The 126,437-nt window shown below is 51.6% G+C and overlaps 1 protein-coding gene across 1 annotated transcript; it reads left to right on the forward strand.

Annotated features, from left to right (window-relative positions):
• The first annotated feature begins 937 nt into the window (after positions 1 to 937).
• On the forward strand, positions 938 to 120,370 carry ADD2 (adducin 2). Its single transcript, XM_006129099.5, has 15 exons — positions 938 to 1,269; positions 81,401 to 81,631; positions 82,541 to 82,676; positions 83,922 to 84,073; positions 85,876 to 85,956; positions 86,978 to 87,127; positions 89,576 to 89,719; positions 90,923 to 91,021; positions 97,039 to 97,215; positions 99,746 to 100,003; positions 100,946 to 101,065; positions 101,789 to 101,878; positions 102,551 to 102,716; positions 103,686 to 103,805; positions 113,595 to 120,370. The coding sequence occupies exons 2-15, from the start codon at positions 81,434 to 81,436 to the stop codon at positions 113,909 to 113,911; spliced, it is 2,208 nt and encodes a 735-aa protein (XP_006129161.2). The 5' UTR covers positions 938 to 1,269; positions 81,401 to 81,433; the 3' UTR covers positions 113,912 to 120,370.
• Positions 120,371 to 126,437: the final 6,067 nt, after the last annotated feature.

A 126,437-nucleotide genomic window follows, 5' to 3' on the forward strand; every position in this document is an offset into this window, starting at 1 on the left:
ATTCTATGAGGAATAACACCTATTCTAAAATAGCTATTTCGAAATATGGCATGTGTAGATGCGCCACTGCAGCTATTTCCAAATAGCCCCTCCCCAGGGCTTCCTGGGGCTCTAAATCGAGATCGCACGTCTACGTTAGGGAACCTGGCCTCGGACTCATTTTGAGGCTTCCCTGCAGTGTAGACGTGCTATGTCGAAATAAGCTATTTCAGAATAACTATTCCCGAATACCTAATTTTGAAATAAGCGTGCACTGCAGACATAGCCATAGAAACATCCAGTGTGGGTCAGCAGCCACTTTGTGAAGGTTGCCTCAAGGAAAAGTCCTTACTGCAATAACTGGTCCCTGACTGTCCCACAGAGATGGGACAGGCCCAGAGGGCTTCTGAAAACATGTCTGTGTCTTGATTTTTGATATTGAAAACATGAGCTGGCTGAAAAAATGGAGGGGGCTGTAAATAAGAGAGGAAGTGCTAATGTGAAACCTCGTGGTATAGGATAAATAGAATAATTCTCACCCGCCCAGCACCTTCTTGCGGCTGGCGCAGGCTTGTTCCAGAAGCTGATATTCCTACTCCTCTGACTATGGGCGTTGCATTGTGTCCCTTGGGAGACTTCTCCACCATCCACCTCCCACGCTCAGGGAGAGGCCAATGGCTTTTTCCAACACCAAAATAAAAAAGCCGCTAGACAAAACTCCTGGCTCTCCACAGCTTTGGTTAATTTGCAGTGGAGGGATTAATTGGTGGGCTGCATCTATATAAAAACATGGTCATAAAAATGTCTCGTTGCATCATGTTTTCCACACTGCAGCAAGGGAGAGCTGGTCCGGGGATTGCAGTTCCTGCTGTGGGGGACATGGGCCACTAGAGGGTGCCCGGAATGCACCGGGAGTTGGCCTTTTGTCATCAGAGGTATTGTCAAATAGACGCCTTCCCCTCACACATCATGTGAGCCCTGGATTTAATTTTGATGCCCACGTAAGGAGGGTGGGAGGCGGCGAAGCCTCACTCCTGCATTGCCCCCCAAGCGTGTGTGAGAGCCCGAATTCTCCTCCAACTCTGTCTGGGCGAGGTTGGTCTGGCAAGCGGACTAGCAGGAGGGTGTGGTACAGAAACTGCTGCAGCTGACCTGTCAAATCAGGGAGGCTGGAGGCTGGATGGAACAGGCTCATCTGCTTAGCTGTTTTGATTAGAAAGGACCAGGCGAAGAGATTAATCACTGCAGATATCGGGGCTGGGAGACAGACGCTAGAAGATGCTTAGAGAGGTAAGCTATTTTGGACTCACTCCTTTGACTGGCCTGTTTGCAGATCTTCTATCTATGGGGGTAATTGAAGCTAGGTTTCCTGGCTCATTGCTAAACCCAGGCAGGGCTCTGAATAGCAGTGCTCTGGGGTGACTTTGTGCAGAGCACTGTGTTTGAATTTAATTCCTGACAATTTAACATGGTGCATTGTCTGCCACCTGAGGTGGAGTCTCATGCGTCCGGCCAAGTAAGGTGACAGTCGGTGTGCAAATAGAATACTCCAAAAGAGCAATTTGCAAAAGACACCCACCCCCCAACTGGCTTGTGTTCCAAATGGCTGCAACAGGAGATCTTGTTGCGTGTTTTAATGGGGACACAGGAGACACCACACATCAGACAGCTGAGAATTCCCCCCAGTTGCTTTTATTTAGGGACAAAAAATGTTTTTACTCTGGTGAGCCTGCTGCACGGCTCCCACATCGTTTGATCTCAGGGAATCCCTCTTGTTTCCTAGGCAGCAATTTGTGCCCTGACACTTGGCTGTGGAGGGGCTGCAGCCAAGTGTTGTGCTGTGCTGTGTTGTGTAGCAGCTGAAACCATCTGATGCGGAGATTAATAGCAGTGATTCACGGGATGTGCTTGGTCCTCTACCTTTTTCCAGGGCAGTTGAGAGAGAGAGAGAGGCTTTAAAATCACTGGGGGTTGTGTTGGGTTTTTTGGGTCCCTCCTGCATCTTTTAGTTTTTGCTTCTTGATTCCCACTGTCAGGGTTTGGCTTTCCCCTCTGAATGCAAATCATGTTCTTTTGTCCTCCCCCTCTGAAGCTTGATACATTTATCTCTGTGACACAGGGGGCACCACCCATCTGCTCACTTCTCCCCCTCCTTCCCCCGCCCCCACTTCTTTACAGTTCTATAAAGTACCATCAGATCAGCTGGTCCCCACAGACGATCTAAACCAACAGCGTGTCTCGTGCCTGAATTTGGCACTTCAGAGGTTCCAAGTCCATGAACTGCTCTCCTTTCCTAGCGTGGTCAGAGACAATACAGTGAGGGTAGGAGTTTAATTGAAGCTGTATCTGCCCATTTACATCAAAACGTAATGATGGGCTTTTGTAAGTACTCAGGCACAGGGATTCACTTAGAGGGTTGTTCTGGGTTTCTCTGAATATCTGTAAACTAGGGATCTCCTCCTGCCTCTCCCATATAGCTTGATTTTTAGGTTAATTCTTGGGAAACCAGATCACAAAACTCTGCGCTCCCAGGCGCTGAATGAGGGGGCTTTGAGGATGGAAATCAAAGTTTCTGTACACAGCAACATTGTACGTCGTACAGGTCTGAGTTCCAAAGGCCATGTCCGCAGAGCACCGCCCGCCACTCACCCCGCTACAGCTTGGCGGGGTGTGTAGGGTTGCCAGATGGTTTCAACAAAAATACCGGACACACTTGCCATTACGTAGCAAGCTACATTCCATCTTCTGTAGAAAATACTGGACATTTATATTTTCTCACTTATATTTTCTCAACTTGTTTCCCGAACAGAAAGCTCCAATACTGAACTGTCCGGTTCAAAACTGGACACCTGGCAACCCTATGGGTGTGTGAAAAGTGGAGGTGGTTGTGTAGATTCCTGGGCGTTGAATACCATCGCGTCTGCTCGGAGGAAGATTAGGGGCACCGGTAGAAATGCCAGCGTCTTAGTGACATGCAGGCCTGGTGAGAGAAATTTGAGCCCCTAGTACAGCGTGGTCACTACATTTCACTTTATTTATGCTGCTAATTTTGGGGGGGAAGCCTGAACTCTGAGCCTCAGTCCAGTTATTCCCCCACCCCCTTTTCCCATTCTCATCAGCCTTGTCTACATGTCCTCTTCCCTGAGCAGCGTGAATAACAGGCCCTGATTTCCCAGGGTAGTCAGTACCATGGCGACTGGGCGGGGTCTCCAAGTTCTCATGGGAACAGGAACATCCCCCATCAGGGCAGGGAAAACGACCAAGGCTGTCCCCTAACGATGCCTGGGTAATATTTATTTTCAAAAGCGCTGGCAGGACTTTGATTTCTGAATCCCAATGGAAGTTCAAACCCCCTTGAATGCAATGGGAGCAAAGGACTAAGACCTCAACTATTTCTGCACATGTTGCCTGTCATCTTTCTTCATCAAAATCTTTTATCCCAGATTAAAAGCGAGTGGTGACCATTTTTAGCCCTCTTGCAGTGTTCCTTCATTCCTAACTCAGGGTGAATCTCTCGGTTTCCATGTCAACTCTTTGATCGGGCTTGTCGATGTTACCTATTCATTCCTCAGTGTGGAAATACCCATTCACACCTGTCAAACAGCCCGGTCCATAGCAACATATGTTTTTCTGAGTTAACAGGTGGGTAGGGGCAAGGGGATGAAAACTGTCCTAAATGATTAGTGTCAAATAAGCTTGGGGCATCACAGTGCTACTGAGGCTAAACTCAGCCATACACAGTGTTCCTCCTTCATGCATGGCGTGTGGGAATCGGGAGATGTGAACTGCCTGGCTGGAGTTTGGCCCACATCTCCGTTTTCAGACCCACGCTGATACGTGAAGCACCTCTTGGGAAGTCTTTGGCCAGTAGGGTTTTTACTGCAGAACAAGGGAGCATGCCAAATCAAAATGACTTTCTCCTGAACTCTAATCACATACAACTATCCCCCTGAGCTCCCAATCAGAACTCGTGCCGTCTGCCGAGGGCGAGAGGGGCAGGTAGGTGCATGGCCTTCAGACCAGCAAAGCTCTGGGAGGACAAAGCGTTTGGGTGGGGCGTGAGAAGAGATCCACTGGAGTACACTGTAACTGGCACTCAAGAAATGTGGCTTACATCTAGGTCAGCGATGGGCAGTGGCCGTCCTCCATCTCCAGGGGCTGCAAGATTGTTGTGAGCAAGACGGTCTCCTGGGACAGGGCAGGGTTGCTCATTGCGCTTGCGCACATAGAAATTGCAGGCGGTGCCGACTGAACCGTAGCCGCGCTGTGAGTGGCTGCAGAGGGAGCGCGTGGTTCTCACAGTCAGTGCTGTTTGCGATCAGCCCGCCACTCACTCCACGTGCCCTGGTTTTCTGTGGGTATCGCTTTAGTAATCCCAGTAGGGCAAAAAAAGCTCCATGGATGGAAACCAGAGGAATCTAGCAACCCTGGGCGGGGCCATTAGTAAACGAAATGTCGTGTGGCTCACACATAGAACCCACAGCAGTAAGGAGCTCAGGTTATTCACCTCTCATCTAGGTGATCAATATGCAAAACAAGAGGTGGGTTTGTTACCAGCCTCCCTTGTTCTCTGAATCTTGGATTCCAAACTGATTGTTGCTGATCTTGTTCCCCAGACCTTGTTCCCTGCTGATAAAGATGGGCTGAGACGCTAATACGCAGTAAGCCCAGAAACCATACACATGCAGCTGTTTATGGGCACTATTCCTTAATCCTCCTGCACTAGTTCCTAGAGACGCGCCCCCCCCCCCCCCCCGGACACCCCCATTGCATCTGGGCAGCATTACCACTGCAGCTGCATGCGCAGGCCCCTAAGTGATCAATTACATAGTAATTAACACTGTGCCAGTTGCTATCTACACGCAGTCTTTCCCTCAAAGGTTACAGCCTCTACAGCTGAGACGGGAGGATGAAACAAATTGCAGGCATCAGTGAAAGTTAACCATGAATCTCTGCTCATACTTCGCAAATGCAAGGGGCAGCTTCTACACTGCCCAGCCAGGGTGCGACTGCACCGATCTACCGTTAAATACCCCTTTGGAACACCTGCTCTTTAGTGCGACAATTTAGCAGTTTTTTTATGATCAGCAGAGCCAGACTGAATAACTATGCAATTGACAATAGACGCACAGGTGTTGAAAAGATTTACTGTGGGCTGCTCTAAAACCTAATTAAACAAAGTCCCGTATTTCAGACACCTTTGAAAAACTGAAGATGCTATTTACCTTGACTTGGTTGGTTCTCTTTACCCCTTTTATATGGATGGTTGGTGGTGGGAAGTGACACCACAGAGCTAGTGACTGAGCTGGCTTCACGTCAGTGCCCTCCGGGTGTGTAAGCTCTTGGATAAATTCTCCGTCTCATTCATGAACTTTAACCCTTTGCTGCACAGAAATCAGAGAAACCAGGAGGCAAGAAATAAAGGAGTCTCTTGGATACTCTTGCTCTCCTAGGTTTTGCTGCAGAGGTATGGCCTTAAAACCAGGACCAGACTTAAGGGGAATTCAGTTCTTGGAGGTTACTACTTAGGCCAAGTCTACACTATGAGAGAAAGCCGAACTAAGATACACAATTCCAGTTACATGAATAACCTCGCTGGAAGTCAACATACCTTAGCTCAACTTATGGTGGCGTCCCTGTTTCAGGAAACTCTCCCATTGACTTCCCTTACTCCTTGCAACACGGTGGAGTACTGGAGCCAATGGGGGTACAATCAGAAGTTAATTTAGCCAGTCCCTATTAGAATGCCAGGAGATGGATCTCCGCAGCGTGGATCTCCTGGCAAGTGGAGACAAGCCCTTGGTCACAGTGTTTCATGGCTGGAGTCCATCTACCAACAGGAGTAGAAGAGGTGAATCAGGGTTTACCTGAGTTTTTGTTTGAGGTGCCACCAGTCATAGGCCTAGACCTGTGTGAGTTTGTAACTTGCTCCAGTCTCTGAGTTGTCTAAGCTTGGGATTAATTTTCCAACCTCTAATGCGTTGTGCTGTTGCAGCTAAGGTATGTTTCCCGGGCAAAAAGGATGTGAACAGACCTTTGGAGACTGTGCTATTGAAGAGCTGCCATCTTGGATTTTGGTGTCAAGATGGAGACCGCACCTGCCCCAGTGTAGGAGGCAACGGGTGAGAGACTCGGGATGAGCATTGCCCTGACAATTGATGCAGGGTAGTTGCAAGGTTGCCTGGCATTCCTTCCTCTGGTGTGCTGACCTGTACGGACGCATCAGTTCTCCACCCAGCATAACAATTGAATGTGTAGCCATTGTGATAGGTCTCCAAAAAGGGCAGAGGGATTTGTTTGGATGCATTAAATTAAATAATCTGAACTGAGAGCAAAAGCTTCAGAGGAGAAGCCGAGTTAGTCTGTAACTGGAAAAACTTAACAACAAATAGTCTGGTAGCACTTTAAAGACTAACAAAACATGTCGATGGGATCCTGAGCTATCTGAAGAAGTGAGTTGTGCCTACAAAAGCTCATGATCCCATCGACATGTTTTGTTAGTCTTGAAGGTGCTGCTAGACTATATGTTGTTTTTGAATTGAGAGTGTTTGTTTGTCTATTTTAGGTCACCACTGGTCATCCAAGCAGGTTTTTTCCCTTTAGATGGTCAGATTTGGTTGCAGGGAGACCCATAACATATATCTGGTCTAGTTTCTTTTGTGGATCCTTGGGTGCAAGTCTCCATCCTGAAAGACTTTCACAAGCTCCCTTGCTCCTGCAGCAGGGCTCTCCTGATTCCCAGGCCCCTCAGAGCTCTGCACGATTTATAAACGTAGCTCAGAACCCATCGTGTGCCTGCTCCCCGAGCTCTGGAATCAGGACGCCGGCCTCCCATGGTGGTTAGTTCCCTTCCCCTCCCCTGCTCCAGTTATCCCCTTCCTCTGTCCTGGGTTTTGGTTATTGCGGCGCGACGAGGCAGTTGCATCAATGGAATGTTTCTCCTTCCGCTGTCGGGCCAATCCCATGACGTGGCCTAGTGGATTTGTACCGGAGTAGGACTTGGGTCCTATTCCTGGGCCTGCCACTTCCCCGTTGGGTGACCTTGAAGAGGCTGCTTTGATGGGCTCTTTCCCTAGCTGTAAAAGCCTCCTCTGTGAACAGCCTTGCTCTGTGGGCGACAGTGAGAGAAGAGCTAGGTGTGAAGGCCGGCTTTGCAGCAGGGGGAGTGCCAGGTCCTGCAGCAAAGCTGAAGGTTGCCTAGCGTTTTCGGGGTAAGCAGCAGAGCTGGTTGAAGATTTCATCCTCTTGATTGAAAAGTGGGGGTGGGAGAACACAATGTTATCCTGTAATACATGATCCTGTAAACATGTCAGCACGGGCTTCCTCACAAGCATGAAAGCCTGGCTCCAGTTGCAGGTGCTGAATGAGTCCGTGCTGCTTTCGGTTATGTGCATGCACGAGTGCGAATATAAACTGAGGCTTTGTACCTTTTGCTATGGGCTGGGACCTCTTTTCCCACCCCGGAATTCTGCTCTGTCCCATTCAGTAATGTGGGAAGGGCGTGGTGGCCCCAACCCAATGACTCTTGTTGGCATCACACCCCCACACTCCGAGTCAACGGAGTTATGAGCCAGTGCTAGCTGCGGCTCCCATTCTTCCCAAACCCATCCAGTCCCTTCTGGCCAGACGAAGTATTTCTGCTTCTCCTGGGATGGCCCTAGCCTGATGCTCTCGGATACTGTCTTAACATTTCCCATCCTCTTCCTTCCCCCTTCTCTGTGGCAATCGGATCTCTTTGTTCTTGGGTAGAGACAGATGCACAATAATTACAGTCTCTCATCTTCAGGGCTGCTGCTGCTGTCTTTAAGAGGGTTAACCTTTCCCTCCAGCGGGCATGTTGCCTGCTCTAGCATTGTAAAACCCATGTATTTTTAGTTACTAGAACAAGCTTGTTTCTGTTTGAAGCTCTTTCCCCCTTTTTCGGTCTCCTTGCATGATTTATTCAGCGTCTCATCTGCCCAGGCCTCCCACTTACAGCTTCTAGAGTCTGCCTGTTTTAGCTTCAGTGCTGTCATTTAACTCATTTGTCTTCCCATCCTTGTTCTAATGTATTTCTCCCTAATTAAACCTCAGCTGTCACTTCCTCTGCCTCCCATCCCTGTTCCTGCATCCCACGCAGTGCTCTTAGCCCCATTCTCCTACTCTGGTCTGCATGCCGCCCCCGTGAAACACCTCCCACACTGCCCGGGCCTGCTTTAACGTTCCCCTGGATCTCTGTCCATGACCTTTGCTCATGGCTGTGTTCCCAGGAGGACCGGTACATGTGTGTTTACTGACTTGTGCACACAAGTGGCTAGATGTGTTTTCCCACTCACCATGTTCATGTTGTGCACACACTTTAGATGCATCACGTTGCCTACAAATGGTGTCTTTTGTGCGTTTGTGTGGGCTTTCAGATGTTCTAGGCATACAATTGTGTAGCTAGATTGTGTGTGTGGTACTAGGGTACTTGAGCACTCAGACATAAATACAAAATCTATCACTGGCTTCAGAATTTTTAGTCTTCAATATCTGGTTGAAATCCATGAAAATGCTCTCTAGTCTTCATGCAGCATTCCCTTATAGACACGATTGTTTACCTCCTCCCTCAGCAATGTGCACACTAGAGTGCTTAAAACCTATTTTCTAGCCATTTCCACCCAGGTCTTGGACCCTGAATAAATTATTTCTTAATCTGTCCTCCTGATTACAACACATCCTCCTGCAACTCTGGGCTCCATGTTCCAATACTCTACTTGGCTCACCAAGGAAGATTTCATAGTTTCCATGGTTATTTTGTGTTCAGCTGAATTCCTTTAGCTGCTCTCTGAACAGAGCATGTGTTGAGTGAAGCAGGAATTATCCAGTCTCATGTGGATCTTAAGTTTAAATCTAATGGATGCATTTTAAGAGGATGGGATTCTGGCTAGGCAAGGAACGAAAGTACTGTACTGGGATTTTACCAGGATCATAGAATCATGAGAAGGAACCTCAAGAGGTCATCAAATCCAGTTCCCTGCATTCACAGCAGGATCAAGCACCATCTAGACCATCCCTGACAAGTGTTTTTTAACATGCTCTTAAAAAAAAATCCAGTGATGGAGATTCCACAACCTCCCTAGGCAACTTATTCCAGTGTTTAACCACCTGGACAGTTAGGAAGTTTTCCCTAATGTTTGACCTAAATCTCCCTTGCTTCAATTTAAGTCCATTGCTCCTTGTCCTATCCTCAGGAGTTAACAGGAATATTTTTTTTCTCTCTCCTCGTGACTCCCTTTTTAATTCTTGATGACCTCTTGAGGTCTCTTCCAATTCTAGGATTAAAATCATAGAGCTGGAAGAGACCTCAGGAGGTCATCAAGTCCAGCCCCCTGCCCAAGGCAGGACCAATCCCAGTCTGATTCTATTGATGGAGCCCTGCAAATCCACAGATACCCGCTTTATATCCATGGGTAGCTGTAGCTCATTTTTATGAAAACAGATGCGGATACAGATTTTGTATCCACGCAAGGCTCTACCTATTGAAACCAGCAACTCTGTGTGGTTTCCACTTGCTCCACTTTATCACCGAGTTATAATGTTTCTGGGTCCAGAAAGATGTGGGTTTCTGAACTACCACTCCTTATGCACTTAAAGAAGTAAAAAATTGTAGGTGCACAAGGAGTTTCATTGCATTACCCCCTAGGCCAGTGCTAGATCCGCCAGCACTCTGTGGACGCATCTATATTTGAGTTTTTCAGCTGCCACACAGTCACTAATATGTTTGTATATTCTCACATCACCACTTTATAAATGTTTGGGTCTGATCATGTAGCTAAGGTTGTAGTGTGTGCACTAGAATCAATTAATTAGCAGATGTTAATTACTAATTAACATGTGAGAACGTGCCTGGAAAGTCAAGTGTAGACAGACCCTTACATGGCAAATGGGGCTTTCTTGGCAGCTCAGCTGGGCTGGCAGAGTCTGCTTGCTTGAAGTCTCCTTGGGCAGGTGCTGTGTGAGATTCGTGGGCCCTTTCTTGGAGCTCTGTGCTGCGATGCTGCAGAATCATGACAGGCCCCCTTTCCACCTGACCGTGTTCCACAAAGCCACTGCCGTTGTCTGTGTCAACACACACAAAACACACACACACCGGGCTCCACCAGGCCTTCCAGGGACCCTCCGGAGACTTGAATTCTGTGGAGCGGATGCGCGGGCTGGATAAATAATAGATATCTGCCTGCAGCCAGAAAGCACTCTGGGAAACAGCAAGAGATGGGCCTCTTTAATCAGTGATGCATTTGGAGGAACCTGGGGGGCGGGGAATGGGAACGGAATGCCGGCGGGCCTGGGGCATTTTGGTGTGAGTTCATGCCAGATGGATGGTGCTGGAGGTGGACATGTGTCAGGCATAGTGCAAGGTCCTTCCATGCTGCCGTGCTCACCGTGCCTCCTCCCTCCCCAGAAGCATCTCCTCTGGGAACAGAAGCAACACACTCATCTGTGGGTGCATCCGCTGAGGCTGCCAAGGGTGCTGTTGATGCAGTGCTGAGCTTTTTCAGATGGGCAGCTGAGCGCTGAGATCTGAATGGATGCTGTTATTTACATAATCCCATCCCCCTGCTTTTATGAAGGGGTCCTGCACTCTTGACATTTTTCACAGTAATCCTCCCACGAGTGAATACCATGGTCCTTTATCAGTATTCTTCCAGGCCAGCTGCCTTTCTGATTAGCATCTGGGCTCGCTTTCTCTGCCACGTATTGCTCCTTGTTGACTAGTTGCAAGAACATGTTTGGGGTGACACATTGAAAAAACCTTCCCACTGAAGCAACAGCTCCATTGGATGTGGAGAAGTGATTTAAATCCTTCCTGTTGCTCTGTTTCCAAAAACCCACAGCAGGTACTCCTCTCACTGTCCTCCTTCGCTCCCCTAAGCCATGTGATTGATTTTTAGGAGGAACCTCAGCTGGCTTCTGAAAAACTCTGAATAAAATCCAGTGCGGTGTTAAGGTGGGTGCAGGCTCTGTCTTCTGGGTGAGCACTGCAGGGATGCTAGCACTAGAAAGTTGCATTTATGAGAGAACCCGTCCCTTTCTTGCTCCAGGACTGATGGACAAACATGCTGTCCCTCTCAGGGCAGACTGTATGGGTACAGCTACACAGCAACATCATTTCGAAATAAATTAGTCGTGTTTACACAGCAAGCAGTTATTTCGAAATAACATCGAAATGTGGTCAAGCTGGACGACGACTTCCTCCGACTCCTGTGACCCTCATTGTACGAGGCGTAAGGGAGGTTGGCGGAAGAGTGCTCAATTCCAAATAAGTGCTGTGTAAATGCTCCCAATTTTGAAAGAAGCTATTTTGAAATAAGCTATGCAATCGACGTAACTTGAAATAAGCTACCCAAATGGAGCTAAGCCCTGCTATGTAGACGCACCCTATAGCTCCAAACTAGCCCGTGACAGGTGATTTCCAAAGGCCAAATCCTCACCTTTCCTTGCAGGTGACTTTGGAAATGGAATCTCTAAAACTGAGGGAAGGGCTTATGTCCCTGGCCGGTTGGCCTGGATTGTCCACTCCCTGGGCCAGCAGTAATTCCACAGCCGTGTGTGAAGAGAACCAGGCTCTATGCCTCCAGTGGCTTAGTGCCAGCACTGAGTACGTCTGCTTCGTGCAGAGCCACGTTGCAAATGCCGCGGCTGTGCATTATTAATACCCTTGTAAAATGAAGTGATGTGAGTGAGCATCTATGAAAGATTAATCAGGCATTGGACAGAGTCTGCTGGTGCTTCCCCTTGGGGCTGGGGTACAGCAGCTTGCATGTGTTGGGCGTGGTCTATATGAGGAGGCGAGTGCTTCGGGTAAGCAGAGCAGAGGCTCTTTTGCCTTGGACTAAGTTCTGCATTCAAGCCTCAGCACCGTGGTCAGCTAGCGAGGGAAGTTTGGAGGGACCCTCTCTCTCATCCTGGGGACCCGGATCCGTATTTGCCCACCCCTCCGCTAACATCATGTCTGCTGTTGTCATATTGATTGTTCTGTCTCTGTGTCCCATTCCTTTCCTTCTCCCTTTGTCTGTGTGGGCTGTAACTTCTTCAGGACAAGCGACTGTCCACATTTGTGTTTGTACAGCCCCTAGCGCACTGCTGCCTTGATCTTAAATGATCCGTAGGCATGACCATAATACACATGGGCTGAATGTGGCTTTAAGATCCCCCTGCGATCTTAGTAGAATTGTTCTGTTTGCCTGGCCTCCTGGAACAATTCCAGTAGGGGATATTCTGCTCTCTGAGGACCTTTTCTCCAGCCTTCAGTTGGATCCCATGTGATCCATCTCCAGTGTTTCCTCAGGGGGCTGCATTGCTAAACAGCCTGTCTGTGTCACACCCTACATGGGCTGTATGTCACTGACAGGCAAAATAGCACCCCTGTGTTTAATATAGCTCTGTGCGACCATTGCTATGCTCCCTGGGTCACCAAATGGGCATTGTTTGCACATGGCAGTCACAGAAATGTGGGGTTGAAGCAGAAAAAATTAGTGGGAGAGTAAAAGGTGTTTTGTCTTATGCTTCCTTAAACCCTCGTATGGGTGGCTTTTCCTTCCTTGCTCCCTTTCTCCGTCTCAACAGGCATGTTGTGTTCCCTGCTCACAATACCATAGCCCTGTTTACTGCTGTGCCATTTACCTGCCTGGGTTCACCACCTCTGTCTGGCCTTTCAGCATAGTTGCTTGCAGCCTGGTAACGCAGTTTCCCTAATGAGTAGAGAGGGGGGACCAACCATTTTCCCAATGCACACCACACCGCTGTAGCCAGACCTGCATCCACAGCTGTAAAATACGTAAAGATCTCTTGTTAACATAGTTCTAGGGTGGGGAACCTTTTTCGGGTAGGGGCCAGTGACCCACAAAAAAATCCAAAAATCAGTTGTGGGCTACGTACAAGTGTGGGGGGGGAGCCAAACAAGGCCTCCCTGCCAGGGCCCCTGAATGAGAAGGAGAAAGACCCTCCCCACATTCCCCTCATACACAGGAGCCTAGGGGGGCCCAGGCTAGTAGATTGTGTGTGCTCCATGAGGAGGTGACGGGGAGGCTGGAGTGCCAGTGTGGGCTCCCCAAAGCTGGAGGGGAGCCCCAAGTTTGGGGGATCCAGACAAGCTGGGGGGCCACCTCCAGCTCCCAGGCCGTAGGTTCCCCTCCCCTGTTGTAGAGTGAGCCGAGGCCGAGCCGAGCGGAATGGCTTTCATGAGGGGACTCACTAGGGACAGGGCTGCAGAACTGTTCCTGCTTCTGCAGAAGGATGTTCAGGACCCTGGACAAGGCCCTGCGAGGGTGTTGATCTGTGCAGCGGGACCCAAACAGTGATGCCAGAGACAATAAACCAACAGACATGGCCCCTGGGAGTGCTGCTGGGTCCACTCGGCCCCCTCCCTTCCTCTGTCTTTCTGCTCAACAAATACACCTGGACCTGAACAATCAATCGATCAATCGTGGAGCTAACAAAGGGGTGGACAAGAAAATGGTGCTGATTTGCCAAGGTTAGTCCCTGGCAGGCCTCGGTCGCCGTATTTATCTGGGCCTCCACAGGTTTGGGTGATCGAAGCTCCCATTGGCCCCGGATTGCCATTCCTGGCCAATGGGAGCTGCAGGAAGTGGCATGGACTAGGACACTGCTTCCCTAGGCTCCCATTGGCCAGGAGCAGCAATCTGCAGCTAACAGGAGCTGCAATTGCCCACACCTGTGGCGGTGCAGGTAAATATCATGGTGACAGCCCATCAGGGCTAACCCTGGGGAGCTGGGGCTGGCCGGGGGCTGTACTTTTGCCCACCCCTGAGCAAACATCATGTTTGTTGTCTCTGTGTGTCCCATTCCTTTGTGTGGGATGTAACTTTGTCAGGGCAGGGGACTGTCCACTCTTATGTTTGTACAGCCCCTAGCGCAGGGCATCCTTGATCTTAAATGGTCCATGGGCATGACCATAATACACATCTGTAAGAAACTCTGGATCCTTGTCAAAATCTAAATGCAGCCCGAGAGGATGTTGCCATGGGCCCAGCTGCTCTCCTTGATGACCCTGGGGGTTCATGCAGCAAGGAATATCTGGACCCTCCACTGCTAATTGGGGTCTGATTTCTTAAGTTCCAAAAAGATGGGCAACAGCTGTGAAGGAGCTTTTAGCTGTGGGTAAGTTCAGCATTATCCCCACTCAGCTCCTCTCAGTCTTTCTTTTATCTTAGACTAAAGCTACCTGGCCTCGTTTGTTGTTTCTTTACATGGATTTCACAGTCCCTTCTGCACATTAGTGGATGGGGATTTAACGAGGGGCTTCGACAGAAATCCCCCCCTTATCCTTGATAACCCCAGTCTCCCTGCGATGGGAGAAAGTGTCCATTCTATTGGTTTATTTTGCTGATTAAATAGACACTTCTCACAACCACCACAGCAATACTGCTCGGCAAGCCAATGCGCAGAGTCCTGCTTTGCTAGGAGGGCTTCCACTTTGCATTGCAGAAAAGAGATTGAGCAGCCTGGAGTGAAAGTCTATAGCTTGGTCCCTTTGGGGGATGAAAGTCTATATCCTGAACCGCAGAGCGCAGGGTTTGCAACCCCCTCTCCTGAGCCTCCTCAGGCACAGTGACTAGCTCTTATGGATAACCGAATCCTAGAGCTAGAAGAGATCTCGAGAGGTCGAGTCCAGGCCCCTGCCCTCCTGGCAGGACCAAGTACCATCTAGGCCAGTGTTTGTCAATTTTTTTAATAAAATTCCCCTTTAAAAGAATTATAAGTACCCCCAATGCCCCTCCCCTCCCCCAGAGCCAGGCACTCCAGCCCCCTCGCTCTAACCCAATGCCCCTCCCCTCCCCCAGAGCCAGGCACTCCAGCCCCCTCGCTCTAACCCAATGCCCCTCCCCTCCCCCAGAGCCAGGCACCCCAACCCCCTCGCTCTAACCCAATGCCCCTCCCCTCCCCCAGAGCCAGGCACCCCAACCCCTCGCTCTAACCCAATGCCCCCCTCCCCCAGAGCCAGGCACCCCAACCCCCTCGCTCTAACCCAATGCCCCTCCCCCCCCAGAGCCAGGCACCCCAACCCCCTCGCTCTAACCCAATGCCCCCCCCCCCCAGAGCCAGGCACCCCAACCCCCTCGCTCTAACCCAATGCCCCTCCCCCCCCAGAGCCAGGGACTCCAACCCCCTCGCTCTAACCCAATGCCCCTCCCCCCCCCAGAGCCAGGCACCCCAACCCCCTCGCTCTAACCCAATGCCCCCCCCCCCCGAGCCAGGCACCCCAACCCCCTCGCTCTAACCCAATGCCCCTCCCCTCCCCCAGAGCCAGGCACCCCAGCCCCCTCGCTCTAACCCAATGCCCCCCCCCCCCCGAGCCAGGCACCCCAACCCCCTCGCTCTAACCCAATGCCCCTCCCCTCCCCCAGAGCCAGGCACCCCAACCCCCTCGCTCTAACCCAATGCCCCTCCCCTCCCCCAGAGCCAGGCACCCCAGCCCCCTCGCTCTAACCCAATGCCCCTCCCCTCCCCCAGAGCCAGGCACCCCAACCCCTCGCTCTAACCCAATGCCCCTCCCCCCCCCCCAGAGCCAGGCACCCCAACCCCCTCGCTCTAACCCAATGCCCCGCCCCTCCCCCAGAGCCAGGCACTCCAACCCCCTCGCTCTAACCCAATGCCCCTCCCCCCCCCAGAGCCAGGCACCCCAACCCCCTCGCTCTAACCCAATGCCCCTCCCCTCCCCCAGAGCCAGGCACCCCAACCCCTCGCTCTAACCCAATGCCCCCCTCCCCCAGAGCCAGGCACCCCAACCCCCTCGCTCTAACCCAATGCCCCTCCCCTCCCCCAGAGCCAGGCACCCCAACCCCTCGCTCTAACCCAATGCCCCCCCTCCCCCAGAGCCAGGCACCCCAACCCCCTCGCTCTAACCCAATGCCCCTCCCCTCCCCCAGAGCCAGGCACCCCAACCCCCTCGCTCTAACCCAATGCCCCCCCTCCCCCAGAGCCAGGCACCCCAACCCCCTCGCTCTAACCCAATGCCCCTCCCCCCCCCAGAGCCAGGCACCCCAACCCCCTCGCTCTAACCCAATGCCCCCCCCCTCCCCCAGAGCCAGGCACCCCAACCCCCTCGCTCTAACCCAATGCCCCTCCCCTCCCCAGAGCCAGGCACCCCAACCCCTCGCTCTAACCCAATGCCCCTCCCCCCCCCAGAGCCAGGCACTCCAACCCCCTCGCTCTAACCCAATGCCCCTCCCCCCCCCAGAGCCAGGCACTCCAACCCCCTCGCTCTAACCCAATGCCCCCCTCCCCCAGAGCCAGGCACCCCAACCCCCTCGCTCTAACCCAATGCCCCTCCCCCCCCCAGAGCCAGGCACTCCAACCCCCTCGCTCTAACCCAATGCCCCCCTCCCCCAGAGCCAGGCACCCCAACCCCCTCGCTCTAACCCAATTCCCCCCCTCCCCCAGAGCCAGGCACCCCAACCCCCTCGCTCTAACCCAATGCCCCTCCCCTCCCCCAGAGCCAGGCACTCCAGCCCCCTCGCTCTAACCCAATGCCCCTCCCCCCCCCAGAGCCAGGCACCCCAACCCCCTCGCTCTAACCCAATGCCCCTCCCCCCCCCCAGAGCCAGGCACTGGACATATGTAACCTACCTTTGAAGTTCCCTCTCCCACTGCCCTGCCCTGCCTCGGCGGCTTGACTGCAGGGAGCAATTCGCTCCCCAGCGCCAGGCTCGCCCCGTGGGGCTGTGCGCCCCCAGCCCGGTGCCCCCAGCGTAGTGCCCGGGAGCAGCTGCCCTCTCCACGCCACTGATGCGGCCGGGTCCTTGAGCAAAGCTGATTGTGCCGCTTCCTCGCCGCTTAGCTCCTCTCCGGGGCGCAGGGGCGCGTTGTACTGGGCGGCCGGCGGGGTGGGGGTAACGCGCGTCTCCAGGTGCAGCCCCTTCCCTGCTGGAGGCTGCCGGAGAGAGACAGACGAGGGGGGGGGGGGGCCGTGGAAGTGGTTGTTCCCCTCCCTGCTCAAATCGGCCCCCCCACCTGGAACTGCCCCGGGTCTCCCGGGAGCCGCCGCCACGCGGGGCCTGTGCGCAGAGCGGCTGTTCCCCTCCGGGCGCAGGGCTCCAAATGGTTCACTTGACAGGCACGCGCCGCCCCTCCCCGGTCCCCTTTGCAGGGCGAAAGCCCCGACACGCGTTGCCAAATTTCACTGGTGTCGCCGAACCCCCCAGTCTTGTCTCGTGCGCCCTAAGGGTGGGGGAGCGCGGATCCCGACCGGTGCCCCTGGTACTTAGACACCGCCAGGCGTGGCTCCCCCGGGTGCCCAAGCAGGCTGGGTCCCGTCCCCTCCCGTTGAGCCCCTCTCTGCCTTTGGTTGCATCAAGGTGGAGAAAGCGACGGCAAGGAGAAAATTTGTTCCTCTTGGTTTCTGAGGACAGGACAAGGAGGAATGGGCTTAAAGTGCAGCAGGGGAGGTTTAGATTGGACATTAGGAAAAAATTCCTAACTGTCAGGGTGGTCAAATATTGGAATAAATTGCCAAGGGAGGTGGTGGAATCTCCCTCTCTGGAGATATTTAAGAACAGGTTGGATAGACATCTGTCAGGGATGGTGTAGACGGAGCTTGATCCTGCCTTGAGGGCGGGGGGCTGGACTCGATGACCTCTCGAGGTCCCTTCCAGTCCTATTATTCTATGATTCTATGATTCTATAAGTCCCTTTTTCTTCTGCTAGCGATGGATTCGTCGGGGGGTGGCTGGTTCGGCGGCAGCGCAGCTTCCAGCAGGATCGCCCCTGCTCCAAGTGCTCCGGCTGAAACCGTCGTTCCTCTGATCAGCAGGGATTTTACAGCCAGGCTCTGCCCCGAGGAGCTTCCGGGTTCCGCCCCATGTGCCAGGCACGAGGGCGGGCACAGGAGGGGCAATGCTTGCACGGCTAGACTGTCACTTCAGCCTGCGCACAAGGGGGCAATTGCCCACGGGCCGGGGGATTTAAAGGGACCCGGGTTGCTCTGGCTACCGCCCTAGCACTGGCTGGCAGACCTGGGCCCTCACACGTGTGCGCCCGAGTCCCAGGGCTCACCATGGATGGCAGAGCGGCTCTGCCGGCCCAGCCCCTGTGCTCCGTGCACCCCACCAGGCAGGGGGGGCCTTGGGCAGCCAGAGGGCGAATCGGGACAACAGCCCCCAGAGCTCCGTGTGAGTGAGCGGAGAGGGGAGCCAGGCTGGGAAGGGAAAAGGATGGAGGGGAGGGGGCAGAGGGAGGCAGGGACAGCTGAGAGAAAGGAGCCAAGTGAGGGGAGGGACACAGGACCACTGGGGGGCAGAGAGAAGGGGCTGAGCTGGGCACAGGACCGCTGGGGGGCAGAGCTGGCCGGGGGCACAGAGAGAAGGGGCTGAGCTGGGCACAGGACCGCTGGGGGGCAGAGCTGGCCGGGGGCACAGAGAGAAGGGGCTGAGCTGGGCACAGGACCGCTGGGGGGCAGAGCTGGCCGGGGGCACAGAGAGAAGGGGCTGAGCTGGGCACAGGACCGCTGGGGGGTAGAGCTGGCTGGGGGGCAGAGAGAAGGGGCTGAGCTGGGCACAGGACCGCTGGGGGGCAGAGCTGGCTGGGGGGCCCTCAGGGGACAGCAAGGGGAAGGAGAATGCATGTACCAGGGTACTGAGGGCCCGAGCATCTCCTGCTGGGGAGTGTCTGGGGTAATGCCTGTGAGGTTCCTGCTCCCAGTGCCCCAGGGGTGTTGCGGAGGCTCGGAAGGGGTCCATCCCCAAACCACAAAGCTGCATCAGGGCCTGACTCTCCCGCCCGGCCCTTGGCTGCCCTGCGAGGCAGGGTGCAAATTGACAGCGCGTGGGCCGGCTGCCCGTGTGGACGCTGCTCCGGGGCACAGGAGGTGCTGGAGGCTGGCTTGGCGTGTGCGCGAGGCTCCAGTAAGCCAGAGGGCAGCACGCCGGGACGGTCACAGCTTTGTAGCCATGTCTACACAGGCGCAGAGTAGATTCACATCCCGGCAGGCCACGTGGGAGCTCACCCAAGAGCTGCTAAATCTCTTCAGCTCCCACTGAATTCTGTAGGGACTTTGGGTGCTGAGCACCCAGCTCCTTCAGGATTGGGCCTGGGTTCCTAAGGCACCTTGCTACTTGCAGCATGGCGGGGGGAGGAGAATTCTCTGTCAATGGGACAGAAAATAGAAAACATCTGCGTTCGGTTACACCAATGTAAATGTAACTTTCACAGCAGTGTGGACACAAATGACGTGTTCTACTCCCATCTTTCCTTTTAAAATAGCTGTTGAATTTACCCTCCATTTTCATGAGAACTTTTCCATGCAACATTCTCTCCAAATTTGTCAATTTATACAAAATACAAACAATGGGTGGAATTCTATGATGTTCTATTTATGCCACCTTTGTTCTCAAAATAGATATTTTATGTATGAAGTCCTCCTTCCATATTCTCCCTTGTGATTGTTCTCAGATCAATCAGGGATAATACTAGTTCTTTAATCTTGCTCTTAATTAACATCTTCATTTGATCTATCTGGGGGAAAATACCTGTGCATTTATATGAAGCAAAATGCAGGACAATGTAGCACTTTAAAGACTAACAAGATGGTTTATTAGATGATGAGCTTTCGTGGGCCAGACCCACTTCCTCAGATCAAATAGTGGAAAAAAATAGTCACAACCATATATACCAAAGGATACAATTAAAAAAAATGAACACATATGAAAAGGACAAATCACATTTCAGAACAGGAAGGGGATGCGGGGGGGGGGGGGGGGGAAGGAAGGAAGGTAAGTGTCTGTGAATTGATGATATTAGAGGTGGGGAGAGTGGGATGTCTGTGAGCTAATGGTATTAGAGGTGATAATTGGGGAAGCTATCTTGGTAATGGGTAAGATAGTTTGAGTGTTTGTTCATTCCTTCTCGGAGAGTGTCGAATTTTAACATGAATGACAGTTCAGAGGATTCCCTTTCAAGTGCAGATGTAAAAGGTCTTTGTAGCAGAATACAGGTGGTTAAGTCATTGAGAGAGTGTCCTTTCTGGTTAAAATGGCAAGAAATGGTTTTTTCTTTGTGCTCTGTTTTGTGGGCATTAATCCTTTGGCGAAGTGTCTGAGATGTTTGTCCAATGTACAAAGCAGACGGACACTTTCGGCACATGATAGCATAAATTATATTTCTGGATGCGCAGGAATATGTGTTCTTGATCTTATAACTCACTTGGTTAGGTTCATATTTGTTCATTTTTTTTAATTGTATCCTTTGGTATATATGGTTGTGACTATTTTCTTCCACTATTTGATCTGAGGAAGTGGGTCTGGCCCACGAAAGCTCCTCATCTAATAAACCATCTTGTTAGTCTTTAAAGTGCTACATTGTCCTGCATTTTGCTTCAGCTACCCCAGACTAACACGGCTACATTTCTATCACTATTGTGCATTTATATGTACAGGTTGCTAGATAGTAGCACTTGATGGTAGAGATTTTTAAAGCTGATTGTAGGCAATTACAAATGGAAATGGTGTATCTAAATGCCATAGCTAGAGTTAAAAATACCAATGTCTATGTTCCTACCTAGGTTGCAGTACGGTACCTCAATTTCCCTTGTTTATTGTTTACTCTTTGCTCCCATTAAGCTTTGGCAAAACCAGGAATACACGGAGCTCGGTCATGAGTAGCGAATGCAAATTTGCACTGCAATAATGCCAGCTAAGGGGAAGTCCAATAGTTTCTATGTGTTGGTTACTGTGTACAAGATGCTTGTAAGTGTGCAGCAGTGAACAGCCAGAGCCAATCCCAAAGCAGAGCCGACAGCTTCATTATTCATGGGCTGTAGCCTCTTGACAACATGCTCCGAGGCTGTTGTCTAGCTGTCATTTTTAAAGAGTGGGATTATCGTGCGAACAGATTTCATTTTGCTTTGCTTCAGCACTGCTGCCTGCGTAGCACGCGCTCAGACCCGGGGACTGAGGTAACGCCTATTGCAACAATATCAAAATCCCGGTTAGAATATGTAAAACTTTAACATCAACACTTCTTTCAAGACAAGCTGTTTTGCTCTTCACCCGGGCTGGGCTTTAAGGAAAATACAATAGAGAGCGTCTTGCAAAAAGCATGGAAGAAAGGGCCGTGTTCCCCCATCATTTGCATTGCACAAGGAAGCAAGATTTGACCAGGCAGAAAGACAAATTATGTCATTTTTTAAAAGACACGCTCCCCCTCCCCGCCCTCTCCACAAAAACATCAGTCACTTTGGCCCCAATTCTGCAGAGCGTGCCTGTTCAGCAAAGCACCCAGCCACGTGCCCGGATCCCACTGACGTCAGCAGTACTTCAGTGCATGCATTGCTGGCTACAGATGGGTGCACGGAGCTATGGGTTTCAATATGTTACTACAGTGGAGCCTGAATGGAGCATCCCATGGAAAACACTGTGAACCCTTAACGTGGGGCGAGGAGCCGTGTTCCCTGCAAGATGGGTGCTTGGAAGGCTGCGCCAGAAAGAATCCAATGCCACTCCATGGATTAGCAGAACACCCACCAGTAGATTTTGTTCCTATAGGTGGTGCACACTCACACATGAAAATTATTCTGCACATGGATGGAAAAGATTAGAGGGAACATTGGTGGGGAGGAAAAAAGACCCGATTAAAAAACAACAAAAAGCTGTGGGCGAGTTCCTCAAGTCCATAGAGCTACTGAGATTTACTCCAGTTAGGGTAGAATCATAGAACACTAGAACTAGAAGAGACCTCGGAGTTCATGAAGTCCAGTCCCCTGCCCTCACGGCAGGGCCAAGCACCATGTCTATCCAACCGGCTCTTAAATATCCCCAGTGATGGAGATTCCACAACTTCCGTAGGCAATTGATTCCAGCACTTCCCCACCCTGACCGTTAGGAAGTTTTTCCTAATGTCCAACCTAAACCTCCCTTGCTGCAATCTAAGCCCATTGCTTCTTGTCCTATCTTCAGAGGTCAAGGAGAACAAAGAGATCTGCCTCTTTGGCTGCTAAATCCTTCCTGCCATCACCTGGGAAAGGCATTTTTATGGTAGACATGAAGCAGGAGCACTATGGTGCCTGAGAGATGGAACTGTGACAAGATGCTCTTTTGCCCAGTTGGGCTACGTCTACACTGGCAGCTTCTTGCACAAGAAGTCTTTTGCAGAAGAGTTCTTGTGCAAAAACTCTTCCAGAAGAGGCGTCTACACTGGCATGTGCTTTTGCGCAAGGGCATCCGTGCCAGTGTAGACGCTCTCTTGCACAAGAAAGCTCTGATGGCCATTTTAACCATAGGGCTTTCTTGCACAAGAAATTCATGTTGCCTGTCTACACTGGCCTCTTGCGCAAAAGGGCTTATTCCTGAGCGGGCGCATCAGAGTTCTGGTGCAAGAAGCCCTGATTTCATACATTAGAACGTCAGTTTACCTGCGCAAGAACACGCGGCCAGTGTAGACAGGCAGCAAGTTTTTGTGCAAGAGCAGCCGCTTTTGCGCAATATCATGCCAGTGTAGACACAGCCCAAGTCTTTTAGGGCCTGGTTGTTCCAAATGCCTTTGAGAGCCGCTTTAATGCATGGCAAGGCCATGTCTGCACTAGGAAATTATTTTAAAATTACTAAATTCGACTTAATAACTCCGATTTAACAAATTTGAACTAGTTTGTCCACACTACGGGGGAGCCTCGAAATGGGTCCAAGGCAGGCTCCATTAAGGTGGACGTGCTACCTCCGACTTAGAGCCCCAAGAAGCACTGGGGAGTAATTAGTTCGAATTACTCTGGGGAGGAATTAGTTTGAAATAGCAGCACTGGCGTGTCCACACTACCGCTATTTTAAAATAACTATTTCAGAATTAGCATTATGCCTGATGAAATGCTGGAGTACTGATGTTGAATTCCATGGCCGGTTATTTCGAAATAACGGGCTTGGCAGTGTGAACGCTCCACTGTAAATTTGACCTGGGGTGGGGTGGGGTATTTCAAAATAAAGTCCTAGTGTAGACCAGGGCTTAGGGGCTTAAGGGGAGAACCATAGGACTGGAGGATGGATTGAGGGAATCTAGCAGAATCCGGCATAGGGACAGGCAGAGTAATAGATAGCCTAGAGCAGTCCCTGTGCAATGCTCAGCCTGCACCTCCTACAATCCACCAGAGGCTTGCCAGGACGGAGGGTGCTCAGCATGCTGCAGGATCCTGCCTGATGTTTCAGCTGGTTGTGACCTTCCTCCTGCAGAGGCCCTCACATAATGCGTGTTCCCTGCTGTCATCCCTGTCTTCCCAGCTTTGCAACCTGCGTCCTCAGCTGGCATCAACAGGCTGGCCTAGAACTCAAAGGCGCAGTTGTAATATAATGTAAGAACGGGTCAGGCCAAAAGTCCAACAAGCCCAGTGGCCTGCCTGCTAACAGTGGCCAGTGCCAGGTGCCCCAAAGGGAATGAACAGAACAGGGAACCATCAAGCGATCCCTCCCGTCGCCCGTTCCTAGCTTCTGTCAAACAGAGGCTAGAGACACTATCCCTACCCATCCTGGCTAATAGCCATCGATGGACCTAACCTCCATGAATTTCTCTAGCTCTTTTTTGAACCCTGTTAAAGTCCTAGTTTTCACAACATCCTCTGGCAGGGAGTTCCACAGGTTGACTGTGCGCTGCATAAAGAAATACTTTGGTTTTAAACCTGCTACCTATTAATTTTATTTGGTGACTCTTAGTTCTTGTGTTATAGGAGCAAGTAAATAATTTTTTCTTGTCTCCTTTTTTTATACCAGTCATGTATAGACCTCTATCATATCTCCCCTTAGACTCCTCCATAACAGTAGTACTCAATCAAAACAGAAGAGACACAGTAAATGATGTTTCCTGATTGCAGGGGACTCAGCTTGATAACCTTTCAATGTGCGTTCTAGTTCTAGTGTTCTGTGATTTTATCCTGAGGCCAGGGGTCACCCCATTTTGAACCAAAGAATGATCCTTGTCCTCGTGCTACAGCCATATAGAAAAAACCTGCTTTGAAACCCATCGGACTTGCCACGGGTCTTTAAGCAGAACCTCTGAGTGAGGCCAATAGTCTCTACATCTGAGCACCAGATTTTCATCTGGTGCAAAACAGTGTCGATCTTTTGAAGTCATTTCAGTTACTGATTTACACCAGCTCCTGGGCAAAAATATAAACTTTCAGAATTGTCAACCTGGTTTGACAGTTCTGGTGTGACAAGAATGAACTTTTCTGTACCTGGGGGCTATTTTCTGATTTCTTCCCCCCAGCGTTTTATAAGCGGGTAAACCAAAGTTCTCTCTTTTTCTTGAAACGGGGTTTTGTGACGTCGAGCATTCTTCTTTTCAATAGTACACAAAAATTGGGCTCCTTCTGAAATGAGATATTGGTGAGCAAGGGAAAAATATAGGCACTCACCATACTTATTTTCAGCACTGCAGAAACTGTAAACACCAGGGATTTTCTGTGTGTATTTAATAAGAAGTGATTTCTTTTGCTCCCGTGGGATTATATTGGGTTTGGATCTATAGCAGAGGGACCTATTTGTATTACAGAAGCCGAGATTATAGGTTTGAGTCAACTGTTGTAAACCAGGAGCAACCCAATTAAAATCCACAGTCCAGCTTCTCAACTAGTATTAATCAGCGCAGCCTTAGAGACCTCCAGAGAGGAACTATGGCCCAATGGGGGGCCCAATGGGGGGAGGAGAATTGGCCCTTGTGTATGCCACATACTGATTTTTCTGAGCACTTTAAGTGGTACAATCCAAACAAGAAATCATTCTGCAGCAGGTGAAAACGGGTCGGATCCGTCTCTCGCCCCAGCAGATGACAGGCATCGCACCGCTAAGTGGAGTCATTGTTTATGCCACTCTGAGTCAGGAGAGCAGAACTGAGCCCAAAGGCGTTAGAGTTGCTGTGATTTAAAGGCTCTTTCCTTTGCCTTATCAGTCTCTCCGTGTCCGTTACCATCTCTCTGGACTGAAAGGAGCTTTCATCTATTGTGTGCTCAGATTTGCATTAAGAGCCGGCGTGGGGCATTGGGGGGGGGGGGCGGGAGAGAGATCTGAGAGTGGGCTTACGATTGCCCAGGGGAGAAACGGGAGCGGGCAATGAGATGCGGTATGTAAATCGAGGAATACATGCATACACATAATGCTCCATGAAAGCATGGACTAGCAACCTATGGGCCCGGGGATCTGTACCACTAAACGCTGCACAAAGCACGCTGCTCCCGCTGGCTTCCTTCCATCTTCAGGACCCCAGTGGTTGTGTTTCCTTTAGTGGGTCCCTGCTACAGTAAAAGGTGGGGGTACAGCGTGAAACGGAACAACCACAAGGCAAAAAGGACCATAAATGCTGCAGGCTCCAGGGCCCGGTTACTGCATCTGGTTCAAAGCCCCAGTGCTGCCCAGTTAAGGGCTTCGGTGGCATTTTGCCAGGTGCCTGCAGCTCTCTCCTGATCTGCATGAAATGGAGCAGATTGCAGCTGCCCTTGTCCTCCTTTAATCTTGATGCTCCCTGAAACGAGGTTGGCTCCAGTACGGTCGACTCCTGTGGAGCGGCTCTTGGTTTACATGCATGAGGCAGGAAATCAGAATCGAGCCCTGTTGGCCAGTATGGCTTTTGTATGTTAAAGCAGCTTAGGAGACTTGGTTGCCAGTTCCCAATTCCCAACACCTTTTCCTGGGAACTGGGTGTCCAAACCTCTTCTAGGTGAGACTTTTAAAGCGGGTCATGTGGTTTGGGGCCTGATCAGTGTTCCTTGTAAGCTGAGCGCTTGGGCGGCCACCCAGGAGAGATTTAAATGCCACCCAGCTGATTAGCAGAGCACCCACAGTCAGCAGCATGTGTTTATATTGGTGGTGCACATCTGCACATGCTTTGGTGCACATAAGAAAATGTATTCCGCACATGGATGGAAAACATTAGAGGGAACATTGGGCCTGATCCTGTTAGGTGCTCTGAGAATATCCAGAGGAGATGAGGTTGCACGGCAATTTGCACACCTGGATCTTGTTTGAGAGACCATGGAGAGAACGCATGCACCTGGGTGACATTTACTGCTGTGCACGGGGTCAGCACAAGCCTGGTGCACCCCTCACTGTCATAGCCTGAGGAAGCAGAGTTCCAGTAGGCAAGGTGCTGTGCAAGCACAGAACAAAACGATGGTCTCTGCCCCAGGAAGCTCACAGTCTATGGATGAGGCAAGAGGTGACAGGTGGAGACAGATAATAAGACACTATTGATCAGCATGGCAGCGCCTGGTCTAAGCCAGAAGTTCTCAAACTTTTTGGTCCACAGCCCATTTCACTCAGCAGAGACCTTTCTGCAGACCACCACCCATGATGACAAAATGGGTGCAGGAGGCGGTGAGGGTGCGGGATCTGGCCGGGAGGCTCTGGGTGTGTGAGGAGGATGGGAGTGTGGGATCTTGATGTGAGGAGCATAAGGAACATGGCTCCATGTCTCCTGGTGCTCCCAGGCACTGCCCCCTGGTGCTCCCATTGGCTGTGAATCCAGCCAATGGGAGCAGTGGGGAAAGCCTCCAGACCTGCGGTTTCCTAAGCTGTCCTTCCCCCAGCTGTGGGGAGGAGCAGGGGGAGCGGCAGTGCATGAAGCCGCTTTCTTCCCCCACAAGCCGAATCCAGCCCACGAGGCTCGCCCCTTCCACCACCCCGCAACGGGAAGCCAGCGCTGGCACTCCAGCCTTACGGCGGGGAGGGCTCTGGAGCACCAGTGCAGACTCCCTGCTATAGTGGAGGGTGGGCCCCAACCTGCACTCCACCTGCAGGAGGGTCGTGGACCTCTCATGGCCCACAGACCGCACTTTGGCTATGTCTAGACTGCAGGCTTCTTTCAAAAGAGGCTCTTTCGAAAGATTGCGTCTAGACTGCAGACGGATCTTTCAAAAGAGCAATCCGCTTTTTCAAAAGAGAGCACCCAGTGAGTCTGGATGCTCTCTTTCGAGGAAGCCCTATTTACATTGAAGAACGCCTTCTTTCGAAAGAGGAACTTTCGAAAGAAGGCGTTCTTCCTTGTGAAACGAGGTTGTGACGGACCGGGCCGTGTCTGGGCACAGCTGAGGGCGTCCGCTTAGGGCGAATTGCTCAAATCCGGGGCTCCTTACAGTCCCCCTGACTGGCGACCTCTCCAAACAGGCCACAAACCAGTCCCACAGAGCGCTTCAGCAGCCTGCCTGAAGCCTCCCGAGCAAAACCCCTCTGACACCCCAGCAATATCCGTGCCCCCGATGGCCCCGGGCCTCATACACAGGTGGGGGGTCCTAGCACCCAATCCCACCTACCCCGAACAAGTTCTGTCCGGTTCCAAGAAACCAGCCACAGATCCCTGGTCAATTTACCCTCTGGATCTTACCCACAAATCACGCTGGGCCAATCCTTTAGAATCTATATCTAAAGGTTTATTAACACAAGAAAGAAAAGCCTGAGAGTAAGGTTATTAAAGTACAGTACGTTACATGCACCGAATCTCCCAGTTCTCGATGCAGGCTCTAGCAGAGATGTTACAGCTGCTGGTTTAAAAGTTCTTATTGCACATCCTACGATCAGGATGGGTTCACAGGTCTTCCGGGCTCTTCAATCCCTGCAATGCTGCCTCTGGGATGAAGTGCTGAGCTGAGAACAAAATGGCATCGACCACATGGCCTCTTTATACTCCTTCCTGGCCTCTTCTTGTATGCAGCAAGTCACCTGGTCAGAGGCCAATCTCTATGTTCCCTGCTGGCTGCTCTCAGGTGACAAATCCCATTCTTTGGGTGTGTCCATAGCCTATTGAGAGTCATTGTTCCACAGGGCTTCGCTACTCAGCCTGTCCATAGCCATGCTTAACCACATTCACAGAAATATTCAGCTTCCACACAGATTCCTATCTACACACACAGACATTATATACTCACATAAACAGTGTACACAGGATCAGCAAACAACAAGCTCCCATTCAATACCCCACATGGCCCCCTTCTATATCATCGTTGGGGCCAGCACCCCCACCTATGGGTGCAGCAGCGATCTGGCTGCTTCCCTCCAATTCAGTAATGTGACAGAGGTTTACCGCCATCGAAAGAAAAGCCGCGTTCTTTCGAAATTATTTCGAAAGAACGCGGCTTGAGTCTGGATGCAGGGGAAGTTTTTTCGGGAAAAGGCTACTTTTCCCGAAAAAACCCCTGAGTCTGGACACAGCCTTTGAGAACCACTGAGATTTTTTATAGGTGTCGTCAAACTCAAGACCTGTTCAGTTCCTCCAAGTAGGGCATAAATGTCGCCTCATCTTTGCACCAGCCCCCGCTGCACAAGGGAACTTTACCAACCCAAGGAAAATCAAACTTCAACCATGCCTGGAAATCTGGGAATATGATTAAAGAACAGCATTCGGGGAACTGGTGTCAGACATAAGAGGCTGTCAGGTATGTTTATCACCTACCATGGCTGCAGAAATTGCCTGGACTTTGTGACCTTTGAAGGCTTTTTATGATCATTTTGGCCTTTTTTCTTTATAAATTATATGGAGGATTAATGGCCTATGCCCTGAGCATCTGGCAGGCCCCCTCGCCTGCTCGAAGGAATGAGTAAATGATGGGTTAGCTTCAATGGAGGCAATCAACGAACCTCATGCTAACAGGTGGGCCCAATCCTGCATTGCTTGGCTCCTGTAAAAGATGGAAGGACCAGACAGGGTAGAGTCGGGGTGTTGATTGAAGAGGAGGCAGGCAGAGGAGAGGCAAGTGGAAATTCCAGACAAACACTAGATGCAAGAAATGTCTTTCCCATGCTACAGAAGAACAAACTGTTCTAGGGGCCAAAGCAGAATGCAGCCCTATTTTTGTTAATGGAAATACCTAGATTTTCCGGCCAGGCCCCACTGTGTCTACTCAGCATGACCACATGCTTAACACAGGCTGTCACTGTGATGCCTGACCCAGTAATTGTGGTGGGATTACAGCATGTCTTCTGGAAAGACCTGGAGTTCTGGGTTCAGGAGATACAGCCCAGCCCTCTGGCTGCTGTTAACTCCCTGTACTGAGCCTTAGTTGCAGTTTGACACTCTAACTTCAGCTTCTGGCTTTTGTATCTTGCTATGCCTTTGTCTGGGGGGTTACCGAGCCCTTTGCCTTCTCCCTATCATAGAATCAAAGAATCATAGAGCTGGAAGAGACCTCAGGAGGTCATCAAGTCCACATCCTTTCTATAGTGGGGGGCCCAGAACTGGACACAATACTCCAGATGTGGCCTCACCAGAGTTGAATAAGGGGGAATAATTACTTCTCTGGATCGACTGGCAATACTCCTCCTAACACACCCTAATATGCCATTAGCCTGCTTGGCTACAAGGACACACTGCTGACTCATATCCAGCTTCTCATCCACTGTAACCCCCAGGTTCTTTTCTGCTGAACTGCTACTTAGCCAGTCAGTCCCCAGCCTGTACCAATGCTTGGGGATTCTTCCATCCCAAGGGCAGGACTCTGCACTTGTCCTTGTTGAACCTCATCAGATTTCTTTTGGCCCAATGCTCTAATCTGTCCCTGTCACTCTGGACCCTGTCTCTGCCCCCAAGCGTATCTCCCTCTTCCCCTGCACAGGGGAGTCATACATGGGTTGTGGGTTTGGTTTCAGAGCAGTTTGTTGTTCCACTCACAGCAGGCTGGAATTCAGTGGTTCTCAACCTGTTTCCCATCGTGGGCAGCATCTGATACTACCACTCTGGCCCTGAAGATATCACATGGGCCGTGGGTGGAGAATTGCTGAGCTAGGCTGTGCCATTCTTAGCTGCACTGCAGTGAGACTTGTGTGTGACAGTGACCATCTCTGTGAGCCGGAGGTGCCCGAATCTAGCCCAGTCGGAACAGAGGTGAAGGGTTAATTGTAAGTCAGGAGTTAATCATGTAAGTCACCCAGAATGCTTTGCAAATCGTCCCACGTAGATCGGGAACCATCGAGGCCTTTGTGATATTGAGCCTTGCCCGTCGTTTGGAGCAGGGATGCCAGCAACGTTAGCCGGCGAGTTGAAACTCTGCACCCAGAGCACATGATCTGGCCAAACCCCAGCTGAACTGATTACGTTCTACTGGCCTCAGATGCCCCCGTCAATGCAACTGGATATGGTATTCTCGCTTGGGGCCGGATCAAACTCATATTGACATTACTGCAGCTCTTTCCATTGCCTGAGATAGGAATTCGGCCCAAGCCCATCCTATACTAACCTGCTTTTCATTGTAAAAACAGCTGCCACATTCCTCTCCAGAGCTGGTTGCATCTAGCTGCTAGCTGTTAAATTTGAGGAGCCCCTGCAGTCAAGAGAAGCCAGAAGTGGTGTGCACCACTTTTGGAAGGGATGTCCCAGAACTATGGAAGGCATTCTGATGAGGTCAAGATACCCATTGCACGCTGAGACCTGTGGTCTGCATCAGGGCTCTCTTTAGCACCTATCACTGCTAAAGCGCTTCCGACGTCAACTAGAGTAGTAAAACAGTAGTCTGATTTGCTTCCTTGATCATGGGAGTCTCTTAGGATACGTGTTGCACGAAACTTGTCTCCCTCAGAGAAGGTTTTGGACACGACCGCAAACCCAAATCAAGACAGGTTTGTCAGGGGCGATCATGGCTCTGATAACCCACAGCTCATTGGGAAGTTCTAGAGACCCACGTGGTGCATGCTGACAACACTCAGCCTAAGCTGTTCTAAGTCACTGAAAAGACACTTGGTAAGGCGGGAGGGAGACAGTGTTTTATACCCTACTGAAGTCTGGATTTGGATCTGTGCTTAGAGCCTGGATCCAGCTGTTAAGGTATAGCCCAACCTTTCTCATCATAACCAACAATGGGGCCTTGGGTGCATTTAGCCTCTTGGGGGTACTGAGCAAGAGAGCTCATTTTCTCTGCTCCAGTTTGATTTAGCTCTCCAGTTCCTGGCAATACCTATATGGACTCATTGGAGGGAGCGGGCAGGGGATAGATGCTTTATATTGAATCAAAAACCACAAAGTTCTAGAACTTGTATCGCTAATTCAAAAATTCAGATCACTGTCTATGTACAAAATAATTCAGGGGAAAAAAATCAGAACTCCTGGAAATCTGGCTAACATGTAGTAGGGTTGTCTCTCAATAGATTTTTCCATGGGCAAATTGATACAGTTAAGTACCTAGGCACAAAAGAGCCAAAAAAACTTAGCAAATGAGTGAAGGCAAATTTAGATCCAGGACTCTCCTCAACAGTGTCAAAAATGCAAACTTGATTTAACTTTTTAAAAACCAGCTTGATTCCAGACCCAGGTGATTGCTTGTCAAGATCTCAGCTAATTGTGGCCGGCCAGCCGAAGAAGATGGATGGGGACTTAGCATTAGAGCAAATGGAAATGCTCCTTTGACATTTATGGCGCTGACACTTCTGTATGGTCGGGTCACTTCCTGCAGCACGAACAGCTGGGGTTTGATTATTTCAATAACAAGTTTCTTCCACATAACTAAACATGATACAAGTTCACAGACATGGCTCAATGGTGGTAACAACTAATTTCAGATGCTCTGTGTAGGTCTGATGCCTAGATAAAGTGGAACCATCTTCGTTTGTCGTAGAATGAAGCAAATTTTCCCATGGCAAAAGCATGTGGAACCCCATTAATATGGAGTCCTCCTGTTTACACCAGAGCTTCATTTGTCCCAATCAGTGTACTCTTAAAGCAGAGGTTTTACTATTACCGGAGTTCCAACATGCACATTATGAAGCATCGACACAGTCAAAGGTTCACATGACTCCATGATAAATAGAATTCCCTTTCCAGGAAACTACTTTGCCCCAAATCCTTCTTCCAGCTCGCGGTGCCATGCACTCCTTGTTTTTCTCTTGCTGCACATTGTTCCCATCAGTTAGCATCAGATTTTTTTCCATTAGTTTCGTGGGGTTTCTTAAATACAGCGTGTGCTTGGCTGTTTCTGCTTACAAGTACCAGATCCAATCCAGACACTGTAACATGGAACACAATGGGACTGCTGATGTGCTCAAAATCAGCCACCGGCTTAAATACTTTCCTTTGGGGTAGGGCCATTGTTCGATAGATTGTTCAGCATCTGGGTTTTCCCCTTTATCTCCCTGGTGTGGTGGCTGGGGAGCAGCCAGGGGCATAGCTATGGCTCCCAAGAGATCATGGATTTTCTGGTGTTTTTCTTTGTGCTGCTGCCAGGTTGCAGATTCCAAGGGCTCACGCTTGTGCTCCCCCCCCAGGGCATGTCTGCCCTGCCCTCTGAGATGCGACTGCATTCCCTGTAGGCTTGCCTGAGCTAGCTTTGATCCAGCTGGCTTAACTAATAGCAGTGAACCAGGGCTGCCCTTACTGGCTGCTTGAACGCACACACACAGGCTCCTGCCCATTGGAGCTAGCCAGATCAAAGCCAGTTCACATCTGTCTGTGCATGCTGCTGTCACCTCGTTGTTTGCAGTGTCGACAGACTCCTGGTATGAAATTGTCAGGGGAATGGCCTAAAGAAATGACAGAGGACATCTGCCATGCACTGGCCCTTTAAGGGTTAAAACCCAGGCTGGAGCAGTGGAGGCAGCAGCCAAGGCAGGAATTAGCCAATTAGGACCCAGCTGAGGGCAGTATAAATACAGGCTCCTGGAGGGGAGAAGTCAGACTCACTCTTGCTCTGGGTAGTAGGGTTCCCAGATGGTTTAACAAAAAATACCAAACATGCCCCCCCCCCCCCCCCAAAAAAAGCACCAGGAAAAATTCTGTCGAGGGAAAAAAAAGGAGGGGAGACCAAAGTTGTTAAGCAAAAGTTGCACCACTCCCTCCAGTTTGGGACCACACACTAACCACCAATGCACCCACCCCTCCCCCTGAGCCAAGCCCCCCAGTCTCCCCATCCCAATGAACTCACCCTGCCTCAGACCCAGGCCCCCATAGTGCTCCTCCATCCTAATGCACTCGCCCCTGCCTCAGAACCAGCCCCCCAAACTCCCCCCCATCCCAGTGCACTCCCCCCTCCCCCAATGCAGGAATCCCCAGCGTCGGGAGCCCCCACTCCAATCAAATCTCCCCCCCTCCCCGCAGAGCCAGTCACGGAGGAACAATCTGACTTTTAAAGTGGCTGCTCCTGCCGCCAGGCCCGGCTGCCTCTGCTCGCATTGTAGAGAGAGGGAGGCATCACGTGGCCAGCTCCCGGTCTCTGCTGGTCACATGGGCCAGAGCAGCGTGCGCTCCGCTCCCACCCCAGCCCAGTGCCCCCCTGGCGTGGCGCTCGGCAACTGCCCCCTCCTGCCTCCCCTTTGCTAGATGCTGCCACGTTCCTCACTCCCCCACCAGACATGGCAGGAGAAAATTGTCCCCACTGGGTTTCCGTCACACATGTGCAATGTCCGGTATTTCCTGGGTTTTTTTACCAGATGGAGCACGCAAATACCGGACTGCCCAGTTGAAAACCAGACACCTGCAACCCTACTGGCCGGGAAGCAGGAGGAACCAGGCTGCACGGGTAGCTGGAGGCTTCCTGACTTAGAGCAGGGCTGGGAAAGGCAGGCAGAGCTGGGGAAGCTCTGGCCAGGCAAACTCCCGGCTGCAAGGCCTCAGGGTGCTAGGGCTGCAGGGAGGCAGCCAGGGCAGGAGAAGGCAGCAGGTCCCCACCCCCTGGCCAATGCTGAGTGGCCACTTCACACTGCCGGGTGCCCCTATGGCAGGAACGAGATGACGACTGGCCGTGTGTCAGCCGCCGACGGTCAGGGCAGTGTGTGTGTGTTACCAAGAAACGGTTTAACGTCCGTGCCTTTACCGCTAGGACCAGGGTCCCGTCACGGAGGGCAGCCTAGGGAAGACTGAGAGATGCCCCAACGGATCTGTCACCTGGGAGTGACACGATCCAAAATGCCCAGGCTCTCCCTATACCTGTCCCTTATGACTGGCTGAAGTTCTTTTAAATTGTGCTTGGTTCTATTACAGCAACTGAAGGAGTCAGGTTAAAGCTTAAACAGTTACAGGTTTATTAAAGAAGCTTATAAATCATATGGTTACAATGGCTATTGCTCTATTTCTTAACTGCTAGCAAATATAGATCTTAAAAATGGTTACAAAGAAAATAAAGATAGAAAATAGAAATAATGGTACCAAGTGACAGCTTAATCTTAAAAGAGCTCTAAGTCTATGTGTACACTTAAGACAAAGGACACATCCAGGTACAATTTTTACCTCTCGACTCCAGCGGGTCAAGCCAGGGCCGGTCCCTCAATTCCTAGGAAAGACGAATACAAGGTGGGCGTCCCCGTGGAATCTCGGGAGATCAAACACCTAACCCGACCAGCAGATAGATGGTAGATTGACACTCAGAGTAAATGTGCTGCTGGACCCATCTTTATACCCCTGGGGGCCCGTATCCTCTTTCTTATCTTAAGATGCCAAATTGTACTGGTCCGTTTTGTGGCGCCAGTTCTTACAAGGGAGTTTCAAATAATTTACACGTGTAAGAGAGGAAGGTAGCTAAATTAGGAGTGCCGGATATTCTTTGCTGGGAGGAGATTCGTCCCCCCGCGGACGGCTGTGTGTTTGTATCAATATGGGTTTTAGTCAAGGGCACTCCTCGGCAGCCTCTTGGTCAGCAATTGGCGTATCTCTGTTTACAGCCATTCACGGTCACAGCAGCCTGCCATATCCGGAGCCTCCTGTTCGAGACTTTCTGCTCTGTGTGCCCTGCATGCTCCAGGCAAGCAAAGATGGATGTTACAGGGGGGTTCCTGTCTGGCTACACCGAGGGTCACTGAGGCAAGGGGGGCATACAGGGTTGGGGGTTCCCAGAGGGGGAGGACCCCAGAGTGTGGGGCCCCTGCAGCAGGGCAGTATCCAGAAGGGAGGACACCATGGTTTGAGAGGGACGTGGGTCCTAACACTAGGTGGTGGAGAATAACAGGTAACAGCGGGCGAGATACCAGCTGAAAGGGGGCGCTCCAGAGCTGAAAAGCTAATTCCCAGAGTGACCAGAAGGAGGCACCCTTGGTGGTGAGTCTCACCCTGTGACAGCCAGAATTTGGGGTGGAAAGGATACAGTGTTTAGCTGAACTGTGCTTCAGTTATTCCTCCATCTGGAAAACCGAACAGTAAAGACGGAGGAGCAGGGATTTCCTATAAAACTGGAGTAAATCCGGTGGAATTATTCTGGCACTGAGCCCGCATGGAGTGCAAAGTAAAGCTGGCTTGCCCGAAGGGAACCCCGGGGGTGAGTTCTTCGCTGTGTGTAAATGGGCGCAGCGCCGTTGACTCTGATGAAGCTGAGGCTCTGGCACGTAGAAAATCAGAGGGCAAAGCAATTTGTGGTCCTCACGCAGCGTTCTTCCAGGAATCCCAAATGTGCAGCTTGGCTCCCGTCCTGCGGGCATCTGTGCCATTCTGATGCACTGGCTGGCTTTCGCCGATCCCAACAGCGTTGCTCAGCGTTCAGTTCCAAGGCCCGGGGAAGGCAATTAGAGCAGCTGTTATCCAAAGGCAATCCTGTCTCCAGAGGCACAGAAGCGAGGAGTCTCCTTTGTGCTTAGCACACCTCAGCGCTGTGATTATCTCTGCTATTCATCCCCGCACTGCCCCATTCTTGCTGGTGCAGGCATTGCCTGTGGTTCTGTAACTTAGTAACACATTGCATTTTCATCACTGAGGGTCTGTCTACACTACCACCCTAGTTCGAACTAGGAGGGTAATGTAGGCAACCGGAGTTGCAAATGAAGCCCGGGATTTGAATTTCCCGGGCTTCATTTGCATAAAACCGGGCGCCGCCATTTTTAAATGTCCGCTAGTGCGGACTCCGTGCCGCGCAGCTACACGTGGCACGGACTAGGTAGTTCGGACTAGGCTTCCTAGTCCGAACTACCGTTACTCCTCGTTTCACGAGTTACAGAACCACAGGCAATGAATCATAGAATCCTAGAAAACTAGAACTGAAAGGGACCTGGAGAGTGTCTGGCTCGTGAGTCTTGCCCAGGGTTTAGCTGGTCGCCATATTTGGGGTCGGGAAGGAATTTTCCTCCAGGGTAGATTGGCAGAGGCCCTGGAGGTTTTTCACCTTCCTCTGTAGCATGAGGCATGGGTCACTAGCGGGAGGATTCTCTGCATCTTGGGGTCTTTGAATCATCATTTCAAGGACTTCAATATCTGAGATATAGGTGAGAGGATTATTCTAGCGGTGGGTGGGTGAGATTCTGTGGCCTGCACTGTGCATCAGACTAGATGATCAAAATAGTCCCTTCTGACCTTAAAGTCTATGAGGTCATCAAGTCCAATGCCCTGCCTCACAGCAGGACCAAGCACCATCTAGATCATCCCTGACAGTTGTCTGTCTAACCTGCTCTTAAATATCTCCAGTGATGGAGATTCCACAACCTCCCTAGATAATTTATTGCGGTGTTTAACCGAAGTTTTTCCTAATGTCCAACCTAAACCTCCCTCGCTGCAATTTAAACCCATTGCTTCTTGTCCTGTCATCAGAGGCCAAGGAGAATAATTTTTCTCCCTCCTCCTTGTAACACCCATTTAGATACTTGAAAGCTGCTACAATGCCCATTTTCTTTTCCAAACTAAGCCCAATTCCTTCAGTCTTCCTTCATAGCTCATGTCAATCATTTTTGTTGCTCTTCTCTGAATCTTCTCCAATTTTGGAGTTCATCTCTTCCTTAGTGGAAAGTGTGCTCACTCTGCAGTGTGTGTGTGTGTGTGTGTGTGTGTGTGTGTGTGTGTGTGTGTGTGTGTGTGTGTGTGTGTGTGCCGGCAGAGCCAAGTAACACAACATCACAATCCTCCCAACCCTCCCAGTCTTGACCCATGCATCTGACTTCAGTGGGTGTTTGTGAGCAGACAGGCAGCAGGGTGTGTCTTGCGATTCTTGCCATATCGACAGATGGCAGTCAGGGCCCTGCTGGCTGCTTGTAGACTCGGAAGAAGAGAAGTTGCTCGTACCTTTCATTCTTGTCTTGGTTTGTTCTTTCTGCTCTGAGCTCAGAGGCGTCTAGTTGATTGGAAATCCCACGTCACTGCCGAATTTCCCGCTTGTTTTGCACACGCCAAAGAAATGCTTCCAGCTACTACTAGGCAGGGGAGATTCTTGCCTTTTCCATGGGAGCTTTAAAAACCCCTTCTCTGTCTCTGCAATACCCCTGCCCCTTCACTCAGCTCTCTGCCCCTGCTCTCAGCTGGTTGCCAACTCCCTGGGTCCCAGCCCGTTGGCTGCTGCTCTAAAATCTTCCCACAATCCCTTGCATCACCCTAATGCCTCTTGTCCCCTCTTGTTGGACTCCCTGCTCATTACAAGCCGGCTGACGAGCACTAGAATGTGGTGCTTGACAGGAGCAGACGCCTTGAGCCAAGCATCCTCTCCTTTATGATTTCTCCCCAGTGGAAGGCTGACACCGAGCACCGCCATGGACGAGTAGCTTATGCCAGCAACAGACTGCTCCAGCCTCATGGCTTGCGTCAGCCGGCCTGCAAGCCAGGCGTTCCGCGAGAGAGAAAGCACGGGAACAGTCGGGGGATGTTGGAAACGCGCTGCCACGGCAACATAATCCAATGACAACAGCACCCATCGCTGATGAGCAGCATGTTGCAGGCAAGGCCTGGGGTCGGCCGCATGCAGCCCCCAGTGCAAAGAGCTTGTTGCAGACTTTGTCTGCTAATCGTTTGCATTGCAAACTCCCCAGTTACAGACTCCCAGACTCCCCAGTTACAGACCCGCAGCCCATGGTGCTCGATGCCATACAAACAAAGACAGTTCCCGCACCAGGGAGAGTACAGTCCGACAGCCACACCGGGCCCCTGGGTAAGGTAGGGGAGGCGGAATCTGCATTCCCAGAAGAGGCGGAGCCTTAGGTGGAAGGGGCTGGGCTGGCACAGGCAAAGCTCAGTGCTGCCTGGAGCAGGCCACGCCCCTCCAGTCCTTAGAGCCCCCAGAGCATGCCACATGGCTCTCCGGCAGCAATTTAAAGGACCCGGGGCTCCGAGTTGCCACAGTAGGGATGGCAGAAGTCAAGAGCCCTGGGCCCATTAGAATCACCAGGGCTGTTGCCCCTTTTGACTCCCCCTCTCCCCCGGCGGTCAGGCCTGAGTCCAAGCACCTGGGGATTTTTCTAAGATTATCCGACCACTGTTCTACTTCTGATGCGGCTCAGTAGTGAAAGTCTTAGGGAAGAACAAATACAGGACACGACGGGTATTTTAACCTCTCTGCTATCTTGAGTTAAAGATTCTGTGCTTGCGGTGCCAGTGGTTGGTGTGTGCCAGCAAGCCTGAAGTGACTATTCTAGCTTGACCTTTGTAGATGGCAGGTATCTCTACATTTGAGCTGGAAGCCACAATTCCTGGCACGTGTAGACATATCTGGGTGAGTGCTGCTCAGGCTAGAACCTATAAATAGCAGTGGGTTTGCCACAACACAGGTGACTGCTTGGGGCAGCCCCCCTGAATACAATCCCACCCGAGCTTGCAAGCAGCTGCCCGTACTAGATACGCTGCTGGTTTTTTGGTGCTGACTCAAGCAGATCTAGTGAGGGTATGTCTACATGAGCAGATGCACCTGCTGCAGTTTCAGAGTAATTGCATCTGTGTTCCCTCCTCCATGGTCCACTCCCTGAGTGCCCAGACTGGTCTCAGGCATCCAGCTAACACCTGGAAAGCAGGGCAGGGCTCTTTTCCCCACTGTCTTCCGACTGGGAGATATAAGGCCTTGTCCCATGATACCCACAGCAAGCCAGACTGCCTCACGGCCAGCAGCTGTGCTCTGTTTCACCAAGGGCTGTGAATGTTGCATTGCCAGCAGTTACACATTCCCAGCCAGCTCTTTCTCAGCAAGCACCTTGATTCTCAAGGTAAAAGCATCACAAAGAAAACATGTTCAAAACAAGGCAAGTTCTTACCTGCATGTTAGAAGCTTCCCAGAGGTCACCCAAATAGGCCAAAGTTTTTCCAATGCCTCTACAGGGCTTGGAACCCTGGGACAGAAGGACGCAATCCATTTCCACTTCAGAGAGCAGGCCCTGAATCAGTTCAAGATAATCCTTTTGCACAAAAGCCTCTGTCATAGCAAAACCAGCTTGACTCAGAGTACGCAAACCACTCTGGCGATGGGCTCTCTCTGGAGTTGTTTCATCTCAGTAAATGGCCTTAATCACCTCCCAGTCCTTTTCGTTGTTGGAGGAGCTTTGGAGCTACTCCCCGATGGAATAGAAGACAATTACATGTAAATTATTTTTGGATTTAATACAATTGGGTCCCCGCGACACTGCATGAGGTAGCAATGTCTGTCACGGTGGAGTGCAGGTTAGCAGGAGTCACTGTTCCAGCTGATGGGTTTAGAACAGAGACAAATGTGGGGTGTGAATTCAGGTTTTGTGCCAGAGTTGTTTAAGCTTTATAACACTTTGTGTGTGGTAACAGCCACATTCCCATTTGACAGACAGGGACAAGTAGAGCAAAAACATATGTCTTGTGCACCATCACTTACTCCATCTGTGACAGAGCTAATAAAAACCCAGGCTCAGATCTGGGAGAAATGTGTCCAATTCAACTATTTTCACCAAAGAAATATGATGTAGATTCAGGTCTGTCAAGACTGTTCCCCACTCTGGCACTTTGAGTGCAGAAGGTGGGGGCCTGCAAGAGACCTTAAAATACTCTGTCACTAAAGACTTCTGTTTTAAAAAACTTCCCAAGGTCACAGATTCCCTGACCGTGGGTGGTACACTGCCCCCATCCAAATATAAAAAACCCCTTGAGAATCCAGGAAGATGCGTCTGGGAATTTCATCCTGTGGGGTACCCTGGAGCTCTATAACTCTCCCTCTGGAGAGAGCTAGAAAAAAAAAACCACTGTAATTCTCTTAATAGCTGACTGTGCTGTTTTAGGCACATGTACACAGAACCTCCTGGCTTCTAGGACACAGGAATCAGATCATGGTCTTAAAAAGATTATTTGTATTAACAAAACAAAGAACACATATTTGGTAAAACATTATTTAGTTGCTAGCTGTTATAGGGGCAGTGAAAAAAAGAAAGATTAGAGGCACAGAGAATTGATTCCCTGGGATTCAATTCAAAAGTTGTAGTTAAGGGAGGAGTAACATGGTCTCAGCACAGAGAAGTCCAGCAAACCCCAAAATAAAGAAAATAACCTGATCACGTCTGACTAAACATTCCCTGTTCCACTTACATCTCTGTTGTTCCACAGTTTAGTCCTTCCCTAGGTATGGATGTTGCTGGATGTTCCAGTCCTTGGTTCCTGGCTTAATTCATGTCTCCCAGCTCTCCTCTGCTCACACAAAGACTGCAGGAGGAAGGTCCTGCTTCCAATTAAAAAAGCCACACTCTGTTTTCATTGGCTCTCCTAGCTTCCTGCCAACACTTCCAGCTTCCCTAACATTCCTGGAGACTCTCTAGGAACCACTATTTGTGAGTTTTACCCACTTGACGAAGTGGGTCTTTGCCCACGAAAGCTGATGCTCCAACACTTCAGTTAGTCTATAAGGTGCCACAGGACTCCTCGCCACTTTTGCAGATTCAGACTAACACAGCTCCCCCTCTTACCCTTTTAGGCAATTTAGTTAACTGAATAGCTGGGATGTCCAGAAAAGGGTAGTATCCCTCCCCTTCATCACAAGGCCAATCAAAACGTTTTATGGATTCGGGTCAAACTATTTTGGTTGTATACAAATGCTTTTGTTTTGACCCTGTCTGGACAAAGGGTTTCAATTGCTTGTATTTGAAATGACATTTCCTTTTGAATTTAATTGCAATATTCTTGTTAGAATGCCCCCTCCCCACAAACACATTTCATTTTGGATCAATTGAAACGTTTTCTTTGAAGCAAAATGAACCTTTTCCCCTTCTTTTAGTTCAACTGCTGAAGTGAAAACTCATTATTCCCCCAGCTCCACTGGGGGGTCCTGACTCCCAGTCCCTTGCTCTAACCAGTGGGCTATGCTCAGTCGCTCCCTTGCAATGCAACGCCAGCTCCCTATGAATCTGGTTGGGAGGAAATGTGATGGGATGTAAAGATGGCACAGAATGGGAGGAATGAATTCTCTACATGTTTTGCCCAAAGTGCTAAGAGGGTTTATCTGAGAGCTGCACAAAGGCGGAGGAATTCATTCAATACATCGGTTAGCGCTGCTATCTCTAGGTAGCTAGTTGGCTTTTTCCAGCTGTGCTGTACTTCCGGGAGGACAAACGGAGGGCAGTGACGTACTGTATCAAAGAGCTTATCTGTCAGTGCCCTCGTTTCCTCATTCTGTAACCTTCATGGGTCTGTTCCCAAGAATCTGTTCAGAGTCATTTTTCTGGGACACGTGGAGACAGCTTTAAAGAGGCATTCCTCCTAAACAAGCATTTCCCCCAGTTTCCGTTTCCCCCACTAGATTGGGGCCACATCTCCACTTGCAGGAAGATTGAAGCTACAGCGATCAATCTTCTGGCATTTTATTTAGCAGGTCTAGTTTTAGCAAGTCTAGACCCGCGCTAGATCAAATGCTGAGGGCACCCCTGTCCGCTCAGAACTGGTACTCCAACTCCTCACCAGGAATAAGGGAAGCTGACGGGAGCATTTCTCCTGACAACCTCCCACCGGGAGTAGTAATAGAAAGGTAGCCGTGTTAGTCTGATCTTGCTAAAACAAAAGGGAAAACTATGTAGCACTTTAAAGACTAACAAGATATGATCTGAGGAAGTGGGTGTGGCCCATGGAAGCTCATCACCTATGAAACCATCTTGATAGTCTTTAAAGTGCTACATAGTTTTTCCTTTTGTTTTCCCACTGGGAGGACAGCTCTGAAGCTCAGCGTAAGGTACATGGACTCTGCTACATTCTTTACGTAATTTGAATTGCGTACCTTAAGCCAACCCTCTCCCATAGTGTGGGCCTGGCCTAAGAGAGTTATTCTGAATCGCTTAGAGGAGTTACCAGTGTGATCAGATTAAGCTGAAGTCTCACTTACTATAATTCTTTTGCACTAGGAATCTCAGTTTCAGTGACGTAGGTATTAGCTCTGATCATGTGACCCACACAATGTCTTCGTTTTAGTCATTTGCAAAGCTGATTATACCTTATCTGGGGTGGAAACCTGGAGAGAGCAGAATATGTAACATTTCCCTCTGCCAAGAGGTAGAAGAGTGAATAAGCTGCATCGCCTCTAAACAATTTCTGTTTGGCAAAAACACAAATGTGGGGGTGTAGTTCCACACAGAGATTAGCGAAATGCAGCATCATGGAGATTCTTTCTATTCAGTTTGGCAACATTTAGATCTGAATCTGGAGCATCCCAGATGATGATTGCAAGATGTGATTTTCCTTCCTGTGTGTGTTTGTTTCTCAGATCATGGGTTACATTTTTAATAGTGCTTAAGGGTCCCTAAATTCCAGTTTTAAAGGTTACTTAGGTTCTTAGGTTTTTAGGTCCAGATGTGTCTCCTAAATCATAGAATCATATAATACTAGAACTAGAAGGAACCTCGAGAGGTCATCAAGTCCAGTCCCTGGCGCTCACGGCAGGACCAAGCATCATCTAGAACATGACAGGCGTTCGTCCAACCTGTTCTTAAAAATCTCCATTGATGGAGATGGAGACAAACAATTTATTCCATCCTGACTGCTAGGAAGTTCTTCCTAATGTCCAACCTAAACCTCCCTTGCTGCAATTTAAGCCCATTGCTTCTTGTCCCATCCTTAGAGATTAAGGAGAATAATTTTTCTCCCTTCTCGTTGTGACACCATTTTAGGAACTTGAAAGATGCTATCATGTCCCCTCCCAATCTTCTCTTTTCTAGACTAAGCAAACCCAATTCTTTCAATCTTCCCCCAATTTATATTGGATATAAATGCCTATATCCAAGTCAGAATTTGCATTCCTAAGTCTCTTACAGACTTGCAAACTTTATCCTCCACTTTTACGTCTCACCAAATTACTCAATTATTCAAATCTTTTCTTGGGCCAAAATTGTCATCTGGTCTATTTACAGAATTGTCATCTGGTCTGCACAGAGCCTCATTTTTCGCATTTGTGTTTCAAGCAACGCCCAGAACAGATTTTTGTTGTTGTTGTCTTACAAACCTGGAACACAGGCCGGATTCTCTGTAACCTCCCACCCCTATGAGCAGCCTGCTTTTCTCTGATAGCGGAACACACCTGGTTTTGATCTAGATTTCCTGCTGATGTGGTGGGCTCCTGTTTGTAGATGTCCAGCTTGAACCACCTCATGCCTGATTTTTCAGAAGATCTGAGCTCTCACAGCTCCATGTGCTGGCAGAGAGCAATTGTGAAAAATCAGAGAGATTTTTTTGAGAGGGCAGGAGGTGTAATTGTGTATAGAAGACAAAGCCTTTAATGTCAGGATGGTCCAATAATATCGGGATGTCTGCTCACCCTAATAGGAGTCACAGGTGTTCATCACTTGTGAAAATCAGGCACAAAATGTCTTCAGTTGGGCACTGAAATCTGAGAATTTGGCTGCATGCCTGTACAAATCCACTAAAGCTACTCATTATGTGTGTCCCGCAATTAGTCCTTTCGGTTTGGGGTTTTATTTCATTTCATTTTTCCCAGGAATTTATCAGTGCTTATTACAACACTAAAAACTGGTAGAAAAAGCTATTAATAATTTGTATGGGTAAATATTGGGCTCTATTTTGGTGGATGGAAGGCCGGGGAGAAAAGTATTCAGTTGATGAGTTCTTTAATGAATGGAATTCAATGTGGTTTGCTAAAACAGAACTCAAAACACAATGCCACCTCTGAGTTTAAGAAAATAATACGCTTCTAATCCCCATTTTCATATGACAAAGCTCTTTACTTTTGTAGACCTAGAACTATAAGCCTATAAATATTTACATTTAGAAACTGGGGCACACCATTTGCAGTGAATACACTCAATTTCATCCTTTTAGCCTGTTTTAGATTTTTTAAAACCTTTGAATACTTCCTTGTGTTCTGAAATGTACTCCGATACAGATTTTCATTCCTTCCCCCATTTTAATGGGTCAGATCTTTTCAACCATTATCTGCCAACAGCTTGAAATGGAGCGGTGGTGAGTGTGAGATTCATTGGTAGGCCCAGAAACACACACACTTCAGCGCTTGTGTGCATGCCTGATGTTTATTGTGAGTATCTTCTAGACCAGGGGTGGGCAACATCCAGTGCACCAGACCAGGGTGGTAAGCTGCTTGCAGTCCGCGAGACTTTTGTTGTTGTTTTGGAACATCAGCGGGCATGGAGACCTGCAGCTCCCTTGCTCCCGGCCCATGGCAGCTGTGTGAAGCAGTGACGCTTCCTGTATGTATTCCTGTACTTCCTGTACACTTCCTGTAGCTCCCATTGGCTGGGAACAGCAATCCAGAGCCACTGGGAGCTGCGGGGCTCTGGGCCCTCTGACACTCCCGGTAAACAATGCATCTGGCAGCCTGCCAGCGGCCTACCCTGATGGTCCATGTGTGGCCTGGTGGGCTGGATGTGGCCCACCCCTATTCTAGACACTTCAACAGGCAGCTTTGCATATGTACACAAATGAATGTATTAATGTAATGCTGGTTGAACCTCTCTAGTCCAGCACCCTTGGGCCGAACCAGAGAATTTGCCGAACCACAAGAGGTCCATATTGTCTAACAGCATGACTAACACTTCCCCTGCTTACTAGGCTCTTAGAAGACACTTAGGGGTCAATTAGAGCTAAATAACAGCACAGAACGCTGGGAGCCAGGACTGGTGGCTGCAGACAAACGTTATGGGACCGTGGGAAACGAGGGGAAACGCATGATAAGTGGACGTCTGGCTAACTAATATCATGCTGGACCAGAGAGTGCCAGATTAGAGAGGTTCAACCTGTACATATATCTCATGCAAGGTTCTGTTTTTTCCTAATTAAACAAGCTATTTATATATCTATTTGAATGTTACAAAAGTGGGATGAAAATTGGGGGGGGGGGAGGGAACCCAAATCATCCTTTTTTCAGTATTAACAGTATTTTCAGTATTAATGAGTTTAAATGATGGCTCCTACCCATCCTGCACTGAGGAAGCTCCCCCCCCTCCTTTCCCTCCCCCGACCTCGTCTGCTTTCACACCTCATTCAAATTCATTCTTCAAGGAGGCTGATAAACTGCAGCAGCCTAAACACTTTATTTTATTTTGTCGAATTCTTCCCCTGCCAGGCTTCCCATCATCTCGTACTCCCATCCCCCACCCCCTCCTGGTTTCCTTCCCCGTCCCTTTATGTTTGTTCTTGTTTATAGCCAGACCCTGAGTTCACTGGGGCAGCCACAAGTGTGAACACAAATCCTCCCCCCCCCCCGCCCCAGGAATCCTCACGCTGAAAATCCATTGAATTCCATCTGTGCCTGTCAGGCCCTTGGAGACTCACTCTGTGGCTGCACCCACATTGACTTGAATGGAAATCTGCACGAGGCATAAAGAGCTGCTTGTGCTGATCCACTTTTAGGATCAGGGCTTTTAAAGTGTCGCGCTTACGTCCTATCAGGTAGGGACTCCGTCCTTGCGCGGGTGCACACGTCACCCCTGTAGGAAACAATGGCCGCACTTTAAATGTGACTTGTATTTGTCATGCTGTTAATTCGCCCTCGTGGGTGAACATTTTTCTGGTGACTAAACTAGTAAACCACAACACAACTCGACAGAAACAGCTGCTGTGAAATTAGCGGAAGCTTGATGCACTGAGAGTACGGGGCATATTTACACAGACTTTAACCCAGCTTTATGGAGTTGAGAGGCCGCCTGCGTTAACTTTTAAGAAGTCTGGCAGTGCGCAGCCCCGGAGCATGGCCAGGGCTGCCCCACTGTCCCCAGCCAGGGCACGGCTGAAGTCTGGAGGCAGCAACGCAAGGCCCCCAGAAACAGTAGGCATTCTGGGGGCGGAGCCACGCCAGGTGGTTTGGGAAGGCAGGGCCTTCCCCTGCTATTACACACGCTGCCCATGGCAACCTAGGTCCCTTGGTACAGTAGGCACAAGCAAACAACGTGCATCTTAATATGGCTAAATGTACACATAGACTCCTGGGAACAAAGGGTGTCGGCCATGCTTACAGGACGGGGGATTCTGTCCTGCAAGCTGTGACTCTGGGAACTATCTGGGGGTTGTATGTGGCTGGGCACGAGCTCCCGCTGTAATGCTGTCACCGAAAGACCTATTGTGACCCTAGGGTGCATAAATAGGGGGATCGCACATAGGAATAAAGAAGTAACTTTCCCCCGGTATTAGCATAGGGCGACTGCTGCAGGCATCCTGTGTTCAGTTCTGGGGCCCACATTTCAAGAAGGACATTGGTCAGTTGGAGAGGGATCAAAGACGAGTCGGGACAATGATCAAAGGGTTAAAAAGCCTGCCTTGTAGAAGTAGACTCAAGGAGCTCAATCTCGTGTAACAAAGAGAAGGTAAAGGAGTGACTTGAGCACAGTCTATAAGCTCCCACACAGAGAAGGATTTATTAATGGGCTCTTCAGTCCAGCAGAGACCGGCTAACCCGTCCAGTAGCTGGAAGATGAAGCCAGACAAACTCAGGGTATGTCTACACTACAAAGTTAATTCGAACTAACAGACGTTAGTTCAAATTAACTTTCCTAGGCGCTACACTAGCGCTCCGCTAGTTCGAATTTAAATCGAACTAGCGGAGCGCTTAGTTGGAACTAGGAAAACCTCATTTTACGAGGATTAAGCCTAGTTCGAACTAGCTAGTTCGAATTAAGGGGTGTGTAGCCCCTTAATTCGAACTAGTGGGAGGCTAGCCCTCCCCAGGTTTCCCTGGTGGCCACTCTGGGCACCACCAGGGAAACTCGTCTGCCCCCCTCCCGGCCCTGGACCCCTTAAAGGGGCACGGGCTGGCTACGGTGCTCGTGCCAGGTGCAAGCCTGCCAGCACCCAGCCAGCAGACCCTGCACCTGGCACGGATCGAGCCACCCACCCGATGCCCCCCAGCCCTCCCCTTCTTCCCGGGACCAGGCTGGCGGCTCCCGGGAGCTTGACCAGGACCGCAAGAGGCGGGCACCCGCCTGGGCTAGTGCGGACATCGTGGACCTTGTCCATGATCTCCGCACTAGGCACAGGAAAGTGGCCGGCTTGGGCAAGAGAGCTGCCAGCCTGGCCACCCAGGAGCAGGTGTGCAAGAGAATCAAGGAGGTCCACTGAGACCCCCAACCCTGAGCCCTGAGCTTACAATGGCCGTCCTGGGTCAGACCAAAGGTCCATCTAGCCCAGTAGCCTGTCTGCTGACAGCGCCCAACCCTAGGGACCCTGGAGGGGATGGACCGAAGACAGTGACCAAGCCATTTGTCTCGTGCCATCCCTCTCCAGCCTTCCACAAACCTTGGGCAGGGACACCACTCCTACCCCCTGGCTAATACCACTCCATGGACCCAACCTCCATGACTTGATGTCACTTCCCTTTAAACTCTGTTCTAGTTGTAGCCTTCACAGCCTCCTGCAGCAAGGAGTTCCACAGGTTGACTCTTTGCTTTGTGAAGAAGAACTTTCTGTTACTAGTTTGAAGCCTGCTACCCATTCCTTTCCTTTGGTGTCCTCTAGTCCTTCTTTATGGGAACTAATGAAGAACTTTTCTGTATGCACCCTCTCCACCCCAGTCATGCTTTTAGAGACCTCTATCCTGTCCCCCCTCCGTCTCCTCTTTTCTAAGCTGAAAAGTCCCAGTCTCTTTAGCCTCTCTTCATATGGGACCTGTTCCCAACCCCTGATCTTTGTAGTTGCCCTCCCCTCTCCCAGCCTCTCTCTTCCCCTCTCCCACCTCCTTTTCCCAGTCTCCCCCAGTTTTGTTCAATAAAGACAGATTCCATTTTGGAAGACACGTTATCTTTATTTTGTACATCAAGAAGAGGGGCTAGGGAGGGGTAAGTGGAAGGAGGTGAGGGAGGAATGGGGCACGAGCTCCCGATGGGGAGGACTGGGCTGGCTCTGCGGGCTTCTGGGGGTGGAAGCTCTCCTGCAGCCCCCCAATTTTCCTCTCTCCCCAGATGGCAGCCTGCGGCAAGTGCAGCCGGGCTGATGGCCGAGTGCTGTGATGTGCCCAGTGTGGGTAGTCCGGGCAATCCAAGCCAGGACTGCTTTGCAAGCGGGGCACCCCTGAGAACTGCCTGTCCGGGGTGGGGGTCGGGTCCCTTTAAGCACAGCGCTCGGCTAGCCTGAGACAGCATCTCCACGCTCTAAGTCCTCCTCTGATGCCCTGCCGGCACTGCTTCCGGCCATCCTTAAGCCCTGTTCAGGGTCCACTTAATGTGGACATGCTAGTTCGAATTAGCAAAACGCTAATTCGAACTAGTTTTTTAGTCTGGATCCGTTAGTTCGAATTAGCTTAGTTCGAATTAACTAATTCAAACTAAGTTAGTTCGAATTAGCGCTGTAGTGTAGACATACCCTCCGAGAGGAGACAAGGCCTAAACTTTTAACCGTTTCATTCACCCCCGGAACAATTTGCCAAGAGGGGTGGTGGATTCTCCAGCACTGATTCTACTGAAGTCAAGGCGGGATGGGATGTTCTTTTCAAGTGCTCTGCTCCAGGAATTATTTTGGGGACGCCCTCTGGCCAGTGCGATGCAGGGGGTCGGACTCAGTGAGCACAATGGTCCCTCGTGGCCTTAGAATCTGTGAATAACACACATGCCACACATTTTGTTGCTACTCTCAATGGTAAGTATTACAGAGGTGCCCAGGGACTCCCAGTGAAGATCATAGCTCCCTGGTGCTAGGTGCAGGACATACGCTTAGTAAGAGACAGCCCTTGCCCCCAGAGAATTTCCGGTCCAGGCACATAAATGAAAGGTGGGAAACCAACAGCCCCACAATACAAGATGGGGAAACTGAGGCACAGAGGGACAGGAACTAGCCCAAAGTTACACAGGAAGTCTGTGACAGAGCCAAGACCTGAATCCAAATCTTCTGAGCACCACTGAGTGCTGTCTATGACACACGCTGGCTTGCCCCATCCCAGGCACTCCAATGAAGTCTGCAGAGCTGCTTGGGGAAGAGGGTAGGTTAATGCAGAATATGGCTCCCCAGGTTTCACTGGGGGTTAGATGGAGAGAGATGGGCAGAAAGGACCCCCCATCTGCCCCCACAGTTGATCACTTGTTTAGCACTGAAGAATGCTGGTGGAAGGATTAAGAGCGAAAGCGAAGAGGAATCAGGGGTGTCTGGAAGGAGCAATCGGGGTGTCAGTACAGAAGGAGCAGTCGGGGTGTCTGTCTGGAAGGAGCAGTTGGGGTGTCTGGAAGGAGCAGTCCGGGTGTCAATACAGAAGGAGCAGTCGGGGTGTCTGGAAGGAGCAGTCCGGGTGTCGGTACAGAAGGAGCAGTTGGGGTGTCTGTCTGGAAGAAGCAGTCCCGGTGTTGGTACAGAAGGAGCAGTCCGGGTGTCGGTACAGTAGGAACAGTCCGGGTGTCTGTTCAGAAGGAGCAGTCCGGGTGTCTGTCTGGAAGGAGCAGTCGGGGTGTCTGGAAGGAGCAATCCGGGGGTCTGTTCGGAAGAAGCAGTCGGGGTGTCTGGAAGGAGCAGTCGGGGTGTCTGTCTGGAAGGAGCAGTCGGGGTGTCTGGAAGGAGCAATCCGGGGGTCTGTTCGGAAGGAGCAGTCGGGGTGTCTGTCTGGAAGGAGCAGTCGGGGTGTCTGTCTGGTTTTTTTCCTGCTCACGCATTAATGACTGGAACAGAAATCTCCCTTTGGGAACCTTTTGTTCTAGCAGGAGTCTGAAAAATAACCCCTGAGCGCCCTGCTGCTGAGCTGTGGCGTGTGGGGTGGAGTCCCAGGTGGCGGGCGGCAGAAGCTGTCAGGTGAGACTGTGATGCAAAAGAAGAGGCGCTTTTTGCTTAGCGCCGTAGAACAGCTTTGGAAATCTCCGGCCAGATTTTCTGCTGATGCCAAGGGCACCGCTCCACTGAGGCCACGGGGAGCCGCATCGGGAGTGAACGCTCGTGGTGAGGGCCCGGTCGGAGCTGAGGTAAATGGATGCAGCTTCCAGTGGCGTAGGTGAGAGTTGCCATTTAGGACTCCTGCAGGGTCCTTATTTCGGAAGCAGCTTTCGTACAAACCAGGCCTGACTGGAATCTCGCCTGGACTAGCTCTCCCCCCGTGGAACACCATTGCCCCAGCCTGATTTCGGGCCCACGCCCGGAGTTACACAAGGGCAGGAGTGGTACGGTAGAGTGGAATGGCCCAAGGGAGAGAGTCATCTCGGACGCCTGCCTTGAGCTGGAGAACCCCGGGGTGTGAAAAGCTGAGTTCACTGGGAAGTGCAACAAAACTTGTGTTTGGCTGCTGTTCCCATTACATGCAAAGGGAGATCATCTCGTCTCCAGGGTATTTAATTTAGCAAAACACCAGTTCTCACTACGTCTAGACTGCAAGCCTCTTTTGAAAAAGAGCGTCTAGACTACAACCAGTACTTTCGGAAAAGCAAGCTGCTTTTTCGAAAGGGAGCACCCAGACAGTCTGGTTGCTCTCTTTCGAAAAGGCACATTTTGCATTACATGGCGCCTTTTTTCAAAAGAGCACTTTCGAAAAAAGTGTTTATTCCTTATAAAATGAGGTTTTCTGTGGTCGAAAAAAACTGCCGCGTTCTTTTGATTTACTTTTGAAAGAACGCAACTGCAGTCTAGACGCAGGTAAAGATTTTTCGAAAACAGGCTACTTTTTTCAAAAAATCCCTGTGGTCTAGACACATCCTAAGATCTGCCAGACCTATCTACCTACAGTTTGAGGCCAGCTTTTTTAAATCTAAAGTTTGGCTCCCGAATCCATCTCCGTGCTCCTCAATAGAAGGATTTTTCATTATGTCTGTGTATGCCCACTGGAAGTATAGCTGCTGAGCTCCTACTGAGGGGTATAAATCTGTCCTTGCACACTCTTATCGGAAAGCATCGGCTTGAGTGTTTAGTGGCACAAATCACCTTCGTTTCATCCATTCTCCAGGCGTTGCCCCCATAGGGTAGCTTTTCCTGTCCATGCCACGTGGAGATGAAATCAGACACCCCTTTGTTCATGTGCATTCACTTCTCCTGGTCTTCCAAAGCAATCTCTTCTGTCAGGCTTAATGCAATTAAATAAATGATGTTCTATCCAGAGGGGTTGTAAGTGGGTCCCAGCCTCCTTCCGGAGAAGTCAAGGGAGTTTGGATCTTATCCTATTAAACATGAGGAGAAATAAGAGGCAAATGTGTGTATTACATATTGAGCTTCTTTGTGTCAGGTGACATTCCAAGCAAAATGGGTTAGCAGGGAATCAGGCTGCGTCCAGGGCATCGCACAGAGAGAGTTGAGTTAGCATTTCTGACCTGCCCTGACCCCCAGGGTGGAGCCCTGTTTAAAATGTAAATTAGTTGCCTAGAGTAACTCCTGGGCAACCCCATTGTTCGTTTTCTCTGATGGCTGCTGCACAGTAACCAAGGAAGCAACAAAACGTGGCGACCCCTCTGAGACTCTGAACCAAGGAAGGGGAGCCAATTAAAAAGACTTCGCAGATGTGGCTCTCCATTAGCTAATGCTGCCCCCTAATTCATCGTGTGGCCTTGGCGTGGGATGAGAGACGCTTCTTCCATATGCTCAGGGGAAGGTTGGTTCCCAGAGAGGGGTGGGGCAAATTCACTTCCTACTTTCATAATAGAAAATATCAGATGGGAAATATCTTGAGGCATTTACTATTCATATATTACCCAGTAGCCCTTCTGCTCTGCCCCTTCTCTGTCCACCTTTGTTCTAGGTGAGTGGTTCCCAATCTTTTTTGTGCTGCAGACTGGCAAACCCATTCACAAACTTTAGGTGGACCAGTAATATTTTATTTGCATATTCATTATGCAAATAATGAATATGTAAATAAAATGTTACCGGTCCACCAATAGCCACGGCCCCCAGGGTCACTGCGAACAGCTGGCTTCAGCTCTGCCAGCTCCCCAGCCCTTAAGGCTTAGAGCCCCCCCCCACCAGACCCCTCCTAGTGCCAGCCTACTGTTTCCAGAGACCACTACACCCAACCCCCCCAATACCCACAAGGGCCAGCCCCCAGTCCCCAATATTAGTCCCATACCCAGAGCCCCCCAGTGCCAGCCCTCCCCCCGTAGCCCCCCATTACTAGCCTCCCCTCCAGAGCCCCCCAGTGCCAGCCCTGCCCCCGTAGCCCCCCATTACTAGCCTCCCCTCCAGAGCCCCCCAGTGCCAGCTCCCCCCCTGGATGCCCCAGTGACCCTCAGTGTCAGCTCCTCCCTGCCCGCCAATGTGACTCCCTCACCTCACTTCCCCACCGCTCCAGCTCCAGCTCCAGACCCAGGCTGGAGCAGCCGCTGGCCACCTGCCACACAGCCTGCTGCTCTGGCTTTGGTCCCAGCTGGGGCACCAGAGCAGCTACCGCCCGACACGCTGCCCACAGTCCCAGCCCTGCGGAAGGTCTGAAGCTGCCCCGGGTGATTGGGAACCGCTGTCCTAGGTGCTAGAGGGACATATAAGAAGCGTGTCCTTCCCCAAAGAGCTGACCAGCTAAGCAGACAGGACAAAGGACTGGAAGGGAAACTGAGCAGTGACTTGCCCCAAGTCACACAGCAGCTTAGTCATTGCGCCACCCAGCTCTCAGGCCTGTGCTCTGTCCACTAGACCAGCGTGGCCCCTTTAAATATGGCAGCTTTATGTTGGTACGTGCTTAGATTTATCGGGCATCATTCCCCCCAAGGGAGCTAAGGCACGTCTCACACGATGGGCCAAATCCCGGTACAGCACAAACTCTGCAGGACTCCAGCCAGCTGCTGCCCCAGATTCCCTCTGCAGGGCAAGGAGGGAGAACGGCAGTGGCTCCACACAAGAGCAGCTCGCGTCTTCCACTAGCTGGCCCCGCGTGGGCCAGCTGGCAGAGATGGTGGTATGTCCCTTGGAGCATCCGCCCAAAATAACATAAGAACATAAGAACGGCCGTACTGGGTCAGAACAAAGGTCCATCTAGCCCAGTAGCCTGTCTGCCGACAGTGGCCAGCACCAGATGCCCCAGAGAGGGTGGACCAGAGACAATGATCAAGCGATTTGTCTCCTGCCATCCCTCTCCAGCCTCTGACAAACAGAGGCCAAGGGCACCATTTTATCCCCTGGCTAATAGCCATTTATGGACCTAACCTCCATGAAATTATCTAGCTTCTCTTTAAACTCTATTATAGTCCTAGCCTTCACAGCCTCCTCTGGCAAGGAGTTCCACAGGTTGACTACACACTGTGTGAAGAAAAACTTTCTTTTATTAGTTTTAAACCTGCTCCCCATTAATTTCATTTGGTGTCCTCTAGTTCTTCTATTTAGGGAACTAATAAATAACTTTTCTTTATCGGCCCTCTCCACACCACTCATGATTTTATAGACCTCTATCATATCCCCCCTCAGTCTCCTCTTTTCGAAACTGAAAAGTCCCAGTCGCTTTAACCTCTCTTCATATGGGACCCGTTCCAAACCCCTAATCATGGTAGTTGCCCGTTTCTGAACCCTTTCCAAGGCCAAAATATCTTTTTTGAGGTGAGGAGACCACATCTGTACACAGTATTCCAGATGTGGGCGTACCATAGTTTTATACAGGGGCAGTGAGATATTCTGTTTCTTATTTTCTATCCCTTTCTTAATAATTCCTAGCATCCTATTTGCCTTTTTGACCGCCGCTGCACTCTGTGTGGAAGTTTTCAGAGAACTGTCCACGATAACTCTAAGATCTCTTTCCTGATTTGTCGTAGCCAAATTAGCCCCCATCATACTGTACGTATAGTTGGGGTTATTTTTCCTGACGTGCATTACTTTACACCAGTGGTCCCCAACCTTTAGAGGCTCCCGGGCGCCCGGGGGCGGGGCCACTCACGTGTTGGGCGCCCAGGGGCGGGGCCGCATATCCTGGGGCATGCCAGGGGCGGGGATGCCCTTGCACCCGGCGCTGGCATGTGCGCCGGGGCCGGGGCCGTCTGAGCGCCTTGTGCCGTGGGCCCAGGGCCGGCGCCACCGCCCGAGCCGCGCCTAGGGCCAGCATGGCGCCACGCGCCCGCATGTGCCCCGGGGCTGCGGCCGCCCGAGCGCTGCGCACCAGGCGCCAGTGTGTGTCACGCGCCTGGGGCCGGCGCCTCCCGTGTGCAGCGTGCCGGGGGCGGGGTCGGCCCAGGTTGTTGGCGGGCGTGCACAAATGCCCCGGTGGGTGCCATGGCGCCCGCGGGCACCACGTTGGGGACCACTGCTTTACACTTATCCACATTAAATTTCATTTGTCATTTTGTTGCCCAATCACTCCGTTTGGTGAGATCTTTTTGGAGTCCCTCACAATCTGCTTCTCTCTTGAAATCTCCCTAATGTCCTCAGCCGTGAAGACTGAAGCAACAAAATCATTTAGTTTATCCACAATGGCGGATTTTCACACACCACACTCCCTTTGGGGAGCATGGTGTGTGAAAAGCAGCACATCTTGATTTCTCTCCCGATGCTTTCCTGGCTCTCCAGTCCCTGCCCTGAGGTGGGGGTGTGCAGCCAAGATAACTGATCTCTGGGTGCTGGAACAGATGGCATCCATGGCTGACTTCAAGCTGCACCATGGAATATGCCACGTGACAGCTCCAGGTGCTGTTACTCAGTCATATAAGGATCATCACTTAGACTGGGATATTTCATGCCAGACTGGGAGCACTAGAAAAATAGTCTGCAAGGAACCCTCTGTGCATGGTTAGGGTGTGTCTACACTAAGCAAATTGTGTAGCTTATTTCGAGTCAATTTCACATTAGCGTATTTGGAAATTTGGCGCTGTCTACACAGCATTTATTGTAAAACAAATAGTTGTTCTGAAACATCCCTTACTCCTCGTGGAATGAGGTTTACAGGGACGTCAGAATAGCAAACCTGTTATATTTTGAAATAACAGGCTCACTCAAAAGCCACAGAATAAACCGGATATCTCCGGTATCCCAAAATAGCGCTGCTGTGTAGAACCTAGCCTTACAGGGAGAATGGACTGGAGAGGAAGGTAGGTTTGTGGTTGGATGTGGAGCAACCATTAGGGGAAGATGTTCTGCATTAGGGGTTAGACAAGGCCATGGAAATTGAGGCTGATTCTTTAAGATTCTTTTAGTTTTTATGGTATTTATATTTGAGAATTTGGGCAATCTTCTCAACTGTTTTAGTTGCCTCAATTAAAGTTCTAATCAGCAGCCATAGGTCAGCCTGAGCGGTGGTCTCAGAGAGGGGTTTTCTCTGAGCTAGCTTAAGATGATAGGGTTTTTTATTAGAGCCGATTAAAAAAACCCACACACACACAACAGTCTTCCCATCAGAAAATTCAGTTACGTCAAACTCCAAATAGCCTGTAGGCAAACATCCCCTCGGACAAACTCTGTTGGGGGAAAAGTCAAAACAACTCATTTTGACTTTCTAGTTGTGATAACAGTGGACCATTTAGATTCATTTTGGTTCTGATGTTTATATAGTAACATATTATTAATGTTAATATATATTTGATAGTGTCATGTATCAACATTATCTAAATGAAGCGGTTTTGTGTTTTCAAAATGGACTGTTTTGACATTATCAAAATGAAATCATTTGATAGTCTCCGATGGAATCTCTTGGAGCGTTGGTTCCATGGGAAATGTTGATATTTTGGTTTCAGGTAGGGCCGAGAGGGAAGAACAGGTGGAATTGTCTGTGGAACGGAAATTCCATTTTCCAATCAGCTCCATGTAATTTATATTCCCACATTATGGCACCGAAAATCAGTCCCCCGTGCTGTTGGCATAATCAGAACAATAATATTGAGCCACTTGTGCAGCTGGTATAAATTGACTTAGTGAAGATGAGGTCCATTATTACACCAATTGAATGATGCGTGGTACTAAATTCTCAGGTGTCCTCAGCTCCTCACATCAGTTAATTTTCCGGAGTCATGCTAGTTCTTGGTTAACTCCTGCGTTTACATGCTTCGCTCTTCGTTCCTTCCTGGCATGACTGGTTCTCATCCCCACAAGCCACCTTTCTGCTCTCAGTGAAATTCTCTGCTGTGGGATTTGTCATCCTTATAACTTGTCATCAGCAAAATGAGGATTTCTTTTCCCATGCAGCTTCAGTGAAAGCAGCTTCATTAAGACCTCAGCCATGTAAGAAGAGCAAGGAAGGAGAACTAAATACTTTTCTCTCCAAATCCTGTAATGGCTCCTGGCAGCTTGGTTTCGATTATAGCTTCTTAAACGCTGCAAAGTCAATGCAATGCCAGCTCTGGTTATATTCTTAAGTTGAGGTTCCGGGGGAGCGGAAGTCCTAGGGGGAAGAGAGCTGGGAGTTGAGTTGGTTTTGGGAAACATTGTAGGCACCTGGAAACAGACAAATCTCTGCATTTCCCAGGAGTGAGGCAGAAGGATCCAGTAAGTGGGCGTGCAGAAGTGTTTTGAATCTTGATGTCTTTTAATGGAAATGTAGGTAAAAAAATCACTAATTCCTCCACTCCTCCCACTCCCCGATCTTTTCCATCAGCTCTCTTTTGAAGAGCTTATGCACTGCAGACGGGAGACAAGTTTTACAGCCTCTCTGCACAGGTGTATGTATTTACACAAGGTACAAGACAGTGGAGAATTACCCTTGTTGTGTTTGTATACCAGCACATATTCCCAGTGCTAGCGCAGGTCCATAAGGAGGGACTCAGGATGGAAGACTAAACATGCAGCAGGGTTGCGGGAGTCAGGTTTGGGGTGTAAGGAAGGGCTCTCGGCAGGAAACTTTGTGGCTGTGTCTACATTGCAGGCTTCTTGTTCAAGAACAGCTGTTCTTGCGCAAACACTTGCTGGCTGTCTACACTGCATGCGCGTTCTTGCGCAAGTAAATTAACAGTCTAGCATCGGAACAGAGGGCTTCTTCCAGAAGAGTTATTCCTCTCCGCACGAGGAATAAGCCCTCTTGCACAAGAGCTCTTCCACAAGAGGGCAGTGTTGACAGGCAACATGAATTTCTTGGCAAGAAGCCCCTATGGTTAAAATGGCCATCAGAGCTTTCTTGTGCAAGAGAGCCTCCACACTGCCATGGATGCTCTTGCACAAAAGCACATGGCAGTGTGGACACACTCTTGTGGAAGAGTTTTTGCACAAGAACGCTTCCGCAAAACAGTTCTTGCGCAAGAAGCTGTCAGTGTAGACGTAGCCTGTGTGTGTGGAGGGAAGTGAAGTAGGCGGGGAGGGTGAGAGACTGAAGTCCCCCCAACCAAGATTTGTACTAGGACTTCTGGCTCTGCCTCTCCCTGTCCCTGTCAGGGAACAAGAGCAAAATGTGCAGCTCCTCTGCCCCCTGCAAGGAATGGGAGGAATGCAGCAAACTGTGCACTTTCCCCTCGCTCCCTGACAAAGGGGAGCAGTTAGCCATACGAATGGGGGAGGGGGGAGCTTCAGCCCTCCCCTCCTTAGGGTATGTCTACACTGCCACCCCAGTTTGAACTAGGGTGGCTAATGTAGGCATTCAAAGTTGCAAATGAAGCCCGGGATTTAAATATCCCGGGCTTCATTTGCATCTTGCCGGGCGCCGCCATTTTTAAATCCCCGTTAGTGCGGACTCCGTGACCGCAGCTACACGCGGCACGGAGTAGGTAGTTCGAATTAGGCTCTCTAATTTGAACTACCGTTACTCCTCTTTCATTTACTTGGTAATTCTGTCTCTTTGCTGTATGTTTTTCTGAGAACCAAACCCATTTCAGGCACATCCCATTTTCCTGGCACAACCAACCTCTAATCTCATGTTAAGTTAGGATGAGAGGAAGTTGGGTGGTCCTACCTCTTATTGTTTAGGAGGAGTTCTTAAACAGACAGACAAACTCTTTCAAATGTATACAGCAGGGGAAAGAGATGTCATGGAAATCTTGGTAACCTGACCCCAGAGCATGAAAATGCTGTGCCCACTCATGCTAGCTAATGGTGCCCTAAAATGGAAAACAAAATGCAATTCCTTAGCTCAGCCTTCCCAGCTGTGTACAGAATAATGGCCCTGCTACAGCAGCTAACGGGCAGAATCTCCTTTCGCTTTGCTGTGAATCAGGAATCAGTGAAGTTATACGAGGTGAAGCTGGAGAAGCAGGCCTTTCCGGAGAGTTGCAAGATAGGAGCACAGTTTTGCTGTTTAAATGTGGGAGCATTAAGACTTTTACCAGTAGCCAAGATAACTCAGAGACAAGAGACAACCGCTCACGTGACTTTCTGGTTTATGCTTGTTTATTGATCTATGCCACAACAGGCTCTTCAGGGCGGGGCCTGCCTGGGTTGTCTGTGTGTAGCAAACATTGCAGGCACTTCACAAACAAGGGATGAGCCAGGTGCTTGACAGAATTACAGGTGAAGCAGCTCAGAATCACTGCACCTATGTTGGAAATTCAGTTGCCTCTAGGGTGGGACATGGCAGCATTTAACAGCACATAACAATTGCATCATTATTGTGATTTATACTTTATTTTTGTGGTGGCCATGTCTAGAATGGAGTAGGTGCTTTCAAAAGAGAGGCCAACACAGCCCCAGCTACAAGGAAGCCTCATTGTTAACAGGCTAAGTGTTGTGGACATGCAGGATGCAGAATGCCCCATGCACATGGAACAATGGGGCCAGTGCGTGCAGGCAGAGTGTAACTAGTGGACATGACAGTCTGCAGAACCCATGGTGCTTGGGGATGTATTGAATTGAGGGGCTGGGAGAAGGCTGATTTAACTCAGGGCACATGTACACGACCAAGTTTTGTCACAGAATTTATGCCGACACCCAAAAGTCGATAAGACAAAAATCGCCAGGGGGTCTTTGTGCTTGCTTCCTCTGGCAACAGGGTGGTTAAGCACTGGAATAAAATGCCTAGGGAGATGAGGATATTTAAGAACAGGTTAGACAGACCTCCATCAGGGATGATCTAGTTCCGATGGGGTCTGTTCTGAAAACAGCTCAACACTCTTGGCTCGAATTGGCTGGGCTCAGCTTGGGCTTGGGTCAGCCTCTCCAGCGAGGGCTGAGCAGGCTGCTAGATTGCTCTGGCATCACTAGATCACCATTGACGTGTATTCAGTTACATGGGCACCATCAAGTGAAAGTCCAATGAGAAAATAACGAGGCAGAGGCTGATGCCTGCCCGAGGATTACTGGGAGCTGGGCAGATGGAGGTGACGTCCTGCACTGGACCCCAGGATTTCTGCCAGTTTCCCACGGAACTGCAAGAAGGTTTCCACGGTGGGGTTGAAAAAGCGACACCAGTTGACACAAGAGCATAGTGCAGGCATGCGGGCCGGCCGCTCGGAGCAGAGCGCAGGCTGACTGATGTTCTGCTGATTGGATTGATTGGTTCCCCTCTCCCCTTTGGGCATGCCGTTAATCCCCTTCGCAGCCTGGCTGTGCTAGCAGCAGCCGCTTCAGAATCGCCGGACGGTTCCTGCCAAAAGGGCAGGTTCCCTAGGGAAGTCGAGCCGAGGGCTGCGGCCCGGGATATGGTGAAGGTGACAGAGAAAGGCGTCTAGACTGAATTATGGAGTCAGCCGCTGCCCTGGGTCACCCGTCAAACAGGACGGGCCAAATCCAGCAGCCTGGTGACAGCAACTTCAAAGGCGTCTGCAGACGTCTAACGAAGGCGGCGCCTGGCGATGGGGGTTTGCAGAATGTCCCACCGCCCAGGGCGTGGGAATAATTTTTGGAGTGGGGGTGCTAGAGCTGGTGCCAGCAGCCAAGACTCCACATGGTGCTGGTGGCCAGGATCGTAGGCTTCACAGCTGGACAGGACCCTGCATCCGGGACTGGCATAGGGGCAGCAGCCGAGTGGGATCAGGAGCTGAAAGCAGAGCTTCCAGGGACCAGCAGGCCCAGTGGCCAGGATTCTGGGTAGCAGGGCCATGTGGCCAGGATGCCCAAATCCTGGGGGCACTGCAGCTTTGCCCACACCCCCACTTCCCACGCCAGTGACACCGCCCCTTCCAGGCTGCCGAGCCGTCCTGTGCCTCCAGGTTTGGCTTTTTCCCCAACTTACGTTTAGAAATCACTGTGCTGAATGTGCCTTTGGGAGGCATGCGAGGGCGTTTTGGAATCTGCCCCGTGTTCAGGGAGAACTGGACACAGGCAGCACCCACCTCCCAGCCCCGACTCCGCCCCAGTCAAAGGCGATATGGCACTGAGCAGCTATGCATGACGCAACCCGCCTCCTCACGGCCGTGCTGTTTAGAGGGAGCGACTGCCGTCACTGAGTGGTGACAGCCGCGTGACTCATGCTCCCGGCCTTTTGTGGGAACAACCTTCAGGTGCGTTCCCAGCGTATATCATACGATATACGTTGGGATTGGTCCTGCCTTGGGCAGGGGGCTGGACTTGATGACTCCTGAGGTCTCTTCCAGCCCTAGGATTCTATGAAATCTTCCTTGGTTCGCACTCTCCCTACCCTTCCCTGGCCTTTCCCCTTCATGGTACACACTCTGGAGGTCCACTGGCCTTGAACAACCATGCGTACCTAGTAGATTTAGAAATATTACTAGCAGCAGTGATGGAACCAGATTCTCTAAGATGACGTTCCCGAGACCCGCCTTTCTCTTCCCAGAATCCCCTGCATCAAACTTTCCAACTTCGGCAGTATTTAACGCTGGCGTCTTACAAGCAAAACCATCTTTTACAAGAAGCCCGGATTCCTCCCCCGAGCAGATGTCTCCTGTGCACTGAATGCGGCAGAGATCCGGCAGCGGGAAAAGATGTGATCGTATCATTAAAAACTGCCTCATAAGCACACGAACAAGGGGCCATTTGCTAACATTTAAATGCTCGCCATTGCAAAATGAATGCTCTTTTAATGCGGTGCTGTTTGTTACATAATCTGTGTGTGAGCCGCACAACCAGCAAAGCGACACAGCCGCTTAATTCATCCTTGCAAACATCGATCTTCATTCGTTATAGGAGCGCTGATGACAAAGCAGTCTAGAATGCCAAGGATTTAAAACTGCACTGGTTTAAACAGCACTTAGCTCTTATATAGTGCTTTCCACCTGTAGATCTCAAAGCACTCACCAAAGGGGGGAAGTTGGCAGGAATTAGTGAATTTTCTTTGGTGTGAGAGACACTCGTTGCCCTGCAGAGGGCGCCGAGGAGCCCCATGTCAAAACTCCAGTAAACTGAGTTTGCCGCTGCTGAAGAACATTACAGCACTTTAGGATAAGGGCCATGGCAGATTGTGAAGATGGGATCTTCTCCCTCCATTGCTCTGTGAAGCGAAAGCACTTCTCTGTCAGTTCTGCAAGGGCATTTTCCGGGGAGGCTCAGGGTATGTCTTCAGTGCATAATCGGGTTGCCAGGTGTCCGGTTTTATACTGGACAGTCCAGTATTTGCACCCTCTGTCCAGTAGAAAAATTCAGAAAATACCGGACACGTGCAATGTACCAGTATTTTCTGAATTCCCGGTTGGGCGCTGGACGGAACCCTGGCGGGGGCGAAGGAGCAGCAGGGAGGCGGGGCCGCGATTGGTGCTGGGAGCCCTGCAGTCGCGCGAAAAGTTGGGTGGGGTGGGGCGGAGGCTGGGGCTCCCAGCCACTCCCCCGCCCAACTTCTGCACGCGACCAGAGACTCCCAGCAACAATCGCGGCCCTGCCTCCCAGCTGGGAGCCTCTGGCTGCATGCAGAAGCCAGGCGGGAGGAGTGACTCCCACTCCCGCCTCCACTCCCGCCCCCGCCCCCGCCCCCACTCCCGCCAGGCTTCTGCTTGCAACTAAAGGCACAGCCCAAAGGACTCCGGCTGTGGCCAGTGGCTGCACGCCCCTCCCCGCCAGGTCTGCTTCCCGACCCCCTTCCTCCGGGCCCCCCTCTCCTTCCGTCCAGCCCCCAACCCTCCCCAGCTCTGCTTCCCAGCCCCCCCCTTCCTCCAGGCCAGCCCCGTGGCCCCCGGACACCCCTCCCCTGACCAGCTCTGCTTCCCCCCACCCCCCGTCTAGCCCCGCGGCCCTCAGGCCCCTCCCTCGCCAGTTCTGCTTCCTGCCCCGCCCACCTCCCAGCCAGCTCCCCCCCCCGGCCGATTCCCCCCCCTCCCGGCCCACGATCAAGTGTGTCCGGTTTTTTGGCGGGGTCTACCTGGCAACCCTGTTGGAGACCTGGCTTGGGCTACAGGGCATGGTGGAGTCATGGGCAGCAGGTATAAGGCAAGGGGAGGCAATGCTTTTCCTGTGTCTTAGTGCTCACCCGCTTCCCTCTTCTGGTCCCTGTTCCGACCCTCCCTGGAGCAGCCGGGTGAGTCTTCCTCCAGAGTGGGTCTGTTAACTTAAAAGTGAAAAGCCTTCCAGCCTGCCAGACCACGGACACTGCGAAAGAGCCACAAAGGGGTAAGGAAGCAATTTAACAGGCACGTGCCAACCCGGATGTACACGCTGCCAGTTTCTGCATTTACAGACAAAAATAGCTGTGCCCTGGCTGTCTACAGGACCTTAGTTTAAAACTGGCTTTAAACATTTCATTACTTTGTTGGTGACGATTACAAAATCACACCTCTAAAGAGCCTTGCGTAGGTTTTTAGATGCACAATCTGAGTATTTGGCTTCCACCTTAAATTCTTAAAAGTTTTCAGACAGAGTTTTTCAAATAAATTCTTCCAACAAACCCCCCTCTCTAATACACTGTTTAATTTTACAACATCCCTTTTCTTCCAGATAGCTGAACAAATGACTTTCCCTTCCTTTATTTATGACTATTGGATGAGCTGGTTTTAAGAGACCCCCTTCACCAAAGTCAGCACCTTAGTAAGATAAAATCCTCTGTTATGCCTAAAATCTTTGGAAATTAACACGAAGGTGGTGCAATTTCATAAACATGTCTCTTGTTATGGAGATCACACAAAATAAATTAGTGTTCCTTTTTCTAAAAGCAATGAGCTTTGTTACGAGCATAATAAACTGCTCTGACTGATTAATTTAAACGAATGTCTTTGTTTAGTGTGATCAGTAGTGATCTGGAATGACTACTTTATGAAGGCTTAAGAGGACATTTAAAATATAAAATCAGCTTAGAAATGCTGAGTAAGAAAATGCAAACGAGAAAAGAGATGCGTCATGTATTCCATAATATCTAATGTTGTATTTAGCCGACTTGCCTTTCCTACAAAGTTTTTGCCAATAAATCTGACAAATGTCAGGATATATCCAAAACCTGTGGCTGACGTTTTTTATTCCCAAATTTAGTGCTCTAGGTGCCTTCTGCATGTCCAGTCTTCACAATCAGGCGTGCAGGGAAAACATGCTCCATTGTCTTTAGAAAGAGTGTGGGCTTTTTTCAAAAGTCGTTTGCTACATTTGGGTTCCGGGATTTGGATGGAAGGGGTGAGCAGAGAGGGGGAGGAAAGAGAAGAGGGAGAATGTGGAGTGGGGGGGGGGGCAGAGAAGGGGTGGAAAATGGGCGTAGCCACAGTCTGGGGAGCTTTGCCTTCCAAAGCAGCAGCGTCACCCACCGCCCATGGGTAGAGTCATATTGGCTAGAACAGCCTGGGGGGGCTGTAAGTGAGGCACCTTCCTTATAATGAAAATGGAAACGCCACCAGCGGCTCCATTGTCTTCAAGCCCAGGAACAGGCACCTGTTTCCATAATCAGGGCGAGGCACGGTGGCCTCTTGTATCTGGAATTCTCCCATGCTCCAGCATCTGTTTTGGGATTAATCTTGTAGCAGACACACGTACCGCAGTGTGTATAATAACCCCACACGTAGCCTCCACTGGGGCTGCTGCATGCAAAGCCCTTGTTAGAGGGAAACGGGGGAAAGAGGAGAACATCTAGGCACATGAGAAAATGTCCTTGATCCAACACTCCCCTCCCCCACTGGGATGCACAGATCTGGCTTGAGCCAGTCGCTAGCCAAACGCAACTGTCAAACCGTTTTCTGTTTCTCCTTTTCAACCATGTCAAGATGAAACAGCTTTGCCTCTCGCAAATCCAGCTCAGCTCCTGCCTAATGCTGGCATGGAGAAGCAGAACATCCGTAAAAGGACAGCAACTAGTCAGAGTTTGCCTCACGTGCTGCCTGCAGACAGGTACATCTGGTTGCACTAGCAAAACGCCAGCGGATCTCGGTTTGCAACCACAAACGGAAGGGACGCATTTCCTGGGAGACAAGTGTGGGGCTGGCACAAGACCCTGCCATGAAGCGGTAACTCCGGGCAAGTGGATTTGCTAACACAAAGGAGCCCCACATACATCACAGGCTGTCATCTCAAGCCCTGCCAGGAATTGCAGCCTATCATTCCTCCCAGACAGCTCGGTGCCTTGCTTTAAAAACATGCTCCCCACAGTAGCTGCCTGGGAAATATCCTGGCTCTGCCAGAACCAGCTAGGATCCAGAAAGGTCCCACCCATGTGTGTTCCCACGGTGGGGATCCTGTCCCTATTTAACACCAACCGTCTACCCACCAGTCCGCAAATGTTCCCAGGCAGCGGATTGAGTGGGCCGAGGATGCAATAGCAGGTTCTCTGCTGGAGTCCCCCGCTACGGTTATCCACAGAACGTACACGGTATGAGCCGCAGCATGGCCAGCAGCTCCCATGCTACCCAGCCAGTGTTCCCCACTTTAACCCCCACAAGGGTGAGTCCGTTCTCCCGGGCTTAGTCCTCTGCTCAGACTGCCAGCAAGGACGGGCCCACTTCCCCACCAGCAACTGCCCTGAAATCAACCCAGATCCCAAGCCACGGGAACGTGGAGGCAATGCCGGCCAGCCCCAGGGCCAAATGCTTCAGGCCGCCTGCACTTCCCACACGGGAGTAGCAACTGCAGCTGCACTGGCCTAAGTGGCTTTGATGCCACCTCTGAATCGGCACCGTATGCTCCAGGGGACTGAACAGAACCTGTTTCTCGATACTGTTAATGATCAGGCAGCGGCGGCGATTTAGGTCTAGACATGGCTGCATGCGGCCTGCTTTGAATGAAGAGGAGACTTTTTTTTTTCAATATGCCTGCCATGGCATGAATAATTCATCCTAACGATTAACGATCTTGGCTGAGGCAAATAGGCAGCAATTACTTTAGCCCCAGAAGAGGCCAGGACATGTGGGATGAAGTAGCAGGCTGGGCTGAGGGTGCCGCAGACCCGACTGTGTCTGCCTGCATGTGCCAGGGAACTCTTACGTGGTGGAGGGTGGCGTTCTAGTCCCACACGTTGCTCTCGAAGGTTCCATAAAGGGAACCACAGAAGGATGCTCAGGGTGGGGCCCCGAGGTTGGCGGGTGGCATAGGTGGTGGGGAAGTGCCAAGCGCTTGACACTTCTTAGCTATGTTCCTGACAGTGTTCTTAGGGGAAGGGATTGTCGCTCCCTGGGTCTGGACAGAACCTAGACCACTGTTTCTCCACCTTTGTTTATAAAGTACCCCTTTAAAAACATTAGAAGTACCCCCAGTACCTACAGTTTTCAGACACACAAAATTTGTTTCTACAATTGCAACACATTTCTTTAAACAACTTAATTGTAGCCAGGTGGGCGATGAAATGTTTGGGTGTAAAAAGAGCAAAAGTAATAAAGTGCTGTAAAACTTAAAACAAAAATTCAGTTTTCTCCAAATTTCAGTTGTGTGGACGTATCCCCCAGACGTCCCTCAAGTACCCCTAAGGGTACGTGCACCACTGACTGAGAAACACTGACCTAGACCCACAGGGCCCTGATGGAGCCACGGCAATGCAAATCAAAGGGAAGACCTGTCAGAGCTTGCCCTGGTTGGTGCATGAACTAGAACAATTCAAGACGATGGCAGTCCCTGTGAAAAGCCCCTGGGCCTTCCATTGCACAGTCCCAGCTGAGATCCATCCGTGCAGTCCCTCAGTCCTTTTGTGTATTGATGGCCCTCGAGGCAGGCTGGGAGGCGAAGGTATGTAGGGCAAACAGACTGTGTTTATACCCAACTTTCTCTGACAGCGAGTGGCTTGCTGGGTCACTGTTCTTGGTTAATGACGGTTTGGGGGGGGGGGGGCGGGGAGCGTGAGACTTGGCTGTGAATGCTGAAAAATGCTTTGTCTGATCGGCAAGCAGGGTGGTTTGCTCTGTGGCCTGTAACAATTCCCAGGCGGGTCTTGAACTAAGCGTCTTGGGGCAGAGGCATCGGAAGGACTGGTCTGGCCAAAACATGGTGCTCTGGTGTCTTGTGAGCAGAGGGAGGCCAGCGGGTAAGCAACACACGCCACTGCCGTTTACCTTACATTTAAAAATGCCCGGTGTCAGTCAAACATGCTTTACTGATGAGACTAGTCGGAGATTTCACTTGCCAGGCAAAGGGCACAGAGACCAAGTCTTAAAAGACACAATCACAGCATGTTTGACTGGCTGGAAAAAACCCCAGTGATTAGATCTACTTCCCAGGCTGGAGAGTGTTGATGCTGTGTGTCACTAACGGCCTCTTGTCGGGAGCTTAGTTCGGGTTCCTAAAGAAGTTGGGGTATGTCTACACTACCATCCTATTCGAACTAGGGTGGTTAATGTAGGCAACCGGAGTTGCAAATGAAGCCCGGGATTTGAATTTCCAGGGCTTCATTTGCATATTGCCGGGCGCCGCCATTTTTAAATGTCCGCTAGTTCGGACTCCGTGCCCGCAGCTACACGCGGCACGAACTAGGTAGTTCGGGTTAGGCTTCCTATTCCGAACTACCGTTACTCCTCATGGAACGAAGTGTACCGGTAGTTCGGAATAGGAAGCCTAATCCGAACTACCTAGTTCGTGCCGCATGTAGCCGCGGGCACGGAGTCCGAACTAGCGGACATTTAAAAATGGCGGTGCCCGGCAATATGCAAATGAAGCCCGGGAAATTCAAATCCCGGGCTTCATTTGCAACTCCGGTTGCCTACATTAACCACCCTAGTTCGAACTAGGGTGCTAGTGTAGACATACCCTTGGAGACTGTCCTTCTTCCACAGGACTGTATGCGGTCAGTGGGTGTCCAATCTGCTTACTGTCAGCTGGAGTCGCGCGTTCCGGGTTCCTTTGCTTTCAGCCTCAGTAGGGAGCTTGCGGAAACCTTGTGCTAGATCCCAGTGAGGTGTTTACTCCTCTGCCGTGTGGGGGAACAATCCTACAGCCAATTGGCTCTTCTTGGCTTGGATCCTGCAAGGCACGAGTACCTCCTGGGAGGGACGGGGGTACGCCAGCTCTTGTTGAAATCGGAGGAGGTTGAGTGCACTCAGCAGCTGGCAGAACTAGATCTTCCAAGAGTGAGCTTTGAGCCTGGAAGTTCAGATCCCAGGTCAGCTAAGAATCTGTTCAGAGTTGGGGCTCTGGTTCTGGCCTATGTGGACCACATCTGACTCCTTCCTGCTTTTTCAGGGAAGAGGGGAAAGGTTTAAGATCCAGGGGTTGTGTCTAATTGACACGTTGGAAAAAGCACAGTGCACGGCGGCTTCCTTCCCACGCTGCAGACAAGAGGAATTAATGCAATTAAATGAATTCAGCGCTGGCATGCCACTATTTCACTAATGAAGGGTTAGAACCAGTCGTCTCTGGCAGTAGGAGAGGTGAGTGTTGCTGTGACCGGTTGGATCACAGAAACCCCCTTGGAGTTGTCACCCTGTGCGCTGATCAAGCCACTAACCCACCTTCCTGCCCCCTGGGCCTCCCCACCACCCTGGCCTACTGGGCCAGAAGTTCTGGTCTCCCCCAGCCAAAGCACACAGTTGGGGTTACTGCCTCCCTGCTAGAACTAGCTCAGCTCTGGGAGGGCTCAATTATAGGGCTGCTGACAGCACTCGGGAAACCAACCTGCAAAAGGGGCCAAAATCCCAAACAAATACGTCTTACTCTGTGTAAAAATTTTACACAGAGAAAGCCCACTGGGCCGGGTCAGTCCTTTATCCGTGTAAGAGAGAGATGCACAGTGGTTGCTTCCCCCAGGTAACAATTATTTACACCAGGCTTGATGCTAAATACAAATGTTTTTATTAAGAAGAAAAGGTAGGGTTGAAGTGGCTGCAAGTGAAAACAGACAGATCAAAGTAAGTTACTAAATTAAAATAAACAAAAGATGCCAGCTAGCTCTAGTCCACTAAGAAACGTGTTACATGCAAATTCTTACCTTGAACAGTTGTTCTTATCACAGGCCAGAGTTGATCTTTTTCTAACCTGGGCCTGGTGGCTTCGCCTTCACCCTTTTGCTACAGTTCTTTGTAGCCAGGTCTCTTCACGTGTATCCTCTTAGGGTAGGTGAGGGAGTTTTAAAGGCCAGCTAAAGACAAAAGCTGATTGCATTCCTTTCCATACATAGACTTTCCCCATTGGTTCAGTCTCCCTATCCTCATGCGAAAATACCAGGTTCAAGATGGATACCAGCACCAGGTGGCATGGTCACATGTCTTTGTAGGACCAACCACAGTTTGGGACAATCAAGACCATTCGCAGGTCATTGGTTTGTGTACTGAGTCATTAAGTTCCTAAAGTGTCTCTAATGGCTCTCGATAGCACATTTAGAATTAAAACCAGATTCACTCTTCATATTTCTAACTTCACATACAAGAATGATACACGCACAAAAATAGGACGTACAGATTGAGCAGATTGTAACTTTAAAATGGGTAAGGCTTTTGAACCTTTGAGTCCCCTTCCATGCCCCTCCTCTCCTGTTTGAGGTTAGCTTGGAGGGGTCACAAAGTTTAGGGGTTTGCATCAGACCAAGTGAAGAGCCCCCTTCCTCAGCGCCAGCTGGCTTAGAAAGGTACCTATGTCATTTCTGTCCACATCACTTCTTGGATTGGGGAGAGCTTTGCCCTCCCTTCATACAGATACCAAGGGGAGAATAAGGCCCTTACCCATCACCGGCATGACCCTTCCAAGTGTCTCTCGCACTGATTAGCGCTTCGTCCCTGTGAAAGTCAGTGAATAATGAAGCCCTGTCTGTCAAGGATCAGCAAAACAATGTTACCTGGGATTCATCTTGCTGGGGAGTTGCCTGCCACGTCCCCCGTTTCAGAGCATTGTGTCAGGAATATAATGAAAAGACCTGTCTCGTAACAATTGCATTAGCCACTGTGGTGTCTTGCATGGCCTCAGGTGGCCAGCAGCGTGCTCGACTTGGAGCTTTCGGTGCTTATGTGAGTACTACAGGCACTCTCTGGTCCAGCAACATCGGGGGCCCGGCATGATTTTAATTAGCTGCATGTCCACTTACAACGGGCATGGCCAAGTTTTCCACAGTCCCCTAAAGTTTGTTTACAGCCACCAATCCTGGCTCTCAGCGTTCTGTGCTGTTGTTTAGCTCTAATTTGCCCCTAAATGTCTTCTAAGAACCCAGCATGTTTAAAAGTCTCAAAGGGGAAGCAGTGTTAGTCTGTAACTTAAAAAAACTTTAAAAACTCTGTGCGTCTTGCTCCACTCAGCTGAAGAAGTGAGTTGTGCCCATGAAAGCTCATGATACTCATATACATTTTTTTGTCAGTCTCTAAGGTGCTACAGAACCATGGGGTTTTTTTCTAGTTTCTTTAACAACCCAGTAAGCAGTAGGGATATAATAGTGTATCTGGTTAAACAATAAGCCAATTAGCGGATGATTATCCGTTAACATTAGTGGCTACACACAACACCCTCCTCCCATTGCTCTACATTGAAAGTATTTTGAGAACCGGCCGGCAGGCAGACAGGCACACTGGCTCAGTCCCAGCTTGTGCTGGATCCAGCAGCTACCCACCACTGTGGCTCTGCAGAGCTGCAGCGGGGAGAGCTGCTGAATTCGATGTGAGCCGGGACCAAGCCAGAGTGCCTGCCCACCAGCTCTGAAAGTGCTTCTTGTGCAGAGCCTCAGTGGGGCTAATTGTAGGGGCCTGGCATGAGCCAGGACTGAGTGCTTGCAGTGCTAGCCCTAATCGATTAATCGTGTCTCCGACAGAAAACTTGGCATGTACACAATTAACGAATTACACGCTTCCTAACATCCCCAGCAAGCAGTGACCATGCCGGCAATCCTGACCTTCCATGGTCTGGCAAACTCTGTGGCTCAGCACCGGTCAGGGTGCCGGACGAGCGAGGTTCAAGCTGGACAGACAGGCATGAATGGAAGCGTTTTTGGAACAGGCGCCCGATGAGCGAGTGAGTGCTGTGAGCCGTCCTGTGAGCTGCTGAGCGGGTCCGGAAAGCTGCCCTGGAGTGAAGGGTGCTCAGCACCCCGGGATGCGCTTAGCGCCTCTTCAGCTCAGGAGCCGGCTGCCCACACGTGGCAGGGGATGGAATTCCTAAGATGTGGGGGCTCGGCAGGAGACGCCACAATCCGCTTGCAGGGTATTAGCCATCGCCGCAGCCCCCTGGCAGCCTGGCCGCTGGGGCTGCCCCACAGAGGAGGGCAGGCTTGCCACCACAGCGTGCTCTCTCCCCATGGACGTTCCCAACGGTGGCTGAGACTAGCAGCTGCCTGGAACACGGAGCTCTGCAGGGTGCCGTGCACACGTCTGAGGCAAGGGGCTCCTCGGACAGGTCCAGGGCCAGGGCGTCTGTGGGCCGGGGCAGGTCCCACACGCCTTGCGCTAGCAGGACCGTTGGGAAGCCGCTGACCGGCGTCTGGGCACAGCTGCTTTGCGCGCTGCCAACTGGCGGCGTAGCCCAACCTCACGGGCCTGGCTTTCTCAGGGGGCTTGGGCCGCGCCGCTCTTGGCTCCAGGAGACGGGTGTCTGTCTTCCTGTGCAAACCCAGCAGGAGAGAGGATAACGGGGGGGGGGGGGGAATACAAAGCGGGGGGGAGTTGGCCCCACTTCAAACAATCTGCTCTCGAGAGCACATCAGGAGGCTGCTTCTCACCCAGCGCCCGCGCGCCCCAGGGTGCTGCGTGCCCAGCAGAACCCCAGCAAGCCGCTAAGCCCAAGGGCAGGTTCGCACAGCTCGTGTCTGGGAAACGCGCTGGTGCTCAAGGAGCTCGACGGAGGCCGAGCTGGCTGGTAGGCGGGGGCCAGGGCGCCCCAGTGGCCGGGCAGTGATTGACGTGCTAGTGGCATGGTCCTGTTCGGGCTCTCGACAGGGTGACTCCTGGACTGTCTCCCACTTAAGGGGCTAAGGGCCCGAGCTGCCGGCAACAGCAGACTCGAAGCTCTCAGGCAGAGCCGCTGCTCGCGGGTGGGGAGGACCCGCACGCCCCTCACGTGGCCCTCGGAGACACATCCCCCAGGGCCCCGCAGACCATCGCAGCGGCAGGTGCTGGGTTCCGCGTGCTGTGCTCCGGCTTTGCCAGGAGGCATTATTCATGCGTGGGTTTGGCACAGCTCGTCTTCCGCACGCGCCTTCGGACACGTGCCCTGCGCTATATCGGATGGGCCCGGTGCTCTACCCGCACAGGCAGAGGGGTTGGCATCTGCACAGCCAGGCACCGTATCTGCGTCCAAACACGGCCAGGCCCGCGGCTATAGCGAGCCAAGCCCGTCCTGCACTGGACGAGAACGTGGCTCTTGCTAACATCCGCGGGCGGCGTGCTCCTCTCCCGGACGCTGGAGAAGCCGGTTGATTTCAGTGCCTGCCTCTGTGGCCAGGTGGAGGGTTTGGTCTGTATTTGGTTTTACCGTGTAGGGTATGTTTATGCTGCACTGTAAGCCCAGGATTCAAACTCTGGCTCTAGCCTAACCCATTTCTGTCCACATGCAACCCAGGCCTTGGACCCAGGGTCCCATGGGGCTAATGGGACCAAACCTGAGTCAAGCCCGGCCCCAGCTCTATTGCTTTGTGGTGCAGACGCAGCCCCGCTGGGAGCCTCCGAAAGGATCTCACCATCCCTCGGGCTGATTTTCTTTGACCTCTGCACACTCAAGGTTCCCAAGGCTGGACCATGAGTACACAGCGAGAGTGGCCAGTTTGGGGAGGTGCTAGAAAGTCTGGGGCGGGGCTGGTCGGACTCAGGCCTGTGTGATGCAGCGTAGATAGAGGAGCCCCGGGCTGGGACCCAGGGGTCAACAATTCCTAGCCTGGGGTTGCAGCTTAGCGTAGACACTCAAGCCTTTAACAAACCCAGGGGCTGCTCCCTTGTGTTCCACGAACCCGGGTGTACGCTGCCGTGTAGATGGGCCCAGACACGCAAGCGGCTTTCACTGCACGTGGCCAAATCCTGTGAAACAGGGATCAGGGTTGGGTGGGGGAAGACGACTCCACATCCCCTCCCTCCCTCCCTCCCTCATGTTGCATCCCTTTATCTGCTCCTTGTGCTGGCCATGGCTGCGTGAGCAGCTGAGCCAAAGCAAAAGCACCCAGGTCCTCCCAACTCCCTCCTCAAGCCTGCAGAGATCTCTATTGTGGGACAAGGTGGGAGGGCTTCCCCCCGGGACCATACGCTATGCCATGCCAGATTGCACCACAAGGCCACGGCCTTGCTAGCTGGAACGCTGCCAAGGGCAGAGAAAACTTTCAGTAATGCCCCGTGGTGCAGTTCTGTAGGGGGCAGGGGTAGAAGACAAGCAGCGAGTTCATCCCTGACCACTCCTTGAGCATCCTTTAAGACCCGAAACACGCGATGTGAAGTATCCTTAGCCAACGACAGTGCTGATGTCACTAAAAGTTGTCCCCGTAAGAACTCTCTGATCCAAGTCTCAGTGGGGAGTCACGTTCACCTGTAGCTTTAAAACCAACAAGCCGCCCTGTGGCATGTTGGGCTACATCTACCCTGCAACGCTATTTCAGGATACTGGAGTATCCCGAAACAGCTATCCCACGTCTTCACAGCAAGCCTGTTACTTCGGGCTCGCTGCTCCGACATCCCTGTAACCCTCATTGCACAGGGAGTAAGGGATGTTTCGGAAGAGCACTGCATTTTGGAATTTGGCACAGCGTAGACAGCGCCAAATGACGAAATAAGCTATTTTGAAATAGCATCAAAACAAGATATTCAATTTGCATAGCTCAAACTGCGGATCTTATTTCGAGTGGCGGTGCAGCGCAGACGCACCTTAGAGACCAACGCATTTATTAGGTCATCTGACGAAGTGGGTTTTGCTCCTGTAAGCTCATGACTTTTGTAAGTCTATATGGCGCCACAGGGCTGCTAGTTATCTCCTGCAGAAGCTTCCTTCCAAAGCCAGTAACGCCAAACGCTCTCCTCCCCCCGGTGTTAAAGAAATCGCTTGAGGCCCCTAAACGCCATGGATTTAACACCCCTAGTCCCCAATTTCCCCATTTTAAACATCAATGTTCAGCTTGCTTGCTGGGTTTTGAGCCAGTGGGGTTCATCGGTCTGTGCAGTCGCAAACGCTGGACGCTGCAAGTGCGAATTGCAGAGCGTGTTTTTCAGGTCCCCAGGAGCTGGGGCTTGGGAAAACGCACCTAACCCTGCACGCTCCAGGGATAAATCCCACGAGGTGCTGGAAATGCTGAGGAAGTTTGGCTCGAAAAGCTGAACGTTGGGCGGAAGCAGAACCCAGAAGCCCCCAACCTCCCTGGAAGGTCTGATTGTGCTCTGAGTGTGGATTTGAGCAGCAGTGAGCTGGCTTGGGGGCGGAAAACTCTGTGCTCTAAGCAATGGCCCCACCCCAGCCTTTCCCGCCGATCCCAGTCTTCCCGATCCTCCTGCGCACAACCGCCCACCCAAGCCTTTCCCGCTGATCCCAGTCTTCCCGATCCTCCTGCGCACAACCGCCCACCCAAGCCTTTCCCGCCGATCCCAGTCTTCCCGATCCTCCTGCGCACAACCGCCCACCCAAGCCTTTCCCGCCGATCCCAGTCTTCCCGATCCTCCTGCGCACAACCGCCCACCCAAGCCTTTCCCGCCGATCCCAGTCTTCCCGATCCTCCTGCGCACAACCGCCCACCCAAGCCTTTCCCGCCGATCCCAGTCTTCCCGATCCTCCTGCGCACAACCGCCCACCCAAGCCTTTCCCGCCGATCCCAGTCTTCCCGATCCTCCTGCGCACAACCGCCCACCCAAGCCTTTCCCGCTGATCCCAGTCTTCCCGATCCTCCTGCGCACAACCGCCCACCCAAGCCTTTCCCGCCGATCCCAGTCTTCCCGATCCTCCTGCGCACAACCGCCCACCCAAACCTTTCCCGCTGATCCCAGTCTTCCCGATCCTCCTGCGCACAACCGCCCACCCAAGCCTTTCCCGCCGATCCCAGTCTTCCCGATCCTCCTGCGCACAACCGCCCACCCAAGCCTTTCCCGCCGATCCCAGTCTTCCCGATCCTCCTGCGCACAACCGCCCACCCAAGCCTTTCCCGCCGATCCCAGTCTTCCCGATCCTCCTGCGCACAACCGCCCACCCAAGCCTTTCCCGCTGATCCCAGTCTTCCCGATCCTCCTGCGCACAACCGCCCACCCCAGCCGGCTCTTGGCTTGCAAGGCCTAAGAGCTCCGTGAGCATCCAGCCAGCTTTACCAGCCCAGCTGTCTGGATTTAGGCAGCAGGCAGCTGCACCCTGGTGCTGTGGTACCTTAAGTCTTGGGTAACTAGGCAACAAGGCTGATGCTTTTTTCACTGGAGCGGAGGCGGAGGGAAACGACTCCGTTCTGCAGATGCTGGGGAAAGAGGAGTCTGACCTTCCAAAACCAGGGCCTCTTGGCCTGATGAGGGATGCAGAGCAGTGAGCTGGCCTTCATGAAGCAGCAGAGGCCTAAGGCTCCCTGAGGTCCCAGCCATCCTGGCTGTCCATAAGCACCTCCCCACTTCCAATGGTTTCATGGGGGTGAGGCAGCAGCAGAGCAGTCAGGAGTCCTAGGCTAACCTGCTCCAGGCTGGGGCATCTGAAAACCAGGCATGTGGTTTGGTCTTTCACAGCTGATGGGGGAGAGGAAAAACATCAGAACAGCCGGACTGGGTCAGACCAAAGATCCATCTAGCTCAGAGTCCTGTCTGCCCACAGTGGCCAATGCCAGATGCCCCAAAGGGAATGAACAGAACAGGGTATCCTCATGTGATCCATCCCCCATTATCCATTCGCAGCTTCTGATAAACAGAGCCTAGAGACACCATCCAGTGCTCCCTGTATGCTGAGAGAGATTCAGATGCCGCCCAGGTGATTAGCAGAGCACCCACAGCCAGCAGCATGTATTTCTATTGGCGGTGCCCATCTGCACATACCTTGGTGCACATAAAATTTATTCTACACACAGATGGAAAAAGTAGAGAGAACATTAACACCATCCTTGCCCATCCTGAGCAGCAGAGGTTAACAGCTATTGATGGACCTGTCCTCCATGAATGTATCTAGTTCTTTTTTTTAACTCTGTTATAGTCTTGGCCTACACAACATCCTCTGGCGAGGAGTTCCACAGGTTGACTGTGTGACTTGTGTGACGTACGTCCTTTTGTTTGTTTTAAATCTGCTACCTAGTCATTTCATTTGATGGCCCCTCATTCTTGTGTTATGGGAAGGAGTAAATAACTTCTTAATGTAATCAGAGCTGAAAAGGGCTAGGGAGAAAACGTAGCTCCAGCATGCAGCCACCAATGCAAAAAAATATATATATATGGGCAAATGCTTTTAGGGGCACATTGATCTACTGCCCAGAGTTTAAGCCCAACTGGAAAAGACAGGCCCTGTGTTATGACCATAATGTGCAGCAAGAAGTGCAGCATATTTTATTATACAGTGTGCAAGCTTTCTCCAGAGCACATAATGAAAAACTTGGCAGGAAAGGGGAAAAAAGTGGGTTTTTTTGCCTTTTGGGCTCCTCCTTTGTACGCAGAAATCTCAGCATAGCAACTAGATGCGGCTAAGGCTTCTCACGCCGCTTTAGTCCTCTCAGTGGAGGGTTGATTCCTGCACCATATATTTCTGGAGCAGCCTTCACCATGGAAACCAGGGAGCTTTACTTCTTCCCTCAGCAAGAGATGCGGAGAAGCATGGGGAAGATTGATCAGAGTTCAAATCCCCCCTAGCCCGGTAATCTCCAGCAGGCCCCTTTGCTGTGGGAGAAAGCATCCCCAGACAGGCTGCCAGCCTCTCCGAGGGGAAAAATCAGACTGGGACGAAAAAGCCACAAAGACGCGCTGGAAAGAAGAGACGTTCCCTTTCGCGGGTGATCATGGGGCGGCAGAAGAAGAGGGGAACCGATGGGTGTAGTGAAAAGAGAATGGGCAGTTTATGTCTAGCCGCAGACCAAAGCATCGTGTCGATCCCTTAAATCAGGGATGGGGGACCAAGCTCCTGAGGCTCAGGCTCCCCCCCAGCAATGAGGAGCTCGTGCTGGTGCTCAAGCCCCTCCCCGCCCGCTCCCCACCCTTGCGGGGCTGGAGCACCAATCTACTGGCCTGGGATCCCCTCGACTCTGGTGTGTGAGGGGAATGTGGGGAGAGTCTTTCTCCTCCTCAGTCGGGGGCCATGTCGGTGAGGATTTGGGGGGAGGGGAGGTGGCTTCTCATTTATGTGCAGCCCCAGACTCATTTTTGAGGGTCAGCAGCCCCCAACCCAAAAAAGGTTCCCCGCCCCCGCATTAAATCTTTGGCCTGCCAGCCCTGCCTCCCTGGCGCGGCACTGATGTGCACCAGCCTCAATGCCCCCCGCCCTGCTGCTCTGTGTGCTGGCCAGTGAAGCAGGGCGGGGCTGGGATGGCCTTGGAGGGGAAAGCTTCATGGAGAAATCCAGGATTCCTCAGGGGGAGCAAAGTGGGGGGGGAAGGTTTCTAAGGGGGAGCTGAGTGAGGGGGGGGAAGAATTCTTCAGGGGGAGCAGGGAAGGGGGCAGGATTCCTAAGGGGGAGTAGAGTGTGGGGGGAAGGTTTCTAAGAGGCAGCGGGGGGGGGGGGAGATTTCTTCAGGGGGAGCAGAGTGGAGGGGGGGGAGCAGAGTGGGGGGAAGGGTTCCTCAGGGGGAGCAGAGTGGGAGGGGGGGGGGGAAGAGTTTCTAAGGGGAGCAGAGTGGGAGGGGGGAAGGGTTTCTAAGGGGAGCAGAGTGGGAGGGGGGAAGGGTTTCTAAGGGGAGCAGCGTGGGAGGGGGGAAGGGTTTCTAAGGGGAGCAGAGTGGGGGGGAAGGATTCCCAAGGGGGCTCCTCCTGCAGAATCAGCGTTCTGTTCAGACTCTTGCACCGTACCCATCGCTTTGGTACCGGCGAGCCTTCCTGAGGGCACAGGTGCAGGGTGAGCGGCAGAGGCAGCATTCCCCAAACAGCCCTGGGCCTGGCAAAGAGCTTTATTCCGGGCAGTTTACACAGGGAACATCACAAGGTAGGAGCATCCTCAGCCTACCTGAGCCCCAGCCTGCACTGTCCTCATAATTAATGACACACCTGAACTCCTCACCTCAGGCTACCTGGAATCAGCCACCCTCCGGCTCCCCCATTAGGGGACCTTGGGAAACCGGCATTGCATCGCTGCGGGGGGATTGGAGAGCAGCCTGCAACGCCCTGAGGGGGGGTTCCAAAGAGGCTGGCGAGAGGCTGTTCTCAGTGGGGGCAGGTGGCAGAACAAGGAGCAATGGGCTCAAGTTGCAGTGGGGAAGGTCGAGGTTGGATATTAGGAAAAACGATTTCCCTAGGAGGGTGGGGAAGCGCTGGGATGGGTTACCTAGGGAGGGGGTGGAGTCTCTAACCTCAGAGGTTTTTAAGGCCCCGTGTGATGAGGCATCTGCCCTGCACTGGCTCTTTAAGGGATTAAAACCAGCCAAGGAGAAGGCTGGAGCAGTGGAGCCAGCAGCCGAGGCAGGAATTAGCCAGTTCGGGCCCAGCTGAGGGCAGTATAAACGCAGGCTTCTGGCGGGGAGGACGCTCAGGCTATGTCTGCACTGGCGGCTTCTTGCACAAGAGCACGTCCACACAACCGTGTGCTTTTGCGCAAGAGCATCCATGGCAGTGTGGACGCTCTCTTGTGCAAGAAACCCCTGCCACGCGTCCACACTGCCCTCTTGTGCAAGAGAGCTTACACTTGTTAGAAAAAAGTGCAGCTCTTGCACAAGAAGCCCTCTCTTCCCACGCTTTACTGTAAGTCTTCTTGCACAGGAGCAGGCGGGCAGTGTGGACGCTCTGCGGAAGAACGGCCGTCCTTGTGCAAGAACCCGCCAGTGTAGACATAGCCTCAGACTCACTCTTGTTCTGGTTGTGGAGCAGGAGGGACCAGGCTGCCTGGGAAGCTGGAGGCTTCCTGGCTTCCTGACTTCAAGCAGGGCTGGGGAAAGGCAGGTAGAGCTGGGGAGGCCTGGCCAGGCAAACTCCCAGGCTGCAGGGCCTGAAGCAAGGCCTCAGGGTGCTAGGGCTGCAGGGAGGCAGCCAGGGCAAGAGAAGGCAGCAGGTCCCCGACCCCTGGCCAATGCTGAGAGGCCATGTCAGACGGCCGTGTGCCCCTGAGGTAGGGGTGAGATGTTGACTGGCAGGGGGTCACTGAGACAAGGTGGGCATAGGGGATTTGGGGGTTCCCAGCAGGGAAGGACCCCAGCGTGTCCTCTAGGAAGGGCAATACCCAGAGGGGAGGATGACTCGGTCTGGGAGGGACGTGCCATGGCTCTTAAACAGCATTCGAGGAAAACAGGTACCAGTGGGCGAGACGCCGGCCAAAAGGGGGCGCTCCAGAGCTGAAAATGGATTCCCAGGGTGACCAGCAGGAGGTGCTGTGGCGGTGGGGCCCTGCTGCCTTACAGCCCGGCTTGACAAAGCCCTGGCTGGGATGATTGAGTTGGGGTTGGTCCTGCTTTGAGCAGGGGGTTGGACTCGATGACTCCTGAGGTCTCTTCCAGCCCTGGTATCATCTTCTTCACCTCCTGCCCTAACACGCTCTGTAGCCCGGTTCCGCAGTGCCTCGCTCCACCCAAGAAGTGGCTGCATTTGCATGGGGACTGAAAGGACCCTGGGACCAAAGAGTGCTCTGTCAACGTGAACTGCTGCTGCTGTTGCATCCGCAGCACAAGCCTGGGGGAAACCAATGCGCAAGTAGCAAAGCCAGGCCCTGGCAGATGCAGAAATGTCAGCAGCCGAGGGAGCTGTGGTGCGGCAGAAATGCTGCTGCCAGGAAAGAGTCGCTCTTCTCGCCCACACAGGCTGGCTGCCAGCACCCGTGGGCTTTCTGTCCTCGCGGCAGCGCGCCATTCTGCCTCCAGCATCCCCACTCCCTGCGCAAGCTTCCTCTGAGCCCTCTGCGCCAAGCCATGTGCCACCTCTACCGAGGGTGCTAGCACCAAGGGGCAGATTGCAGGGGTGCACAAAGATCCTTCTCCCCCCTCACCCTCCTGCATTCTGCAAGGGCCAAGGAGATCGGAAAGGGCGCTCCCAGACTGCTCTTCCTCCGGGAAGGGAGGAAGTTTGCGCCTCCCTCCCTCATCTCCGCACCCTCCCCTTGAGCGGCCTGTGGGAAAATGCCGGGAGAGTTCCGAATGGGTCTGTCCGCCTCACATTTTCCATCAGCCGTGCGGTGCCCTGAGCAGGCGGGCGGCTGTGAACCTGTCTGGCTTGCGCAGTCGGGCGTGCCTCGTTGCTCTAGTCTCGCCTGTCAACGCAGGGCGACTTGCCGACACTGCAGCACATGTGCTGGTGGCAGCGGATCTGTTTCTGATACTCACCTGAAGGGCCAGGCTGCAGCTGAGGCTGACCGTGTCAATCAAGGCTCAAGCTTAGTTCAGGACAGTCGGGCTCGTGGGGCCTGCGAGGGCGGCGCGATGGGGCCAGCTGGGTCTTGCACAACAGGCCTGTCTTCTGTTGCTGTCCAGTGCGGTTCTCTTTCTAATTGCAAAGTCTGCACGCGGCGGAGGGGCGGGCAGGCAGCAGGACAGGGGAGCAGAGGCCTGCGGCAGAAAAACACTTTGTGAAGTTGGAGAAAATCCCCAACCCCCTCGGGAGAGGCCAGCATGCCAAGGACTCGTTTGCCGGCCGGAGGGAGGCTTTGCTCTTCCAAGCTGCACTAAAAGCTTGAGAATGAGCCTGGTTCTGAGCGTCTCCATGTCTGCAGTGAGACTAAATCCCTACACTCGCCCCTCGCCTTAGGCTAGTGGAAGAGAAACCCCCTGGAGACTGGGGTGGGGGAGGGGAAGGGGACAGTGTGGAAGTGGCCAGTAACGCAGGCAAGGGAAGGCACAGCATTGCCAACACGCCGGAAAGGTTGGAGCCACGGCATGGCAGGCCGGCTGCCCCAGCCACAGGGGCAGGGCTGGGGTTGCTGCATGGCCACCCTGCTCCCTAGCCTCCAGGGAGGGTTGGGGTGGGGGCAACAGCACGGCAACCCTGGTCCTCCAAATGGCCAGCAAGGATTGGGGTGGGGGTGGACTCCAGGGGCGGCCTTGGGCGGAAGGGACGGGGCTGGGCCTTCCCCAGCTGGGTCTTCACCCGCCGCCCATGGGCTCTACAATGAGAGTGTTTCACATTCTCTGCTCCCATCGGCCTCTGCCGTAGCCCAGACTCTGCTGCTGCCCCAGTGAGCCAGTCCCTTTCTGTGAAACACCAGGGAGCACCGAGCGAAGGTGTCCAGCCCCCGGCAGGGTGAATGCCATTCAGTGTCACTGAGCTCCTGGGAAAGACTCTCCCTTTAGGCAGGGGCAGTTCTCGGTCTGTAGGGCCGTCTGCCACCCTCTCTGGGGTACAGGCTGCCTTGGTGTGCAGCTTGCCTGCTTCCAGCTTGGTAGTGGCTTGCAAAGAGCAAGTCTCTCCCTGGCGGGATGGGGCTGGCAAGAGCTCCGCTATGGGCTTGTGGCTAAGGCTTCATTTGCATTCAAACTTGCAAATGAAGCCCGGGATTTAAATATCCTGGACTTCATTTGCATGTTCCTGGGCGGGCGCCATTTTTAAATCCCCTTAGTTCGAACTGACTGCCCACGGCTACACGCGGCTACACGCAGCTACACGCGGCTACACGTGGCTACACGCAACAGTCAGAAGTTAAGCTGAACTAAGTCCTTAGTTCGGATTAACTGTTACTCCTCCTGAAATGAGGTGTAACAGTTAATCCGAACTAAGTCCTTAGTTCAGATTAACTTCTGACTGCCGCGTGTAGCCGCGGGCAGTCAGTTCGAACTAAGGGGATTTAAAAATGGCGCCCGCCCAGGAACATGCAAATGAAGCCCAGGATATTTAAATCCGGGCTTCATTTGCAAGTTCGAATGCCTACATTAGCCACCCTAGTTCGAACTAGCGGGCTAGTGTAGACGTGCCCTCAGAGAATATGAATCTCTAGCATTGAAATTATCAGAGAAACCACAGGCTTTTGTTATCATAGCCTGGCCTGGAGGCTGGTTTTTAGCCAGAAAGTCTGGTCTAAAAGGAGACCTGATGGAGTCTGACCGAACACCTGAACTCTAGTGACTGTTGGTGAGGAAGTCAGGGAGGTACCGAGACATCACCCGCATCAGTCCCTACTTGGCTGGGGCTACCTCCTCTCTATATCCAAGCCCTGGTTCTGCAAGCAAAGCCCACCTGATCCACACAGGGAAGGGGGGAAAGGGGAAAAGCAGTGAGTGATGGAGGCATGGATAAGAGGAGCGAATGGGGGGTGGGGCCTCTGGGCAAGGCAGGGGCGTGTCTTTGGGGGAAGAGGCGGGGCAGGGTTGGGAAGGAGTGGGGGATCCCCACATGGGTGGGGGGTTATGTTGCTGCAAGAGATGAATAAACACATGTTTTGTCATGATGGCAACCCTTGATCCGTTTGTCTCTATGCACAGGTACCAAGGAGTAAAGTCTAGACAGCCGTGAAGATGAGCAACGAAACCACCCCCGAGGCAGTCTCGTCCCCCCCAGTCTCGTCCCCGCCCCCCCACGGGCAGCGTTACTTCGATCGGTTCTCTGAGGATGACCCGGAATATCTGCGCATTCGGAACATGGCAGCTGATCTCCGGCAGGACTTCAACATGATGGAGCAGAAGAAACGAGTCACCATGATCCTACAGAGCCCAGTGCGTGAGAGTGCCTGGCAATGTCCAAATAAGGGGCTGGGAGTCAGGGAATTGCGTCCTCCATTCTGTCTCTGTATCCTAAGACCTAGCCTCTCCACTAGCGGGCTCTCAAGTACAGGGGCCTCTATTTATTTGTTGGGATGCCCAGCTCTAGAAACCAGCTGGAGTCAATAGGAGCTGCAGGTGCTCAGGATTTCTGCAGATCCGGCCACTTAGCCATCAAAATGAGTGGCCAAATTCTTAAAATCTCTCAGCACATCGGGTGCGTGGCTCTTCGGAAATCCAGCCCCTGTCATGGGTGTTGGTCCCGTGCACACGTGGTCCGGAGCGCTGCTAAAATCTGGCCCCAGTTGTGAGTGATGGGCCCTTGGAAACATGGTCCAGAGCTCTGCTGAAATCCGGCCCCTGTCATAGGTGACGGATGCCTTGATGGGCGTTTATTCATCTCTTGCAGCAACATAAACCTGGTCTGGAGCTCTGCTAAATCTGTCCCCAGTCCTGTATAAACATGGTCCGGAGCTCTGCTAAACTCTGGTTATAGGTGTATAAAGTTGGACATAGAAAATGGAGATGGGCCCCTCATTATTAAAAGCCCTTTCTGCATGCATGAGGCTTTCTCCTCTTGGAGAGGTCCCCCAGGCATGCTCGATGCTTTGGAGATGGAGCAAAGAGAGAGCCGCTGATGCCCAGTGTCCTCGGTCAGGCGCTGCGCGTTCCCTTGTCCCAGCAGAGCTGTGAGCGTGGGATGCACGAGGCCTGTTTGTCGTGAAGCGCCCTGCTTGGGAGAGGAGCGCTGCCTGCTTTGCCGGGAAGACGCTGGCTCTGCAAAGTTCACAGCGTGGCTGTCAGGCGGAGTGGGCGCTGCCGTGTGAAATGGCTGACGATTCACTGCCTGCCGGGCTGTTTCAGTCTTTCAGAGAGGAGCTGGAGAGCCTTATCCAAGAACAAATGAAGAAAGGGAACAACTCCAACATCTGGGCCCTGCGACAGATCGCGGATTTCATGGCCAGCACCGCTCCCTCCGTCTTCCCCAGCTCTCCCATCAGTATGTTGGAGGATAACCGGTTTCTAGGGTTGGAGGGGGCGGGGGAGAACTGGCTTGTTGCCAGGTTACCAGACAGGCAATGCTGGGGTTTTGTGCCTCTTTTCCACTTCTTTATGACGGACAAAGCAGGCCTTAAAGCAGGGGTGTGCAATAAAACAGTGGTGCTACGCCAGGGTTAGCCCCTGGCTGGCCACTGCCACTTTATTTACCTGTGTCTCCATAGGCACGGCAGCTTGCAGCTCCTATTGGCTGCAGAACACCGTTCCTGGCCAATGGGAGCTGAGGGAAGTGGTGCGAACCAGAACATCGCTTCCCAAGGCAGTCCACCAGGAGCTAACCCTGGCCAACTGTGCCCGGCCCGCTGCTGTGTTAAAGTCTGTACTTTGCTGACTCTGTTGTAAGGGTTTCCCCTGTTCGTTTTTCATCTTAAAATCTCCAAGACTACCAAATCATTCTCTGGTTTTCCTAGATGTCTCCTTGGAAGATCAGAGAACTTGGAACTTTTCTAGCCTTTAACCAAAGAAATGGGAAGCTCTCTCTTGAACAAAAGAGCATCTTTCCCCCAAGTTGTTTTGCAGGAATTTGAGTTGAATAAGTGATAACAACAGAAATGTTCCCCCTGAATAAGTGATAACAAAAGGTATTTAAATACCCTAAATGTTATTCCCTAAAAGAGTAAACATTAGAGCTGTCTGAAATTTTTGGTTCAATTACTTTTTGATGCAAAATGCCCATTAAAAAAAATTCATGTTTTGCAAAACGTAAATATTTTAAAATGTTCTAGATTTCTAACCAACCAAAACATCTCCCTTTCCATCCCAATGTTTCCTCCCCCTTCTCTCCCCACCCTAATTTTTGTAGTGGCAAAGTGTTAAAAAAAATAGAGTAAAGAGACAAAAAAGAATTAAGGGGGAGAAGGGAGAATCCTAAAAATAAAATCAACCCTACTGAATTGCATTTAAAATGGGCCTAGGAAGAATGTTCCCCTGGTGTTTTTTCTCCAGTGCTTCCCATCCACAGGCTAGGACAGAGGCTGGCCCTTGTGGGATGAGAGTTAAGGTGTGAAGGTTCAGAGAAGAGACCCCAGAGACTGGAGCGTTCTGGGAGGTATCTTGTCTCTCATGTAGGGGAACAGATAGAGATCAGATGAACCAATTCCAGTAGCCCCAAAGCCTCCTTGCTTCCCAAAGCACCTATTAGCCATGATCCCCGCAAACCAGCTGACTGATCTCTGTTTCTCCTCAGGTCTCTCCACGGTGACACCCATCAACGATCTCCATAGCACCGAGTCACTGGCCCTGGCGAAAGGGGAGCGGCTCATGCGTTGCAAGGTTGGCAGCATCTACCGACTCCTGGACCTGTATGGTTGGGCGCAGCTCAGCAACACCTATGTCACGGTGAGGGCGGCCCCCGGGGTACATGGGTGTGGGCCGGGTGTGTACTGAGGCTAGAATATGACTGCACGCTGTCATTCTCCACCTCCGTGTGTGGAACTGAGGTGGAAGCATAGAGTTCTCAGTCCTCCAGTTACCAGAGTGGAGGGATGTAAGAAAAAAAGGAGTTCCACGTGGAAGACTAGTATCTAAACTCTGGCATCTCTCAGCTAACACTACACCTTGTAGCCAGGGCAGGATGGAATGGGACACTTGGCACCCTCCGTCCATGACACGCCAGATGAAGAGGAAAAAAAAACCCTCTCCAGCCTACAATGCCTAAGCACCTGGTCAGCTGTTACATACTATAAGTGGGAGTTGCAGGTTCAAAGTGAATTATCTCCTGACGTGTGCTCAGCTATGCCCTGCATCAGAGGACGTGATCTTAGCTCATGCGAATGCACACGTGCATGGTCAGAAAGCATCTAGCTGTGACTTCCACAGGCCGAGTTCACAGACCTGACTCCTCCGCTGGTTAGACAAGAATTCCCGTTCAGGCCATTCAGTTGCTCACTACTCAGTGGAGCTGGACTCAGCACCTGGGCCAGACACAACTAGTAGACACAGCCAAAAACCTAGACAGTGGCATAGACACTGGTGTGAAACGCCAGTCCCCTTCATCTTAGTCATCAAAGGCTAGGACAGGGTGGGCAATAATTCTTTGCCAAGGGCTCCTTCAGAAATTTTTGAAGTCGCCCTGGGCCCCACCAGAAGGAGTGGGACCTCAAGCGGAAGGGGAGGGGCCAGGATGCTTTCCCACCCACAGACTATAATTAGTCTGGGGGTGGAGGAACGCCTTTGCCCCCCCCCCCCAGAGGTTCCCCATAGGCGCCCATGCCCCTGGCGGTGGGAGGAGTCTTTGCACGCTCCTCCTTCTGCCCCTAGGCCAATCAGGGCTTGGGGATGGGGAAGCGTGCAAAGTCTCCTGACAGGGTGGAGGAAACGTCATGCGCTTCCCCCAGGCCCTAATTGGCTTGGGCACAGGGGAGTGGCAGGACCTCTGCAGGCTGGATCACGCCGCTTGGCGGGCTGGGATCCTACCCACAGAGGCCCTTTTGCCCACCCCCAGGCTAGGAAATAAATCAGCTGGCAGCTCCTGCACATTCATGTGGTGCGTGATCATGAAGCGTACAGCACCGTCCTCTTTGAATTTTTCTGACACTAACTTCTGTTTTGATTCAGCCACAATTTCTAGCTTTCCAGTTTCTTCCTCATCGTACAATATTGACACCAAGCTTAATCAGTCACGTTTGATTTTCTCAGTGATCTGAGACTGGAGGTTTGAAAGGGAAATGCAGATGAAAGGAATTGGGTTTGGTCTCTTAGCATTATAAGTAAGGTTTGGAAGGATTAGACTTTTATCAGTAAACATCAATGTCATCGCAGGCACACAAGCCAATGAAAAAATATTTCCATCAATAATAGTTGAAATTAACCAATAAATGCGGCGTGAGAACTTACTAAAGTCAAAATCCAGTGATCGAGACTTTTGAATTAGACTTTGTTGAGTGAATGAAGAGTAAAAACAGGTGTAGGGTTTGTTGATTTTAAGCTGATTTACCTTGTGCCATTTGAAATGTGATGTTGACAGCTGGTTGTTATAACGGTTTTTAAAATGTTAAATTTTTGAATCTCAACCTCTATTGTCGTTGAGAAAAGACAGATGTTCTTAGTGATCTAAAGAGGCACATGCTACTGAAAACTGCCCACTTAACCCTGACTCACCTCTTTTCTCTCTCCCCTTTCCTGTGCATTTCTTTTGGCAGCTGCGTGTCAGCAAAGAACAGGATCACTTCTTAATCAGCCCTAAAGGTCTTGCGTGTAGTGAAGTCACCGCTTCTAGCCTGGTGAGTGTGCTAAATAACAGGACCACCTTAGAAGCAGTTGATGGCAAAGAATTATTCTTGAGAGATGCTTTCATAAAAAGACCGAACATCATGAAAAATGTTTACAAATTCCACCCACCATATTTCTCAAAAATCTGAAGTTTGAAAAATGTTGGCTTGCTCCCGAGTGGTTTGAAAACTGTGGTGCAAAGGGGAGAGAAATAAATGGGGAAATATTCCCCCTTTCACCCTTGCTTGGTTGAAATTCAGGGTTTTACATTTTTTCATCACCATTTTGAAACTCCAAACATTTTGTCCACCTCCTATTTATAAGGAGGCTTCATCTGCTCATGGAGCCAAACCAATCTCCTGACAGACAGGTTGGCTTAATGTATGCCATCCAGCCAGGCAAAATGCATCGCTGGAGTCAGCTTCCCTTAAGCCGAGCTGCCGCAGCGTCTACACTGCGGGAGGCTGACGGGAGCACACAGTCCCCCCGGCTTCCCTTGCTCCTCGCAGAATGAGAAGCGCAGGACCCTCAGAGTTCGATTTGGGGGTGTACACTAGACCCACTAAATTGGATGCTAGAAGGTTGACCTTTGGAGGGTTGATCTCCGTAGTGTAGCCGTACCCTGGATGTTCACTAACTCCCCCGTATGCCGATGGATGTTCTCTTCCCCAACACGAGGCACTGGAAGTTGCAATCCCAGCTAATCTACAATTCTCCAGGACCTGACCTATACCCCGTACTTATCTCACTGGCTTAATTCACAGATTCCAAGGCCAGAAGGATCCATTGTGATGGTCTAGTCTGATCTGTAGAACGCAGGCCGTAGAACTTCTCCAAAATACTTTCTAGAGCAGATCTTTTGGAAGGGAACCCCATGTTCTTGGAAAGCAGAGCCATCCGGAAGGTGGCGCCAATGGGGTGACGAGGGAGCAGGCGTTCTGCGGATCTGGAGTGAGCCTGGGGAGTGTGGATCCCTCTCGCCTCCCGGGTAAATCTGTACTTTCACGCCGCCCGCTTTCCCTCTCGCTGCAGATTAAAGTGAACATCCTGGGCGAAGTGGTGGAGCAAGGCAGCACCAGTTTCCCCGTCGACGTGCAAGGATTCAGCCTGCACTCAGCCATCTACGCGGCCAGACCCGATGTCAGATGCATCGTCCACTCGCACACGCCTGCCGCCGCCGCAGTAAGCAGCCCCTTCGGCCATGCTTGCTCCCTCCTTCCGTTGGCCAGCTCTGGGCTGCTGAGGTGCCAGGGCTGGGGCGGAGAAGCTGAGAGAGAGGATAATAGTGTTGAAGCTGCTCAGGGTGACCCCGATTTCACAGGCGCTAACCTGAGGTGGCGAAGGTCCCATTAACATTCCCTGTAGGACCACAGGGAGAACCCTGCAGTAATTTATTCATAAGGGCCTTCAGGCTAGCTCCTCACACCCAGAATGCTCTGCTCCTGTCCCCGTACCCCCAGTAACACCCAGGCCCAGAGGGTTTACTTCTCAGCCTCATTCGCTGCACGGTTTCCCATGGTTTGCATTGCTGCTGTAGAGAACTGCAGAGTTCTCTGAACATGGGGAGAGAGGTCGGGAGAGTGAGGAATCCCAGGCTTAGTTCAGGCTCCCTGTTAATTGTGTAACATTAATAACACATGACTCGTCTCTGTGGTGCTGAGATCTTTGCGGGACCTCCCTGCTCCAGGAGTCTCTCAAACGCATCACTCCCTCGGAGGCTGCTCTCAGTGGCAGGAGAGTGGCCTCTTGCACGGCGGTACTAAGAAAAACTTCAACAACAACAAATAGTCTCGTGGCACCGTAGAGACTAACAAAACGTGGATGGTGTCCTGAGCCACGAAAGCTCACGACACCATCCACGTTTTGTTAGTCTCTTCGGAGCCACAAGACCGTTTGTTGTTGTTGAAGTTTTTCCAGTTACAGACTAACTCGGCTCCCCCCCGACGCAGTGGTACTAAGGTTCATTTCTGGAGGGAAACGAACTAATATCGGCCCAGGAGGATGTGCCTGGCAGCCACAGCATTTGTGGATCCTGGGACAAAACTCAAAGGAAGTGACTTTGCTAGACCAAAAGTCCCGCACGAGGTCATCCTACGACCTAGCGTCATTCTTAACGGGCAGTTAGAGAGCTGTGCTCGGTGAGGCAGAGTCTCGAATGGGATTCATTCAACCTGCTCTTCAAAACCGTACCCAGGAATTGATAATACCTCCCCCGTCCCCTGAGCGCACACATGGTCTTTGCTTGTGCGTAGATGATTAAACCCTTCAAAGGGCTAGGACTCTGGAGTTGGGCGTTCTGGTGCCACCTTGGTCCCAGACGACGTGACCTTGGGCAAGTTGTGTAATGGTTCGCTGCCTCAGTTTCCCCCGTTCTGTGGGGATAATACTTGACGCACAGGGGTGCTGTGAGACTACCTGCCCCTGCATGGGGAGGGGGGTTACACAGAACGGGGCTGTGTCTGCCGCACTGAGACGAAGCATAGCCCTCCTAATGGGCTCCAGGTGCCCCTCACTTTAGCCCTTCTCCGATACATTTGTGTTCCGCTAGTTCATAAATAAACAGTCTTCCCTCCGAACGTCATTTGACCGACCTTCAGTCCGTTGCTTAACGCTGCTAAAGTGACGCAAGGCCGCAGAAGCTGCGGGTGGGTGCGATGCATGAAAGTGAGTGAATGGTGCCACCCCTGGGAGAAAAAAGGCCAAAATACGCGACTGCTACACAACTGCAGCGTTCCCAGGTTCCTTTTATTGGTGCTGATGGCAGAGGCTCATTCCTCACTGGGGATGTTAGACACTGCTTAATCGAATAATCGTGTAATTGCACAAAATCTTATTGGTTACATGATTATTCAATAATCTCTGGGGGCGGGGCCGCCAGCCAGGGCACTCCCGGCCCCACTTCCAGGGAGCCCCCGCCATCCTGCACTGCTGCCTCTGTATCTGAGGCAGCAGCACGGAGCGGTAGCAGCCCCTGTCCACAGGGGTCGGAGCTCCTCAGAGAGAGGGGCTACGCTGGCATCCCGCCTGCCCCCCTCCCACGCTGCTCCCTCTGATGCAGAGGCAGCAGTGCAGGGGAAGCGGCTCTGCAAAGCCGGTGTTTATGGGGAGCACTGGCTCCCGCCTCCCCCCCCCACCTCTGTAGGAGGCAGCAAGGAAGGGGGAAGGCAGTTCTGTGGAGCTGACATACATGAAGAGCTGGCTTAAAAGCCAGTTCCCGGGGTGTATTGGCTCCCTCCAGCCCCCCGCCCCGCCGCACTGCTGCCTCCGCCTAGGCCTCTGGGCTAACCATGTACATGACTATAGCTAACAGCCCTACTCCACAGACCTGCTAAACCTCCCTTGCTTCCTGTGCCCATGAATTGATCAGTTGATGCAACCACTGACCTGAGGGGCCGCTCCTGAGAAATGCTGGTCACCCTCAGCTCCTGTCGATTGCACCGAGAGAGCAGGAGAAGGATGCTCAGGATGCAGGATCAGGGCGGTGAAAGTGCAACAGCCGGGCCTTCCTGTGGCCACAGGGTGCGGGTGTGAAGGCTGAGCAGAGACTCGCGAGAGCTGCGTTAGTGTCAACTCGAGGGAACCAAAATGCTGATCTTCCCCTTTGCCTCCTGTGTTCTCGCTGCGCGCCAGGTGTCTGCCATGAAATGCGGCATCCTCCCTGTCTCCCACGATGCACTGCTGCTGGGCAGCATGGTGTACTTCGATTTCAACGGCGAGATGGAGGACGAGGCGGACAGGATCGAGTTACAGAAGTGCCTTGGACCAACCTGCAAGGTGAGAGGAAGAGAGGCGCTCCCTGCACGGAAAGACGTTGCGTCCGATGAGCCGGCTCACGCCGCTCGGCCGGTGATGTTTTCACTGGAGTTGGGCTGAAGAGGTGGCACTCGGATCTGGGTCTAGACCTGAGTTCCCTGCAGGCTGCACGGAAACGCAGCTGCCTAGTTAGCGCTGTGCGGGTATTCAAAGCATCCACGTTGCTCCTCCCCCAACCTAGCCTCCAGGCACCTCTCCCCCCTGCGAAGGAAACTGTGGCCTGGCCCCAGCCCTCTCCTGCTGCTGCCCCTGGACCCCTGCTGTGGCCTGGCCCTCCTGAATCGACCCTGCGAGGCCCAGGTGGCCTGTTCTAGGACCTCTCTCCCCTCGCTGCATTCAGACCTGCCTGGCCCTGGAACCCCCTGGCTCTGAAGCCCCCCTACCACGGCCTGGTCCCAAGCCCCCACCCCACACCTCTGCACCTCACCCTCTGCCCAGCCACACTCCAAAGCCCATACCTCCCAGCCAGAGCTCTTGCACCCCAACCCCCTGAGCTCCTAGCCCTGGCCCCTCCCCAGAGCCTGCACCCCACCTCACCCCAACCCTCTGCCCCGAGCCTGAGTCCGCTCCACACTCAGAACCCCCCGGCCCCACCCTCGCCACATGAATTGCACCATATTGGTGCACGTAACAAAATTAATTCCGCTCAGGAGTGGGAAAAATTAGAGGGAACCCGGGTCGAGACTAGGCCTGGGCTTGTCCTGACAGTCTGGCCCCTTCTGTGGTTAAAGCACCAGACTGAGAGATCTGGGTCCTAACCTGGCTGAGCTATTGTCCTGCTGTGTGAGTTTGGGCCACCCAATCACTTTGTGCCTCAGTTTCCTCATCCAGGGACTGCAGGGAGTCCTGACATACCTGGGCTTTGATTCCTAAAGCTTTTCTGGGGCCAGACACAGCAAGAGGAGAGCCACCAACAGTAGATTGGAAGGAGATGGCCAGTGAACCACACAAAGTGTCAGAACGACTCACCGTCTGGGATGTGACAAAGGCGTAACATTGCTGTCACTTACACACTGTGAGCTGAAAGAGCCTGGAAGTCATTCCCGAGACCTTCAGGTGCTGGGCAACCCCCCAAACTTCTTGCTGGCCTGTGTCTCTGAGCCTCTTTTTGCCAGGGATTCACTGGAGATGGCTGCATCAGCTTGTTTTTCCTTCCCCCTGCAGATCCTGGTGCTGCGAAATCACGGTGTGGTCACGCTAGGCGACACAGTGGAGGAAGCTTTTTATAAAACCTTTCACTTGCAGGCTGCTTGTGAGATCCAGGTGAGTGACTCCTCTGGGCAGCTGGTTGGAATGCACAGTCAACCTGTGGAACTCCTCGCCAGAGGATGTGGTGAAGGCCAGGACTCTAACAGGGTTCAAAAAAGAGCTAGAGAGATTCATGGAGGTTAGGTCCATCAATGGCTACTAGCCAGGATGGGTAGGAATGGTGTCCCTAGCCTCTGTTTGTCTGTGAGTGGGTGACAGGACAGGGATCACGTGAGGATTACCTGTTCTGTTCCCTCCCTCTGGGGATCTGGCATTGGCCACTGTTGGCCGACAGGTCACTGGGCTGGACTTTGTGTGGTTCACCCAGTCTGGCCGTTCTTCTGTTCCACCCTCGTCCGTGTGTTCCCCAAGTTGCTCGCTGTGACAGTGCTTTGCTACACGGCTCATCTGTCTAGTTTAGATACAAACTCCAGCTAGCCAGCCCCCCGAGGACTTATGCCCCCTGTCACCGCAGAGTCGCAGTGGCTCCCATAAGATAAAGATGAAACTGCCTGCTCCCTGTCTGTTCCCCACCCGTACAGACTGACAGGCAGACGCGCCGGGCTGATTTCCTAAGCCACGTCTGTGTCCCGAATGACTAATATGGGGAGAGACCAGGGTCATTGCAAGCCAGACACGCTGCATCCTCTGTTTGCAACTTACCACTGCGAGAAGAACTCCAGCAGCCGTCCCAAGTACTAGACTGTGCAGTAGCATCACTGCGGCGTTTCCAGCCACAGCCATGGACTTACTCTAGTGCTTGGCGTGCGTAGTTGGCTGCATTGTGTTCACCCGTGGGAGCTGTCCCCCAAGGAGCAGATAACTAGGGCTTGCACTGGAGTTGGGTGGAGACAGAGGACCGTCTGGCTAGATTGCACTGATCATGTATCCCCCTCTACTGGGCGATCCCTGGAACTGGCGTCGGGACGGAAACCAACTTCTCTTTTTTCCAGCTTTATTTGCTGGCGAGGTTTTCGTACCCTCCTCCCTTAGTCGTGTGTTTCAGCAGCTGAACTTGAATTGGACCTTTGCCTTCTCCTCCACTACTGACTGGGATTTGCAGGGCTTGCCGTTGGCCTAGATGAGTTCCCACTGAAGTCTCTGGGAGTTTTACCATGGATGTCAGTGAGAGCAGAGATTAGCAAAGGCTGGTTTGGAAACTTCTCCCTCTAAGTCTTTACAGCTCAGCCGAAGCTCCCATGGGGCGAGGTGCTGCATCACTTGTGGCAATTATTCCTTGTTGATAGGGTGCCATAAAAGTGAGTAGCACTTTAATGCTGAATAAAAGACAGTGGCCCCGATTTGCGTACACCAGTGTCCATCAGGAATAACTCCACCGAAGTCAGTGGCGTTGCTCCCCTGTCAACATGATCAGGTTCCAATCGGTCCTGACAAGCTCACAGTCGAAGTGAGGGTGTAACGTGGCAAAGGACGGGGTTTCAGGCACAGCACGTGTTCCCTGGGCTCGGGGAGCCTCACCGTCAGTCCACCATCCTGGTGCACTTGCTGTGAGACTCACAGTAAGGATGTCGCAAGTGTCAGCCAGAGCCATATCCAGAAAGAGTCTTTGGCTGCAAACACCGCGCTGTGTTGGAGCTGCAGCAGTGGCAGTTACAATTATTACTACAGGTTGAACCTCTCTCTAGTCTGGCACTCTCTAGTCCAGCAGCACCTGTGGTCCGGCATGATTTCAGTTAGCCAGACCGTGCCCCTTTAAGGGCTCCGGGGCCGGGAGGGGGGCAGAAGCGTTTCCCTGGCTTGGCCCAGAGTGGCCACCAGGGAAAGCTGGGGAGGGCTAGCCTCCCACTAGTTTGAATTAAGTGGCTACACAGCCCTTAATTCGAACTACAAGCAGTCCCCGGGTTACGTACAAGATAGGGACTGTAGGTTTGTTCTTAAGTTGAATCTGTGTGTAAGTCGGAACTGGCGTCCAGATTCAGCTGCTGCTGAAACTGATGCCAGTTCTGACTTACATACAGAATCAACTTAAGAACCCCAGGCGTCCCCAAGTCAGCTGCTGCTGAAACTGATCAGCAGCTGATTCCAGGAAGCCCGGGGCAGAGCAACTCTGTCTCGGGCTTCCTGTAGTCAGCACTGGTCAGTTTCAGCAGAAGCTGACTTGGGGACGCCTGGGGCAGAGCAGCTGGGGTGCTGCTGGGTTGCTCCAGTAGCGCCGCTCCTCGGTGCTACTGGACCAACCCAGCAGCTCCCCATCTGCTCTGCCCCAGGCGTCCTGATTCAGCCGCTGCTGAAACTGACCAGCAGCGGCTGAATCAGGACGCCTGGGGCAGAGCAGCTGGGGTGCTGCCGGGTTGGTCCAGTAGCGCCCAGAGCGACGCTGCGGGACCAACCGGCAGTGCCCCAGCTGCTCTGCCACAGGCGTCTGGAGAAAAGCCTAGTCTGCTGGGGGGGGGAGGGCGTACTAGCTGCGCCCCCCCCCACCCCAGCAGACCAGGAAGACACGGGTGGCGGACCGAGACGCACCACGGTCCCGCCACCTGGGTCCTCCGTGGCTTTGCTCCCAGTCTCCCTGGTCTGCCAGGGAGACGGGGAGCAAAGCCTCTGAGGACGCCAGCAGCGGGACAGCCGCAGGGCGTCTGGGCTGTCCGGCTGCCGGCTTCCCTGAGGCTTTGCAAAGCGAGGCAGCGAGGCAGCCCCCCCGCGGCTTTGCAAAGCCTCGGGGAAGCCGGCAGCAGAGCAGCCCAGGCGCGCCTGGGCTGCCTCGCTGCCCGAGCCCCTCCGCAGCTTTGCTCCGCGTCTTCCTGGTCTGCAGACCAGGGAGACGCAGAGAAAGCCCCGGAGTACACGGGCGGCAGGATCGCGAGGTCCCGCAGTCCGTGTCCTCCGGGGAGCCCCGTTCGTAACTGCGGATCCAACATAAGTCGGATCCGCGTAAGTCGGGGACTGCCTGGACTTAATTCGAACTAGGTGTTAGTCCTCGTAGAATGAGGTTTACCTAGTTCGAATTAAGCGCTCCACTAGTTCGACTTAAGTTTGAACTAGCGGTTTGCATGTGTAGCGCCTATGAAAGTTAATTTGAACTAACAGCTGTTAGTTTGAATTAACTTTGTAGTGTCGACAGACCCTAAGAGCCCAGTGAGCAGAGGAAGTGTTGGTAATGCTGCTAGAAAATATTGACCTCCCGTGGTCTGGCAAACTCTCTGCTTCAGTGCCAATCAGAGGAGCAAGCTTTGCTGGCACGCTGGGGCCTTTTGCTGATGTTAAAACACCCAAGGGGACCAGTGCTTTCCTCCACACCTGCCTCTCTCACCCTCTTCTCTTCCGCCCCGTCCCTCTCACTCTCCTTCCTCCCTCCCTTCCTGTTTCTTTCCATGCCGCTGATCCCCTCCTGACCTGAGCTAAACCTGCCCTTAAGAAGTGAAACGTGGCATTGGCTGCTGCCACCCCCGTGTTTGCTCTGACTGTGTGTTGTGGCCCTTCCCCTGCCCTATTTGTCTTGGGTGCTCCGCTTGTAAGCGCCTTCGGGCAGGGAATGGGGACTAAGCCACTGGGGCCTATCTCTTGGCTGGTGCTTAGGGCATGACCGTAGTCAGCATGATTCTGTACAACAGTGGTCCCTGGGGTTGCCAGATGGTCTCCCAAAAAATACCGAACACGCGGGCTAAAAATGTGTCGAGCAAAACACAAAACAAAACAAACAAACAAAACAAAAAACTGCCACAAACACACATGCTATGTTTAATACTTAACTTCATTAAAAACAGTCTTCATCCTGCACATCTCTATGTAAAGAGAATTAGAAGTAATGGTGCAAATGTGCATGCAATTTTCATTGTTGTCTATTCCTCTAAAGCTAAGGCTATAGAAGAATTTAGAAGAACTCCTTTTTATCCTGCAGCTGAAATGACTGTAGAGAACTCCCAGCGCCGATCGCACCCGCCTCCCAGCCACTCGCCCCGCCCCGCTAGGCTTCTGACGTGCCCAGAGCGGCGATCGCGGCCCCGCCTCCCAGCTGGGACTCCCAGGCGAGGAGGCGGGGCTGTGATTGGCGCTGGGAGCCCGTGATTGCACAGAAGCCTGGAGGGGGCGGAGGGAGTGGCTGGGAGGGAGGCTTCTGTGCAATCACAGGCTCCTAGCGCTGATCGTGGCCCCGCCTTCCATCCGCTCCCGCCGCCCCTGCCAGGCTTCCCTCCGGTGCGCAGCCGGAAAAATCAGAAAATACCGGACATTGCACATTGCACGTCTCCGGGATTCTCTGATTTTTTTTACTGGACAGAGAGCGCAAATACCGGACGGCCCGGTAGAATACCGGACACCTGGCAACCCTAGTGGTCTCAACCAGCATGTCTAGAAACCCACCTCCCTCAGACAAACATCAGCCAGCTAGACTATCCGCAGACACCCTGGGATCACCAACTCAGCCCCTCACCCAGAGCCTCATAAACCCAGCACACACAAAAGTACAGCAGCCGGGCGAACTGGGCACAGTCGCTGGGAAGAACAGACCTGGGAATAATCGGGGGTTGGGTTGTTCCTCGCTTCTTGCTGGCCACGTGGACTAAACCGGCCTGTCGGAAGGTTTGGCGGGAGGAGGGAGCTGTCATCCAGCAGCTCAGGTTTTCCATGGGGGTGGTACCAGGGCCAAGCTCAGAAGATTGTGGCATTATCAGCACCAGGACCAGGGCTTGAATCTCGCTCCGTGCCAAGAGCCACGCCTCCCGCAGTCCTGCCTCCAGCTAGAGCAGGTTTCCTTTGGGGTCGGTTTCTGTTTCGCGTTTTAAGCGGCAGCTTGTCAGCAAAGCGTGAGAATGCAACATACTGATGCTGCCTTTCTCCTGCTCTGCTCCTCCTGTGCAGCACGGAGCTGGCACGGCTGCACCGAATCAGTGTAGGGCCCTGCTTAGGCAGCTCGCTTGCAATCAGTGTCATGTATTATACATGCTGCTGCCTCCCCGCTGCACCGCGACCTACTTCTTTAGCAGGGAAAATGAGGTCAGTGCCTGGCACTAGCCTGGGAGCCATCTGCAGGTGAAGGGCGGGGAATACATCGGGCTGCAGGCAGCTGTGTCGACAAAGGGCTTTGGGATAGTGCTGCTGCTCCTGGGCGGCTGCCACCCGTTTCCTGTCTCCCCTTTGTGCCCCCTCGTAAGGCCCCGGGATTCCTGGGGCAGGTGGGGAACGCTCCGAGCTCTGGGGCCGGTAAATGCGGGTGCACACGTATCTCGGCCTTCGGAAGTGCAGCAATGGGGGCCAGGCCCCGGCAGTGGCGACTTTGGCCCGCTGCAGAGGAAAAGATCCGCGGTACATAGCGAGCTGGGACTGATGTTGCAAACCCAGTTACCTGCATGCTCGTAGGCTTAGCGTCGCCCGTGGCAAGCGTTTCAGGGCAGGGGACGTTCGCCCTGAGATCCCCCCCGCGGGGATCCCCAATCTGTGGGGAGGGAGCAACACCAGCTCTACTCCTGGCCCCAGCTGCCAGCCCCATGCCCGGGGCCCTGCTCTTGGCGTGAGCCCACGCCCAGGGTCCCGGATGCCAGCCCCACATCACGAGACTCTTTGCTCCGGGCCCCAGCTGCCCGTCGCATTCCCAGAGCTCTTCTGGTTTGACCCTGCACCTGTGTCCCAGCTGCCAGCCCCACACCTGGGGCTCTGCTCCCAGCCCCACAGGCTGGCCCCGTGACCAGGGCACCATGCTTGCCCCGAACTGTGGCCCCAGTCTTGCCCCCCTTACCTCTGTCTGTGTCCCTGCTCCTGAAGGTGCAGCCCTGGCTCCAGACGGTGGAGGGCGGCATGGACAGAGGTAAGGGGTGCGTGAGGTAAAGAGTTTGGGGGAAGGTAACTCTAGTCGCCCCCCAACGCGGGGCTGGCGAGTAGCTGCTGCAGGAGCCCAACCTCACGGCTTTATGCTGGTGGGGAACTGCCCTCCCCCAAGGGAATTCTCTGCCAGCCAGCATCCTTCCCCTTTCTGCAGAGCACATGGGGGGTGGGGTGGAGCCCAACCGAGAATCTGGCCCTTTCGCTGTTTTCCCAGCAGCTGCTCGGGGGGCTGCATTCTCTGTGCTTCGCTCTAGGTCTCTGCCTTGGGCAGCGCGGGGGGAGCCGAGAATCTGATCGTGCTGGAGCGGGAGAAGTACCGGCCCCACGACGTTGGCTCAGTCCGATGGGCCGGGAGCACGTTCGGCCCCATGCAGAAGAGCCGCCTGGGAGAGCATGAATTCGAGGCGCTCATGAGAATGCTGGACAACCTGGTGAGTCTCCAGCTGGGTTAGCCGGAGCCAGTCATTCTCCGCGCTCCCTCCTGGGCCCCTGAGCTCCCGGGGTCTGGGCCAACCTGCTGAAGGCAGCCAGCCAGAGACCGGAAGGGCTGCGGGAGAGCCCCAGGTACTGCGTGCTAGGCCTGCCGAGCAGTGAACAGATCGCGGCTGTTGGAACGAAGCATTTCTCTGAAGTCTCTTCCCTCTTGATCCCCCCTGGATTTTTCCACCCCCTGAGCGGAATGAATTTTGTTCTGTGCACCGATGTGGCGCGGACGTGAGGCACAGAGGTGACATGCAACACATCGCCCTCATGCTGGTGCATATAACGATTCATGGAGGGAGGGGTTCTGAGTGGCGGAGGGCCCAGGGCTGGGGTGCAGGAGGGGGAGGTTTCCAGATGGGGTGTGGGCTCTAGGTGGGGCTGAGGTTGAGGGGCTCAGAGCAGGGGCAGAGGGTTGAGGTGGAAGGACTCTGCTGGGGATGAGGGGTTTGGTGTGCAGGAGGGAGGCTCCAGGTTGGGGAGGGCTCCAGCGCTGGGGGTTGGGGTATAAGAGGGGCACAGGCTCTGCACAGGGGGAGGGGGAGCTCAAGGTGGGGTGAGTGGCTGGTGCTCAGATTTACCTGAGCGGCTCCCTGCTGGGGATGGTGAGCAGGGGCCCCTTTCCTGTGCCAGGCAGCTCCATGCTGGGGCCAGCGCGGAGAGACTCCCCACTGCCAGCCCTGGTAGCTTCAGGCCGAGGGGGGGGACCCTGCCCCACTGCAGCCTTGAGCCCAACGCAGGACTAACTGGGAAGCAGGGTGGCTGCACAGCCAGGGGGGGGCTGAGGTGCTGAGCCAGAGCCCCAGCGTGGCGCTAGGTCGTGCCGTGCGCAAAGAATAGTGCGGCTGACACAGGGCGCGTCTACACTGCAAGTGGGCACCCGCAGCCGGCCCGGCCACCGGCTCCGGGGCTGTTGAATCGCTGCCTGGGGCTCCCAGCCTCCCCCGGCCCATGCTCTGCGGCCTCCTCACCCCATTTCCGGCTCCAGCCTGAAGGTCTGCGCCGTGGACTGGGGCTTCTGTGCCCTTTCCCCAAGCTACATGGGAAGAACCAGACCCTTGGGGTGAGTGTCTGCCCAGCAGCCAGGGCAGCAGCCAGGGCAGGGGCGTGCTCTGCAGCCCAGGCATGTGGGCCCGTGCTAGCTGCAATACAGCTTCCTAAAAGCAGCAAGGAGGTGGCAATCAGCTGTGCAAGCTTCCTGCCCCCCTCCCCCGCAAACACACACATTGTTAGCCTGGGTGCTGAACCCTCACTGCTACTTCTACCAAGCCCAGGTAGGTCAGCGCAAGCTGCAGATCACATCTCTGGCTGCAATGTAAACAGAGCGGCAACGTCTCCTGTGCTGCGTCCCAGACCAAACACACCCGGGGCTTTCCTATTAAGGAATCGGCCCGGAAACCTCAGGCATGCCAGCCAAACAGGCTGCAAATCGGTTCTGTAGCATCAGGAGGGCTTCCGGCCTCTGAAGGAGCCTGTTGAGAGTAGCACAGGCAGTCCCCGGGCTACGTACAAGACAGGGACTGTAGGTCTGTTCTTAAGTTGAATCTGTGTGTAAGTCGGAACTGGCGTCAGCCGCTGCTGAAACTGATGCCAGTTCTGACTTACATACAGATTCAACTTAAGAACCCCAGGCATCCCCAAGTCAGCTGCTGCTGAAACTGATCAGCGGCTGATTCCAGGAAGCCCGGGGCAGGGGCTTCCTGTAGTCAGCCACTGGTCAGTTTCAGCAGCGGCTGACTTGGGGACACCTGGGGCAGAGCAGCTGGGGTGCTGCTGGGTTGCAGACCAGGGGGACAGGGAGCAGAGCAGAGCAGAGCAAAGCGGCGGAACACGCGGCCAGCTGACAGCCCAGCCGCGTCTGGGCTGTCCGCTGCCCGCGTGTTCCACCGCTTTGCTTCCTCTCCCTGGTCTGCTGGAGACCAGGGAGAGGGAGGGCCCCGTTTGTAACTGCGGATCCGACATAAGTCGGATCCACATAACTCGGGGACTGCCTGTACAAGCGCTGGTCTTGGCAGGGAAGAGGAAGAGACCTGGGCAGCAGATAGCACTGGTTTGGCAGGAGGTAGATGGGCAGGTAGCAGAGCTGGACCAAAATCCATGTGGCTTCAAAACAAAACGGCCTTTATTTCAAGACCTGAAAATGCAACACGCTTACGTTTTACAATGGGGTTGCTTTGTCTGCTGCAACACTTTTAAAATATCTGTATATATGTGGTCAGAAAAGTTGAAGTCCTCATGGCAGCTTTTATTTTTGAGTGACCCATTCCAAGAAATCCAGGGTTTGGGCAGCCAAAAAACATTAATCAAAATTTCCATGGGAAACAAACCAAAAAAATCAGACCAACCCCTAGGTCTGTTTCGACCCCATGACTTTTTTTTCTCTACCCTTCCCCCTCTCCCTCCAACCTCCCCCCCCCCCCCCCCCAGTCCTAATAGCGGGAATGTTCCAAGTAAAGAAGCAAACTGCTTGTGTCCCTCCAGGGCTACCGAACAGGCTACACCTACCGGCACCCCTTTGTCCAGGAGAAAACCAAGCATAAAAGCGACGTGCTGATTCCTGCCACCGTGACGTCGTTTGTCTTTGAGGAGGAGGCTGCTCCCATTGCCACCCTCCGGCAGCACGCCCAGAAGCAGCAGAAGGAGAAGACCCGCTGGCTAAACACACCCAACACCTACATGCGGGTGAACGTTGCTGAGGAGAACCAGAGAAGCGCGGGCAGCCAGCGGACCAAGACCACGGTAAGGGGGGATGGGTGCTGAGTAGGAGACAGCGTCTGAAAGGAACAGGGCCAACGTGCTGTGCAACGGCAGAAAGGCCCAATGGATGCTTGGAGCTGACTCAGATATTCTCTTGGTTGGACAAGCCCAACTCCTCGCACAGTAAGGGGCTCAGGCCAGGAACCAAGTAGGACCCCTAATAAGTCCTCACCTTCCAGGTCTGAGGGAAGAGCAGTTTGTATTCAAACCAGCTCACCCATCCCTGAAAACAACCCCTCGGGTCCCACATAGCAAAGCTGCTTCCCTGTAGTCACAGGGACCACAGGAAGCCCACACAAAATTGACGAATGGCCTGTATAAAAATGTTCACTTTCCTCTTCTACTGAGAGACAGGGCTTCTACCAGCATGGTGTCACCTGGGGCATAGACAGGACGAGAGGGGCAGTGGGCCTGGGGCTCTGGAGAATGCACACGCAAGTCCTTAATTTGCCACTGACTTCCTATGTGACCTTGGGCCTGTCACTTAGCCTCAGTTCCCCATCTGTGTGATGGGATAATAGCCCTGCCCTGCCTCACAGGGGCATGTAGGATATATACATTAAAGATTTGGATCAGAATTTAACAATTACTTACTAGACACAAGTCCAGGCAAAGCCCTCAAGCTGTGCACATCAGAATCCAGATAGAGTTGAACCCGGATGGGCTGAACCAAAACTTTAAATGTGAAGGAAGATCTGAATCCACATTCAGTTTCCTGAATTTTGCTTCTGGTCCCTTTTTCGGTAAGGGACCCTACCTTGCTCTGTGAAATTTGTCTGTGAAATTCGGAGCATTCAAAATCCTGTGATGGGTCACAGACTCATTGGCTGGGTCCATGTTTCTCCTTATGTGTTAGTGATGCTGCAATTCCGGTCTTGATGCATTTTCTTTGCTTTTCCCTACCCTGTCCCGGGCGTGGGCCAGTGGCTGAAGGCCGACGAGGTGGAAAAAGCCAGCAGTGGGACCCCGATCCGAATTGAAAACCCCAACCAATTTGTGCCTCTCTACACAGACCCACAGGAAGTGCTGGAAATGCGGAACAAGGTATGGGAGCTCTCAGACCTCTCTCGTCACCCCACTCTCTGGCGTCCGATTTGGCAGGTCTTAGTTCCCATGGGGCCGAGAGCCAGTATATTCCTTCGAGACCCTGGAAGGCAACCAGGGAGCCGCTTCCTTTCTTACTCTGTCTCTTCATTTTATCAGCAAGTTTAGAGACGGTGGCGGGATCCGGACTCACAGCTCTGAGGTCCTCTGTTCACCACCAGAGCGGGCACGCGAGCAGGTTGCATGTACCCTTTCCCGAGTGCTGCCTTGTAAACATGACTCTGCCCTGACCTGAACGGACCATCGTAGGTCAGAGGGAAACCCACTCGGTGACCCATTAGGGCCCTGGCCTCCTGGCGGAGAGGGAATTCCAAATAGCTCCAGAGTCACACTCCAACTCCCCGTCCTTTAGGACCGGGGCTAAGACCTGGCTCGTCTCACACAGCCCAAGGGCCAGCCAATCGCTACTGAGCTAAACTGGATTCAGACGGGCAGCTGAGGAGAACGAGATTCTGGGCGTAACTCTCCTTTTTTTCTCTGTGGGTTATCACTGATCCTAGTGCCAAGCGCTTTTTCTGCTCCCTGAGCCCAGGTTTAAATGACGCTCCGGGCTGCGAAGCAGGGGCGAGTCAGGCCTGCTCTACCAGCATGCCCCTCGGCTATTTTGTCTAGACTTTTATTTCAGGTCTTTTTACTTATTAGTTGATTTTTTTTCACCCACAGATTCGGGAGCAAAACCGCCAGGATGTGAAGTCGGCAGGACCCCAGTCGCAGCTCTTAGCCAGCGTGATAGCAGAGAAGAGCAGGAGTCCGGTACTCTCCTGAACAAAGGGGCTAGATTCACGGGGAATGTTACAGAGCAGGAAACCCCCCTGGCTCTCCTTCAGCTCTGTAGACTAGACAGCAGCCGGGGGTGCGTTAAGGGGGAATAAGCAGGCGGGCTCCCGCTGTGGATGTCAGATCGGGGGCATCTTGATCCAAGCCTGCCCCTTTTCTCTAGTAGTAAGGGTGGGCGGCTGACACCAAGAACAGGTGCAGAGGAAAGGAACAACGTAGCCATGTCGCCGTGTGCAGGCGGAGTAGAAGGCTCTGAGGGCCCCCCTCCCAGCTCAGAGTGGGAGCGGACCTGTCTCTGCTTCAAAGCTGTGCTGCACCATGGACGGAGCCCTGGATCCTAGCCCCTCGCCCTGCAGCCGCCCCACGAGGGGCTCCTCCCCCCAGGAGCTGAGCTCATACTGCACGGGGCTCATGTGCCTTCCCCACAGCCCGCTCCCCTTGTGCCATGCAGCTGGGCCAGTTCTGCTGCACACGGGGCTTTGGCCCCTACAAGGGAGCGCTCAGGATCGGCCCATCAGCTGCAGGCTGGGCTCCTAGCGGGCCGAGCTTCAGGGGGACCAAAGAGGGTTTGATGGCCCATAAAAGCCGCCAAGCCCTCCCCCTGCGCCCGCGCTGACGATGCAATGCCGTCTCTGCGGTTGGTTTCAGTCCGCGGAGAGTCAGCTGGCTTCCAGAGCCGACACGGAGGCCAAAGACCTCTTGCCGGAGGAGCTGCCTCCTGAGCCAGAGCCTCCCAACCCGTTCAGCCAGCTCACCGACCAAGAGCTGGAGGAGTACAAGCAAGAGGTGGAAAGAAAGAAGCTGGGACTCGAAGGTAAATATCCCGGCCGTGTTCGGTCATGTGCAGGTGGGACTCGGAGGCAGGGTGGACTGGAGGCCACCGTTCCATTTCACGGCACCTACTGCGGTTTCCACGTTTCGTTTTGTCCCACGTAAAACTGCAACCCAAACCTCCCAACTAGTCATGTGGAAATGAACTTGCATTGACATGCCTGGGTTTGGACCAAAAGTGTGGGGGAAGGGAGGGAGGCGAGGTAGCAGCTAGGGCACTGGCCAGGGGTTTCAGGTTCATGTCCGTGCTCTGCTTGGTCCAGAGTGGAGTCTTCCATCCCAGATCACTCTGAGTCGAGCAGAACAGGGACAGGAATCAGGCTCTCTCATGTCCCTAGCCAGTGCTCTAACCGGCAGAGCTGGCCTTACCCATATGCAGAATACGCAGCAGCGTAGGGCACCCGAAAACGTGGGGCATCGCTGGGTCTGCATGCCCACCCGCCCGCTCTTCCTGTCCCAGCTCTGCAGCTCTGCCTCCTCTGGAGAGGAGCTAGTTAACTTCCAAGTGACAAAGCTGGCCAGAGCTATTAGCCGACACTGAAGCTACGAAAGAGCCATTCAGGTGGCAATGAAGCCATTTCACAGGCATTGGCCAACCCCAGGTACATACTGTCGGTTTCTGACTTCGCTGTGCTAATCGACAGGACCTTAGTTAAAAATTTGCTTTAAAACTATTTCATTGTGGGCTCCTGAGGATTGTAAAATCACGTCTGTGAAAACCCATCGTCCCTCCCCGCTGGGGGGCACCAGTATTGTGTAGGCCCCATAAATCCTAACGACATGGCCCTGCTAACCAGTGCGAGTGTGCACAGCACTCTCCAAAACCCTCTACGTCTTCCAAGCCATTTGGGCTTGGAGCCAATATGTCCCAACTAGCCATGCCCAGGGGAGCGTGCCCTTTGGGATCTCCCCGATATCTTCCGTAGCAAGTGGATATTTTCTCTACCTCTAGGGGAGAGAGACGCCAGCGTGGAGGCCTCTCCCGTGAAGTCCCCCTCCGCTTCCCCAGAGCAAAGTCCCACAAAGCCTCCACCAAAGAGCCCACCTGTGTCCCCCGCCAAGTCGTCAGATGGTAAGACCAGCCTGTGCTGCATGGCGAGAACCAGAGCATTTGTGGGGACTGCTGGGGGAGGGGGGAGCAAGGAGTGATTCTGCAGTCGCATCCTGAGAGGCCTGGGCCGACTGGAGGTAGGGAGGGGCATTCTCCACCAGTGGAAAGAGAATCAAGGCTCCATTTTCTGTGATGGAGGAGGCCGGGTTATTATGGCCATAAGTTCTGGGCCAGCAAATCAGGCAGGAGGCCTTTGGAAGGAAGACGTGCCTATTTATTTATGATTTACAGCAGCACCCACAGGCCTCACCCAGAATAAGCGCTCCATTGTGTCAGGCGCTGTACGACCCCACAGAAAGACACAGCCCTTGCCCCAAAGCGCAACGCCAACAGGCGGAACTGAACCTGAGACCTCTGGAGCTCAGTGCCTGAGCCGCTGCTGCTTGAGCTAAAAGCCAGCTGCTTATTAGCAAAGGCTGTAGCACGATCTCATTCTTTCTTTCTGTAAGGGGTCTAGTGTACAGTCCCTCAGCGTGCTGCCGGGGCAGCACCACACCCAGAAGGTGTGTGCGTTACAAAAGCATTGGAAACAAGCAACCGTAACAAACACTAGGGCATGGGAGCAAGGAGAAGCAGGTTGAGGGGAGGTGTCAGAAGAAAATGCTGGCAATCAACTGGCATCTTCCTACTGACTCCAGTGAGCTCTGAGTCATCACCTGTGTGTGCTGGTCCCAAGTGCCCCAGAATATCTGTCTCCTGCCTCGGATTTCCATGTACGGGCAGGGGCAACCTAACACCATCACAGGGCACTGCATTAGCTAGTCAGAATCCAAACAGGGCAGCCCTGGGTAATCGTTAGCTGGGCATAACGAGGGGAGAGCAAGAGTGTGAGTTGTCAGCAGGCTCCTCACATCAGAGATGCAGCTCGCTGGGGACAAGGAAAGCATCTGGCAGCCCCAGGCACAGACGCGACCTGGTCCGTGAAGGTAAATGTGGTGGTGTTACTCCTATTGCTCTCATTGTGTCACGTTGTGTCTCATTGTGCTGGTGTATGTCTGTCTCCACAATGTCTTCCTTTCTCTTTCCATGTGTTGCTTTCCATCAAAGGACTTACCTCTGATTCTGAATACTTGTCACTGTAGTAAGTATAGAGAGGCTGTTTTCTAAGCTCACATGCCATCGCCTTGCGGGAGGTGGGGCGCTTCTCACCAGGGAGATGGGGGGGGGCTGGATTCTTCCAGTACATTCACAGCAGGGAGCAGGAACAATGCCTCCAAACTGGCTAGCTCTCAGTTTGCTCAGCTCCAGGCCGTAGTTGTACGGGAGGCCAATAGGGAACAGTTTTCAAATGTTGGGCACTGTAATAGAACCTGCAAGTTCTGCATTTGGCTACTCAGACCAGCTCTTAGGCTCAGAGGCAGTATGGCCTATTGGACAGAGCACCAGACTGAAACTTGAAAGTCCTGCATGCGAATCTTAGCTTAGCTCCTTGCCTGCTGGGTGACCTAGGGCAAATAATGTCCCCCTCTATGCCTCAGTTTCCCCATTTGTAAAATGGGGATCATGATTGCTTTGTGCAGCATTTTGAGATCTACTCTGGGAAAGTATTATATGAATGCAAAGCATTATTCTCATAATAAATTCTGTCATTTCTCTAGGACCCCTCGCCATTGTGTGTAAGCACAACTTGAAAGTTCCCACTTTACCTGCCTTGTGCTGATTTGACCATCCAAATGTGCAATTTAGACCTCTCTTAAGATGCCAATGCTTCTCATTTCAGAGAATTTTGAAAGAAAGGGCCCTTTCTAATGTACTCATATGCTATTTTAGAAGAGTCGCTATGGCTTTTTCCTTGTTCAAGATGTCGAGGATTTATTTTTATGCTCTATTTTTATCCCCCATGCCTCTTCCCCCAATGACAGATCTGAATGCTGTAAAAAGGAGCCAGCTGTAGCCTCAGGTCTTTGTAGAAGGAATCTCCCACCCTCAGAAGCAGAGAGCCAATATCACAAAATCTGCTTAATGGACAACATTTTTCCCAGGCAGGCTTGAAGCTTTTCTGCTCACCCTGTTCACGAAACGTCCATTTGAGCTCAGTGGGGGATCTGAGCACGGAGGAGGAATGGAATATAGGAGCTGAGATCTTCCAGCAGATCAGAAAGCAACGTTTTGTCCTTGCTTACTGATTTTCAAACACCAACAATTGCCATCTGAATGACTATGTGAATTCACATGGCCGGCATCAAAACTGCAGAAAGCCACGTACACTTGCTATAAACAGCTTTTCTCGCAGTTCTTTTCCCATTGTCCCCCATTGTGCGTATGACTTTCTGCTGTTGCATATACACGTTGCACCTTTAGTGTCCTAAAGAACAGCACAGAAGAAGGAATGTTTGAAACGATTTCTGAAGGTACATCGTTACTTGAGTTGAGTGGGTGAATTAAAACAAAACACAGTGTTCCAGATACTTTCAGGGCTCATGCCGGAGACCTGAGTCTGGGCAGGTTTCAAGCCCTTGGCCGTGTACAGTTAAGGATATTGCAGGGCTCTGGGTCCAGGGGGATGCAGCGCTGCACGCCTCGTGAGCGTTTCTCAGCGGCAAAGATTGTTTCAGAATATTTTTTTACTCTTTTTTTGCAATATGGCAAAGGTGTCAAAGGTGAAAGGTGTCACCGAATCTGCATTTTGCTGGGGGAAAAAACTGAGCTGAAACAATGTCACTCAGCTGTACTGAACTGAAGCTTCTTTCTTTCTTCAGCCCTAGCCAGCTTTGAATCCCTTTGCATTATTTCCTTGGTGTGAAATCTAGAAGCCTCTGTTAATTGGCTGAGCCTCAGTCAGGGGGAGGGGCTACCAGAGCTATATAAGCCTGTGACTCAGCGACCAGGAACAGCTAACAGGAGAGTTTGGAGAGGGAGTTTAGAGGGCACTAGTGACTTCTGACCTTCTTTAAAACAACTCTTAGAATAATCTATATTCTAGAGGTTTAATAAGAATCCCAGTTTATACTTAAACTTATTCATTAGAAAAATGGAGACAGAAGCCCAGCAGCAGAGTGGGGGCTATCCTGTTTATTGTGTTGAGTGTAACATGTATGATTACCTGCCCTGTGCGCGGGTGGCGTATGTGTGCACCCGTTGCAAGGAGCTCCTGACCCTCAGAGACCGAGTTCGGGCTTTGGAGGCCAGGGTGGCTGAACTGGAGGAGCTAAGGGAGGTAGAGAGCTATGTTGATGAGACTTTCCGGGACACTGTAGTACTGTCCCACCTCCAGTCTGAGAGCCCCAGTGCACTTAAGGAGAATGAAAGTCTCAAGGGAACAGAGCGTTCAATGGGAGCAGAGGGAAACCATCCCGTAGTTGGGACCCTCCTCCCAAAGGATGTTGCGGTATCGTCTCGCACTGAGGATACCTCTGAGGGGGAGGGAATGCCAGTTAGGAAGAGGAAGGTGTTAGTAGTGGGTGATTCGATCGTTAGAAACATAGATAGTTGGGTTTCTGATGACCGGGAGAACCGTATGGTCACTTGCCTGCCTGGTGCGAAGGTTGCGGATCTCTCGAGGCATCTAGACAGACTTATGTGTAGTGCTGGGGAGGAGCCGGTGGTCTTGATTCTTGTAGGTACCAATGACGTAGGGAAGGGTAGGAGAGATGTCCTGGAGGCCAAATTTAGGCTGCTAGGAAAGAGACTAAAATCCAGGACCTCTATGGTGGCATTCTCGGAAATGCTTCCAGTTCCACGTGCAGGGCCAGGTAGGCAGGCAGAGCTTCAGAGTCTCAATGCGTGGATGAGATGATGGTGTAGGGAAGAGGGGTTTAGATTTATTAGGAACTGGGGACACTTTTGGGAGAGGGGGAGCCTATACAGGAAGGATGGGCTCCACCTAAACCAGGGTGGAACCAGACTGCTGGCACTAAACATTAAAAAGGCCGTAGAGCAGTTTTTTTAAACTAAGAGATGGGGGAAAGCCGATTGGTGCAGAGATGCTCGTAAATCGGAGGGAGACTTCTCTTAGAGAAGAATCCATTGATAGAGATTCTCTAGGCTGTAGTCAGAAAGAGAGGAGGGGAGAGGGCAAACCATGGGCCAGAGCAGACAAACAACCTCATACAAAGGAATCCAATGCATCAGGGAAGGGCAGACAAATAAGCAGTGGCAAATTTTTAAAGTGCTTGTACACAAATGCTAGGAGTCTGACTAATAAGATGGGTGAACTGGAGTACCACATATTAAATGAGGAGATTGACATAATAGGCATCACTGAAACCTGGTGGAATGAGGAAAATCTGTGGGACACAATCATACCGGGATATAAAATATATAGAAGGATAGAGCAGGCCGGGTGGGTGGCGGAGTGGCACTGTATGTGAAAGATAATGTAGAATCAAATGACATAAAAATATTAAGTGAATCAACATGTTCAATAGAATCGCTATGGATAGTAATTCCATGCTCCAATAATAAGAAATTAGCAGTAGGGATATATTACCGACCACCTGACCAGGACAGTGATACTGACCTTGAAATGCTAAGGGAGATTAGAGAGGCTACCAAAATAAAGAACTCTATAATAATGGGGGATTTTAATTATCCACATATTGACTGGATACATGTCACCTCAGGAAGAGAAGTGGAGATAAAATTTCTCAATGGCTTAAATGACTGCTTCTTGGAGCAGCTGGTGCAGGAACCCACAACGGGAGAGGCAATTCTCGATTTAGTCCTGAGTGGAGCGCAGGATCAGATCCAGGAGGTAACTATTACAGGATCGCTTGGGAACAGTGACCATAATATAATAACATTCAACATTCCTGTGGTGGGAAGAACACCTCAGCAGTCCAGCACCGTGGCATTTAATTTCAAAAAGGGGAATTACACAAAAATGAGGAGGTTAGTTAAACAGAAATTAAAAGGCACAGTGACTAGAGCCAAATCCCTGAAAGCTGCATGGAAACTTTTTAAAGACACCATAATAGAGGCCCAACTTAAATGTATACCCCAAATTAAAAAACATAGCAAGAGACCTAAAAAAGAGTCACCGTGGCTTAACCACCATGTAAAAGAAGCAGTGAGGGACAAAAAGGTATCTTTTAAGAAGTGTAAGTCCAATCCTAGTGAGATAAATAGAAAAGAACATAAACACTGTCAAATCAAGTGTAAAAATGTAATAAGAAAAGCAAAAAAAGATTTTGAGGAACAGCTAGCCAAAAACTCAAAAAGAAATAACAAAAAGTTTTTTAAGTACATTAGAAGCAGGAAGCCTGCTAAAAAAACCTGTGGGTCCCCTAGATGATCGAGCTATGAAAGGAGCAATCAAGGACGATAAAGCCATTGCTGAGAAATTAAATTATTTCTTTGCTTCATTCTTCACGGCTGAGGACGTTGGGGAGATTCCTGAATCTGCACTGTCCTTCGTGGGTGATGAATCTGAGGAACTATCCCGGATTGAAGTGTCATTAGAGGAGGTTTTGGAACAAATAGAAAAACTTAATGTTAACAAATCTCCGGGACCGGATGGCATTCATCCAAGGGTTCTAAAAGAACTCAAATGGGAAATTGCTGAGCTATTATCTGTGGTTTGTAATATATCCTTTAAATCGGCTTCCGTACCTAATGACTGGAAGGTAGCCAACGTGACACCAATATTTAAAAAGGGCTCTAGAGGCAATCCTGGCAATTACAGACCGGTAAGTCTAACTTCAGTACCGGGCAAATTAGTTGAAACAATAGTAAAGAATAAAATTGTGAAGCATGTAGAAGAACATAATTTGTTGGACAAAAGTCAACATGGTTTCTGTAAAGGGAAATCCTGTCTTACTAATCTGTTAGAGTTCTTTGAAGGGGTTAACAAACATGCGGATAAGAGGGATCCAGTAGATATAGTATACTTGGATTTTCAGAAAGCCTTTGACAAGGTCCCTCACTAAAGGCTCTTGTGTAAATGACATGGCCATGGGATAAGAGGGAAGGTCCTTTCTTGGATTGAGAACTGGTTAAAAGACAGGAAACAAAGGGTAGGAATAAATGGTATATTTTCAGATTGGAGAGGGGTAACTAGTGGTGTCCCCCAAGGGTCAGTCCTGGGACCAATCCTTTTCAACTTATTCATAAATGATCTGGAGAAAGGAGTAAGCAGTGAGGTAGTAAAGTTTGCAGATGATACCAAACTGTTTAGGATAGTCAAGACAGAAGCAGACTGTGAGGGACTCCAAGAAGATCTCACCAAACTGAGTGATTGGGCAACAAAATGGCAAATGAAATTTAATGTGGATAAGTGTAAAGTAATGCACATTGGGAAAAATAACCCCAACTATACGTACAGTATGATGGGGGCTAATTTGGCTACGACAAATCAGGAAAGAGATCTTGGAGTTATCATGGACAGTTCTCTGAAAACTTCCACACAGTGTGCAGCGGCGGTCAAAAAGGCAAATAGGATGCTAGGAATTATTAGGAAAGGGATAGAAAATAAGACCCAGAATATCTTACTGCCCCTGTATAAAACTATGGTACACCCACATCTTGAATACTGTGTACAGATGTGGTCTCCTCACCTCAAAGAAGATATTTTGGCCTTGGAAAGGGTTCAGAAAAGGGCAACTAAAATGATTAGGGGTTTGGAACAGGTCCCATATGAGGAGAGGTTAAAGCGACTGTGACTTTTCAGTTTCGAAAAGAGGAGACTGAGGGGGGATATGATATAGGTCTATAAAATCATGAGAGGGCCGATAAAGAAAAGTTATTTATTAGTTCCCTAAATAGAAGAACTAGAGGACACCAAATGAAATTAATGGGTAGCAGGTTTAAAACTAATAAAAGAAAGTTCTTCTTCACACAGCGTGTAGTCAACCTGTGGAACTCCTTGCCAGAGGAGGCTGTGAAGGCTAGGACTATAATAGAGTTTAAAGAGAAGCTAGATAATTTCATGGAGGTTAGGTCCATAAAAGGCTATTAGCCAGGGGATAAAATGGTGTCCTTGGCCTTTGTTTGTCAGAGGCTAGAGAGGGATGGCAGGAGACAAATAGCTTGATCATTGTCTTCGGTCCACCCTCTCTGGGGCACCTGGTGCTGGCCACTGTCAGCAGACAGGCTATTGGGCTAGATGGACCTTTGGTCTGACCCAATACGGCCATTCTTATGTTCTTATGTTCTTATGCTGGTGTGGCTGAATTCTTACACTAGTGCTTTCCTCGGGGCTCAGTACGATGCTTCTCTAGCCAAAGTACTTCTCACTCCAGACAACCGAGGCCTGGTCTATACTAGGACCTTAGACCGAAATAACCCCCCAGCCCCCCACTACCAAGCCCGTTGTTCCGGAATTTGACCTCGGTAGTCCTGCTTTTCATGAAGAATAACGCTATTCCTGTGTAAGTCCAAAATACAATTAGTGGGGATGCTCTGGTGCCACTAATTTGAACTAATTGGCCTCTGGGAGGCCTCCCACAACTCCCCAGAATACTTCCTGGGCTCTGAGCTGTCTGGGGCTGCAGGCTTTGAATTAAAGGCACAGCAAAGGGCTCACAACTCCCAGCTCAGCCGCTGTTGCGTTGCCTGGCAGCTGCCCAGGGTTGCTGCATATGCTCACGGCATATGAAAGCATATGAAAGGGCTCACGGCTACAGCCCCTGCTGGGGTAGCCCCGTGACGGAGAGCTGTGAGCCATTTGAATAGCATCCTGCTGCCTGAGCCACCGCCTAGAAATTCGATGGCAGGGGCAGCAGGATATAAATAGAAAATGGCCAGATGCAATCCACGGGCAGGATCAAAGTGTTAGGCAGGCCGGATCTGGCCCCCGGGCTGCATCTTGCCAGGAGTGGCTTGAGGCCAGCTGCGGCAGCTGGCGCCCCAGGCGGAAGGCGCGATCGGCGCCCCTGCCTGCATGGCTGTCAATGGCCATGACGTCATCATCGGGCGCCCAGGCCGGCTGTGTACTCATGATGGATATGTGCAAAGGGACCCGCTGCCTCACTGCGTACATCATGTGGGCTTAACCAAAGCTGTGAAATGCAGCCTCCAGGAGTGGGATTTAGTAGTTCGAGCAGGAGACCCCTGGGTTCTATTCCTCACTCTGCCTCTTACTCAATGTTTGACCTTGGGCAAGTTGCCTTCCTAGTCCGTGCCTCAGTTTCCCCCTATGTAAAATGGACATCATTCCTTGCTTCACAAGAGTGTTGAGCAGCTCAGCACCTCTTTGGGATCCCTCATGGAAAGGTGCTATGGAAGTCTGGTGTGTTAGTTATAAAGATCTTGCTAAATCCAGTAAAGAAACTTAAGGGGAAAAGGGGGGGAAAAGAGGGAGGAGAAGAAAGAGGAAAGAGAAGAGAGACATGCATGCAATTGTTTAACTGCTTCTTCCCCAAACACAGCTTTCTGCACTTAACGAGGACTCATTCATTAACACCAGTGGCAAACTAAACCTTTTGCAAAACACACATTCCTGTCTGTGTTTGTGGTATCGATAGAAAAGACAGCATGTGTGAGCAAATGGAAAACCCAAGTGCCTGGGGACACTTTGCAAAGTGTAAATATACAGGTCATTTAGCTGATGGGCTTCCAGGTGTCCTGACCATCCTAGGATTACCTGCTCTTCTTGGGCAAATTGTTAAGTTAGCAATAGTCCCATCTTCTCTGGATTCCCATAGATGGAATTTGCAGCCTCTTTTTCACAGGGAGGAAGTGGAGAGACTTCTGGTTTTAAACTTCCACTGGCTTTATGTTTAAAACATAGCCAGATCTAGCTACCTTGCTCAGGGCTGTGACAATTTTTGCAACCTAAGCACTGTAATTAGATTAACCTAGCACCCGGGGTAGATGTGGTAGGTGGACGAGATGTGGAATCATTCTGGGCATGAGAGAGGGCCAGAGAATCCTTCCTGGCCATATTGTGTCAACCCATCAGGGTCCTGTTTTCTCCACATCTTAGTGAGACTTAATGAGGCTGCTCTGGCTTCTATTGACATCACAGTTCAAATTCCAATTCACTGGGTGCATGATAAGGGTCTCGTTTGTGTAAACACCAGAGGCCTGATTTCCCCCATGGCCCTGTGCAAAGGGGATGAAACACAAGGCTAATGTCAAATTGTGCCCGCTTGGCCCAGGAGGCCTGGTGCTGGAGAATCAGGCCCAATAGACTCGCAGAGTGAAGGGAATGGGGTCGTGGCAATTCTCTTACGTGGGCCAAATTCTGCTTCTATTTAAACTAGTGTCAATCTGGAGTCTCCAGGGCTACGTCTAGACTGCAAGCCTCTTTCGAAAAGAGCATCTAGACTGCAAGCAGTACTTTCGAAAAAGCAAGCCACTTTTTCGAAAGAGAGCACCCAGGCAGTCTGGATGCTCTCTTTCGAAAAAGCCCTGTTTGCATTCAAGAACATCTTTTTTCGAAAGAGCACTTTCGAAAAAAGGTGTTCTTCCTCGTGAAATGAGGAGTACTGCCGTCGCAAGAAAAGCCGCGTTCTTTCGATTTAATTTCGAAAGAACGCGGCAGTAGTCTAGATGCAGGTGAAGTTTTTTCGAAAAAAGGCTACTTTTTTCGAAAAAACCCTGCAGTCTAGACACAGCCCAGAAGACTGTGGGAATGATTATAGTACAGACACAGGGCTAGCCCTCGGCAAGCTAGAAAAAGCCCAACCCTTATTAGCTTGTGGTCTCCCAATTGAAACTACTTCTCCAATAGTCTGCTGGCCCTTATCTCTAGCTTCCCTAAAGCAATCAGCTGTTTGGCCCTGTAGCAACACAGAGTAGCAGCTCTCCTAGTGAAATTGGGTACCCTGGCTCTGAAAGCCTCACATCTTGTGTCTTTCTTTTGCGAAGGTGCCAAGCCGACGGACACCAGCCAAGCACTTTCCGATCCCGCTGCTGCTGGTGAGAAGGCGCAGCCGGCAGCAGTGGTCGTGAACGGGAAAGATGACGACCAAACCACAGAAGACGCCCTCAGCAAAGGAATGAGCCAGATGACCACAACCACAGATGCAGACACAGATGCCCCAAAGGACAAAACCGAGTCAATTACAAGTGGCCCTGTGTCCCCAGAAGGCTCCCCATCCAAATCTCCCTCCAAGAAGAAGAAGAAATTCCGGACCCCATCCTTCCTGAAAAAGGGAAAAAAGAAGGAGAAAGTTGAATCTTGATTCCACTCCAGACCACCTCCTCTTCCTGCTGCTTCCTTCCTTCTCCCCCACCCACCAAGGTCACCAGAGTACAAGAGGAAGCTGATAGCCAATAGCTGCCTCTGCTAGAACGGTTTGTGTGAAATAGAACCAGAGGTCGAAGCGCCCAGGATGACTCCTGTGTAATACGTGTGGCTGAGACAACACCTAGACTTTGGGGGAAATGCGGCAAGTTTTCTGGGTGCTCCTGGCACGAGTTTTCTCGTTCCCTGTTAAACCAGTTTTTGAAGATGTAAACAAGCTTAGGAATGATCCTTTCTGCTCAAGGGAGCTAGTCACTAATTTCACAAGCAGTAAAACTGGTTCTTTGGACTTGTTCCTCCTCACAGCACTCACACTCCAAATCACTGATCTCCAATGGGCTGAGAGTTTTCCACGTGCTGTTTCCTTTACGGCCCACATGGCGACCTTTTAGAAAGAATATGGTGCACTAAGTCCAGAGCAGACCTTTGTGATGACGACGCTCAATTCCTTTTTTCCAGTTCTGAAGTGGAATCCTGGCTAATTACTTTGTTGCAATTCAATGTATAATCTCAAGTGGTGAAGCTCCAACTTTATCAAAGCCCAAGGATCACTCTCCTGGTAGGAAGAGTCAGGGTGGGAACTCATGACCCTTTGCTTTTCAGGTGATAACAGTACACGTGATTCAACAAGCCATTTTCAGGTTCTTTTCTAGCTGCAGTGGTGACCCCAAGTTATTTAAGGATCCATTTGCTGCAACAGTGACACCTCTTGGAAATGACTCTTGTGTCTCAGTCAGTGGGGAAAGACACAAATCTCTCTCCCACAATAACACATGAGATAATGTGCCCCACTATAAGTATAGTGGGAAAAGCCAGGAAGGAAAAAGCCTCCGGGAACTGACGGTGTTAAGTTTAAGAAGCAAGAAAATTTTAGTCACTAAGTGCTACTTCATTAGTTTGGAATAAATGTACGCTGGCGATCTCACTGCTGCGCTAATCACTGCAAAATGAAAAGCGTATAGAAAATGTGACTTCACCCTCCCTTGCTGCGCTACTAATTAATTCCACTTAGGCGAGGCTGTGATGCAGAGAGGGATATTCAGCAGACGGAGAACTGTTAGCACTTTTCATTGTGTTCAGCTTCCTCTCGCTCAGTACAGGCCATTCTGGACTGGCAGTGACCAGAGGGTTTGAGAGCATTCCTTCTTTCCCTCCCCCCACTCTCCTACCGACTCCCGACTGAAAATGAAACATGAGTTCACACCTGTGATGTGTCATTGGCAAATGGCTTAGCCCACCCCACCCCCACCCCCGCTCTCCAATGCTCAGCCCCTCTTCCAAATAAGACAATGTTCCCAACAGACAGGGATTATTACCATTCCCGGTTTCAGAGAACCCTAGAAAAGTGGGGCCAGAAGGGGCTTTGAGAGGTCATCTCAGGCTCTAATCCAACCCCAATGCTAAGCTGGATTAAATAAACATTGGCCACCCCTGGCAGATGTTTTTCCAACCTAATCTTAGAAGCCTCCGGTAATGGGGATTCCACAACCTCCCACAGTAACTTGTTCCAGTGCTTAGCCATCCATCCGGTTAGAAAGGCTGAGCTACTATCTAATCTGCCATGCCAGAGTTAAAGGAGAGGAACAGGCCAGGGTTCCTCTATCAGTTTTAAGATTCCGGCATTGAGGATGCTAAATAAGCAATGAGACCTTGATCTTACCCCATTGAAATAGAGTTTTTCCATTGGTTTAAATGAGAGCTGGGTCAGACCCTGAAGGCGTAGGGTGGCTGTTCTCAAAGTATGGGCTACTGTTAGTCCACAGAATGGCACTTGGAGAACCAGGTGATGGGGCTGAGGGGAGGCTTGAGAATCTGGGAGAGGAGGTGGTCCATGGAGGAATCTTTCTCTGCCATTAGGACCACAGAACAGAAGGCTGGAGAACAACTGACTTAGGCCTTGTCTCCATTTACCGGCACTGTCAATCTACTTCGACATACTATGGCGTCTCATGTGTGGTAAGGGTCTGCTCTTTTGTTGACGCCTGCTAATCTTCTGGTCTTGGTGGAGTACTAGTGTCAATGGGAGTGTGCTCAGAGATTGATTTATCATGTCTATACTAGACATGATAAATCAATGTCTGGTAGATCGATCACTGCAGCAGCGATCCCCGAAGTAGTGTAGACAAGGCTTTAGAAGCATATTGTATTATTTGTGCTGATGCGGTGTTCTGGCTCAGGCTCTTCTCTAATACATGGTGGGTTAGAAAGCTGCAACTCGGGCCTCTTTGTGTAGTGGCCTGGACTTGAAATAAAGAAATTGAATGCCAGTGAAGTTTAGATTTGGATGTGATTCTGAATCCATAGTTTATGATCTGGATTCATCTCTTGACAAACTGGTTGGAAAAATTCTGATAAAAGATGGAAACCATTTTCAATTATTTTTTCTCTATTCTTCAACTCTGTGGGTTTTTTTTAGAATCTCATCTTTTTTGGAATGAGGCTGTGGGGACTAGCAGTTAAAGCGTGTGACTGCATCTTAGGAGATTCTGATTCTATCCCCAGCTCTGTCACTGGCCTGCTGGGTGACCTTGGGTTAGTCTCTGCACCTCAGTTTTCCATGTGCGTTGAGAGCTGCTGTTGAAAAGTGAACGCTAGGTGTGGTTATTTATTATTCCCTTTCACAGGTACAGAATGTGTTCAGGCAAAATGTCATTGAAATAATCATTGTTTTTAAAATAAGGTTCTTGTGGGGAATGCAGGAATATGTATTCTAGCAAGATCCATACTGTGACAGGAGTCAGTATGTTTTTTTCGTAGGACAGAGACCCATCTCAGCAATCTTGTATCGTGGTTTGCCTTAATATGGAGTGGTTCGCAATTTTTAACTAGCACTAAAATCTTGCTTTGCCATCTTTTTGGGGGGGCAGGGTTGGGAATAGCCTGGAGGGGATGATATTTTGAAAACACAAATTAGCTTTGTTTTAAAGAGCAAGTTACTAGGTGTGCTTGGCAAATGCGGAATGTGAAAAACAAACAAAAAACAACAAAAACTCCATGCCTTTAGATGTTTTGGTGATACTCTTGGTGTTTTTGAATGCTAGATAAATTAAATTCGGGTTCTTAGTGACTTACTTTTCTGTTGCCTAAACCCATTGTATGCATGTTGGTGGGGAGGGGGGGCAGATTTTGACAAATTAAAGGCCCAAACCGATTAACAATTATGGTTGGATTAACAAATATGGTTGCTTATTGCCAGAGATTTTTAAGGCCAGAAAAGCTCCTAGTCAGTGGTGAATCTTGGATCTGCATCCAGTTCTTGCACTATAAGGCCATCTCTTCTGTAACAGCCCTTGGGTTTGACCCTAATTTGGAACTGAAACCACATGGCTCCCTTGACTGACCATGTCCACACATTCCTAACAAGTGGTGCCGTTTAGGGCCAGACTGGGTGCGTCTACACTGCACCCTTACCTTGAAATAAGCTACATAATTTGTACTATGCAAATTGCGTTGCTTATTTCAAGGTAATTTCAAAATACCTTATTTTGTAACAAGCGGGAGTTACCCAGTGTTGCTTGGGAAAGTGGAGGAACAAAATTTAGAAAAACAGTAGTCCATTATTGTTTTTTGAATGGTAGAAAAGTTGCACTGAGTTTGATAGGGATTAAAATATATATTAAAAAAAAGTATAAAACCACCAATTTTACATGTTATCATCAAAAACTGTGTTGTAAACTATATTTTTTGTTTTATTATTCTTAACAAATATGTACACATTTTTTCCACTTCCAACTCTTGAACATGCAACATAGAGTTGTCCATGTGAAAAGCAAGATGTCTCCAAATCAATTGCAACTACTTTAAGTGACTGTCCCTTGCGCTTTGTCAGTATACATTGTTGAAATATAAGTTGACAATTGATATAATTGAGGTGAGGAGCCTGAGGGGAGAGATAGGGAAGGGAGCCGTGTGCCTGCCATGGCGCCTGAGACCACCCTCCGCTTCCTTGTCCCTCCGCCGGCCTTAGTGAGTGACTGGCCCTGTCGCTTCCTCCGGGAAGCTGCTTCTTCCTGCATTTCCAGGCTCCGTGCAGCCCTGGGGAGAAGTGTCGGTCTCTCATCTCTTCCCTCCCACAGTATCTTAAAACCTTCTCCTGGATAAAAGGTTATCCCATGCAAAGTTTGGTTGCGGTAGCTCTTATAGTGTCCAAGTTACTAGGACACAAATATACAAACATTCTCCTTTATATATTAGATTTGGTGCTGTCTGCACAGTGCCAAATTTTGAAATAACCCACTATTTCGAAACGTCTTTTAATCCTCGTGGAACAAGGTTCACAGGGTCATTGGAATAGCGAGCCCATTATATTTCGAAATAATGGGCATGCTCAAAAGACATGGAATAGCTGTTTTGGGATACTTCTGGTTTCCCGAAATAGCTCTGTGCAATAGACGTAGCATCTCTCAGCTTCTATTAATACCCACTGAAATCCTGATTCTAATCTCCCGTTCAGCGATTTCACATCAGCACAGCACCATTGACTTTAGTGGACTGTGTCTTGATTTGACATCAGGGGACTCTGACCCTTTTCATCAGCATAAAGGAGAGCCAAACCAAGCCCATAAAGGCATCAGACATCAGCGGATATGGAGGATGTTCAGAATCAGGCCCATAAAGAGACACATAAGGCAAAAGTCTAACCCAACATTTCCCTCCGAATAACCAAATCCACATAATGTCGGACTCTCCATGGCTCCTATTGGCATTTTTGTCTGGCGCTGTTCTGAAGAGAAGCACTTGAGTTAATAAGGAAAAAATGACCCTAGATCAGCTCTGTAATTACATGATATTTGCTTATTGGTTATTCATGTAGAAGTTTACATCTGTTCAGGGTAACACTTGTGCCATGTAATCTGTAAGGAATAAATAAGCCTGTAATTATTCTGACATAACCCCCTCATTATCCCGCAATTACAGATCTGATTTATAGTTATTTGTTCGCTAGAAAGGGGAGGGAGGAGGAGGAACATCTTAGTGTGAAGCAATGGCAGAAATGCACAGGAACTCCTTCAGTCTCCCCCCTCCCTGAACGCTGCCAGTGCGAGGGGGCTTCATGCAGATATGGGTTGTGATTCACACAGGCCTGGATTGGCACTTGGCAATTCAACCTCATTAAGGGGGCCGCATGGAACTGCAGTGCCCCAGGGGAAGTGCACCATCTCCAAAGTGACTGTGAGAATCGCAAACTGGATCCTTGCTTCCCTTTCTCTTCACAAGGGAAATATTCTGCCACAGCCCTGGTTTTGGCACACCCGGTTTCCCCTTCCAGCTGGCCCACCCCTCCATGCCCACCTACATTAGAGGGGATGTGGCAGCTGCTTTCGCCTCTGAGGGCTGGAGCACATGACCTATGAGGAAAGGCTGAAGAATTTGGACTTGTTTAGTCTGCAGAAGAGAAGAGCGAGAGGGGAGTTGATAGCAGCCTTCAGCTTCCTGAAGGGGGGTTCCAAAGAGAATAGAGAGAGGCTGATCTCAGTGGTGACACACGGCAGAACGAGGAGTAACTCAAGTTGCAGTGGGGGAGGTCTAGGTTGGATATGAGGAAAAACTATTTCCCTAGGAAGGTGGGAAGCACTGGGATGGGTTCCCTAGGGAGGGGGTGGAATCTCCATCCCTAGAGGTTTTTAAGTCCCAGCTGGACAAAGCCCTGTCTGGGGTGATTTAGTTGGCGTTGGTCCTGCTTTAGGTAGGGGGCCGGACTCACTGACCTCCTGAGGTCTCTTCCAGCTCTGTGTTTCTATGGACGGGCTGGTGCGGTGAGTAGCTGTTGCAGGTGAATACAGGGCCTTACACTTATATGCAGCTGGGCTGGTGACTGAGCCTGGAGATGCTTGTGCAAGGTTATAGCTGTAAAATTTGGAGACTGCGAGGAGAGGAGGGAGAGGACTTTTTAAAATCACATGCCCAGCTGGCAGTCACACCTACAAGGGGTTGTGAAAACAGGCCGCTTGAAATCCGAGTTAATGTCTGTGACTGTCCCTCCTGTGTATTTTTGGTTGAACGGCTTTAGAAGAGCTTCATTCTCACTTTGAGCCTCATAACAACAAAGCCTGCACTTGTCTTTGTTGTCTTAAGTATTGTAAAATATCCCCAAAGCTTCCGGTTCAGATTTGTTTGCTAGATTTTTATTTCCTTTCTGTTTTTAAAGTGAGACACTGGGCCAAATGCAGCTCTGGAATAAGCAGAAACAAATTCTTGTTCTCTGTGTTTAGGTTCATAGACTGTGTCTATCACCATGGTACTTGAGAACACTGATCTGGATTCTCCTCTCGTTGATGCTAGTGTAAATAGGAGTGATATTGTTGAAGCTAACAGAGGTGTAAATGCAGAGGTAAATGGATGAGGCGAGGTCTGAGTGGGAAATGGGTGAGGCAGAGTCTGAGGGGGAAATGGGTGAAGCGGGATTTGAGGGGAAATGGGTGAGGGGGGTTTGAGGGGGAAATGGGTGAGGCAGAGTCTGAGGGGGAAATGGGTGAGGGGAGTTTGAGGGGGAAATGGGTGAAGGCAGGGTCAGAGGGGGAAATGGGTGAAGGCAGGTTCAGAGGGGAAAATGGGTGAAGCAGGATTTGAGGGGAAATGGGTGAGGGGGGTTTGAGGGGGAAATGGGTGAGGCAGCGGATGAGGGGGATGGATGAGGCGGAGTCTGAGGGGGAAATGGGTGAGAAGCGATTTTAGGGGGAAATGGGTGAGGCGGGGTCTGAGGGGAAAATGGGTGAGGCGCAGTTTGAGGGGGAAGTGGGTGGAGCAGGGCCTGAGGGGGAAATGGGTGAGGAGCAGTTTGAGGGGGAAATGGGCGAGGAGCGGTTTGAGGGGGAAATGGATGGGGAGGTCCTAGGGGGAAATGGATGGGGGGGTTCCAAGGGGGAACTGTGGGGGGAGGTTGAGGGGGAAATGGGTAAGGTGGGATTTGGGGGGAAAATGAGTGGGACAGTGTCTGAGAGGGAAATGGGTGAGGTGCTTACCTGGCACCCCACTCCCAGGGGTACATGTGGCTTGTGCCACCCACTGTTCCTAGGCACCACTCCCCACCGCTATGGGAACAACAGGGAAAAGCCTCTAGCAAAGCACTTTGCTGCGCTGCCTTTCCCCTAGGTGGGTGAGAGGGGAGCAGCTGCACAGAGCCGCTTCCTCGTCCCCCTGCCAGGGTCCGTATCATGGCTGTTCTGCATTAGGGACACCTGGAGTATGGCGGCTCCAGTGTAGTTCCGCAGAGTTTTGCTATACAAGGCCGGCATATGTGACTGGGTCTGAACTGAGGGTATGTCTACACTACCACCCTAGTTCGAACTAGGGTGGTAATGTAGGCAACCGGGGTTGCAAATGAAGCCCGGGATTTGAATTTCCCGGGCTTCATTTGCATCACGCCGGGCGCCGCCATTTTTAAATGTCTGCTAGTGCTACACGCAGCACGTCTTTCACAGAAACATTCATCTAGAACCCTAGGTCCCTCATTTGTTGTACACGTGTGCAGGGGCGGCCCTAGACTAGCTGCCAGCAACTGGCGCCCTATGTGAACCATGCAATTGGCGCCCCCACCTCCAAACCCCTCAATGATATTGTGCCACCATTTGGCGCCCCATTTAACTTGGCGCCTTAGGCAACTGCCTACTTCATCTATATGGACGGGCTGCCCTGCATGTGTGTCCTGCCTTTCCAGTCTGGGGCTTTACCTCAAGCTGTGCGCGCAGTCAGTCAGGGGTTCCACAAAATTCTTTCGCATTCAGAAGGGTTCTGTGGCCAAATAAAATTGGGAAACGCTGCTCTAGCATGTACAGTGACTCAGGGTCACCTGACCAGAATGTTAACAATAGCCAAACTCAGTACGTACGCTCTTCTGTCTATCAGCTGGGCTGTTGAAGTGAAATGTCTGTGTCCGACAATCGTTGCTTGAAAGTGCTATTTAATGTCTTCGTCTGTAAATAAGCCCCGGTGTTTGGCTTCTTGCTAATCTAGTGAAGCTCTACATTAGGATTCTGGCGTAAATGACTTTATTGCAACTTCGATGCTGGTCTCCTGTATCTTTGCGCAATTACTTGAAAGCTGTATTCTTTTCTGTAGACATACACTTCTCCAGTGAGCGGGACATTCAGATTTGCAGTTTCCAGGAGGCTTTCCTTTGCAATTTTTATATATATATATTTTTTGCTATTGCTTTGATTTTAATCTTTCCATGCCCAAGTCATTCTGCTCTTTTAAAGAGAACTTTGTGCTGGGATTTCTAAGCCTTTTACTTGGTTCAGAGTTTTGTTAAAACTGCATGTCCCTGCATACAGGTGATTGTCTACACTCTTCCTTATTGGATGGCTCTTACTGTATTAAAGCAACTACACCCAGTGCAAGGACGGTTCTCTCTTTAGGCCTGTGCAAGTCCAGTCTGAATGCTGCTAGGACCTGACACTCCTTGTTAAAATGCTGGTTCCCTTTGATCGCTCCGGAGGACAGCAAATGAAATAAACGTTCCCCAGAACACTTGCTACACTTTCTCTTGTCATGTGAATGTGGCTTTTGGTACCTGAAATCCTCCCATAACACCACTCCCACAGAGCTGGAGGGATCAGCTCCAGGCACAAGAGTGTTCAGTCTTCCCACCCACCAGTGCAGGAAGTAGGGCTGGGGAGGCTTTGCACTGGCCCTATTGCTAACCACAGCCAGCTCCGCCAGTTTTGGGTCCCAACCTCTGGAAGGCCCCTCTGGGGTCCTGCTGGTTTCGCCTCCTGCCCAGGGTCCTGTCACCCATCAGCCCTGCAAGCTCCCTGGAGGCTCCACTGATGCTTGGTGCCCCATCACCAGCCCAGGGCTCCGCAGCCACCTGCGCAGTTACCAGCGCTTCTGGACCAAGCACCATTTTCAACAAGGCTTTCACTCCATCTGGTCCAGGAGAGTTGGCAGCCCTAGGTGTGACCCAAGCCTGGGGCGGTCAGAAGCGCAAACAGGTGTAGGGGGAGGCACAGCTCAGTACCCCTGCCCTAAAATTAGCTCCAGTGCCACTGTTCCCGCGTTTCGCTACCCTTAAAAATGCTGGTGGCTTTCCTGCTCCATGACCGATAGCTCCCAAACTGACTTCGCACTGTTATTAAATAACCTTTAATCATTGCCACCCTGGGCTGGGCTTGAACCAGCAATGGAGGCAAAAGTCTGGTGCCTCTAGCTCGTGCCCTGAACTAGCCAACTGTTTTAGAACAATTCCTCGAAAAAAGATGACTAGCTTTTCTATGGGCTCTGTGTACCAGCTCTCAAAGGAACATTTTTCTCCCAAGCTCCACCTACAATACCAACATGAGACACTGCTCAGATTAAGTTGTCTGGCACATCTCTCTTCTTTCTTGAAAGCTTAGCTTAGCAGTGACAGTCAGCAATGCTGACATACCTTATTATCAATGAACTGCCCAGTTAATGCCGCAGTTGTGGTTCGTGAAGGGCAGTTCACACTGCTCAGCTATCCTTTCAGGCTGTCTGCAGACTCAGGCAGACACCACAGTGCTGGTTTCCATCTGGGTCACAATTGGAAGGGTCTCATTGGGATGTTACGGGCTAGAAGACACCATAACTGGAGCTCTAAAGCACGAGGGAACCTTGGAGCAAATATGAGCCTGGTGAGCTGATGGAAGCCAGCCCAATCTGAGCAGTGTATAAGGTCAGTGTAGCTACTTCCTGTAGACTTGTTTGTCCTAATGTAAGGGTGAGAATTCATACAGGTCTTTCTCTGCCAGGCTGCCAAATTCCATGTAACACAGCTGGAATATAATGCCTCCCTCAAAACAGCATGAAATGATTTCATAAAGAGCTACGGGGGCTCTTTTCTGCCCCGCGTTACACCTCCTGATGCCATGCAGGGGTGTTGTCTCACTACCCTTTCATAGCGCGAAGTACCACCCACTGAATCACCATTCCTTGCATGTCTCCCACCAATGCAGTGATCCAGCCCATATCAACTTAGATTGCTTACTAGACCTGCTGTGCAGATCGAAATATAAGGGGGAATGGTGGAGGAAGAGGAGAAGACCAAAAACAAAACCTGAATAGAGAATTAAGAGAGAATCCGACACATTTAAGAGAAAGGAGCGTCGACTTATGCTAATTTGCTCTAATATAAGAGGGCAACTAGATGTCCTGATTTTATAGGGACAGTCCCTGTGTAACCACCATCATGCAGATTTGAACCTGGGAATCTCTAAAACTTAGTGTAGAACCTCTACAGCTTGAGCTATAAGGCCAGTTGGCTCTCAGCTTAAGCTGTGGAGCTCCCTTATTCTCATCTCTTGCTGTACGTGGTCTAAGTGCCATTACATGGAACAATGAACCGCAATGAACTCATGTTAGGGGCTTTGTTTTATATAGGCACCTATAGTCCCCTCACCTGTCTTGATTTTTTCACTCTTGCTATCAGGTTACTCTGCATCAAACAGATGGTGCATTTCATGGTCTGTGATGTCTCATGCCTCAAGATCACATTTAGCCTGAAGTGCCTACATATATAACACCCCTGAAATGTGACTACCTACAACTGTAGGATACTAGGTGGTGCACAAACAGCAGGGAGAAAGGGAATGCTGTCCAAGGAGACTAATGCAATTCCTGTTCCTTATGAGAAGCCCCCTGAGATGACTAATGTCTAGCCAGTGATGGCCACCTGTACCTCAAGGCCTCATGCAGCCCATTGTGGTTCTGTATGTGACCAACAAGACAATTTGTTTACCATTGTCCACTCACAGGGCTGCCAGATTCTGTTGATTTTAATCTGCTTAGTTCCCCCACCCCCACAATCAGTGTTACAAAGGTGCCATGCAGGTAAAGCAGGAGAACGTGAAGCAAGGTGAGTGCTGATTGCACACAACACAGTGAGAGCCGTGCGCTCCCTCTGCATCCAGTCAAAGAAAGCGCTGCTAGAGTTCAACTGGCACACTGTGACGGGGTGGCGCAACCCTGCACTAACCGGGCCCCCCCCCCCGGGGGGGGCAGAGACGCGGAGTGGCTTTCCCCACCGCAAGGGAAGCGGCGGCTGCGGCAGGAGCACGCCGTCCAGCCAGCGGCTTGGCCGGCTCTCCTGCGGACGCGGCACAGGAGACTTCCCCCATCCCGGGAGGGCCCACGGCGGTGGTGGGCGTGCGCCGCACAGGCAATGGCGGGACCAGGGCCCCGCTGATGCCCCAGGGGAGGCCCCGATGCACGCCGACATCAGCACGGGGCAGGACGCTGGGAGCGGGGTCAGTAGGGAGGGGGGAGGAGCTGCTCTGGGGAACGCCGGCGCAGGCACCCTAGGAGGGAGGGGCGGCATCCTCCCCAATACAAAGGCAGCTGCAGCACTCGGACGGGGGAGGCCAGCCAGAGCACCGGATGAGGGGGCTCAGGGCCTCAAGGAAGCAACACACGAAGCGCCCTGGTGAGCGGGGAGAGGAAGTAGCCCAGGGCGGGTGCAAAACAGGAGCCCGCGGGCTGATGAGTTGCGGCACGTAGCCCCATCAGCCAGGTGAGGGGAGAGAGGATATTCTCCCCCACCTTAGGGCCCTGGGCTGGGGTCTGGAGAGAGGGAAGGCCCGGACCCCCCTCACCTCCCCACTCGGGGTATCACTGGGACGACCAGGGAGCGGCGGAACCTCACAATCCGGCGGGGCGGGCCGGGCGGGCGGGAGGAAAACGAAAGTGGAGAAGGGGGGCTGGGTGACGTGACCAAGGCACCCCATGACACACACCCTGCAAATTGTAGGTATGCAACTGCAGTTAGCAAAACTACTCTGTCCTGGGAGACTATCTTATAAGAACAGAAGAACAGCCAGGCTGGGTCAGACCAAAGGTCCATCTAGCTCAGTGTCCTGTCTGCCAACAGTGGCCAGTACCAGGTGCCCCAAAGAGAGTGAAGAGAACAGGGAATCATCAAGTGATCCCTCTCCTGTCATCCATTCCCAGCCTCTGACAAACAGAGGTTAGGGACACCATCCCTGCCCATCCTCGCTAATAAGTATTGATGGACCTGTCCTCCTTGAATTTATCTAGTTCTTTTTTGAACCCTAGTAAAGTTCTGACAGGGGCAGATGAGGATTTTGCAGGGCCCAGGGCAGCACAATTCACTAGCCTAGGTTGCCCTTCACTAGTCTAGGCTGAGCCAGGGCCGGATTAAGGGGGGGAGGGCCTAGCTGGGCAGCTGCCGGGGGCACCAACCTATGGGGGGCATCTGATGGCAGCTGTAAGGTGCGCAACGCACCGGGGGGCGGGGCCGCGTATGTGTCGCACGCCTGCTGCCCAGGGCACAGGAATGGCTCGAGCCGGCCCTGGGCTGAGCAAACAGAACCACAGTTCTTAAAGTCTTATCTCAGACACACAAACATAATGAACAAATTCCACAGAACCTTGCTAAATGGAAAAACTGTGTGGCTAGACTGACACCAAACTGTGATCTAAGCCCAGAGTCGAGATTTGATTGCCCAAGCAATCTTTGAGCTAGGGAACTGACAGTGAGTACACAAGAT

Source organism: Pelodiscus sinensis, chromosome 28 (genome assembly GCF_052426305.1).
Source record: "Pelodiscus sinensis isolate ZL-2025 chromosome 28, ASM5242630v1, whole genome shotgun sequence".
In the NCBI taxonomy this organism is placed as follows: Eukaryota; Metazoa; Chordata; order Testudines; family Trionychidae; genus Pelodiscus; species Pelodiscus sinensis.

Coding starts and splice junctions, on each gene's coding strand:
- ADD2 (XM_006129099.5), top strand. CDS start 81,434: ATGAGCAACGAAACCACCCCCGAGGCAGTCTCGTCCCCCCCAGTCTCG. Junction 85,957..86,977: donor AAGTCACCGCTTCTAGCCTG/GTGAGTGTGCTA, acceptor CTCTCGCTGCAG/ATTAAAGTGAACATCCTGGG. Junction 101,879..102,550: donor CAGAGAAGAGCAGGAGTCCG/GTACTCTCCTGA, acceptor GGTTGGTTTCAG/TCCGCGGAGAGTCAGCTGGC.